The sequence below is a fragment of the Talpa europaea genome (genome assembly GCF_964194135.1).
Source record: "Talpa europaea genome assembly, chromosome: 2".
Lineage (NCBI taxonomy): Eukaryota > Metazoa > Chordata > Mammalia > Eulipotyphla > Talpidae > Talpa > Talpa europaea.
Genome location: NC_140068.1, coordinates 7,401,406 through 7,545,584, shown reverse-complemented (window position 1 = coordinate 7,545,584; position 144,179 = coordinate 7,401,406). Strand labels below are relative to the sequence as shown.

The window sequence follows — 144,179 nt, the reverse complement described above, 5'->3', positions numbered from 1 at the left end:
AGATTTGTACTTTCCATTTTACCCATGATCTGGAGTTTCAGCTTCTTGAGAGGAAGAGGTGGGATGAACCTGCCCTATTTTTATTGCTCTGTTTGCTTTCCTGATGAATTTTTATTTCTTCAAAATAATGTGCTAACTACCTGCTGAACTTTAAGTCATTTTGTTGAGGATTAGTCTCTACAGGGATGTGCCCGACTTGCAAGTGTTGTTGTTCTTTGAATTTTGGCAAATGAGTCTATCTCAAGACATGGATTTTTTTTCCCTATGACAATCAATCCCACCACCTTTCACCAGAGACAAGCTCTGTTCTAAGTCCTTTCTCTGTAGGTTTGTTTTTTCTGCTCCAGAACTTCCTGTCGATGGTATCACATGGCATGTGTGGATTCTTAATGGATCTGGTTTCTTTTGTGAAACACCATGTAGTTGATACTATTTTATACTTTTGAATCTATTAGTAGTTCATTTCACTCTATTGTCTATCTTATATGAATATATCAAAATTTGTTTACTTCTTTTCCTATTGTTGGGAATTTGGGCTTTTTCTAGTTTGAGGCGATTATAAGTAAGGTTACTGTGAATATTCGTGTACAAGTCTTTGTGTCAATATTTGTTTTCCTTTCTTGTGAATGGATACTAAAGAGCAGAACTGGTGGTTGTAGGGTATTATGTTTAGCTTAGAAGAAATATCTGAAGATTAAAAAAAATGGTCATAGCTTTTTACATTCCTATCAGTAATAGATGAGAGTTCTGGTTACTCCATTTCACCAAGATCTTTTAATTTATGCCATTATTTTAATGTCACATTGTGGCTTTATTGCATTTGTCTAATGAGGCACTGTGTTGAGTGCTATTTCATGTGCTTACTGGCCATTTGTAGATCTTTAGTGAGGAGTCTGCTCAAGTCATTTATTCATTTACCCTTGGCCTATTTGTCATTTTATTATTGAGTTAGAAGAATTCTTGTTATATTCTGGGTGGAAGTCTTTTGCGAGATACATGTTTTTTGCATATTTTCTCCCAGTCTGTTGTTTGTTTATTAATGTCTTTTTTGATGATCAGAAATTTTAAATTTTTTCTTTTATATTTAGTGCCACCTCCATATTGTGTAAGAACTCTTTACCTCAATGTGTTGAAAATATTCATTTGTGCTTTGATTGCTAGAGTTTTATTATGGCTCTTTTAATATTTTGTCAATGTGCAGATTATGTTGATTGTTTTTCAAAATTGAAAACAAATTTTTATTCCTAATAGATTTTAATTTTTATATATTGCTGGGCCTATATACATTTATGTAGGCTATTTGTGTTTTAAAATTTCCTTCTCTGCTTTGATAACAGGTTTGTGCTAGCCTCTAAAAAATAATTTAGAAGTGTTTCCTCTAACCTTTATTTACAGGGTTACTTTAAGAATTGATGGAATAAAGGTATTTTAAATCTTGAAAGATATATGTGACACACCGAGCACAAGATATTATTTTAATTAATATTGGTATGTCCCATAACTATTCTGTTAAATGAAATTCTATATTATGAACATTTCTCAGCTAAGTGGCAACATTATTTATTTATTTGTTTGGCATACTTAATTGAAAGATAGTATACTTAGCTTCAGGATAATAAAAAAAATCAGATATAATCTACTTTTTATAGAGCTTCTTCATAATTGTGAGTAGACACATTATGAAATCCTAAGTTCATTCTAAAATATCAAATATATCTCTAATAGTTTCCTGTTAGCATGTAAATGTATTCTAATTCTTCCAGTTGGTATTACATGATTGGGGGAACTTGTGTTAATTATCCACTAACACATTATCATACTCATTCATATTTCTTTGCTTCCATGATCTTGTTGGAAAATAATCTATACCCCTAATCATATACAGTGCATTTCATGTACAGAGTATTGCAGAGTTAATAAACAGGAACATAGGAATGGGTAGGAAACCAGAAATTATTGAACATCTACTAAGTGCCTGGGAACTAGGTAAATTCATGGAAATTATGTCACATTATTCTCAAAAACACACTGGATAAACCAACATTACTTCAATAAAAAATAATACAATTTAAAAAAGCCCCTTCCAAAATAGACAAACTACTTTAGATACAGACAGACTGACTCTGTCTAGAAATGCAAATGAAGATTTTTTCCTTACCAAATGGAAGATACAGGTGAGAACTCCTCAGATTATTCTGCGCTGATCATGTTGCTAGGTCAGCAGAGAGCCACTAGTAGGTAGCCTGGGATTTGGTCAGGTTAGACTCTTATTCTTTGGACTCTCTGCCTCCCATCCAAACCCTCTACCAGGTTGGGAATTCCCTAATATAAACAAACTTCACTCAAGATATCTAAATGGCCACTCATTCTTTAATTCATTTAGTAAATATTTGCTAGCATCTCAGGTGATGGCAAAGAACTGGAAATGCCAATGTGAATAAGATGCCAACCCTCCCCTTAAGAATGGGGCCTAGGAGTCACAGACTGGGACACATACACGTTCATGGAGAGTGAGCGACATGGCATCTGACAGCTGCATTAAAATCTGACGGGAACTGAGAATTTCGCAGTTCTTGGTTGGTGATGAGCAGTGTCTTGCTGGAGGCGACCACTGTCTTGTGACGGTGATCCCGATAAATGAGTAGGGGGCAAACAAGAGCTTCCCCAAAGCCCCACAGCTAGTTGGAGGCAAAAACAGGATTTCAGTGTGTGTCCACAGCCCTTCTACCATACTTTGCGGTTACAGCTAAATGAGACAAATAAAACATAGGTGAAAGGGGAAGTTGGGAAAACTTGGTTTTGCTGCCTCTGTGAAAATAAGTTTATGACTCAGATTTCTGACAGCAGGGCCTGGTGGTCCGTGCAGTCAATGTCTGGAAATGTCCCAGTTACTGACTTCAGAAGAGTTAGGCTCAGCAGCAGAAGCTGCTGTCAGCCAAAAACTGGGGTAAGCATTTCTTGGAGTTGGTACATAAACATATATATGACAACAATAAGGTTTTTCTCGATGATATCCACAGAAAACAAATATAGCTGAATCTCATTAATCTGGAAGTTATATATACTAACAACACACATCTGGCACATAGCAAAGAATCAGCCAAAAAGTAAAGCTGCAAATATCTAGATGTCATAAGCAACAAATATTAAATTGCACACAAAATAATTTATATTCCATTTTAAATGCCCTTATGTCCTCGATCTGCTGTATCTGTCTAAATGTGCATGTCATGTTTCCAAACCTAGTAGTGTATTAAGAAAAACCTTTTCATTAGATTTACTGAAAACAGTGAAAGGTAACATTCTGAAAAAAAAAAAAAGGATAATACAAAAAATATAAAAAGTAGTTATAACAACTCAAAGATCTCAGCATCAATTCAGATTTGGTCAAAGACTCTCAGTGGATCTTCTGATTACCCTTGTAAATACACACAAGAAGGATGATGTTTTCAATGAATCATCAATGTAAGGTTAACCGAATTAATTTCTGGCTAATTTTCTTCTTTTTTTATGATACAGACAATTTTCTAGTTTTTATTTTTTTGTATTGAGGTAACATTGGTTTACAACACTCTATATGATTCAGAGGTACAGGATCACATGTCTTCAGAGGTGTGTTACCACACTGTGCCCTACACCAAAGCATCCATAATCTTCCACCATAGTCCACTGGGGCCCCTGTATACTTTGCTCTTCTTTCTTCCTCTCCCTCTGGTAGAGGCTAATTTTCTTCTTCTTTTTTAAAGATTTATTTTATTTCTTTATGCATACAAGAACTGGGGTGTAGGCTAGAACCGGCGGGGTGAGAGGATTCACCAGAGACAGAGAGCAGAGCAGATGGATCTACTGAAATACACTGCTGAGGGGAGCAATGGAGAGGCAGGAGAGGTCTGCTGTGCCATGTGGGTCAGCTCCCTGGCCAGGGATGGAACTCATGCTGAATGGCTGCTGACAGCTTCATAGTGCTGAGACTTAACTCCTTGCTCCACCAGGGAGGCCCAAAGGCTAATTTTCTAAGTAGGTAGGAGCTATATGGTTTATTTATGATATTCATTAATGTCATTAATGTTATCATTAATGTCATCAGTTATCATTTAGTGACATTACTTACACTAAGAACTAAGTCATCTGAAAAACTTATTAATTACATGAGGTGATGTAAACTCAGAGGATTGTAGACAATCAAGTGCATTATCATTTAAATGTGAATTCCAGTTTCCACCCACAACTTTCATTAGAATAGGAGCAGGTGACCAGGGACACGATCCTCCTATTGGTCCAAAAAAGAGAGAGGAGCAGCCTCCCCATGCCAGTGAACCCTAGCGCCACCGGCATGGAGTGGTATTTGGTCAAGTCTCCCCAGTGGGTGCCCTTTTGATCTCAGATCAGTGAATCTTGGAAAGTGAGGACAAAGGCCCTTACCCATGGCCTTCTTGGGGTGGTCTCACCAAGGTGTACTGTTCCCCAACACACCCACACACTCCCTTGTACGAGGTCCTAATTGCAAATGCCACAACAATAACTAAAAATAATTTCTGAGTGTGTGTTAACCATCCTGCCAGCTTTTGTTTTACTTCCTTATTCTTGCTCTATTCCAATTGTGCTAAAAGTGTCAAAGTGTCTGATAAAAATGCAAAAGAAGCCTGACACACCAGGGAGAGAAAAATAAGGACTTGGATAATTTGCAAACCAGATAATGAGTCTTTGTGTAATTGATTCAAATGTACAGCTTCTTAATAGATGTTTTAAATGTTAAGTCAATTGTTTCTTCTCTCTCAGTAATGGAAATGCTGACCCAAAGTTGCCCAAGTTTGTTAAGCAGCTTTGCAGAAGTAGTGAGGCAGGCTTCAGAAATGGATTTATAGAATGGGTGACCTTATATTGTCAGAAGGACTAAGAGACTCGTGCAACTTTTAATATTCTTTCATTTGAAAGTGGATGTTTTTGTTCTGCAATCAAGAGAAACCACCTTTCCTGACTAGGAACATAGATCTCAGCATCTTTGCAGATGCTCCATAAAATGCTACCTAAGTACAATTTGTTTTGGTCAGAGTTTTAACTTCTTTTATATCCTCACCACCCTTGGGAGCCTTTGAACCCTTTTCAGAATAATGTTTTTAAATGTATAAATGAAAAAACAAAGCATTACAGGGAAACCATCTCTCTGTAAATGTAATTATAAAAATGTGTGATGTACTGGTATGTGCTTCTTTATTAAATGTACTAAATAACATAATCTAGTTATGGTGGTGATGAACATAGATGATATTTTAAGATAGCTGAAGCAACTGTAGCAGGAGTTGGGAATACTTGTGATTTCTACAGGAAACACATTCAGATACTGTGAATACTTCCAAGGTTTATGGGCAATATTTGTATTCAAAGGAAACGTTAAATTTCAGTTAAAAATTTAGTGCAAATGAAGTTACTGCTTTTGTATCTAAGTGTGAAGACTCCCTGGCTGTGTCCACAGGCCATTTGAAGGTGCCAACAGGTGCTGGCAAAGGGCCCCGGAATAGGTAACTAGGAATAGGAGCATGGTTGACGTAAATTAAGTTTCTTCCTATAAATGTCTGTCCATAATTCCAAATGAGGTTATGGACATTTATATTTTTAACTCTCAAAAGGAAACGCCATTCATTCATTCATTTATATTCCTGCTTATAGCCTACCTTCCTTTTGAAAGAATTTGAGGCCATTTGTATAAACGTATACAAGAAACTATAATAAAATGACAAGTAATTAGTTGTGAAGAAGGGAACTGAAGATTAGTATTAAAAGTAAGAGTTGTTTTGAAGTGAAGTGAATATACATGTGTGGAAGGTTCTAGATATTTACTAGAGTTTGATTATAATTACGATTCTAAGTTTTATGACAACGCGAAGGGCAAAAAGCAGTGGTGGATTCACAATCTCATCTCCTGTAAAATAAGGAAATTCTCAACTGTTTTTCTCCTGAAACTAGGAGCAATTCCTTCCCCAGGTCTTGCATCATCACAACCATCTTAGCTTCAGCTGCTGTAGCGAAATACCACAGACTGGGTGATCTGAACAGACACTTCCTTAGCTCTGCAGGCTGCAAAGCCTGAGCTGGGGCGCCAACATTTTCAGGTTCTGGTGAGAACCTTGTCCTGGCTGGCAGACGGCCACCTTCTGGCTGTGTCTCCACACTGGGTGGAGAGAGATCTTTCTCTTGTTTCTTCACTAATCTCGTTATGAGGTCTCCATTCTCATGCCCTGATTACTCTCCTTAAGGCGCCATCTTCAAATGCCGTTAAACTGGAGATTAGGGTTTCAACTTTATAAATTGGTTTTGTGGGGGAGGGGCGCAATGGTACACTGTGTAAGGAAATCAACAGTTATTTTCAAAAACTCTTTGCTTCCTTGGGCTATCAATGACATAGATAACTGCTTGCCCAGTTCAATATAGGAATGGATTTAATTTGAGGCAACTTGTATAAATGCATACATCAAAATACAATAAAATGACAAGTAGTTAGGCGAGAAGAAAGGAACAGAAGATTAGTATTAAAAGTAAGAGTTGTTTTGAAGTGAAGTGTATAATGTGAAGGGCTATATTCAATCTTATGTTCATTGCAGCACTAGATACAACATACAATATATACAATAACCAAGTTATGCCAACCACCTAAGTGCCCAAGGACGGATGGATAGATCGGGAAAATGTGCTCTATATACACAATGGAATCCTACTTAGCTATAAATAAAGATGAAATCTTGCTACTTGTGACAACATAAATGGAACTAGAGGGGTTTATGCTACTCAAAATAAGTCAGAAAGAGAAAGTCAAATACAGGATGATTTCACTCATGTGGCATAGAAACAGAAAACAAAACAAAGAACCAATCTAAACAAAACCAAACAAACCCTAGAAATTTGACTATAGAATTAAGTCTACTAGAGGGGTGGGGGTTGGGGTTGGGAAGCAAAGGAGGGAAGGTCCCAGGGGACTGTGGTAGAGGATTATGGGTACTTTGGTGGTCAGTGTGGTGTGGTAGGTAACACACATGTGAGCATGTGAGGAGGTAGGACCCTCTACCTCTAAATCATATACCATGCTGTGAACCAAAGCTACCTCAAAAAAAAAAAAAAAAGAGAAATACAATAAAAATGAGTCATCTACAAAATTAATAAAAGAACTAGTGTAATTTTTTTAACCTTTTGGAAATATAAGTATTATTACTTATTTACTTTTCAGTACCACACCTCTGAAGGTACTTATTGTTAAACTATTGATAGAGTAATGATTATCAATTTTTAGATTTAATGGATCATTTTAAGTTTGCTGAAAGGTATAAGTGCAGACATACATTAGTTTCTGCATGAAATTTGAGGGACTCACTTATCTAAGGCCTGAGCAGTCTAAGTAGTAAATAACTTTGGGATAAGAAGTAATTGATATGCCTTTACACATACTTTACAAATATTATTTATTGTAACTGAGCATTTGCCATGAACTGGGGAGCCAGCCAGGTGGACTTAATGCACCTGGCAAGCTTGGGGATGCTGGAGATTAAACACTTGTTCCCACAGCCTGGAGAACAGGACCGGCGGGCACATTGAACTCAATGTAATGCTAATATTTCAAGGTTGGAGAGGTGCCTGGATCAGACAGCCTCAACTCTTGTGCCCAAGGTTCTCATGCTCTTTGGGGAGCATTTAACATTTCTTTTTTTTAAGATTTATTTATTTATGCATACAAGAACAGGGGTACAGGCCAGATGTGTGGGATGGTGAGAGAATTCACCAGAGACAGAGCGGGGAGCAGAACAGGCAGATTGACTGAAATACACTGCTGAGGGGAGCAGTGGGTGTGACAGGAGAGGTCTGCCGCGCCATGTGGGTCAGCTCCCTGGCTGGGAATCGAACCCACACTGAGGAGGCTGTGGACAGCTTCACAGTGCTGCACTCAACCACCTGCGCCACCAGGGAGGTCTGAGCATTGAACATTTCTACCTACAACCATTATAGTCCCAGGAGGTGATGAGCCAGGTGTGCCCCCCTCCCGCCTCCACCAACCCAGCATTCCTCATCGTCCGGCTGAGACCAAGTTGTAATGTGATAACCAGAGTGGATAACCAGAGTGGATCAGATTTGTGGGGCCTGAAGCTGTACAATTTAGCATCATCTTTGTTAGAGAAGACAGAAAGTCAATTGAATTTGTTCTTTAGCATGAATGGAATGGAATTGTTTTTATTTTTATTGCTTGTTTAAAAAAACTTCTTTTGGGTTTATAATTTATTAATAGTAGTGAAAATTTCTCAAATCTCACATTTTCTTTAACTCTGAGCATTGAAATTAAAATGCATTTGCTTATATGTATTATACATATGATACATATGTAATATGTAACACATTATGCAATGGGTAACGTGTGACATGACCCCTGGGACCCGAGCCATCATTTAACCATGCCAGGTGAGTTGACCAGGGGAAGTGTTTCTGGAAGTTATCACTATAGTTGGCCACCTCACAGGCACTTAACTGTATAAAAAAGCAACAAAACTATATACCATTCATTAATTCAGTGCATTCATCAACAGTTACTCCTTCTCTCGGAACTTAGAGACCACAGCTCACCCTCACACCATCCTTTGGATTTCCTTTCTCCCACTTGCTCCCTGGGTTGCCTCCATTGGTGGCAGCCATCTTTACAGCAACTCCATACAACCCTCTAGTAGATTCCTTAGCTCACATTCTGAAGAGAGCTACCCCAAGATAGAAGGAGGAGGAAACATTTTTTTTTTTACCATATCCAACTTTGCTAACATTGGGAATGTGTAAGTCTTTAGGAAAGGACCCTTCTCATTGCAAGGGTGTGACATCCCCATAGGGCCACATACAACAAATATTTCAGAACCCACCAGCCTAAGATCAGTCCGAGATAGGATCACTTTGAAAAGTATGGGATGTGTTTCCATTCATGACGAGAGGGTGTTGAAGGGCATAGACACAGAGGCCACAGAATATGACTGCAGTGACTCCAATCTGGAAAATTAAAACCAGATAGAACAAGATGCTATTTTAACTATCAAGCTCTTAAAACCTCACACATAGACTCTTTTAATTAATTAATATAACTTCAGGGTGAGTGTCCCAAAATAATTGGGTGCAAAATAATATGGTTTGGTTAGTGATTGAGTTAACTTGTTTATACAGTAATTGATTCTAAATCAGTTAAATGGAGAGCGAAATCTAATGAAGATGTTTGGGTCTAGAATAGTTGACTGGTCGTTCTTCTCTGGGGTCAGGGAGCAAGATGACTTTTCCTTTAAAGAGGCCCTCAGCTTACAACAATAAAAGCTATTGTTTTCGAATACAAGAATGCTTATTTTATTTCCTATGGAAGGGGAATATCTGTGGATCCCATCCAAGAGTGAGTTGCTAAGTCACTCTTCAAAGCCCATGAGAAGTAAGGTGTTATGCATTTGGTTACATAGTAGGGTTATCTACTTTGCTTGCTTGTTAAAGGGGAAAAAGTGCCATTTCTTTCAATAGATGCATTTAAATAAATTGAAAATACTGTTTTCAGAGACATGATTGAGGAATCAGAATAAGTTGGAATAAACTGTGTTTAGCCAGAACTTTTCCTGTTTTGGACTTGATCTGCCAAGAGACCAAATCTGCATTTTTTTTTTTTTAATGGAGGTAGAGAGGCGCTGTCCTTTTCCCCTGGGAGGGAGCACAAGATGCCATGCTGGGGGGTTGGAGGAATGCCCGCCCTCCTGCAGGGGGGCTTAGAAAATGAGCAGAGAAGGAGTCCAGAAGTTGTAACAGGTCCACATTAGCTTCAATGGTTAAATCAAAGTGGTGTGTGTATGAAGTATCCTTGTAATATGTCTTCTAACATGTCAAATTTATTTCTAAGAAAGTTGAAAAATTAATCTCTAAACTTGAGACAAATGATCCCGATTGCAATTTTTCCAGTGAATTTTGAGTTAAATAATCTTTGCATTTGGCTGTTGATGTAGCAGGATAAAAGAAACACAGAAATAGTAAGAAATGAAATATTTGAGATTGTCCCAGTCGTGAGCCTTGTGTTACCGGTCTTGCTCTGTGCTTTATGTGCTGGTTACAAAGACTGAAAATGTGCATGCGAACTTCCATATTATTTTGCACACCAGGGCCTCTTGCTCAACAACAGAGATAAGAAAAGAATGCTCTTCAGAACATTACAGCTCTTCGGGGTGCTGTCCAGATTTCATGCATGCCTGATAAAGTGCCAGAGCCTCTGCTGCGTTGAAAGGATCTAAATGTGACTTGTCAAACAGCTCAGATATTCGCTGTATTCGCCATCCATGCAGAGTGCTGAATTAGTGCTTGTAGTCACAAAGCCGTCTATGTAGACTGCCTCTGGAAATACCGCACATTTTCAAAACACAGAAGAAAATGTAGCAGGAAATATGCGAGTTAAAGAGTGGCTTTAGATGTTGGGATAATGGGTGATTTTTATTTTCCTTTATTCATCATTTATCTTTTGTATTGTTAAGTTGACAACAATGCAAATATGTATCTTTTACTATCAATGACTACTTTCTAAAAAAATGGAGTAAATGCTGTGGCTGTTGGCAAAGCCAACCTTGGAGCTGTAGTTTAGACATTGCAGACTTGACCGATGAATTCAAAAGGAGCTGGACTGCAGGCAGAACCCATGGGGCCACTGGGCTAAGAAGTCTGGCAGCATAGGAGGGGGCATGTCTGCTGGCATAGGGGTCCCTGACCCACACCCTACCCCCATCCTCTTTTCTAGAATGTCTGTCGATTCCTAAATGGAGAGTGTTATAGTCAAAGGAAAGCGGGTATGGAAAGTTCTTATCAAAGTAATGATCAGAGAGCCTCCCTAGTGGCATAGGGGTTAAGCCTCAGTGCTATTACGGTATCACCCCGAGGCCTGAGTTGATGGGGTGGGGGGCTGCCACTTGTGATGCTGCAGACCTCGCCTGTCTCTCCTGCTGATCCCCTCAGCAGTGTATTTCAGTGAATCTGCCTGTTTTGCTCCCCACTCTGTCTCCCCATTCTGGTGAATCCTCTTACCCCGCACCTCTGGCCTACACTCCAGTTCTTCTATGCACAAATAAATAAATCTTAAAAAAATAACAACAAAGTAATGATCGGAAATGTGTGAGCAAGTGGGGTAACTTGCAGAGGTGGGGGTTGCGTCGGTGGCCACCCAGGAGCAGCTGAGTGGCGATTGTCCTCTAAGAAGGGAATACCAGCCAGAGCAACAGACTAAAGGAACATGACACAAGATCTTTCCAGGTCCTTTATGAATTAGATCATATGTATGAGCTTGAATACCACCCAGATAGGCATCTGCAGCTGCCCTTACCTGGACTTGGGTGGCACTGTGTGCTAAGTTTGGTTTTCATCTTGAAATGGCAGTAAAGACAGGACCAACTTTATAGGGTTGCTGGGAAAACTAAGTGATGACTGCACGCAGGCATTAGCACATGCCCCACAAATGAAGTGATAATCTGAGTGGAATTCCTGTTGCTATTGTTTTTCTCATCATTATTGTTTGGGTGAGGTCCCCTCTCTTTAGCTCTCTTCTATTTGATCTTATGTCTAACAATCAAATGGATTTTGGCTAAGATTTTGTTTCTGCTTTTAGCTAGAGAAATTGCTTCACAGAGTGTATTAGAAAAGGTTCAGATTAAACCATAAGTGCATAAATCTTGAGCAAAGTTTTAATAGGAATTGTGCCCTGTTGAAGTTGAATTTTTCTGAAAAAAATTGTCACTAATGTCATTTTTTTGATTTAGGAAGTTTGTAAGAATAACTAATAACACTTGGTGAAGGTTAATATATTATTGAAAGTGGTAATTTTAACGATTTTGAACTTATTTTCAAGACATAATTGGAATAATTTTCCATAGACATCAACCTTTATTCCTTTGGAAATTACAGTGATTAAATTAACTCCAGGCAGCCTCTCATTGTTATTTGAAGATAATAGGAGTCTATTGAGGATTGGTTGGGAAAAATGAATGATACCTGTTTTATTAGACTTCACTTCTGAAACATTTTTCATTACTCTTTCTGTCTGGCTATAGTTTATAGATTTAAGGTATAATCATCAAATGTAGCTTTCTTTACTGTACTTGGCCTAGAAAACTAATTCAAATGAAAAATGAGAATAATGCTATTCCTAGGAATAAGGTATAGTTTTTTTCTTTTAATGAGGTGCATCACGTACCAATTCAAAAGAAAATAATGTTATAGAAAGCTGTAGGGAGTTTTGTTCCTTCTTTGGTATTTTCTGGATTCTGTCTCTGCTTCATTACAAAATGGAACACTGGACAAGGACAATGATATCACACTCATTACTCAGGCATTTGAAATTACTCTTTTACTTTGAAATGAGATATTGAAATCACTGAGTGTTGGGGAAATTGTGGATAGGTAGAAGAGGAAATGGGTCATGATCTGTCCTCTGGGCTGGAGCCTTCTGGAGGTGGCAAAGTGGTTTCTGTCGGTCAGAGGAAAATGGCACCTTCTTTTTTTTTTTTTTTAAACAATGTTGGCGGTAGATTGGGAGTTAGGGGACCTTGAGGAGACCTGGCTTCTCATCTATGTAAATTTAGCTGTCTATACCTCTAATTTGGTTCTCAAGTTTTTTTTTTTTTTTTTAAGATTTATTTTATACATAGAAGAACTGGGATGAAGGGCAGAGGTGCTGGGGTGAGAGGATTCACTAGAGACTGAGTGGGGAGCAGAATAGGTGGACTCATCAAAATACACTGCTGAGGGGAGCAGCAGGGAGACAGGAGAGGTCTGCTGCTCCATCTGGGTCAGCAACTTGGCTGGGGATTGAACTAGTGCTGCAGAGGCTGCAGACAGCTTCACAGTGCTGAGACTTAATGCTTTGCGCCACCAGGGAGGCCTGCACCCTACTTCTTGACGATTTTTCCAAATTCTCAATGATTTAAATTGTATATATGAGTTTGAATACCACCTAGGTAAGCTGCCCTTACCTGGAAGTGGGAGGGATTGTGTTTTAAATTGCAGTATTATGATAAAAGTTGTCGAGCTTTTGCCTCCATTGGTGCCTTTGATTTCTGGGATGAGAAAACCTGTTTATGCTCTTTCTGATGGGAATGTCTTCTTAGAGATTTATGCTTTTGGTTGTGAATCAAGTACATACACACTGCTATCCCAACTTTTCTTTACTTGATCCTAAACTAAACAGTTTAGATTGTGAAGTCCTTGGGTTGAGAGTTACAATGTCAAAAAGAAAAATTTAAAGAACTAATTTAATATACCAAGAAGTTCTTGTCAAAATGCTGACCACTACATGTTGAAATAATGCTGTTTTTACTGCTTTGGCAGTAGAAGGAAGTGATGTGAAATCTTGTGCTAGGGAGAAAGAGCTTGTGTATTATTAGGTGCAGCAAATACAAAAACAAAACTATGAAGAAAAATCAATTACTTGACATTCAAGATGACTAACGCTCATATACTTTAACATTGTTTCTGGTTTAACTGCTGTAATTTCAGATCATTATAGTTGGAAAATGTTTAGATACAGTATAATATCACATTGTCTTATAATTTAACATAAAACAAGAATTTTAAGGCACACCGTTTGGACAATGGGGAGTATAGGTTGTAGAAGAGAAAAGAATAATCTCTAAATATATTTGACATAAAAAAATAAAGGGCTTCTTTATCATGATATTTATAGTGTCTCTGTACTTAAATTTTGGACCAGAAATAGAGTTATTTGCTATTAAACTTGGAAAGGGCCTCCCCTGGTGGCGCAGGCAGTTGAGTGCCACATTGTGAAGCTGTCCACAGCCTCTGCAGCGCTGGTTCGATCCCGGCCGGCCTGCGAGGGTCCCACATGGCGTGGCAGACCTCTCCTGTCTCGCCTGCTGCTCCCCTCAGCAGTGTATTTCGTCTGTTCCCTGCTCTGTCTCTGGTGAATCCTCTCACCCTCCCGCGCATCTGGCCTGTACCCTGGTTCTTGTATAAATCAATCAATCAATCAATCAATCAATCAATCAATCTTTAAAAAGATTAAAAAAAAGCTTGGAAAAATTTCCATTCAAAAAGAAGAGATGCTAAAGCCAAACTCATGGATGGTTGTACAAATTGAATAAATTAATTCTTGGCAAAGCACTTTGTAAATTGCAAACTGTGAGCAAAATCTACTTTATGGAGGCGGTCACTAAATATTATAAATGAGTGAAAGAAAATAGTGGTCCATACTATATTGTTATTTTTCTAATGTATAAAAAGAAGCAATGCGATCCAGCTTCACTTGTGTACCACCACAGAAATGTCTAACCTGTAAGGGAAACTCTGACAAATCCAGGTTGAGGGACGTTATGGATAACAGCTGGCTTGAACTCTCAAAAGTATCAGTCATCAAAGACAAAAGCAACCATGACACAATACGATATGTGCAGTGGTGACCATTAATTGGCTCTTGAATTTAAAATAAAAATATATTAAATTTCCCAGACTGAAAAGGCCATTATTGAGATAATTGGGGAAATTTAAATGGTATATTAGGTAATGATATAGTAGCATTTAAAATTTCCAAATTGTGATCATTATTATGTAGTTATGATCAGGGTATTTGTTCTAAGGAGGGACATAATAATGAAGCATTTCGGGTGAAAAATCTTCATATCTATAAATAATTCTCAAATGGTTCAATGGAATATTTATATATCTAGAGAGATAAAGCAAATGTGCCAAAAATTAGTAATTCAAGAGTCTAAATTAAGGCCATCCAGGTGTTCATTATTAAGTATTTCTGCAGCTTTTCTAAAACAATTTTGAATGTTTTCAGAATAAAAGGTGGGCGAAATATGTCAGATGTTTTTAAAAACCCCAATACCTGAAGCAGTTGTTATTAAAAACAGGCTTTTGTGAAATATGCCTTTTACAGATCATGTTTTTCTGCCATTTCATTTTACTGTAAGAGTTAATATATAGTTTAAAATAGAAGGATCTTACAATACAGGCAGTAGTCGAGGGAAATTTATAGCATTAAATGTATACATTAGAAAAGAACAAAGATCTAAATCATTCATCTAAGTTTCATCCTGGAAAACTAGAAAAGAAGAAAACATTAAATCCAAAATAAGTAGACAAAAAAGAAATAAGAATTAGAGTGGAAATCAATGAATTTGAAAACAGGAAATCAAGGAGAAAATCAAGAAAACCAAAGGTTGGTTCTTAAAAGTAAGGTGAAATCAATAAGCATTTAGGCAGGCTAACCAAGAAAAAAGAGAAAGGATATAAGTTTTTAATATCAGAAATTAAAGAGGGGGCATCACTTTAGATTCTAAGGAAATTAAAAAGGTAATAAAGGAATGCTATGAACTATGCTACAGATTTTCCTTGTTATCTGAAAGTAGGTTACTTTTTAGGACTGGGAACACTCAGAAATTATTCCATATAAATGAATAGTAACAACACTGTTAGAACACAAAAATAATCTACCAAATCACACCAAATAGGAACACTGACATTTGCATAGCAGGGGAGAACTGTATGCTGACTAATTTGATAACCTAGGTGAAATGGACCAATTCCCCTGAAAGATAAAATCTGCCAAAACTCACACATGAAGAAATAAATGATCTTAATAATTCTGTATCTATTAAAAATTGAATCAATGATTAATACTTTACCACAGTTGACATTTTGTTCATGAATTTTAAGTGACACTTGTCATATTCATAATTTAGAAAACTGATTGTCTTAAGTTGTTGACAAAAATGGGTGGATTTTACAATGTTCAAGAGTTTTCAAATCTATTTTCTAGTAAGATATTTACGACCCTCAGATTAAGGGCTTCTCAACATGATAAGGTATCTAGAAAGAGCCTGACTTGTTATTAAAAAACAAAAAGATGTTCTAAGGGAATCTTGCATTGGTTTGGAAGACTGGATTCGATGAGCTCTATGGTCTCTTTTAATATAAAACTTAGTATTTCTTATGTAAGATGATACTCAGCTAAACCCCCAATGACCAAATTAGATAACTGGAGCATTGTTAAACATTATGGAAATTATTGCCTTGAACAGCGTTGGGGGCAGAGCTTAGTGGTGAAAAGGGCAGGCTCTGAACTCAGATACCTTGGGATAGAATCTTGGCTGTGACACTTTGTGGCTCTGTCACCTTGGCCGTGTGACAGGCCTCACTTTTCTCACTCGCTGAGTGGAGATAAAGCTGGTGCAAGGATTTGTGAGTTGATATGATTATAGTTCTTAGAGGTTAGGCACTCTCGATAAATGTTAGTTCTGATGGTGATGAATGAGCGACATCATCAGCTGGGGTACCTGTGCATCTTGGATATGTTTATATATTGGGATCTGGTAATGATTTCTATCAATGTCTAAATTTCTTCAAGTATTCTGATTTATCATTTATTTCGTTAAGTACTGTCTTGGTTCCACCTGAAACCAACGTGAAGGCAAAGCACAGTTTCCTTGCTGTTTTCTACTTTCACCAATATCGGAGGTGTTACTTTTTCCATTACATTTTCCTCTGTTTTTCAGATTCCATCTACTGTCATCTTCACTGTCTCATGCTGTTCTTTTTGCATTCACCCTAGCTCTTCTGAATTTTACAATAAAGGGAATTATGCCACTTTAAAAAAAGCCAAATTTAATGTTTAACTAAGAGAAAGTCTTGAACCAGCTACTAAGATAATGTAATGTTCTCCAACTTGATGCAAAAGTATTCATTATTTTCATATTTACTACTGCCATTAAGTAATAGTGAAGGACCCTTGCTTCCATGTAGTCCCTCTGATATATTACAGGCACATTCTCAATGCACATGTGTGTAGTGGGAGCTAATATTTCACATTTAATTCTCATTCACATATGACTATACTTCTGGTGCCACGATTATTTTGAGTTCCTTGCAGAATTCTGTGTTACTTTTTTTATTGTGATAAATACACATACCATGAAATCTATGATCAAAATAATTTTTTAGTGTACATTTAAGTGGTATTAGATTCATTCACATTGCTTTGTGACCATCATCACCATTCATTCCCATAACTCTTCCCTTGTAGGACTGACACTGTATCCATTTAACAATTCATCTCCATTCCCCCCCTCTCTAATCCCTCAAAACCACCACTATACAATATTATATATTTTTGTGACTGGCTTGCTTCACTTAGGATAATGTCCTTAAGTTCTATCCATGTTGTAGCATATTGTTGACTTTCCTTCTTTTTCAAGGCTGAATAATATTCTATTATGTGTGCTTCACATTTTGTTTACTTGTTCATCCGTCAGTGAACACTTGGGTTGCCTCCTCACTTTGGTTGTTGTGAGTAATGCTGCTGTGAACATGGACCAACAGGTATCTCTTTGAGACCCTTTTTCAGTTCCTTTGGTTATATATCTAGAAGTCAATGTGATGGATCATATGTAATTCTATTCTTAACTTTTTAGAAACTGCCGTACAGTTTCCACAACAGCTGCATCATTTTCCAATCCTACCAACAGTCTTCACAGAATTCTTAAGTATGGAATGCTTGTCTAATTATTTTGACATATTCCTGCTGGGCAGTGAATATTGTGAAATTTTATGTGAATACATTTTGGCCACAAGGTCATATTTTTCCTATTCTTTTTTTCTTTCTGTGCCTCTGAGAATTATGTTCTAAGACCTACTTAATGTTAATTTATGTTACCAGGTGATTCAGAGTGTCAGTGGACTTTTTCCAGAACAGAAATGTGCAGGGCCAAGTCTCAAATGCCTAATGGAAAAACAACTTGGGCTCTATGGATTTCTTGGCTTACTTTAAAATAAACTCTAAGTTAAAATTCCATGTGCTAGCAGGAAAGGAATAGATGACCACATATGTTTTCTTCTTGAAGGCTCATAATTTTTTTTGCACAAAATATAGCAGTGTAAACAGAACTGGAGACAACTGGATTATAAAGAGAGAATCAGCTAGCTGAAGAAATACTTACATAGAGGTCATTCTTTGAAACAAAGTCTGCAAGTTTTTCAAATGATCAGGAGAGCAGGTTAATATTTGAGCTGTTATTCTTTCTGGTTAATAGTATTTGTGCTTTTTAAAACTTTGGTTAAAATTCTGGATATAGATTTCTCACGGATAGAATCCATTCCAAAACTGATAGGTGTTAGCTGACAATCTCAAAATCTTCTCAGGTTATTTCTACAAATGAGTAGGGCACTTCCCCAGACATTTTTCTGTTTTTATTGTTTGTAGACATTAAGGAAAAGGGAGAGGAGAGAAATAAGCCCATCTAGGAAGAAAATGCTTCTTATTAGCAGACATTTAATTTTCCCTTCATTTATTATACTCAGTAGAAATATTAGTGTCTTTCCTAACAAAATTACCTTCCAAGTAAGGTGTTCAAAAAATGTACTAACGACCTTGGGTATATGTCAATTTATAATACTTTCCCCAGGAAAACTTTAAAAATAACTTAAGGAAATTAAGAAAAGACTTTTGTTAATGATTAGTGAGGCACAGGGAGCTCTTATCAGGTTAGACTAACTGAGCTGTGGTAGCCAATTAACCCTGGAATCTCAGTCATTTTACACAACAAACTTGTATTTATTCACACTGTATACTTGGTGCTGGTTGGCGCAAGATGAGGAGGGCTCCTCTGTCCCACACCAGCCTTCCATGTTCAAACTCAGAAGCGCCACCCGCTCTTTGCACCTCCCAGGGAAGGGGGGGGGATCCCCAGGGTTGGCCATGAAAGGGAAGAGAGAGGGGAAGCTCTTGCTTTTCTCCAAGCTGACGTGTTGCACCGAACATGCCTCAGGGTCCACTGGACAAAGGTAGTCGATGGCATCTCCTTACCACATGGGGACGGAGGTCTTCCTGGGAGTGCTGTCATTCATCAAGCTTTCCTTTTATAGTTAGTTAGAGCCAATGGTAAAATGACTATGTTCAATAAATAAAACCAACACCATTGGTGATTAAAAATAAAAATTGACCCTTATTTGAAACCATAATAAAAATAAATTTTAAGTGGACTGTAAATGTAATATAAAAGGCAAAAGGTATAAGTTCTAGAAAAAAGGTAAGATAGTGTCCATGTCCTGGTACCATAAGCTAGAAAGTGACAAATAGCAGAGAAAAAGCACTAATTATGGTCTTCTTTATAATCTCCAATCTTCTGCTTAATTAGCATGGTATATGATTTCATTTATTTAGATCTTTAATTACCTTCAATAATATTTTATAGATTTCTTCATAGAAACATTACACATCTTTTGTTAAATTCTTCATATTGTGCTTGTTTTTTTTTATATTTCTTTATTATTATTATTTATTTCTCCCATCACATTGTTGTTCATTTTTGTTCAGTAACTGGTTTCTCCCTTCCGGCATAGTCCCCATAATTCTTCTACCACCATGTCATCTGTGAACCATCACCAAATTCCCTTGTGCTCTTCCCTCCCTGTCTTTGGAATTTTATGGTGTCTCCATATTGTCTTAAAAATGATATTTTCATGCTATTGGTTGCTGGTATATAAAAACATTACTGATTTTCATAAATTGATCTTGTTTCTAGCAACCCTTCTCTGTCTACTTTTTAGTTTTATTAATTCATGTGTAGATTCTCTTCCACATGTAAAATCACATCATCTGAAAATATTGACAGTTATTTTCTTGTTTTCCAGTCATTAGAATTCTTAATATTTTTAACACGCATTTCTTATACAACATTGGTGAATGACAACGTTGGTTTATTCCTAATACCAACATAAAAAGCTTTCAGTATTTCACCACTAAGTGTGTGATGGGAGCAGTAAGGCCCTCTTTCCTTACTAAAAATGGTGACATGAGTTGCTCTGAGTCTTGCCCAGGACAGGACTCTGTGATCGGCTTGGCCCAGCAGCTCATCTCTCATTCATGTGGTTTCAGCTGGACTAGCTGGGGCAGCAGGATCCACTCTTCATTCCCTCTCTGGTGCTTTGGTGTCCTGGTTTCTCCTCTACATTGTACTTTATCTTCTGGGCCCATTGATTCCCAGGCTTGGCTTTTTACACCATGAATGTCTCTGAGTAAATGGACTTTAGTAAGTGTCATCTGGCTTCTCCTAGAACAGGTGATCCTTTCAGATTTAAAGTTCCATGAGTTTGAGCCTACGAGGCCCTATAAATTGCCATTAATCTCTCTAGCAAAAATGTAATTTCTAATCTTAACTGATGGCGTAATCAAGTTTCACAATTACAAAGTAAAGAAAAAACAGGTCATTACTTTTTTTTTTTTTGGTGGTCAAGGTGGTGTGAGGGCAGCAGAGCGTGGGTGAGTTGCATGTGAGGAGGGGTCTGAAGCCGGGTGTAGGTGATGTGAGTGAGGATAGCACTAGCAAGAGAGTGCGTGGGCCACAGGAAGCTGAACGGGCCACAGGAAACTGGCTGGAAGAAACAAAGTCTATGGCTTTAGTTAATTAAAAACAAGAATAAAACAACCCAAAGACTAATGGAAAGTCTCATATGCAGAGTCTATAAAGGAGCAGAACCAAAATATTAATAAGCACACAGTGTTTGGAGGGGAGGGAGCTGAAGTGACTGGCCAATTACAGTCCACTCTAATCTGCATTCCTTCTCAAGACTTGCTGTAGAATAGTCTAATTGAAAATAAAAGTGATAGAATTTCCTGCAGAAAGAAACACAAAATATTCTTTTATAGAGTTCTGGGTTTATAATTAGAGTTCTGGGTTTATAGAGTTCTGGGTTTATAATTCTAATTATTTAAAAAATGCTTTATTGAAATCAAAAGAATGGTAAATTAGGAAGTAAAGTGATGTTTCAACCTCTTGTTTCAACCTAACAAGGTGTTTACATTTTTGTCCACTAGGTGTCTCTTTGCATACATGTTTCCATTTCAGAGAAATCTAATCTAGTCCTGAAGGCAACAAATATCTCAATTTGGAGGTATTTAAGAATGGCTTTAATGGAACAGATCCTCCTTAAGAATAAATACAGTGGGGGCGAGGGGGAGGAGAGAATAAATACTTGTGTCCTGGCTATATCTATCTCTCACTCTTGCTTTAGGAATTTTGAAGACATTAGTCTAGAATTGTCAGCAGATGCAAAATTCAGGTACTAATGCCAGGGTTGTTAGACTGATACAAAAGCCTTAGACCCAATAGTCCCTCCACTTAGGGTTCTGAGCAGGAATCAACCCCACATAATTTCTGAATAAAGCATCAACAAGGGTGCTCAGTCACAGAACAAGCTGCATTTGACTCTCTGATCTCTCTAGCTACTTGGAATCTATTGCTCATCAGACCCCTCAGAATTACCCACCAGCAGCTTATCTATGGTCCCCTGTGTAGCCTTTGGGTTCAAGTTATCAATTATCAATATTTTTTTATTATTTATTATTATTTTTTAAGATTTATTTATTTATTTATACAAGCATTGGGCACAGTCAGAAGCATGGGAGGGTGAGAGAATTCACCAGAGACAGAGCGGGGAACAGAACAGGCAGACTGACGAAACACACTGCTGAGGGGAGCAGCGGGCACGGCAGGAGAGGTCTGCGCGCCATGTGGGACCCTCGCAGGCGGCCGGGGATTGATCTGGCGCTGCAGAGGCTGCGGGCAGCTTCGCAGCCCAGCGCTCAACCCTGCGCCACCAGGGGAGGCCCTCAATTATCTATATTATGTCAGTTGTCCAAATTTGATAGTTTACCCATTCTAACTTGTCCTAATGTACAGCAGGGTAAATCTAAGTCAAAAGGTAAATATATATATCAGGTGCCTAAAGTGTCTAGTGAAATATTGGATTCATTCTTTCTGTGAGAATGTAAAGAAATTTAGTCTTGGCAGAAAAATTACACAGGCTGCTAAGAAGTTGAAAATACGAAGATGATTCTAAGGTGGCATTGCTAATGTCCAAAGGTTCCTGAGCTTGGAATTTGAAGGCCTGGATTCAAATTCTGGCTTTATAACGCACTAGTTGTGTAAACTACCTACTCTGTGTGTCAGTTTCCTCTCTTGTGAAAGTAAGGGTAGTATTGCTTTATGGAGTTTCTGTGAATATGAAGAGCAGTTTGCAATAATTCTGCCAAAGATTATGAGAGTTTGTAAGGGAAGCGGTGCTGTTCTGGACAAAGGCAACGTTTCCCTTTATTAGGCACAGCCGTTGTTTAGCTTGTTATGGTCTCTACCTCTCCTGTCTGCCCGGCCTTGGGTGCTGCTTTGCAAAAATCGTGAGACTCATTATAATGGTATTTCCCCATGAAAGAACTAGCCAGACAAAAAAGGAATTTTGGCTGCCACTCCAGAACAATGCATGGAAATAGCCAGTAGCTTTTATACATAGTTTTCATTTTTCTAGTTTCTTTCCAGCCAGCAATGGTCTCACAGCAGAGGCCTCTGCTACACAGGGTACACACGGGGTACACGTGGGGTACACCAATTCACTTCGGTGGGAAGAGTGTTCAGGCTCCTTTGGCAAAGCTGAGTTAAAGTGATTGCCTCAGTCTGGATTTCACCAAATAGAAAAATGTACAATCTTCCACAGAGAGGAAATATTGCTGTTATTCATGTGAAGAACTTTAGGGATGCAAATTGTGGGGAAATAATGACTGTCATTTGCCATTCTTGCCTGGCCCACCTGGGAGCATTGCTTGCATAATGTGAACATAGGAATCAGTGTTGTCACTCAGGGGCTGCACTGAAGCTGATGTGCTCACACACAGACTGCAGTGGTCCTAATAACTGATACTTTGCTTAGGGGCTGAAGTGGCTCCTACAGCTTCATCATCGGCCAGGTCACCCTTTCCTTACATGATGTAGCTTCTTGGGACCTTGAGGCGGCTCTGTGGGTTTTGATCACAAATTCTTTTTTTTTTTTAAAGATTTATTTATTTATTCATACAAGAACCGGGGTACAGGCCAGAGGTGTGGGTGTGTGTGTGAGAGGATTCACCAGAGACAGAGTGGGGAACAGAACAGGTAGATTGACTGAAATACACTGCCTAGGGGAGCAGCGGGCGAGTCAGGAGAGGTCTGCTGCGCCATGTGGGTCTCTCTTTGGTCTGGGATCCAACTCGTGCTGCAGTGGCTGTGGACAGCTTCACAGGTGTGTCTTAACCCCTTGCACCACCAGGGAGGCCCATTGATCACAAATTCTTTACATCAGGATAAAGCATGGGACTAATTGAATGATGGACTGGCTCCTTCAAGTTCCTGTTATTCTAAGATCTGTCAATGGTCTGGGAGAGGAGACAGGTGTCATAGGTTTTATACTGATTGGTGCATCAGACTGCTGCTAAGGTATGTATTTGAGGGGCCATATAAACATATTTGGTGGAGCACTTGCCTAAATAAAAAAGTTGACTAGATGTAAATCAATGTGCTACTTGATTCTGGAAGCTGGGTGGAAGTAATCAGTCACAAAATTATCATGAATTAATTTTGAAAGAACCACTTTATAAATACAAAGCTTGGTGCAATTAGGGCCATCTGGTCTACCCAACAATTTGGTAAAGGAAATGCACTGCCTCAGGGGAGAGCAATGTGTACAGACTCAAGTCTGTGGCCCCATTAAGACCTAGGAGAGAGCTCAGTACCTCCCATGGTCCCCGTCCTGGCTTGCCTAGGTCTGAAGGCATGCTGTGGTGCAGACTGCCATCTCTGAGGTTTCAGGTTCTGTAGACCCCCTGAAAGGAAGGAGACCCCTAAAGTTTAATTTTGCAAGAGAGCTCTGGGCCTCCCAGAGAGGCGAGGCCTTTGGTGCAGGTTCTTCAAAAAGGCAAAAGAAGCAGATTGTTTTAGATCTCTTGCAGTTTGTCACCTGTTTGTTACTAGGGCAAAATGGTCTTTTGGGAGCAGAGATTGACATTATTGGTGGAAAGGATATTTTTTTCCCCCTTAGATTTGTGGAATTTTATGTCTAAGCCTTGATTGTCAGGGCTGACAGCTTCTGTGGGAATGCACTATGGAAGAGTAAGAGAGGCCTGCCAATCTCCTCAGATGATGTATCACAGCATTTCAGTGGTGTTGGAAATAAATTAATTTTAATCATCATAGTTTCTGTTTAAAAAAAGCTGTGGCTCTTCAAACCATCTGTCAGTTCATTCTCAAAAGTGGAGAGACAGCAGAAAATAAGTACAGTGAAATGAGTTGAAAATTTAATAACAAAAAGAAAGGAAATGAGAAAGAATGAGAACTTTTAAAAAAGCATGCAGGAAATGGTTGGAATTAGAAGAAAATAGAAATTAAAGCAAAAGTTTAAAATAATTTGGATCAAGTCATAATTTTCTTCCTTAAATTTCTTGGACAAAGTAGCCACCCCAGACCTCCCACCCCTTACGTCTCTGCACATGTGGGCAGTTGGTGTCACCTTGTATTTTGCTTCTTTTTGTCCTGCTCTGCCTTGACAACAGAAATTGCCTGCTAATTGGCAAAACAAATGGATTATTTCATGTCCTTTGCTTTCATATGTGAGCAAAGATGAATTTTCTCTCCTGCTTCCTGTGGCATTGCTATGATAGACTGTTGTTTTGGAGGATGCTTACAAACAGTTCTCATGGATACTTAAGTGGGCACATTCATTTTCACATGTATTATAGATTTTCCCCCAAAGATTAATTTATTTATGCATACAAGAACTGGGGTGTAGGCCAGAGGTGTGGGGGGTGAGAGGATTCACCAGAGACAGGGTGGGGGCAGAATAGGCAGAGCTACTGAAATACACTGCTGAGGGGAGCAGTTTTGATTATCAGGAGTCCATTTTACTTCATTTCACAAACTTAAAAAAAAGAATGACCTCATCATGTTGGTTAAGTCTCATGGTGTGGTGTGTTAAGGAATTGTTTTTTGAAGAAGATAACTGTCTCCAGTATAACTGAGAAAAACATTTCCTTAAACTCTGAAACAAGGTACCACAAGTGTTGCTAGGCAGGCAAGACAGGAGAGGTCTTCTGGACCATGTGCGTCACCTCCCTGGCCAGGAATCGAACTCATATTTGCCCTGGCTGGCGATTGCTTGATAGCCCTGTGTCTTTAACCCCTGCACCGCCAGGGAGGCTCCATAGTATATATTTTTTGATGATTGAAATTTCTGCCTCAGGAATGAGTGGTATTTTATATTTCTTCTTTATCTCTAGTTTCTAGATTAATAATGCACACTGTTTGCCTTTGTTTGTGGACTCAGACTATCCTGTCAAGTGCTGACATGTTATGAACTAATCTATGGGTTTAAAATTTTTTCAGTTGTGAGTTTATTGTTTTACTTTAAGCCTCTGTGGAAATAAGAGTTAAATCAAGTCCTCATTTATTTCAATTGGAAAACTTTCTTCTTTTGAAAAACTGTTAAGTTAGACATGGTGGTTATTTTGCTGCATCATGACAAAGACATGATCATCTACTGATCCAAAACAATAACTTTTGGATCAATCAAACCTACAATAATTCACTTTAGCAATTTTTCTTAGTTCAAAAAAATTAACCAACTACACTAGCAACCGCCTTCTTTATCAATAGAGAGTTTTTGCATATTGATATTTTTGGTTTATTTTTGGTTTTAAAATGATCTAGGACCAGCATCTATATTTCTGACCTAATTTATCAAGCAGTTGATAATTTAAATTGCTGGATACAATAAATTGTCCTTTGTTTGTGTGTAAAGCAAAGCAGAATGATGCTCCAGTAGTGTCTTAGTCAGCTTGCGCTTTTGTAACAAAAAACTATGAACTGGGTGGTTTATCCAATATAGAAATGCATTTCTTGTAAATGGGCTCTGGTGAGCATCTCTGCCAGGATGCACCCTCTGGTCTCTTATTGAAAGGGCACCAATACTATTCGTGAGGGCTCCACCCTCATGACCTAATTATCACCTCCAAATGGCATCACACTAGAGAATAGATTTTAACATATGAATTTTGGGGGAAATGCAGACTTTCAGTCATGAATTTAGTAATGAAATGTGTTTTCAACTTTTTGCTTACAGAACCGAAGTTTTGATTATCAGGAGTCCATTTTACTTCATTTCATAAACTTAAAAAAAAGAATGACCTCATCATATTGGTTAAGTCTCATGGTGTGCTGTGTTAAGGAATTGTTCTTTGAAGAAGACAACTGTCTCCGATATAACCGAGAAAAACATTTCCTTAAACTCTGAAACAAGGTACTGCAAATGTTGCTAGGAGAGTAGGTTAGGGAATTTAATCAACCTTGAAGTGTGAAAGCTATTTTATTTGATGAAACCTGTTATCACATTTTCTCAAACCCTTTAGTTGTATGCTAATTCCATTAGGAAGAGTAGTTTCCTATAATAAAGCTATTTCTAGGTAATTGTTCCCATGTACTGAGCACACACTGGGCCCCACATGCCTCCACTTAATTCCCCCCCCCAAAACTTATGAGTTAGTTATTATTTCTGTTTAACAGATGAGACATCTGCTATTCAGAGAAATTAAGTGATTTTCGTAATTTTCCACATTTAATAAGTAGTAGAGTGAAATGTAAGACTCAAATCCTTGTTTGTGCAAGTTTTCAAGCATTTTTGGTTGTCACCCTTTACACTTAAAATTGTCACCTAGAGTTTTTAACCATTTGTTTAAATAGTCAGAAAAGATGTCATTTCCAGCATATTACAGACTTTGACAGTATGATCAATATATGACTTATGCAGTATAAGTACCATAAAGATTTGCTATGTCCCATTATTTTTCAAAAAGTAGTCTTTGGTGTTATAAATTTTAGATTGCTGTCTTTTCTCCTGGAACTCCTGTTTTTGTTCTTCTATCCCATGACTTTTAACCCAATTACATAATATTCTGTGCTCAAAATATTTTATTGACAATTCCATCGCACATTTTAAAAAAAGTACATATTTATGTTGAAATTTATTAAAAAATCTTGGTGATATAATTCCCCATAAAAGTTTTAATAAAAGTGAATTATTCTAATTTTTATTGGTGCATAATTTAACAAACAACGTGAATATGTCACATTTTGAGAAATAATGATTACTGTAAGATGTAAATGTTTTGTTGAAAATGGATTTTAATTTTTAATGAGTTAGATGAGGCTTTTCTAGTTACATAATATGCACATGGATGGATATTATTTATGTTAGAGTGAGAAAGATAGAACCAGTTTTAATCCTATTATTGGTTTGTATGTATGCAAATACTTAAATTATTTTTCACATAAATAACTAAAGGGAAATGGAACATTTTAAGAAACTCCCAACTGCATGCCAAATACCAATGGTGGTCTAGCTCAACAATTACTGTTAGTGATTCAAAGGAAATTAATGGATTTTTCTTTAATGTTTTGAAAACATAGTTGGAAAGCTCTTGATTTATGAAAGTTACTTGCTACCCTGTCATTAGGCAGTATACATTTTTAATTTAGGGGAATTACACAAAAATCCTATATCATGACATATCAGATAATTATCTTTTTCCTTTAACTCTTTCCCTCATAGGCACTTTGCTTAAACTGATATTCTCAGAAAGGATTGGGATATGGAAAATTATCATCTTAAAGACACCTTTGCCAAATCATTAATTTTTCATAAATGGTTTTTACTGTGTGCTTTGTAAATATTTTTATCAAAATCATGGAGCTACATATTTAGCTTTGCAAAATATAGATTCCACGTGCCCTGTAACATGGTTCGTGGAACTGCTTCTCATTGTGCAGACAATAAGCAAATGTAATGACGTGTTTCCAGGACTAGCATTTCACTTCCTGAGTCTTAAAAATTATGGCTATGTGGTTTGCATGGAAGAGGAGAAACAAGAATTGAGTCCAGAATGTTTTGATAATTTTCCTGTCTCAAAGGGGAGAGGGATCAGAGGGAGGGAGGGAGTTGCACAGGGGCCTGAGGTGATGGTGCACAGGTGCATTAGTGAAGGAAACTCTATGGGGACTACACCTGAGGGGGTGGGGGGAAGCAAATGTTGTTTAAAAATGAACAGTGATGTAAAAAATAAAAAAATTAATATTAAAAAACCTAGAATGCTAAAATATGTGCATTGAAATTAATGGTTAATCCATTAATTGATTATTGAATAAATGAATACTTCCTATAATTTTTAGATCCTTTGTTATAATGAATTCATGATATTAGCAATTATTAAAAATTTAGTTATCACAAAAAATAAATCATTTTGGCAAAATTATAGATGTCTTACGTTAACTACTTCAAGAAAAATAGTAGCGGAACTCGAAAATCATTAAGTAAACACTCACATATAATCTCTACAAAGAATCTCAGTCTTCAGCTCCCCTTGTCTGTTGCTAGCTGTCCTACACCACTGATTGCATATTATTTCTACCTGTTTTCTTTTGACTGAGGAAAGTTTGTGTAAATAAGGTTTTATTTCCCTGTTCTGCAGTTTATGAAGGATATTTCTTTTTTCTTTCATGCCAGTAGAAGAAAGGGCATGTAGGCCAGAGGTGCAGGGAGTGAGAGGATTCACCAGAGACAGAGTGGGGAGCCGAATAGGTGGATCTACTGAAATACACTGCTGAGGGGAGCAGCGGGGAGACAGGAGAGGTCTGCTGTGCCATGTGGGTAGCTCCCTGGCTGGGGATCGAACTCAGGCCTTCGTGGTGACAGTGCTGAGACTTAACTCCTGGGCTACCAGGGAGGCCCTTAGAAAGGATATATTTTTTTTAACTTTTATTATTTTTTTAATTTTTGTATTCCCCATACAATTGCAACCCCCTTATTTTGACCCCAATCCCTCCCCGCCCCGCCCCGCCCCCCACCCCCCATAGAGTGTCTCTGGTTCATAGTTGTTTGTTGATTTTGATATTTTCTTTCTTATAGTTATTCTTTTTCCTGGTCCCTTATTTAAGTTTTCTAGATTCCTGCTATGAGTGAGACCATCTGGCATTTTTCTCTCTGGCTTATTTCGCTGAGCATGATCCCTTCCAGCTCCATCCATGTTGCTGCAAATTGCATGTGTTTATCTTTTTTGAGTGCTGGGTAATATCCCATGGTGTATATGGACCACATCTTCTAAAAAGGATATTTCTAATAGGAATAGTTCACTAAATATAAAAATTTGGAATTCACAGATTTTCTTTATGGAAGCTCCTCTGTAGTTCAGTCTTTTGTTGTTTGTATTTCTAATCCACTTGCTCAACAAATACCTATTGAACCATGCTGGGTTACAGTGCTGATCTAGTGAATGAGACAAACTCTAAACAAGTTTGTTATATTCTAGTGGGAATAAGATGTTGGAAGCGAGATATTAAAGAACCAGTGGTTAAATTAATAATTTAGTAGGGTTATGAGAACACCTATAAATGGAAGATAAAGTACAAGGGAAGCATATCAAGGGGATGGGGCTTTCATGAGGATCAGGGAACACTTTCTTGACTAAATGACATGTCATCTGAGGGCTGAAAATTTTGATAGTAAAGCCATTATGGGTAGGGTTTGCACAGAAGTTCTGAAATTGGTAGAAGAGGTTTAAGAAAGTTTCAGAAAGCCGGTGGGTCAGAGAGATGGAAAGAAGCAGACATAGGAGTGACTGAAGATGGGCTAGAGAGGAGACAGACCAAGTAACACAGGGCTCTACTTCCAGCGAATTTTCATGATTTTGGTTTCTATCTCAAGTCCATTGACCATGAGGGTTTTAAGGAAAGAGATGAGTAGTCAGATGGACAATCTAGAAAACATCACTCTGGAAAAGAAAGAAGCCAGGACATCAGCTAGCAGTCCCTGGAGTGGCTTCAGAGACAAGTATTGGTGCCGGGATGAGGGTGGGAGCAGTGGGATCACCAGAGTGGACACTTCAGAGATGGTTAGGAGGTCAATATGTACAAGGGCATAGTCCTCAGGCTCTGAGGAAGGCTCAGTGTTGGTGACTAGAGCAGTGAATGACCAACAAAACCCAGTGCCTGGGGGAAAAATTAGATACGAATTTCTTCCCCTGTGTCTTCATCATCTTCTTTCAATTCTCTGCTTGTTTTACTAGAAAGCTAACTAAGGGAAGTGATTTAGAATTCCACTGAAATAAAGTTGTCTGAGGGTGGGATTCCTTATTTCTTTTTTAAAGGTTTCTTTATTTATGCATACAGGAACTGGGTTGTTACAGGCCAGAGGTGTGGGGGGAGGGTGAGAGGATTCACCAGAGACAGAGTGGAGAGCAGAACAGGCAGAGGTACTGAGGGGAGCAGCGGGGAGACAGGAGAGGTCTGCTGTGCCATGTGGGTCAGCTCCCTGGCAGGGGATCGAACTCGTGCTGCAGTGGCTGCAGACAGCTTCATAGTGCTGCTTCTTAACCCCTTGCGCCACCGGGAAGACCCCGGGATTCATTATTTTAAAAGTTCGTTTTGACAAGTTGTGCCTTCACTGGCTAACTCTGAAGCATGTACAAGACTGGACTTTGGCCTCTGCCCTGGACATTCCTGTCGCCCAACCAGAGAGACCCACCCAGAGCCTCGGGGCAGTGAGCTGTCAGAGACTTTGGGGGAGCCAGGCATGTGTCGTGGTGGTTCAGAGAGTAGCTTCTGGAGTCTGGGTTTGAATTCTTAAATGTCCACTTACTGACATCCTCATCTAAATTACCTAAATTTCCTCATCAATGACACAAGGCTGAGAGTAGTAGCTTATCTTAAGGTGGTTCTGATAATCATATGGTGTGAAACATGAATACAATCGATGTGCTGGGGACATAGTAACTGCTTAATAAATGCAATAAATTCAACTATTATATTATTGAAGGGGAGGAGCCAATGAGCATCTGCGTAGAGTCATGGAAGTTTACACAGTGATGCTTTATATCACCACACCCCCCCCAATATATACCTCACATATATTGTCACCTTTATTACCTGTTTACTAAAGAAATAAATATATTTTATGATAATAAAATAACTTCTTGGGCATTTAATACATGTTAGGTCACCTTGTGACATCATGAAGGTATTTTCCCCACTTAATTCTTATTTGATGCTAAGGAAATTATCATTATCCCAATTTCACAGAGGAGTGAACCCAAAATGTAAGCCAAAGAAATAAGCACTAAGTTGCCAAGCTGGAATTGAAGTCCAGCCCAGAACAATCCAGCTTTCTGCTTAACTTCTACATGCCCTGCAAACTTCTTTTTTTTTTTTTTAAAGATTTATTTATTTATTTATACAAGCACTGGGTACAGTCAGAGGCACAGGATGGTGAGAGAATTCACCAGAGCCAGGCAGAGTGACGAAGTACACTGCTGAAGGGAGCAGTGGGTGGCAGGAGAGGTCTGCGCGCCATGTGGGACCCTCGCCCAGTGGCCGGGGATCGAACTGGCGCTGCAGAGACTGCGGGCAGCTTCACAACCCAGCACTAACTGCTGTGCCACCAGGGAGGCCCCCCTGCAAACTTCTTGACCTAAAATTATTGCCTAAATCAAACTGGCTTTGACATCTGTGCTCAATCAATGGATACTAAAACCACATCACAAGGGTTAATAAATTATTCATGATCTTTAATTTGAATGTTTAAATTTTGTAAATACTTCTTTTTTTTTTTTAAATTTTTTTTATAGTTTTTTTTTTATAGAGGCATGTTTTTATTTATTTATTTATTATATTTGTTTGTTTGTTTTGTTTATACATGCACTGGGTATAGTCAGAAGCGCGGGAGGGTGAGAGAATTCACCAGAGCCAGAGTGGGGAGCAGAGCAGGCAGAAGGACCGAAGTACACTGCTGAGGGGAGCAGCGGGTGGCAGGAGAGGTCTGCGCACCATGTGGGATCCTCCTCCGCTGGCCGGGGAGCAGCCGGGGATCGAACCGGCGCCGCAGAGGCCGCAGGCAGCTTCGCAACCCAGCGCTCAACCGCTGCGCCACCGGGGAGGCCCTGTAAATACTTCTTATAGAAAGTAAATACATAGGGAAATAAGAAATTACTATCTCTTTCAACTGTCATCGATAACTACCATCTATACTTTGCTGTAAATATCTTCAGATGTCCCCCAACAATGCATTGATACACAAGCTCTATGTATGTGATCCTATCTAAATGTGCACTTTTTTAAACCTATTTTTTCACTCATGAATATTGTAAAATTCTGCATGTTTGGTGTGGCAGGACTGAGCATCATTGATGGCCCAATGTAAAGGCTCAGGCATGGTTACTGCCTTTCCAAAGCATGCTACCCCCCAGCCCCCGCTTCATCCTGATAAACCTTCCAGCAAGGTTCTTACAGCTGGACATCCCAACAAGGCATCAATCTTTTCAACACACTTCCACCAAACCTGACTTCTGTTATGGAATCTGTTTTGCTTGTCTTGTAGATTAGAAATGGAATCATGATGTTTTATTTGGCACTTATGGTATTACTAATGAGGCAAAATATTAATCAATTCTATTTCCAAAAAAATGCATTCACTTGCTCTGTTAGTTTGCTTATTATTTTCTTATTGGTGTGTGAGAAGAACTCTCCCTATGTTATGAACTTGATGTATTAAATGTATCTTGCAGACATTTTCACCAGCTTGTCATTTGATTTTTTATGTTGGTTTTTGTTTTTCACATTCATGGTAAAAATTAAGTAAACAAATCTATCAGTCTTTTTTTGTGATTTTCTCTATGATATTTGACAAAAATATGTCTTATTCATAGCTATGTATTATAAATATGGTATTCTAGACTCTCTATGGCACTCTTTAAAATTTGGGACCCATTGGCTTAAGAAATAAGTCCAACGTGCCACAGATGTGTATTTGTGGGATAATGAGAGGTTGAAGGGTTCTGGTTTGGGGAGAGTTTCAGTGGCTTGTGGATATTTAACAAGTTTCCTGCTTGTTAAAGTCTGAATAATATGCAACTTTTTTCTTTTTTCATTGGCTTTTCTTGAAACCACAGATTCTCTTGTTTTTCAGGTAATCCACTACAAAGTACAATACATCAAAAGAGGCTCATCTTTATATTAAAGTTGGGACTTCTGAGGCAGGGATTAGTTACATTTTTGAAATTATTCAGTTAATACTAACAGAATCAAAGCAATGGATCAAATCTCTCCACATCTTACGCTGTGTTGTTCATTATGAAGGGGAAACCATTTTCACTTTCCAAAAACATATATAATGCAATATTAAGCATGTGAATCATATACATGTCTTGCTTGTGGGTTTGAAAGCATAATATGCACATGAAATTCTGGCTTATTTTATGAACTCAGATTTAAACAGTTGGCCCTTGAGTTATGCAATAAAGTGTTATCTCATGAATTGCCTTATTGTGAAATTAATCAATTAAAATAGGAATGTCAGAGAGATAAATGCCCTTATGAACACTTTAACCCTGCATTCAACTGAAATTCTTTTTTCTCTTCTAGTATTTTCTACCTGTTTGATCTCATACATGGATACTGATGGCAATGGTCTCGTAAGTACCCTCTTGAATACCCCCAGAGTTTCGCTATCAATGGTCAACTTGCTGAATGAATTAAAAAACAGATGAGTTTGATTTTAAGTTTGGCTAGCTACTTACTGCCCTCCACTTCATTAGTTACAGTGGAGTTAAATGATCCTTTTGTCAGGTTTCAGTGTTTTTTATGATCACCACGCATTTGTGTAAGACTCCTGGCTATTCACTTTTAACTGTCAAGAGACATAAACATGATTTTAATATAGCAGACTTAAATTATCTCTGTGTTTAACTACAGCACTAGTGCAGCCTCTATGGGAAAATTATGTGACTATTACACAAAGATTGTAAGTTCTTTTAAAAAAATAATTTTGAGACATAAATTTAGCTAAATCTGGAAAGTAAATTGAGCAACTATGTTATCTCTATTAGGCGAGTACACTTATGCAAGGAAAATGAAGAAGTGGATACTGATAAAGTGGCATTTCTCATAGAAGAGGTTGTAGGGTGGCGTGGGATTGTACGGTGTGCCTCTTCGTAAATCCAATGACCTCATGATGGATGCATAGGACTGAAGTTTGGGGACATAGTCAAAAGCAGCATCAGAAGTGGGGTGTAAGAGAATATAACATAGACTTGCCACCCAATAGGTAACATGGAGAGTGGTTCCTGATGCAAATTAGAAAGTGAATGTCAAGGCAGCTTCTCGTAATAGTGATGGAATAGTTGAGTTAGTTGAGCAGATAGTTCCTGAAAGAGACACTATACTGAAAAGCAGAGTAGCTGATAAATTGTCTCCTTGCCTTGTTAATAATTTCATGTGGCAGACATTGATAATGAAATGAGAACACTTTAATTATGATGCTAATTCTAAACAAGGAAGAAAGCTTGTTAATGGTGAAAAATGGTAGAATCTTTGGAAGACAGGACTGAAGAAAACTAAAAATGAAAATACAAATTCAGTTCTATACCTAGGAAATTCACCATCTAAGACATGCAGGAAAGGAGGGTGCAACATCAGTGGGTGACTGTGGCTTGGCAATGGAAATGTGAGTGATCACAATGAAGATAAAAAAGAATAACTGAGAATAAATGTGGCACCAGTAAAAGACTCTTGCTAGGATTAAACATAAAGTCGAGTACAGGAAGTCACAGTGGTGTTTTGTGGTCAAGGGCAAAAGCCATGGATATTAAAGATCTGTAAAACAAAGGCAGGAAGGTTATTGTTTTTGTATCCAAAGCTTATGACAAATTTTGGAAAACAAAAATGCATGTGGTTATAAGCAGTTTATGTGTTATATGGAAGGACAGAATGAAAAGGAAAAATTAGAATCATTACATCCTTGAGAAAGGTAATGCACTGATCGATTGCTTTGCTTATCCGTTGAAAGAATGTAATCATCTAACTGAGGTAGTTTATTCCGTACAGTTAAGAAGACAGGCAGATTAAGATGAAAGAACTCCTAAGCACTTTAAATCAATTGCCTTAAGCCCATTCACTCATTCAGTCATTGAACATTCATTTTCTAGTCATTGATGTCATCACAGCATCAGGCATGGTAGTGGGTAGGAGCTGCAGATGTAGCTGTAACTGCAAATAAGCTAAAATCTCCGTATCTTAAAGTACAGTCTGCCTACAGGAGCAAAGATTACCCAAGTACTAGCATAGCATCTGCGGTTCCAGGGGAGAGCTGCTCCTGCTGCATTATGTGACCTGTTTCTCCTTGACCTGGCACAAGTGGATTCTGTTCCCATGAGTGGGAACTCGTCTATTTATGGGTCCTTCTCACTTCGTGAGCCATCAGCCCTTCTAGACTCAATCAACCCGGCTCTCGTCGTGTGTCTATTTACCTGTTATTTTTACCTCACAGCCATCAGCGTCTGAGCTAGTGCTGCTAATGTCGCTCTTCAGCCTTTCTTCCAGCTGCTTTTCAGTGGTTGCCCTACTTTACCTTTCCATTCAGAAAATTAGTTCAATTTTCTGCTGTCATTTGTTCGCTAAATAAAAATGTAGCACAGGAGACCTATTTTTATGCTACGTAATTTCAGGAGCTTGACACATTCGACCTAATCACCACCTGAATTATACTTCATCTCACTAAACTAACTTTTAGTGACATGCTTGTGCCCAGTGCTCTCCTTGGCCCTGACTGTGAAGGGCCCTCTCTGGGGAAGGGTCCCACTAAAGACCCTCGTGTTGGTCCTGAGCTGTCGTTCTGTGTCACATAGTGAGGCTGGGCTGGTGAGTGGCTCTTGTAGAACCACACAAGAAACTCGATTCTAATTATCCAGAAGTTTATTATGTGTGTCGTAGAATAACTGTCCTTTCTTGTTAAGTGGAATTGCTTGTTAGCTGATAGTATTCTCTCCTCTTGTCTGAAGGAAAATGCAGGTTGCCAAACTCACCAAGGCTTGTTGGTTTTATCTCCTAAACATTTCTCCATCGTTACAGACATAACACCATGTTCTTTTCCTTTTTTTTCTCTCATCTCTGCACTGCCCTCTCTTCAATCTACTTGCCACATAAAAGCCAGTCAATTTTCCTCCAAGGAATGAATGAATGAATGAATGAATGATTAAAGTCCATTGCCTGGGGGAGGGAAGAGATGGGGTAGGGGCAGAGGTGGTTTGGTGGAGTGAATAAAAATCGATACTGACTATTAAAAAATAATTTGATGCAGCAGTGTTGCCTCAATGAAAGAAAGGAAAACCACTTTCTCTGCTTTAAGAAAAAAATTTACTCATTCAGGATATAAGTAAATTGGGTTATCATTACATAATGCACTATGTAATGAACAAACCAGTTATAGGCAACAATGTGGGTGATTTCATTAATATAATGTTAAGCAGAAGACAGGCACAGATGAACCCTTGCTGTAGTTTCTGTTTGTATAAGGCACAGAATTGGGTAAAACTAATATATGTTTTTAGAAGTCAGGATAATTTAGCCTTGAGGCTCAGAGAGGGAGTCAGGGCTGCTTCCCGGGTGTCATTTTTGGTCACATTTTGCTCATTTTGTGAAAATTCATCAAAATATGCATATTAATATGTGTAGGTATTTTATGTGCATAGTTTATATGAACATAGAATATACCTTGATAAAATGATTTTTTTAGAGCTTAAAAATACAGTGCTAATTTTATTTCTATTTTTGGTGGTTATAACTAGAACAAGGCCTACAAACAACAGTGCCAGCATTTTCTAAAAAAAAAAAAGTGCATGGCACTATAACATTATATTAGTTTCAGGTGTACATCATTGCAGCGCTACATGTATACTAATTAAGGGCACTGCTAAGAGTGAGTTTTCTTAAATGCAAATCACATATGCTTCTCACCTGCTTAGATCTGTTCAATGGCTACCCACTGCCTTTTGGATAAACGCACTTTCCCAAACATGACTCACAGAGCCCCGCACGACTAGATTTCGCCTCTGAACAGGTTATCCCCACGCTCTGTGGCCAGTGTCCACCTGCATGCCTTTTAGGTCTTTGCTTTTATTTATTTATTTATTATTTTTAAAGATTTATTTATTTATGCATATAAGAACTGGGATGTGGGCCAGAGGTGTGGGGTACGAGAGGATTCACCAGAGACAGAGTGGGGAGCAGAACAGGCAGACTGACTGAAATACATGCTGAGTGGAGCAGTGGGTGAGACAGGAGAGGTCTGCTGCACCATATGGGTCAGCTCCCTGGCTGGGGATTGAACTCCTGCTGCAGTGGCTGCAAAGACTTCGTAGTGCTGAGACTTAACCCCTTGCACCACCAGGGAGGCCCCTTTGTTTTTAATCAGCTCAGGGTGCCCAACTCAGGGTGCCTTCTCTTACTCCCCAGTGCTGTGCCGACCATGCTATCTTTGTTAAATTCTCTGTCCTCCATGTTTGCTTGGTAATGGTGCGAAAGCTTGCTTGCTGTTGACCCCCTGGCCCTTGTCGCTGAGGAATGGTGTAAGATCTGCCTGTTGAATAAACAGATGCCATAATTTACCAAATCATGGCTTGAAAGAGAGAATGAGCACAGTGCCTTCAGGATCTGGATCTTAGTGTGTTGAGGAATCCTCAGCATAGTTGTATGATTCAGTGCAAGTCCCAACATCTCTCGGATCCATTCATGGGGTCCTTGTTACTTGTAGGACTTTCTGTACATCACACTATGGTGGTAGCAAAGTACTATGCATCAAACTAGTATTGCTTGGCTTCCTTTTATGATTATTTTGTCACTGATATAAATAAATGAATAGATACACAGCTAGGTGATAGATGACGAGCATAGGATTCTTAAGGGGTTGATTAAGAAAGTTCTCTGGTTTTCGTTGTTAGTAACAATGACTTAGCTAAGAAAGGAAAACAGCTTTAATTTAAGGATGTCAAGATTGAAGGGGGATGTGAGGCATCATCTCTTTTACCACTGTGCATAATTCTTTTACTGAAAGCTCCGGGGATCTCTTGCTTCTGAGGTTAGCTCTAGTGCAGATAAAATGTCAACATTATTTTAGATCCAACCTTAGGCAGTGTTTTCTGAAGATTTCTCTTAAATAAAACTCCTTTGTTAAATATTGCCTGAAAATTAAATGTCAAGTGGAAACATTTTCCTGAAACAAGAGTTTCTGCCTATAAGTTATAGTCACTTTGCCTGGTTTTTCTCTGGTGGGGACAAGCTCAGTATATGTGAGTGGACCTTGGCTTCTGGCACTGAGGTTGGGTTATCTGCTGTTTCCTGGATTGGCTCCTAGGGTGATAGGTCTAACAGCAAACTATTACTTGTTGTGTTTGCTTCCTGAGGAAGTTCTGCACTCCTTCACAGAGCATGCGCTGTGTCTCTTCTGCACAGTGAACAGCCCCGTGGGAGTTGCCCTCACCACACTCCATCTCTATGAGCCTGGAAGGCAGTGATACTCAGGGATGAAGCAAAGAGTTCATTTTTCACATTTCTCATCTAAAAAGAGGTGGCATCTTGGCAGTTTGTGGTTTAGGTTGTCATTTAGCTGTTGCTGCTGTGCGTTAACCTGACACGTAGATTAAACTCGGGGCTCCACTGACCATATTTGCTGTCCCAAGGGGCACACATACAGAAGCTCCTGGCACCATTTGGGGAACAGATTACTGGGCAGGGCTGGCAGGTACCCCTTAGCTACTGCTAGAAAACTTCTGTCCCTCCTCCATCCCTCTGCTCCGCCCATGCACTCTTATTTCGTGGCTTTCAGATTCTCAGTATATGAAGGATATGGTTAAACAGAATGCTGGAGAAAGCTATAGTGGTTTTTGAGGAAATGGTATTTTAGATACAAGTAGACATTTGTTCAGCAAAAGACCATTTAGTCTTTAGGGAAACTCCAAGGGCCTGTTCTCAGTTCAAATGTGGTGTCAGTTAATCATAGGGGATTTCTCAATGGATGCAAAGCTTTGGGTGAGAAATCTTCTGGGGAAAATATTTTATTTACCTTCTCTGATGTTATTTACTGATGGAGGCATTTTTTTTAGCTTTGCAGAGTCAGGGAGTAGATGGCTCTTTCCAGATATATGTTAAATCTCCAGTGTGTCAGACATTAGTTAAACATCATCAGAAGTTAAATTTGATATTTATTGGTAAATGTTTCTCTGGTAAATGAAATTTTGGTAAATATTCATGGAGTGCTCACTATGTGCTAGGCTAAGTGCTATATTTTGAAGCCATGAAGACATCAGCTCTGTCTTGAAGTCTTGGCTAATCCTCGAATCGAAACAGACTAGCTGTTGTTCAGCTACAAGTCAGAGGAAAAATGACTTGATAAACGTTAAGAAGCAGCATGAAGAAGGTAGTGAGTGAATAAACATGTGGGGTGGGGGCCATGACTCCCCAGGTTCTGGGTCGGTCCTCCGGAGTATCTATTATTGACTTAATGTACGTCCCAGTGTGCCACTCAGATATCACGCCCATTCACAAGCATCCCCCAGGCATCTAGAGGGCAAAAGGGCAGAGTAATATAGTTAAACAACAGGCTTAGGAGTTGGAGCAGCCAGAGTCGGTCTAGGTGCTGCCCCTGGGTATATGTGATCTGAGGGGAAGTACTTAACCACACCAAGATAAAGTTCCTTGTTTGTGAAAAGGAAGATAAAAATAGTTCCTCCATGAAAATATTTGGGAGAGACTATAAATCATTTTCTACACTGACTACAAAAGTATAACACTGAGTTGATATAAGATTATTATTAGAGCTAACTGCCTTCAAAGTCACAGAGGACTTCATGGTGGAGGTGGCATTTGACCTGCATCTGAAAGGATGAGAAAACATTAATCAGAAAGGGAGCAAAATATTCAAAAAGCATGGAGTTAAAGTGCCTGCCATTTCTGTAGAACAGAAAAATGTTTAAGGTGCTAGGAAAGATGTGTTGGTAGTATATTAAGGTCACTATGGAAAGGGACTCACCTGTCATTTGAACTGAGATTTTAAAATGGAATCCTATCATTGAAATCACTGGATTCTATTGAGTGGCAGTTCTGTGCTCACACTTTGACTCTCTGTTCTGCTGCAAATGTAGAATAATGACAGATAAACAGAAATATGGAAAACCAAACTGAATCAAACCAAACCAAAACACAGTTAGGCTTAAAAACACAACCACCGAGTCAGGAATGAAAAGCAGCAGACATGACTGAAGCTATGGGCTTGATGGGCACATCTTCCGAGGCGAGAGGGACTTGCCTCCTGCCCCAGGTAAAAGGGGTAGAAATATACCCCCCTCAATGTTAGGGGAGATTCTCTACTTCTTATGACCCTGGTAAATGGTCCCTCCTTGCCTGGGGTCACACAAATGGTTTCCTGAGACCCAGAGAGGGACGAGATAGAGACACAGCCTCACAACCAAGAGCAAAGCAGCTGGTCTGTGACTGGACACGCAGGCTTTCCCAAGACTGTGTCAGGGCTTAATGGCAGGACTGCGTCCACACTCCAAATGCTAGAGAGGTAGGCATGGGCATTTAAAGACTTTTAAGGGGCCTCCCTGGTGGCACAAGGGGTTAAGTCTCAGCACCATGAAGCTATCGGCAGCCACTACAGCACAAGTTCCATCCTCAGTCAGGGAGCTGACCCACATGGCGCAGCAGACCTCTCCTGTCTCTCCTGCTGCTCCCCTCAGCAGTGTATTTCAGTAGATCCACCTGTTCTGTTCCACACTCTGGCTCTGGTGAATCCTCTCACCCTCCACACTCTGGCCTACACCCCAGCTCTTGTATGCATAAATAAATAAATCTTAAAAAAATATTGGATCATGATAACGAGAGAAGGCACTGAAAAGCATGCATTAAATGTGTTGAACTGAATGACATATTCATGATGAATTAATGAACATTAAATTGTTTTTGGAATAAATGTTAAAGAAGGGGAGAAAGGGAAAATTTTAAAAATTAAAATGAAATGTAAACTGAAAGCACAAACAAAATTATAAACTATGTGAGTAGATTGAAATGATATTAAATGTGAAAATAGATTAAGCTCACCTCTGGAAAGGTGCAGATTATCATGTTAAAAATTAAAATCTATTTATATGCTGCTTATAAATGAAGCACTAAAGCAAGCAAACAAAAAGCCTCACAGAAAGGAGGAAAATGAAAGATTGGAAATACCAACTTAAGTTATTTTAACAGGGTGGTCCCCAGGAAAGGGGGAGGTTCCCTGCCCCACCCAAGGGAGGGTGGAGCTGAGCAGGAAGAGGAGAAGCTGAAGAAGGAGACTGAGGAAGGCAGCAGGATGGAGCCAGGAGACCTGGAGGAGGCGCATGGAGCCTAGAGACATGTGAAGAAACTGCGCTTGTCTTTTGGTCGTGGACTGGGTGACACAGATGTGGGTGAGACCCATGGGGAGGTGACAGTGGCAGCTTTTATCTTGATGTTGATTTTGCTCTTTTCCTTCCGGGCTTGTCCGGTTGTTTGTGACCCTTTTCTGTGAGTCCCCACTGGAAGATGCTTTAGACTTGTGGCAGGCTTTGGGGCCTTGTTCTGGGCCGATCCCATTTGGATGGAGTTTTACCCACGAGGGGACGGGTAACTTTGGGTGCTTCATTTAGAAACTAGACTCTTTGCCTTACCTGTATTGTTTCCTAGTTTTATTAAAGTTCCTTCTCATTAAAGTCTCCTATGTTTTGTGTTGATGCGGCGGATGGCAGAACCCATTTAGAATAGGCAGGTTTGCGGGGTTTGGGCTGCCCCTCTCCCTGTCCTATAACATTATGACTCCAGCAACAAAAATGGAATAGAGATAACAAAATTTGGACAACAAAATAAACAACTATGAAGTTTACAGAGAATGATTACAAAGTTTGACTATGTAGTTGTGGCTACAACCACATGCTAACAAATTTCAAAAAATTGATGTCATAAAATCATCTTTTCTGAACAAAAAGTAATGGATTTAAAAATCAAAAAGAGAACATTAGTAAAAAGTTCTCATATATTAGGAAACCTACAAGTACACTGTAAAAAATCTCATTAAATAGAAATGATTTGAAATAGAAAAATAGGAAGGTATAATAGTATTTAGAAACAATTTTCATTTCTGAATGTATTTTTGAAAACAAAAAATAACAATAAATGAGGCAAACATTACTTTCAAGAATTAGAAGAATAACAGTAAATTTAAAGAAATAAGCATAATAAGAGCAGAAATTAATAGAATCATTTAAGAAGAGATGGAAAGATTTCAGAAACTCTGAAATAAGAAACCAAAACATATTTCAGTTTGTAAAGAACAAAATATCTTATATACCGTAAGAGGGATTGTCAGGAAGGCACTTGAAAGTGTGACAGGAGCCCCAGGACACCTGCTTTGGGGTGTGGCAGAGTGTGCCTGGCTCAGGGTAGCCCCCTTTGGCAACCTGGAGCAGTGGAGTGTGCCTGGTCTCTTGTGCCCCCTGCACCTCTGCACCCACTGCCACACCTGGCATGAGGTGACAGATCGCCATGCAGGTTGGATCTACGTGCAGGTGGGGTTTGGGTTTTGAAACCCACACTAATTCTGAAAACCCAAGGTAGTTTTGAAAGTTTGCAAATCACTTTGAAACCTGCCCTCTGTTGGGAACAAGAGGAGTGAAGGGACCCTGCAGGCCATAGAAGACCAGGCAGCAGATAGCTTTGGACACTCTTGCGTGGGGAGACCTTCATTTCCAGCTCATCACTTTGACTCATGGAGAGCTGCTCCTCCTTCTGCCATGACCAGCTCTGCCTCTGCCACCTGATTGCTGCTGTCTGATTCTCTGGTATTGCTGCCCGACCACTACTCCTTCCTCCTGCATGACCTGATCGCTTCCTAGTTGGCACTGCTGACCTGTGCCTGTGCCATCTGTAGAGCTGTCTACTGTTCCTGTTGCCCCCCCACTGCCGAGCCTGGTCTCGGGAGCACTGCCGCTGGCTGCTGCCATGCTCTTTCAGCTGCACCACCTGTGATTACCTCCAGCTGCCACCAAGAGTTGGGTCCTGGTCCACTGCTAATCAGTGTACAAGCAGCTTCAGGCTCTTGTTGGAGGGGTAGCTCCAGATTGCACAAGCAGCTTTTGGTTTGGACTGCTGGCCTCTGCAGATGCTGTGACCTTAGAAATTATCTGTTTTTAATCTCTCCCAATTTCCTCCTTGTAAATAAACCCTGTTGTTGCTACGCTCTGTGTTTGAGTCATGTCTTGCAATTGTAAGTGCATGGCTGAGGACCTACGAATGGTGACATTTCCCAGGTTTGCATGATTTCAAAAGAAGTTTGGGAAGATCTGAGAAGTTAAAGATGGACACATTCTATGACCCTTTCCATACACTCTCAGATAAATACCCTAACCCAGAGAATGCCCTGTATGGGAATTTTACAACTGTGGGAATTATACAACTGTATATCATACAACTGTGGGAATTATAATATTATACAATTATAATATTATACAACTGGGAATTATGCAACTTTTTAATTGTAGCATTGTGGCAGTGGGCCATGGTGAAGAAGTCTAATTACATCAACATGAGTGTATGAACAAATTGAGTCATTTTCATTCATTGTAGATCCTTGAAAATGACTAAAACTAGGGACATGTCTGAAAAATCCAATATTAAACATTTGTATTGTTATTGTTTGTTTATTAATATTAAAATGGCATGGACTGATAATCTTCCCATTTTGCTTAGTGTAGCTTGTGGAGTATGAGAGAAATAGGAAGGGGTATGTAGCCTCAACTCTATTTGTGTCTTATTTCCTTTAAAATAATTTCAAAAGGTAAGAATGAATGAATCCAAACATGACTATATTGCTGGTTGTACCTTTTCGTATATTGTTATGTTGCTCTCCATTTTCAGCATCCTGCTGTCAATGAGTCAGTGTTTACTGTATTTCACTGCAGCAGGTATACAAGCACATGAGTGTAGCTTGAAGGAAACTTGAAAATCTCTGTCCATGGCTCTGTGTCCTCCCATTGCTATGATATTTCCTCTTCAGTGAAGATTCTTGAAAGGGCCATCTACAACGCTGTGTTTATTTCTTCAGTTCCCATTCATTTCCAACCCACTGGCATATGTCTTCTAGCCCAACTGTTCTTGCTGAGATCCTTAATGAATTATTTCTTTTACATGGGCAGAACTTGATGGTTCATAGGCCCCGCTCTCTCGTGAATCTCTTCACTTCCCTGACAGCGCCTTCCTGATTTTCTTTATTGTTTCCTTGACTGTTCTGCTCAATCTTCTCTTCTTTGCTTTTGACTGAAATATTGGTCTTCAGATGTGACTTCAACCCTCTTCCTGATATTATCTGAACTCAACATATTGCTTCCTCTACACTGATTATTCCTATTGTTGTAGCTTTATTCCCATTGTTTCCAGATCCCTCCACCCTTTCATACTATATATACCGAACATTTTCATTTGGATGACTCATGGACATCAAACTCAAGAGGTTTGCTGTTGAATGTGTCTAGTGCCAACTGTGCGCTCTGTCATGCCAAGTCATTTCTTCAAGCCTAGAAACTCGAGGGTTTTCCCTGACACTTTGCTTTCTTCACTTTCTAAATTCTCTCTTCCTCCTGCTCCTGACCTTCCTCTGTGTCCCTCTTCCCTTCTCTGGCTCTCTCCCAGACCCTTCACTTCTCTCTCTTCTCTCTCCTCTTCTCCCTGGCCCTTTATTTCTTCTCATTCTTTTACCTGTAGAAAGGGCCACTGCATGCCGCTCCCCCTCAAATTCTAGTCTGTGTCCACATCCGACTTCTTCATATACCATCAACAAAATAAAAATACCTTGCCTGTCTGCTACTTCTTGAGCTTTGTTCTTGAAATAAATATTTGAATTTTATCATTTCATTTATTTGACTTTGGGCAAAACAGCTGACCTCCATTTGCTTTATCTCCTATAAAATGGGGGTAATAATATTGCCTAAGTCAAAAATGTGAGAATTCAATATGGATATTTGTACAACAGCTTAGCAGAAGCTGGTACCTGGTAAACATTATGTGAGTGTAGGCTACATCTATGTGTTTTCAACTTTCTTGGTTTTCTTTGACTGTTTCTACTATTACTGGAAAGCCTATTTGTCCCTATTGCTCACTAGTAGAGATTTTCTTTTCAAGTGAGTTTATTAAAGAATATTTAAGGTGGTCAGCTTTCTGAAAAAACTAAGCAAGTTTTTCATGTATTTTCACAGGTGTGATATTAATAGTGACATACTTTAAAATTCCTTTATAAAGTTAGATTTCATTTGCTAGCAAGGGAAAGGTATTTGTTGAGAAGCCGTAAGACTGGGAAAGCGTGGGGAATGTCACTGTTTGTGGGTCCTCAACTGTGTGTTACAATTGCAAGACACAATTCAAACTCAGCGTGTAACAAAAATAGGGCTTATTTACAAGGGGGAAATTGTGAGCGATATTAAAAAGAGGAAAACATTTCCAAGGCCACCTGTGCTACCCCAGCATCTGCAATGTCCAATAGTCCAAATCTTTAAAAGCTGCTCATGAAATATGGTCTTGTGCCTCTGATGAGCATCTGGAGCTAGTGGCACATCGGGACCCAACTCACGGTGGCAGCTGGAGGCAATCACAGGTGGCGCTGCTGAGGCGGCACTGCAGAAGACAGCAGCGGACCAGAGGCCGTGCTGGGCAGTGCCAGAGGCAGCAGCAACAGGAGACAGCTCTGGAGGTGGCGCGGGCACAGGCCAGTGGCAGACAGCTCTCAGAGGTGTCAGGCACAAGCCAGCAGTGCCTGTCAGGAGGTGGTGCTGGTAGTGCTGGAGGCAGGCACCAGCAGCCAGGAGGCTGCGCTGGTGGTGGCCTGGGCAGGAGTGGTAATTGATGATCCCAGGGATGAGTCAGAGATCAGAAACGAAGCCTTCCAAGGTGAGAGTCCCAGGGGCATGTGTGAGGTCTGGAGTGCAGGTCTTTCCAGGCAAGTGCTGACTCCTTCCGCTGGCCCCCCTTTTATGACTTTCAGGGTCCCTCTGCCCTCCCTTTGCTCCCTACAGCGGAGTGGATATCAAAGCCCAAAGGTGTTTTTCAAAAATGGCTGGGGTTTCAAAACCCAAATGGCACATGTGGTGGGTGGGGGGTGGTGGCAGGGGGCGGTTTGCAGCCGAGCCTGGCACGCTCCACTGCACCACCGAAACGGGAGCCCAGAACTGCTCTTCCAACATCCTAAGGGGTCTGTTATTGGTGTGCGAGAGCTGGCGTGGCTCGACAGTATTCGGGAACTTTTGTGGCTTGAAATTGACCATTGGATGAGGATTTATACCACGGAAATCAGGTAAATCCACAAATTAGAGCCCATTTACTTGCATATCACTGAATAATTTTGCTGAAGACCAGGAACATTTTGAAGGTTGGTGTAGTGACAAACATTCTTACTGTGAATTTTAATACATCATGGGGTAGATTGTGCCTGCAAGATTAACAGCTGTTATATCGCCCAGAAAGCAGTACAATAGCTTCCCTGTGACCTGGGTGTTGGTGCCATCATTTAGCATCAGAGGAGGGGGCTTTGCTGTGTTGTTCTCATGCCTGTGTATGTTTATCTGTGCTTCTGAGTGATTAATGGCCGATTGCTTTTTTTTTAACCCACTGAAAAGTAGAAGAAAAGTAGTCTTATTTGATATAAAGGAAATGTAAACTGACAAAAACATTTCCTCCAAATTTTAGGACCCAGTTAGGGGAAATTCTGATTTGAGAGTAAGTGGTGTTGCAGAGAGCATTCCCAGCCCAGTGGGAAGGAAATATCTTACTAGAGGTCAGGATATTTTATTATGAGAAAATTACCTTATTAGGCTTAGAGCATTTGTTAGCATAACAAGTTCTAATTCCCCTATTGAAAAACTATCTTTTAAAATGCTCAACTGGTTGCTTGGGTTTTTTTTCACTCACCTAGTGAAAAAACCACATGTGAGATCGTTTTGAAACTGACTCGTTCACGGCTCCCACTTCCTGTTGTGACGAGTGAAATGTATTTCAAAGTCACCGAGGTTCTCAAGACTGTTTTCATTCTCTCTGGACCAGTTCAGTTTCAAATTCATCTATAACTAGTGAAACTGAAACTTCTTATAATTTGATATTTCTATAATATGCATTTTTGTTGCTGGTTGGGAGAAACCGTTTGAACAATTACCTAAATTTTATAATAATTTGTCTTAGGAGAGGTGCTGTCAGAGGAGGGTTGACTCAATAGCTAAGCTCCCTTCACCCCTTCAAGTCGGAATAAAGTCCTTTCTTGGTGTTTGGGTACGTGTTCCTTTTGCAGCGAATCCCCACTTCTCATCCAGCCTAGACACAAGCCTCTAGCATAGATTCAGAGCTGGTCTTGAGCAAAACTGAGAAAAAGCTATGGTTTGCTGGGGGCTTTCCCTAGAGCTATCCCTAACATTAGGTGGTGGAGACAGCTCCGGTTTCCATGAGCGCTCATGAGGGAGGAGAGTCACTGCTTCCCACTCAGGAGGCAGCGCTGCCAGTCTTCACAGGTCTCCCAGCTGTTGCCTTCAGCTTTCCCTCCCTCCACCCCCCTCCCTATTATCTATCTGACTAGATCGCTCTATCTCTCTCTCTATAGATCTAGATATCATTTTGCATGAACTAAAGTAATTCCACCATGTTCACTAGGGCCAAAGTGCTCCAGGAATATGTCTCTGTCCACCGCCCCCTTTTCTCTCTGTCCCCCCCATTTCTTTTTTGTCTTAATTGCTTCCTTAGATTTCCAGGACCCCAGATTTCCCCCAAATTGTTTCCACTATCTCAGTTTACTTACCTTCTTTTTTTGCCTTTGGTCCCAACTCTCAAGTAAAACTTATTTATCCAAATAATACATATTTGGGCTAAAATATTCTGTTAATAGGTACTAACTAAGCTTTATTGAACTCAGACAATTGGTATATCAGAAAGGCCCCAGGAGACCACTTACGGGAGGGGAGGGATTTTGGAAAAGGAGGTAGGTCTGTGTGGGACTGAGACTAGGTCTTTGACATGATTATTTGCTTAAATGTCGCACGTGATCACAATGTATCTCTCTTTGCTTAAAATTTGGGACAATTACTGCCTTTGTTATGGGCAGTAACATGAGTGATGAATTTCTTGAGGAATAAAATTTTATTACAACACGCAAAGTAAAAAATCAGCATAGGACTTCTCAGGTGATACATTTTGTAGGGCATATAATTTAAATGCATGATTTGTCACCATCTCTGCTAAAGAACATACAAGACCTAAAAAATTATCTTGAAGTTTTGTTTATTAGATACGAAGTATTTGTTGATATCTGTAATTGTATAATATTTTACATATGATCATTTAAGGTAATGTTTATAGATTTTCAGATCATTTTCATGCACAATCTTGCTAAATATTTATGAGACCTATACGATGGGAATTATGGTAAGTGTCTTGATTTCATAAATAAACAGGCAGGTCCAAAGGTATAAAGTGGTTTTTCCCTGGGTAATAGCTACTAATTATGACAGTAATGAATTGATTACAGGTTTCTGGAATTAAAATTCTCATCCTATTTCCACTATATTATATTCCCTTTCCAGCATATAGAGCCATGTACAACAGCTATTCCATCAGTAGCTATCTTTGCAGAGTCATAACCAGGTACATCTAGAATAACAAAAATGCTATGGTAAGATCGCACACCCAAGTTTTAGAACTGTTTTTCAATTGAGTACACTTTTTTTATTCAAAATTGCTATTTATTAACATAAAGGATTGAGTCATTTAAACCTGAATAAATTCAGCTTAGATATTATTGAGGAAAAATGAAACTTCTTAAATCCAAAATGTCTCTCTCTCTGCATACACGCACGCATGCACATACACACACACACACACACACACACGACCATTTAAAAGCATTTAAAAATATTTTTGCTAATCTGATTAAATATCTAATTAAAATATATGGTATGAAATGTGTAGTTCAGATATATTGTCTTATGTCTGATTTGACTATTTGAAGAGCTAGTACATAATAAATGTTGCTAATTAGCTTATCCTCCATGAGAACTATTCAGATCCTTAAACACGGGAAAAGAAGTTCAGATCCTCCTGTACATAAGAATTCCTGACAAGGAGGGTTGACAGTTACCGAGAGCTTGCCCCTTGAGGTGGCAAGCTTAAATCTCTCTCTGGGATATTTAACTCACGTGGCTGAAGTATTGCCCTGTGTGGTAACAGGACCATGGATTTGATAGTCTCATGGAAACCTGCAATATTTTGAGATTGCCGCTGTCTTCCAGGTTTACTTAAATAATCGCTGTTATTTAGAAACTGCAAGCAAAGAAGCCAGGTAATTTTATTCTTCTCTCACAAAAAAAATAAAAGGTGAACTACTGTATTATTTTTAAGAACTTCACCGAGCGTTATCCTGTCGTAACTAAAGTGGCAGGGAGGGCTGCCTGTGGGTGGAAACAGGAAACATTGGTGATAAATGCTGTGTTACATATTTTTTTTCAGGTTCAGCTCAATGTCTATTGATTCTAATTAGCACATTTTGTGCCTCAGCTAGTAGCTCCCCGATAGCTCTGCTTGGAGAGTTTTTTTTTAGATTCCATCCTGCTCATAAACACTGCCACCTCCTCCCTCCTTCTCTCTTTACAAATGTTACCACACAATCAGAAATTTCCTCTTTTCTTTCCTTCCTGCATTTCCAGCAGGTTCCTTTGCGTCAGAAGCCGAGAAAGAAAACTCAAGGTAATTAGATCCCTTTTGTTTCTTTATTCCCTTTTGTGTGCGTGAGTGTGGTTTTGTCTTGGGTGCCGTGTGCGGGATCAGATTTTTGTCTGTCTTAATGTAATGTCAGGAGGTGCACGGCAGATTTTTTTTTTTTTTGGTTATTTTTGGATTGATTTTAAGAAATGATGGCATGCTGCTCATTTGGATGAATCCCTCGTGGCATGTCAACAGAGCTAAAGAGAAACTGGCACAGAAGTGGCGGTGTTTCTAGGGGGGCATTAACCCTTCCCCACCCGTTGCATAACTCCTGCTATTCTTCTGGAAGGGAGCTGTGCCCGGGGCCACCATGTGCCTGGCAGCCTGGGATTTTAATTTTTTTCAACTTCTTCTTCTTGAATAATATTCTTAGACTAACACTTGCATTGTAGCCTCACTTTCTTTGGGCAAATCTTGTCCCTTCTAAGCAGCAAATGCATGTTGGAAAAGCAAATAAAATAGATAAATAATTCCCTCTTTTTTTTTTTTTGCCTTGACTTTGCATGTATTTTGCTAAAAAAAAAAAAAATCCAACTGCCAGGAGGTAAACAATTAAGTTACCATTCACCCCATCACATAGATCGGGTACTACTTCACCTACCTTTTCACGTAACTTGCAGGTTTTTTCACCATGAGTCGAAGGAGGATATCATGTAAAGACCTGGGACATGCTGACTGCCAAGGGTGGCTATATAAGAAAAAGGAAAAGGGAACCTTCCTGAGCAACAAATGGAAAAAGTTCTGGGTGGTGTTGAAGGGATCGTCGCTGTATTGGTACAGCAATCAGATGGTGAGTCCACTGCCTTGCCCCGGTCGCCTACCCGAGCTCTTTAACAAAAGGTGGGTTCAAGATCATGGTGGAGCAGGTGACCCTTATGGGAAACTTTATTTTTGTTTCTGGGACTTGGAACAGAGCGAATAAGTAAGTTTGCTACCGTTTCTGGTCCAGTGGATAGGTAGGTTATTCGGCTGTGTTTTATGGAGGAGAAAACCATCCTGTTTGACCTATCTTTGGTGGGGGAGGGTGTGCAACTTTATATCCTTGCTGCAGGAGGCTTTGGGTTCCAGCACTGTTGCTGTTCCACAGGAGATTCTAATTGTTTCAGAATGTACCTGGATAGCACTTGATGTGGGAACTTGACCTTGTCATAAGGTCCCTCCTGAGAAGGGACTCCGCCTTAAGACTGATTAAGGGTGAAATGGATTCACTTCTCAAAGCTATATATATCCACTTCTCCTTTACCACCTTCCCTTTCACCTTCTGTGTTAGGCAGATGGGTTTTGGCTAACCAGTGCACTCGACTGGTGAGGGCGTCTGATGTTTCTCGCTGCTTGACGTGTTCAGCGATGGCCTTGAACCACGGCTACTTGGACAGAGCTTGAAAATTGGCCTAATTTTATCGTTGAATATGCAGTGCAACTTTGTGGTTGGCTAGTTTTCTGTTGAGAAGGGTTAGAAATAAAGTTGTTGATTGTTAGAAGTTGTGCAGCTCTTTCGGGACTTGAAACATTTCGAAAATGATGATGTTGTTGAACATGGAGTAGAGAAATTTCATATAAAATTAGCTCTCTCCACTAATCGTAGCCCATGGCCTGTCTCAGGAAAGCTTGAGTTTCTCTTTGGAGTGTAGTGAAGCTCAGCAATGGCTGTCCTTTAATCAATTAAGGGAATATTACTTAGAAATTGCCCACAAGGCAGACAAATTCTTTCTTAATGTGCCACTAGTCTTTAAAAATGACTTATGTACGTCCCGTACTCAAGCAACAGAACTTTGGAGCATGTGACTTTGTGAACGTTAGAGAAGTGCTGCAGAGAGTTCGTGGGTAACATTTTTGCTTGATAAATTTACATTCAACGGCCAATAGAAAATCTGTGACCCCTCACCCCCCAGGCCTTTGTCTCCTGGAGATTTGATTAAACTGGCTCCAAGGCCAATCCCCGAGCCTGGCAAGAGCTCTCTCTGTGTGTGACTTGCTCCCTCCCGCCACTGTTTCCCCCTTCATCGCTTTGGTCTTACCTCAACAAAACATGGTACAAATCTTTTCAGCATGTTCTGTAAAGTTATATTTCTTTAAGCCTTTGGTGAATTTTTTTTTTACAAGTTTATCAAATTTAGGAAGGTCACAAGAAAGAATCACCTTGTGGCCTGTGTAGTCTTCTAGCTCTCCTCTCTCTCTCATCTTCCTTCCTGCACAATCCATCATCTAGACTAGCACAAAATCCGTCATCTAGACTAGCCCAAACTAAGGTACCCAGGGCTTGGATCTCACCTTCTATCCTAAGGGATTTTTTTTTTAAGCAAACACAACTTTCTTCTTAAGAAGTAATAAGGTTAATAGAATTTTCTCTCTCTGGATTCATACTATTTTAGACTTGATCTAAAATAAGTGTGATAAGTGATAGTCATCTGCATCTTCGACAAACAGAAAGGACTTACTGGTTTGCCTTGGGATAGTTCTCCAGGAATTTCCAGGGGGTGCTAGAAGGCCGGGAGCTGACCCAGCATGGCGCACCTGTGGGAGAGCACTGAGCTCAGATAGAAAAATGACATTCATGTTCTCATTCAGTTACATTTTTTGGCACAGATGTTCGGGCTGTGTCCCTTCTTCATCGTAATTAAAGGCAGCCCTTCTGAAGCACTCATGTACAGATTTGGCTTATTTGTCTTCATCAGCTCATTGGGTTCCTGCTTCTTTTGGAGAGTAATGAATGGCCTGTTGTAGGTGGTGGGCGTCTCATATGTCCACAGGAGCAGCAGTGCTGGCTGAAACTAGCCAGAGGAGAAGACACCTCGACACACTGTGACACCCCTGTCCTGACCCCTGCCTTGGTTTGCTCCACAATGGGCATAAAGGAAAATTCACGTAGTCAGGCTTCTATTTGAATAAGTTAGATTAGCAGCATCAAATGGAGACTAAGCTTACTGCTGTCTGCCTGCGGAATTAACCTACTAACCCAATGAGGTGGAACAGAAAGACTTCCAATTGCCTAACTCTAGGACTGTGTTACAGAGGAATTCTTCTCCACACACAGATGCATATGTGTGTGCACCCCCTTGCACACACACAACCACACACACACACACACACACTCTGACATCTTAATTATACGTTATGAGGAAAAAAGGCTGCTCAACTAATACTTAATTAACAGTCATATTCCTGCTATCTGTGTGAATGTCAACTGTGAAATAAGAGCCAGACACACGCCCTCCAGCTAAGAACAGCTATTTACTTTCTGCCACTTAAGAAATTCAGATTCAACAAAGTAGCTTCCCAGGCACCTAAGCCTTATGAACAAACTTCTTATTCTACCTTTCCTGTTCCTTATTCCCTCTCAGATGGCTTGATGCTGAGAGGTAACAGCTCATGGCTTCCTAATGAGAACTGCCTCTCATCAAATGACTACTATAAGACAAGGAATATTCCAGATACCGTTATCCCTATTCTTTTTCACTCCTCAAATGCATCCTCAGAAGTAGTAGTTGTTTTGAAATTTGGGAAGACTGAGGCTCAGAGAGAGCATACAAATGGCCCCAGGTGACACCAGGCATAGCTGGGGGGAATAGATCAAGGAGTCAGCACTCTGGGACTCCCCCAACCCCCAGTGTTGTGACCCCAGGCAGTGCCAGGACTGGATCACCCTGCTTTCTATCATTGAGGGGGTTCAGGGGGAACTACCCTAGAAATTAAATCTGGGGCAGTTCCCCTGTGAAGTGAGTTGATCTCATTGGCTTCCTTGGCTGGTTTCTGTTATTCCCTGATACCCCAGGAGTCCACATCACATTCCTCTGAGGTTGGTTCTTGTTGTCCAGTCACTGAATCGTGTCTGCTTTCATCAGACTTTGCAGCTTTAAATGGCATCACCCAGATTTCCTTGAGAAAGGTCAAACCAGAGACTCACCCACCATTTTCACACCCATATCATGTGCTGAGAGTGCGATTCAGCACACGGAGCCCATGCCAAGCCTTTCGAGCCGTGTTCAGGTTTAACTGCTATAAAAATCCAGGCTGTTTAAAATCCTGGGTGTGAGAAATCCACACAGTCGTTTTCTTTGGGCTCGGGGGTGAAGTACATCTTTATTTTCCTATTCTGGTCTTCCTGATCGATAGCTTCACTTCCCCCACCAGAGCTTCAGCTACAAAATTTACTTTAATTCCTGCTCAAAGTCATCTACTGGTTCTCCCTTTAAGCCTTTCCAGATGCTGTTTCTCAGCTCTGCAAACTCTTGTCTCCATGCCCTAAAGTCTTTCTCCCATCCCATGAGGCTAATACCTCCAACTCCTCAGTCAAATTTAGTTGAAACAGCACTTTTCTACGTGACCTTTCCTTATTCTCTGACCTCCATCACGCCATAGCAGCTTCCACTTTTCCGATGATATTCATCCTCCTTCTTGGAGCTTTGTCAGACTTGCTGTTTTCCACACTGGACGGCAATCTCTGTAGGGCAGGGCCACAGAATATTTTTAGCACTGTGCACTGTGTTTGACACTTAGGCACTCAGTGAATATTTTTTGGCATCATAAATAAATGAGATTCGTGAAGCATTTACATGACCCAAGGGCATTTTGAGAAGAGGGGGTGCAGAGTGAGGATGCTTTGATGGAGAATAACTTTCTAGCAAAAGGATTCCACTTCTATTCTTAAAACAGATACAGGGTAAAGTGCAGTTTGGGGTTTGCTAGAAGCCTCTGAGATTCCAAAGAGGTCCTGCAGCTTCTCTCACTTTGTCAGGACATTAGTAAGGGCTATAGGATTAGATTCTTTGGAATCATGACCTCTGCCTGAAAATCAGGGTCAGTAGATTAAGACAACCAGCCTGGGGCAGAAATGCTGAAAGAGAAATCAGAGATTTCTCAGGTAAATTCCATCTCCTCCAGCACTGCCCCTGGACCCTGCTTTTCACCAGGCACCTGCAGACTGAAGTTTGGCATCAAAATTTCCTCTCTGGTGAAGGAGAAGCAAAGTCCTGTGTAACTGTTTTCCTTCAGGCATGTCTCTATGAAATAGTGACAAGTTCTTAGGATATTACTACTTTTTTTTTTAAACTATCTTATACTTTTAGGTTTGTAGATTACTCCTTTTTTTGGCGAGAATTTTTTTTTTTAAATCTTCTCAGAATTCTTAATTAAAATCTTGCTTAGTTTCTTGGGAAATATGTTGTGGATTTTATTTATACCCAAGACAGATCCCAAAGTAAATGTATGTTATATAACCAACATAATGTTAGTGAGATTATTGAATGTTTCTATACAGAGAGCACACCTTCATTTACTTACTGGTGTGTGTGTGTGTGTGTGTGTGTTTTGCTTTATCCAGGAGCATATGTGGGCTATTAAAATATTATCGGCCAATGTTATTTCAATAAAACAAGAAGAAGAAGAAAGGGAATCTTTATCCATTTCCTTGTGGAAGACAAGATGCAATGCCACTTTTAAAAACTGGATATTCTTTGTCTGTAAACCTTTTAAAGATGTTTATTAAAAAAATTTCTCAACCTCACTGAGCCATCTGTGTTGATAGCTCTGCTCAGCATAGATAGAATCAAATTAACCACTCCATTGTTCTTAAAAGCAAAAAAAAAAAAAAAAAAAAAAAAGCAAAGCAAAACAAAAAAACAACCTTCCAAACAAAAAAACCAAACACCAAAAACAAGAGAAGTCCCCCAAAAACAAAACACAAAACTGCGTTGAGGGGCATAGACGTTATGTTGGTATGTTTTCAGAGGCATTCCCCAAGCCATTTACTCTTTTAATTACAAAGCACAGTTTAATATTAGTTACAGATCATAGAGCTTTAAAATCCCTAAATGAACCCAGCATGAAAAGTTTACCATCCATCCATTTATCCATTCCCCCTTCTCATTCACCTACATATCCTTTCACCACTATATATTGAGAACTTAATAATTTGGCTCACTTGTAAATGCTAACGTAGGTTTTAAAGAAAAAGAGACTGCAATTCTTGTATTAAGACCCTGTAAACTGATGGAGGAGAAAAGACAAGAAAAATGGTTGGGAAAAAATGGTTCTGGCTTGGAAAAGTACTGATACTCCTCTAAATTCCAGTAGTAAGGGAGACATTTTGAGTCAAATGTGAGGGAATTCTGCCACAGTGACTTTTACCCCTGGGCGATTTGCTTTCCTTTTTGTTAGGAAGGTGTGTTTTTCCCTTTTTGTTATTTTCCAAGGCTGCATCATTTCCTTGCTCAAAGAGACCAGTCTGCCTTACTAGACAAAACACAGTTTTCAACAACAACAACAACAAAACAGCCCTTCTGTGGGTTGTAGGGCACATAGGCTTTAGGGAGAAGAATCTCTTTCCACACCTTGGGAGGTAGCTTCATCTGGTGATGGAGGGTAGGGGCTGGCATTCCAGTCTGGGAACTCTATGGACAAGGAGATGAGGATATTAACGACTAAGGCAGGCGACTGAGTTAGGTATTACACTGAATTCTCATAATAACCCAGCAGATAGATTTTATTATCCCCATTTTTCAAGGGAGTTTACTGAAGCTCAGGGAATTAAGCTCACTCAAAGTCATATAAAGAGTAAATGGCAGAGCTGGGAATAAAAAAAACCACCAAGATATATCAATACTGAAGCCATGCTCTTTTGCTGAAGTTGCATGACTTCCTTGTCTAGAGGTGAGACACCCCTCAAACTCACAGTGCAGGGATGTGGGTTAGGTCCAGTAGGCAGTGGGGAGACACAGCATATTCTTTTTTTTTTTCAGATTTATTTATTTATGAATACAAGAGCTGGGGTACAGGCCAGAGATGTGGGGGGTGAGAGGATTCACCAGAGACAGAGTGGGGAACAGAACAGGCAGACTGACTGAAGTACACTGCTGAGGGGAGCAGCGGGCGAGACAGGAGAGGTCTGCTGTGCCATGTGGTCCCCTGCTTGGCCGGGGATCGAACTCATGCTGCAGAGGCTTCGGATTGCTTCATAATGCTGTGCTTAACTCCTTGTGCCACCAGGGAGGCCCGATACATATTCTTGAGTTGGAAGATGCTCTACAGAAATTTACATTTGAAAACTGTTAGCTTAGCAGTCCTAAATAGGATGTGGTAGAGAAGATGTGGTATAGAATAAGTGAAAGAACTTCCAGAAAGTCCACTAAGAGATGGTGACAAAATGTAGGCACGGTGGCAGGAATCCCTGGACCACGGTAGAAGGACTGAAACACTACATGGTAAAAAAGGGCAAAGCATGGTGAGCCCTTGGCAAAAAGACACAAAACACTCAAGGCGAAAAATAATGATTTCATAAGCCAGAAAGAAAAAGAAAAATACCGGGTGGTCCCACTCATAGCAGGAATCTAGAAAACTTAAATAAGGGACCAGGAAAAAGAATAACTATAAGAAAGAAAATATCAAAATCAACAAACAACTATGAACCAGAGACACTCTATGGGGGGTGGGGGTGGGGAAAGGAGGGATTGGGGTCAAAATAAGGGGGTTGTAATTGTATGGGGAACATAAAAATAAAATTTAAATAAAATGTGAAAAAAATAAAATGTATAATTAAAAAAATGATTTCAAGCTTTGGAGCCTGAGGAAACTGGGAAAATACAGAAATTAAGGGGAAAGAGTTTGTAGCTAAAAATGCAACTCATTTAGACTTAATGTTATTTACTTTTTGTTTTATTTTAGTTTTGCGTTTTTCTTCTTTGTGTAAAATTACTAGTAACTTGTGTTGCTTAGTAGTCAAGTAACCATTTATTGATGTTATTTGTGCTGTGGCATCAACAGTTGGAGGGAGCTCTGGGGCCCCTGGGCTGTGCATAGAAGAGGTGACTCACCCAACTCATTTCATAGAGACTTGGGAAATTGATGAGGCATGTAAGTCAATTTCTGGCTTAATGCATATAATGCAGACTTTTCAGTTCTTTGAGAATCTCATCTGCCTGCCCAAATGTGACTGGTGTCTCTCATTGTTTGAATGGTTCCACTGGTGTGTGAGTTCGAGTAACTTTGACTGTAGCATATGTTTTCAATTTTTAGCTACAAATGCATTTCATGTGAATACAAGAGGAGCTTAGATTTGGAAGGGATTTTTCTTGGAATTAGCTTTATGAGAATCTCTTATAGCAAAGATTTAACCGTTTTTAGGCTTGGCAGAATTATCTTTGCAGAAAATTATCCTCAAAATCAGAATTTCTCTTTTCATAAGAGTACATTTTGGAAGTTTCAATAAATATGCATCATCTTTTTTTCAGCACAAGAAAATTAAAGAATTAGTTATTCCTCCCTTGGGAGAAGACAAAACAGTCTTCTGTACCTTGTATTAGAAATCAGTTATTAGCAGAGATTTCAGACAAATATGTGTGAGTTTACCATAGATTGGGGAAAAAACCAGGAATTTATAAGTGATATAATCCGAGATTTTTCTATTCATTTTAAAAAATTAAAAAAAAAATTTAACATGTATAATCTAAACACCGAGACATATTCTTTACCTCTAGTTTAAACTGCCCCCAGAAGTTAGAATTAGATGGGCTCAAGCAACACCAGGTTGTTTCGGAACAAATTACTTATCCATGAATTACATAAATCAGTGAAAGCATTATTGAATATCCGACATATTCCCAGAGTTCCACCAAAATGAGATGCTTTTTGAATTTAGAATTTCTAAATTACTTTAACACCACACTGGTTGTTTTAGCCAACAACCTACTTCTGGATGTATCCCAAGCAAAATTCCAATTTTCTAAAATGTATTTTCAGAAAATATAAATCAAACTAACTAGGTGTGTTTGTATTGGGAAGGAAAATGAGAAAGAGTAGAATTGACAGCTCCACCCAGGGAAGAATATAATGGTGAGCAGTTGACCTCAAGATGACAACTGATGGCTGAAATTGATAAAATGACTATGTAGTCCCACTTGAGTGTAAGAACCACTGAGGCTTTTTGAACTTTGTCACATCTCTCCTTATGCTTTCTTGTGTGTGGAAAAGATCTTTAAAATGATGTTTGATTTAATTCATGTATTGCCCAAGATGCTATCACTGTGCCCATTTACTTATTTTCCTTAGGTTCCAGAAGGTATTTCTAAAATAAAGGTTTCCCACCCCAACTTTGTGATCAGCCTGTCAGTATTTGGGGCAGGCTGTTTTCAGTAACTTCTCATAGCTAAATTTATAGAACGTGGGAGCAATTACTAATGCTGACAGTATTTTTCAATTTTTTTCAAAACTTCAAAATTGATTGTGAAACACCAAGATGATGAAGTCCTTCAATTCTTCATCTAGTTCTCAGGAGGCAATGAGATTTTGGGGCCTGACGATTGGAAGAAGATGAGAGTTAATGATGCTGGTTGGGACATGCCGGGCACAGTCCCAGGTCACAGCCTGACAGATACTGTTGCGGGGGGAAGCAGGATCCTCCCTCCCTGGAGGCCACTGGTGCTTTCTCTGGTGTTTCTACAACTTCTCCCTGTTTTACTTCATCTTTTTTGGGTAGAATCTACATTCTTGTTTCTTGCACACCTACAGTAGTTTTAAAAGATTTAAAATATTGCATAATATATGTTCATTCAAGAAAAAGGATAAAATACAAGTGAGCAAAATTTAAAAAAGAAGATAGGGAAACACACAAAAAGAAATGAATTAAGATCATTTATTTATTTAAATGATGTGCAACCCCACCTTGATGTGATCACCAGGAACATTTGGTGTTTATTTTGGCCAATATTTTTTGCTGTGTTTTCCAAAATAAAGTACTATTGCAAGTGCTGTTGCAACTTGACTTTCTGACTAAACAATAAATTCTCAGCATATTTTCATGTCAATACAAAGAGATCCACAGCATCATTTCTAATAACTGTATCACATACAGATATATCATCTTTTATTTATCAATCCATACAATTTAAAATCAGAATTGCTTTGATTGTTAAATCCTTTAAAATAGCTAACAGGAGACAGAATGCACAAGCACATAGACATTAACTTAAATATGAAGCAATGCATATTTGTATTTATGTGTCTGCATAAAGAAAATGTGTGTATCTGTATACTATCAATATTAGTGTGCAAGCATATGATGTGTGGGTTTTAATTTAGTCATTTTTTTGAAGCAAGGAGGTAGGAAGGAGGGTTTCCCTGGGATGGGATGATGGGAAGACATCACCTTGGGTCTCGTCCTGCACATCTTAGGAAGCTGTGTATCCTTTGTCAGTGATGCAACTCTCTCCGCATCCATTTGTAAGTACACTTTGACCAAGAATACTGTGTCTGCATAATCAGAGAGACATTGAGAAGATCAAATGTATCTTAAAGCAATATAAAAAACCAAAGGCACATATACAAAGACAATTTTAAATACATTTTAGATGAAATGTTCTCGCATAATATTATGATTTTAGGATGCAGAAGATTGTGCTAAAGATTTTCAGACACTAAAAGTGGCTTATTCGGATGACAATAGCCTGTCCTGGTCAGGACATCCTAGAAATATGCCTACTGACCCTGTATCAAGGGTAATTTTAAGCCATAAAACAGGGGAGTTAACAAGAGGGTCTTGGGGGATTCAGCACAGTGTTTCCTAGCTTGGAGGGAGACTTCTGGCAATCATGATTTAGTGATACCCGTTTCCCAAGCAATCGAATGAGTAGTGGCCCAAGGGATGAACTGAACTTTGGGTTAGATTTGAGGGTTTTCTGGAGAAGTCATTACTTGAAGATTTATCATCCTCTGGAGCAAGTTCTAAGGGCCAAGGACCCAGCTGCTTCTACAGACATGTTAACTGGGAAACTCATCTGCTGCCACACTGCTGTGGCTCATTGCCCAGAGAGCAAGTCTCAAGAACATTTCAGAAGGAAGTTATGCAGTAGAAATAAAAAAAAAAAGAGAATATTTTTTAAAAAATTAGGAACTTAGGAGACCGTGATTGAAACTATCTTAAAAGAAGACACAGGTGATGACATCCTGTACAAGGTGATGTTCCCCAGTTCAGGACCAGGAGGACAGGTCCTGCCTTGCAGAGACTTAACGACGAAGGCAAACTAGCCACCAACTCCAGGCCTCGGCTTCCTTCCCTGTGAAACAGACACGGACAGGTGGCTGTTACCTGTGCAAGGGCTGGTGCCCATCAGCAGTCTGTGCACCACTGGTCTTTTCAAACTTTGAATCTTATGAAACTTGCTGTGGCAGATGCGTTTTCATCCCTTTCTGTCAAATGATGATTTTCAGAGTAGTATATTTAAAAACTTTTAAAAGGCAAAATGCAGTTTTAAACTACACATAATATGAACTTTAACTGCTTTTAAAAGTGCAGCTCAGATGACCTTCAGTGTATTTGTGAATAACTTCAGAACTCTTACAAAACCCACACCCTGCGCATTCAACAGTAGCACCTCATTCTCCATTTCTCCATCCCTGGCGACTGTCATTCTCCTGTCTGTCTTTGTGAACTTGACTACTCATTGATAGTCAAGTCCTTCACATTCCATCATATTTTGTCCTTTGTGATGGGCTTATTTCATGTAGCACAGTGTCCTCAAGATTCATCCATCTTGTAGCAGCATCAGAATTTCCTTTCTTTTTAGGGCTGAGTAATGTTCCATTTTATGTGTCCACCATGCTCTGTTTATCCATTCATAGCTGTCGATGAACACTTGGGTTTGACATGCCTTTTGGCTATTGTGGATAACGTTACTATGAAGGCGAGGATAAAATAATCTTGTTGAGACCCTGCTTCCATTCCTTTTGGTTACATTCTCAGAAGTGTAATGGGTAGATATTATGATAATTCTATTTTGAATTCTCTGAGGAACTGCCTTGCTGCTTTCTATAGTGGCTGTACCATTTTACATTCTGCCAAGAGAGCACAGATGTGCCACTTTCCCCGCATCCTCACCAACACTTGGTATTTCCTGTTTTATTTTATTTTATTGTTTTACAGTAGCCCTCCCCATGGGAGTGAGGGGGTCTCTCATTGCAGCTCTGATTGGAATTTCCCTCCTGTTTATTGCCCTTGAGCTTCTGGCCACTTGTGTAACTTCTTTGGAGAAATTACTTTTCCCATGTTTGAACTGAGTTAGCAGTTATGTTGTTGAGTAGCATCTTAATGACCCTCATGAAACTCAAGAAAGAAGTTTAGAGAGGTTTGAAAGTTCCTGAAGTATTGAAAGATTTAATATACATTGTGCAAAGGCAAGATTGTGCATTTAGCTGTGATTTTAAATGAACTAACCTTATTTTTTATTTCTTCTAAATATTTAATACTAAAAGAGAATATACCAAAATTTTAAATTTTCTTAAATGGTATTGCATTTAAGAGTAAATGGCATTTACTCTTCCCCCAGTTCTTTTTTAACCATGGTTGATAGATAAGATTTCTTAAATAGCCAGAGAGATTATATATTCTGTAATAATGTAAAAAAAAAATACCAAATGTGTTCTATGTAGAACATCCATTTCCAGGCATTTGTAAGAAGAAAATCTCTTTGGATAAAAGTTACATTGTATCCATAGGGTAACATTAGATAAATCCAAATGCAAAGATATTTTAATAAAAACATACCCCAGATAATGTATGAAGGATGTAGGGAGTTTGTTAGTATTATCACCCTCCAAAGAATTAAAAGGCCTTTTTCAACCATTAATCTGAAGCTAAGAAGATAAGTGAAATAGCTAATCAGAGAGCCCAGCTGACAGTGGACAGAATAAAAACTTTATTTCAATAAAAACTTTCTTTCTGGGCCATTTTGTTACTTTTCATTCCTTTTCTCCATTCTTACTATTTCTTAGGAATTAATGATAATGACATGTTGAATTTTTTATAGCTTTAATAATTTCACAGCACGACTCTTGTCTGTGTCTGAGCTGTTAGCCTGGAGACACTGTTCTGTCTGCCTCTTCATTGTGTGAGCACTGACCTGGGCGATTAAGTGCTCTGCTGACAGTCACACAGTAGGTGGCTTCTTCCTTCACAATATTCTGACTGAAAATTCAGGGTCTTTCCTCTGCACCTTTTCTGGACCTCAGAGTCTCTTCTCCTACTTGCTGGCTGAGTCTGAAGAAGTTCTCATGTTTATGATAATTTAAGGGATTGCTGGTACTGATCTGAGTTCTGCCATTGAATAATAACACACAAATTTTCCATTTTTCAGTGCCAATCTAATTTGATGTTTAGGTTAAAAACTGATCAGTTTCATAAATCCTGGCACTCAGCTAGGGCTAATTTTCCGCCAAGGGTTATGAGCCTTGATACCATAATTGTTAGTTATTATTATCTGTTTCTTCAGGCATTTCCCCTGCCAAACCTGTTTCTGATATCTAGAAGAGAAAACACAAACAAAACAAAAAATCATCTTTTCTTGCTTTCCTGGTGGTGCTTGGCACGGTGCAATGCTAATAAGCTCAGCTCGCTGCCTGCAGCTCATGCAACACTTGCAGAATAGGTTCTGTGTGTCCATTCCATCTTTCCTGCTCTGAAAGGAAGGGGCAGGTGAGTTGCTTATCAGGACCAAGCAGCACTATGGAGAGGAGGGAAACTTTAGAGTCCATCGCTGAGTAAATTGTACATATAAGATTCACTCTATGAAATTTACAATTTAATACCCTTTGGAAAATTTACCAAGCTATGCACTTATTACAATAAATCAGTTTTCAATCATCTTTATATATCAATATAATCCTTTATCACATTTACAGTTACTTTCCGTTCCTACACCAGCTCCAGGTAACCTCCATTTGCTTTCTTTTTTAAAGATTTATTTATGCATACAAGAACTGGGATGTAAACCAGAGGGGTGTGTTGTGTGTGTGTGTGTGTCTGTGTGTGTGGGGGTGGGGGCAGAGAGAGGATTCACCAGAGAGAGTGGGTTGCAGAACAGGCAGATCTACTGAAATACACTGCTGAGGGGAGCAGCAGGGAAACAGGAGAGGTCTGCTGCGCCATGTGGGTCAGCTCCCTGGCTGGGGATCAAACTGCAGTGGCAGGCGATAGCTTGGTAGCACTGTCTTTAACCCCTGTGCCACCAGAGAGGCCTCACCATTTCACTTTCTGTCTCTATAGATTTTCCTTTTCTGGACGTTTCATACCAAGAAGTAGGAGAGTAATCTGTGGTTTCTTGTCTCTGGCTGTCACTTGGTGGAATGTTTACAAAGTGGGTCCATGTGGTAGCACCTGGCAGAAGTTAGCTAAACAGTGTCCATTGTTTTAGTACACCAGGTTACTATTTACTGGTTTTTGATTATTTAGATTGCATCTATTTTAGCTATTATGATTAATGCCTTTATAAAAATTTTCACACAAATCTTTGTGTGGGCATTTGCTTTTATGTCTATTGGGTAAATACCTCGTAATGGAATGACTGGGTTGTATAGTAATGACATATTTATGTGTATTTTTAGAAACTGCTAAACTGACTTAGTTAAAAATTCATTGTCAGAGGAAAATGATAATGTTCTTATCATTGTTCATAAAACCCATTTATTTCATGTCTGTTGAATATCTCCTTTGTGCCAAGTGTTAATGACAGGACTGCAGAAAAAAGTGTTTCCTTCAAGGTGTTCATAGTCAAATGGAGAAACGGACATAGAACCAGATAACTGTAGACAGTAAGAGAACTTTGCAAGTGAAGCCCACTCGTGGTGCTGGTGGGCAAAGAGGGCATTTACTCTTGGTTGGAGAAGGAGGGGAAACTTTTTGGAGAAGTTGGCTCCTGGAGCCGTATCTAGGACATTAGAAAACGAGGAGCAGAAAACAACCTGCCCTCTGTTGGTGGGAGTGCAAACTGGTCCAGCCACTATGGAGAGCTGTGTGGAGATTTCTGGACCTACTAAACATAGAGCTTCCATAGGATCCAGCAATTCCACTCCTAGGTATTTACCCAAAGGACACAGAAACATCCATTCCAAAGAACACCTGCACCCCTATGTTTATAGCAGCACTGTTTACAATAGCTAAGCTTTGGAAACAACCCAAATGCCCAAAAATAGATGACTGGATCAAGAAGATGTGGTCCATATATACCATGGAATATTACTCAGCATTCAAAAAAGATAAACACATGCAATTTGCAGCAACATGGATGGCGCTGGAAGGGATCATGCTCAGCGAAATAAGCCAAAAAGAAAAAGAAAAATACCGGATGGTCTCACTCATAGCAGGAATCTAGAAAACTTAAATAAGGGACCAGGAAAATGAATAACTATAAGAAAGTGAAAATCTAAATCAACAAAATACTATGAACCAGAGACACTTTTTGGGGAGTGAGGGGCGGGAGGGGAGGGACTGGGGTCAGAATGGGGGGGTTGCAATTGTATGGGGAATATAAAAATAAAATTTATTATTTAAAAAAAAAAAAGAAAACAACCTGCCCTGTTTGCAGTCCCCAGGCCTCTTTCCCCTGATCTAATTTGCTTTTCCATAGTCATTACTGCCTACAAAGCACGATGCAATTTAGGTGCTTAGATATTGAGCGGTTGTCTCTTTTCCCCTTGGGAGTAGAGATCTCTGTTTTGTCCACTGACATATCCCAAATATGTGGTAAAGTGCCTGACACAGAGAAGGCACGCAATACACATTTGTTGAGTAAATGAAAGCGTAACAACAATGGTTTGATACAATTTTGTGCTTAATGCTGTGGAACACAGCAACAGCAGGGGAGATGCCACGGAGACAGACACAATCAGAGATGCTGGGAAGAATGAATGGGTTGGCGTTTAAGGAGCAACACCTTTGGGAGTGTGAGACTTCATGCCACAATGTGAAAAGCATTATCTTGCCTCAGAATTTAAGATTATACGTGGTAAGATGAGTTTGCACCACAGCCAAGGGATGGGTGGGCACTGTTAGTAAGAGAACACATTTTCTTTAGGATACAGAGGGGAGTTTGTAGACACCAGTGCAGAACTTCAAAGAATCTTTTCAGAAATTAGGAAGCACTGAAGAGGAGGGAAATCATCGGGAAAAGTTATTTTAGTTAATGTAACAAAAACCAAATCTGAGTGGATAGCAGGAAGAAAAGGAGGCGGAAGAGGAGAAACTGCTTTTCCTTTAGGATTTGCCCATGATAATTGAGATTGCACTGGTGAACCCACCATTCAGTAATTAAACAGACCATCAGGTGACAGGTTAAATTGAAATTATATGTACATATATCAGGTATCACATATATATTTACACAAATTCATTTATATATACTTATATAATATATATCATATTATATGCATATATACATACTATTTTAAAGAAAGAAATGACCATCACTATTGAGTTTTGAGCCTTATAAGAAAAAGACATTTCAAGTAAAGAGTTAGATAAATTGATTCATGTAAGAGATTGAAGATGGGACAGGCAGAGTTGGAGATCTCACAGTTGCGTTTTTCTTAAGAAAAGAGCACAAATTGCAGTCTAGTTGGTGTTAAGGGAAAAGACACGAGCTGATGAAATGAACTAAAGGCACCCACAGAGCTAGTTTAATAGCTAGCTGACTTTTAAAATTAAGTTTGTATTTTCAAAATCAATATTTACTCATCTCCTAATAACCACTTACTCATTTGTGTTTAATCTTGTGGAATTTATTTCTCTACTCAGAGACAGTAGTGTAGACAAAAGAAGATTTGTGTTCTGTGATAAACAATCTAGCTCCCTGTGGCTGAGTTAAATTTTGTTCATAGAGATTAACAAATTTTTAGAGGTGGACCATTATTACAATTCGTATATATATTTTTTTAATGTTCTAAAGCAACATTCAAGCTCTGTCTTCAAAAACGTTGTTTCTTCCATACTCTTTCCTTAGTAGAAAGAACATCTAGGAATCAATTATGGAATGGAGGTCTTTTAAGACATGGCTCTGTGGTTAAATTCCCAAGGAACTGCCTAGGTCTTAGGAGAAGACATGTTTGTTCAGTGTGCTAACTGTTTGGTTTATCTGAGCTCATTTAAAGCCAGTAAATTGTAGATCCATGACAAGAACAAAGATTCGCTAACTCCAAAGTCAGGTCTCTGCCACCATATGTCAGAATGCTAACTAGGTGGCATCTTCTGTGATTGTGTCTGCCTCCATATGTTGGCCGTCCCTAAATGGTCTCCTGTTACTTCCCCTGGAAATATTCTGGATGATGAATCAGGAGAATACTAACCTTTCTCATAAACCGTGTATCTGGGATAAATCCAGTGAGGATTTAGGGAGGTATCTTTTATTCTCCTTCATTTCATTTCAGCTCTCTCTGAACAAACATTCTCTCAATACTCTGCTAGGGTTTATTTATTCACATTTTATGATGTGTATTTGTTTCAGGCAGAGAAAGCTGATGGATTTGTCAACCTGCCCGACTTCACTGTGGAAAGGGCAGTGGAATGCAAGAAAAAGCAGTAAGTTGTCTATCTTTCCCTAAAAACTCTGAGCCAGGAAAGTACCCCTTCCTCATGTGAAGACTTGGCACTTTGGAAGATAGTGAAGTTAGCACTTAAATGTCTGGAGTTTTTTAAACATTATGAATCAGCACCCTAAACAAAAAAAGGGACTTATCCTGTTTTCTGGAATTTCACTTTGTGGAGCAGATGGATTTTAAAACCCCGTGGAGCCTTGGCATGGTGTGTTGACAATAACTGTCTATGAAAAACAAGCTCCCATCCAGGATTGGCAGGAAGGTCAGATGTCAAGGTTTTGTCCTTGTAAAGAAAATGACTGATTAAATAGGACTCCCCAGAGCTGCAGATAGGATCACAAGACCAGATTCTTTTTCTTAGTTCATGCAATTGTCAGCACCCTTGAAATAAAAATTTCTGAGATGTCTTAAGCTTGAGGATGACATCTTGATTCCACTTAGGTCCAAAAGATTGAAGGACCAACAGAGACCAAAGAAGTCACCAGTCCACTGTCCTGGTTTTATTGACAAGGGAAAAGCCAGAGACTCTGGTCCTTCCTGAGCCCTGAAGAGAGCCTACTATAGCCTCAGCTGTCCAGACTCCCTGTCAAGTGCTCCCCTCTGATACCATCTGACTGCATTTTGCATGTGTCCTCTTCACCTTTTCTTATTCTCCTGACTTTGACCTCTTTTCCTGTCTATCAGAAAGGCCCATTCCCTGTTGACCCTTGCTACCATAGCAGTGATTAATTCATTTTATTCCCCTAAGAAGACAAACTCTTCTGAAATTTAAGTGCGTCACTCTGGTGTCGCTGTACATGTCCAGTGATGTGTGGGATTGTGTTGATTCTTGTGGTTTTGACCAAACTGGTTATTTACAAAAAATCTGACCTGTGCTGCAGAACTTCCGGTCAAAATTGTAGCGAGTATACTCTTTATTGTCTGTCCTCTTAAATGACATGCTATATATTTAAAAAAAAAAACCTCTCAAAAATCTATCTTTTTATGTTATGTATTTCTCTTACTAATTCAAGGTGGCGAGAAGGCGTCTTTTGATGTCTTGTCACAGTGTGACATTCTAGACCCGATTATCTTCCTATAAATAAAATTTCCTCTATATTTCATTGTATTTAAACAAGCACATGGCATTATGGAGTTGATTTGAGTAATTCGAACTGAAACCTTTATCACTCTAAGTTTCAATTTATTTATATCATATGTTTTAAATAGAAAGTGCTGACCAACCCAAAGTTAGTCTTGTTCTGGAAATCCTGACTTGAGGAATTATGCCTCTGCTCATACAGTAGCGATTAGACAATAGTTATTTAATATCACTAAAATTATTTTTTTGTAAATTTACAAAGAAAGAAGATGAGCTTACCATACTTGTATTTGGCTGGTTTACTTTCAAACCTTTTTATGACTATAAAAACTAATTTCTCCTGTGTCTGCTTTTTCTCCTTCAAGTGCGTTTAAGATCAGTCATCCACAGATCAAGACCTTTTATTTTGCAGCTGAGAATGTGCAGGAGATGAATGTGTAAGTAGAGAAATGGCCAATTCAATCTTTATGGGAATAGACTTACTTTGACCAGGTCTTTGAGTTTTAAGCGTATGTTCATTATCAATTTTTGATTTATTTACTTCTGCTGCTTTTCTAAGGATTAATCTCTTTAGCAATAGAAAATCTTTTTACTGTCTTCCCTCGTACTTGGAAGCATTTTAAAGCACTACACATCTCAAAATGGTTATTTTGGAAGAAGATAAGTTTCTTCTGAGAGAATCGCTAAGTTGAGAAGGGACTAGACAAAAGTCATTATAAGAAAATGTCAGAATGAGATTTTGCAGGGAGAAAGGGTGGAAAGTATTATGGAACCAATCTCACGGCTTTCAGATCTGCAAATGAAAAACAACTCTACAGCATTTAATGTGCTGTGCAGGATTATCATCATGATTCACATGCTTGTCACCTCTCCATGCTCTCTCCTGACATGTTACAAAGAAATCCTTTCTCAGCGCACATGTAAAGTAAAATTTTATACCCCCAATTCTATTTCCTGCTTGTTCGGTTTAAATAAGTGGGATATACACATATAGGTTTACCGATCCTCGTCCCTTTCTTACTGGCTTCGATTATGGCCAGTCACATGACTATTGTTTTCTTTTCCATTTAAAAATTTTTTTAATTAAAGTGACCTTGTATCATGATGTAATATGAGTTGCAACTACATACACATTAGGTTCACCTCTAAAATTCCAACTTTATTCCTCAACATACCCATGTCCCTTCTGGACTCACCCACCCACCTGCTCCCTTACCTCTGGTAACTGTCAGTTGTTATAGTTCAATAATTTATTTTTGTTCATTTGTTTTCATTATACACCACATATGAGTGACATTGTGTGGTGTTTGTCTTTGGATTTCACTAAAGCAGAATAACTTCTAGCTCCATCCCTGTTGTTGCAAGTGGCACCATTTCATCTATTTTACCAGCCGAATAGTACCTACTGTGTTTCTTATATACTGTTTTTTTTTTATTCATTCATTGGTTGGTGGGTACTTAGTTTGTTTCCAGTTCTTAATTTCTATAATAGTATCTTACTTCTTACTATTTCTAAATAGTAAGAAACACGGGGGAGCGTAAATTTCTTCTAGTGTTTTTGTATATGTACTTTTTTTTGGCAAGGACCAGAAGCCGCATAATTGGATGGCATGGAATTTCTACTTTTAATTTTCTGAGGCCTCTCCATACTGCTTTCAGTACTGGTCAGACCAGTCTGCAGTCCCAGCAGCAGTGTAGGAGGCCTTGTCTCTTCACATTCTCTCTGATAACTTTCGGTTCTTGTCACAGTATATATTTGGAGGAGGTTATATATATTTGAGGTGATTGACATCAGGAAACATGCTATTTAATTGAAGCCCCATTCTCAGAGTTGTCAGAGTCTCCTATTGCCGTCATACAACTACATAAAAAGATATTTTTGTCTTTGGAACTCCTGCTATGTAACCCATAGCAGGTCCTGGGCAACAGGAGTAAATAACAGAGACATAAATCCTCCGTTCACAGAGTCTGTTTCACTACTTTGCACATATTTCCTCTCTAACTCCCCTATGTAATTTTTCTTTGCCCTCTTATTCTGGAAACATAAAGAAGAAAGGAGTTGCTTTTCCAACATTTACAATAGCCAGGCGATAGAAACAACCTAAGTGCCCAAAGACAGATGTGTGGATCAGGAAGATGTGGCCTGTATGCAAAGCAGAATCCTAGTGAGCTGTAGGAAAGATGAACTAACTGCCGTGGCAACATAGATGGCTTGGAGGGGATGGTGCTGAGCAAAGTAAGTCAGGAAGAGAAAGACAGATTGCGACTGGGGTCACTTACATGTAGTACAAAGAAATAAAACCAAGGGCCAGATAAACCAGACCAATAACACACCCTCAAAATCTGACTGTTGAATTGAGGTTCCAGGAGGGGAAGGAGTGGGGAGAGCAAAAGGGGGAGTGGGCCCCATGGACTGTGGCGGAGGACTTTTAGTGCCTTGGTGGTGGGTGTGGTGTGATCCTCCCACAGGTGTCATCCTGTGCCTCTAAATCTCATGCAGTGTTGTCAACCAGTGTTACCTCCACTAAAAAAAAAGTTATGGAGATAACCAGGATCTCCAAAACAAAAGAAAAAGACACATCTGTGCAATTGTGGATGACTGTTTGCGCACACACACACGTGCACACACACACCCCCACACACCCCTTCTTAGCTGGAAACATCCACGTCTGTCCCCCACACTGACCTCCCAGGGCAGAGTGGATCTTCCCACAGAACGCTGGGAAACCCTCTGTTAGAAATACCAGGCCAGGGGCTGCCAGTCAAGTCCTCCATATGAGTATTTTTAAAAAAATATTTTTTAAAGATTTATGTATGCACACAAGAGCTGGGGTGCAGGCCAGAGGTGTTGGGTGTGAGAGGATTCACCAGAGACAGAGTGGGGAACAGAACAGGTGGATCTACTGAAATACACTGCTGAGGGAGGGGAGCAGTGGGTGAGACAGGAGAGGTCTGCTGTGCCTTGTGGGTCAGCTCCCTGGCCAGGGATCAAAGCCATCAGCTGCAGTGGCTGCTGATAGCTTCATCTTGCCGAGATTTAACCCTCTCTGCCACAGGGGAGGCCCCAAATGAGTCTTTATTTAACTGACAAGGAAGATGTTTCTACCCATTTCTGATTTTACCTCTTCTCCCTCCTCCCTTCCCAGCTTGCTCAAGCATCTGAGTAAAAGAAGAGCAGCTATACAACAGGGGCTTTTAAAAATGTTACTTTCATCACCCTTTCTCTTTTCGCTTGCACACTTTTGGTGAGCAAGCCCTGAGTGTGTCAGTGGCGTGTGGAAAGTGGAGAGCCAGGCCTGGCGACTCGGGCCCGTGGCAGAGTCTGGCTGGGACTGAGCCATCCTGGATCTCACCACCAAGAGCCGCCCACCATGGGCTCCTGCTGGCCCTGGCTTGTTCCAACAGCCTTTTGTAGCTCCACTTCCTTCCTCCTCCGTAACCATCCTGTGGCTCTTTCAAAGTTGCTCTGTTCTCTCTGACAAGGGATGGGGGTGACCTGGTTTATCTCCATCTCATTCCTCTTCAGTGTTTGCTTTTCTCCTCCTACATGTGAAATACCTTCTTCACCAAATAAAAGGGAGGCAGCCTTACATGGTCGTCTGAATCTGTTCTATTTCAGGCAGATTTGGTCTCCAATCTCACTTCGGGTTATTTCACTTCCTGCCCACCCACCTCCCTGGTTTTTGTTTATATTTTGAATCCATTTATCTTCCGTTTTCAAGTTCTCCCTTGCAGATAGATATCTGTCTAACGGCAGGGCGAGTGGCCTGAGGCTGCCTGTGTCTATATATACTCTGTCCGCCCGGCTGTGACTCTGAGCCTGTCAGAGCGATCAAAACCAAGATCTCATTGCCCACCTTGAAAACTGCCCATCCGGCAACTCATTTTGTCTGTGCCTGGATACGTCCTCGTTTCTTATATAGTAGTATCAAGTTTTGTTATTTTGAAGATGATTTTTCTAATAGTCACTAATGCAGAATCATGGACCTCCAAGCCCACATCTTCCTTCTCTGGCAAGATTATGCCAATGATTTTCAGAGATTTGCTGGGCAGGGCCTCCTGAGAGCTTCCTTTCTTGCTGGCCTGGCCTTTTTTCAGGCAGTGCAAATTGTATCTGGAGACTTCTTAGCAAGATGCAGAGATGTTGGGGAAGGAAGGGGTGACATTGGAGGATTGCGTCCCATTTTTAGAAGTTCGTTTCCTTGGGTAACTGCGTTTTTGGGTGGTGACATTTCTCTCTGGGACCATGAAGGGAAAGGTAATTAAGCTTAATAGAAATGCTGTGTGAGCTGCGAGGACCCGCCATTTTCAAAGCACAGGACTCAGTAATTAAGGATAATGAAAGACCCGGTTTCTAAACAAGACCGACATTAGCTGCCTTTCTCAGACGGTGTTTGTGGGAAGAGCGTTCTTGTTTTGTGCATCGGTTCTTAACACTTGTGCTCCTCCAGCACACACATCCACATCAAGTTACCACACAACACACTCCCGGGAAGCATCTGTCATCTTCTTTTATGTAAATAGACGTCTTTGTGTGTATCTATCTGTTTCTCCACAAATAGAATTTTTCCTACAGCCGTGATGTTTTTTGAAAAGTCCTAGCAATGGAGGTACTTGAAGCCACTGGATTCTCGAAAGAAAATAAGGAAGATTATAACCAATCCGTTTTTCACAATGAGTAACTAACCGTGGCAATTGGAAAGACATGGGTTTTGGGTCAGGACTCAGAAGAATCCTTATTATCAGTCCTTTAGCTCTAGTTCTGCATTTCCATGCTCTCAGAGCAACTTAGAAACGCCTTTTGTTTCAGGCATTCTCAGTTTAAAACTTTTTTTTGTCTTGATTTTTAAAAAAAGTGTATGTTTCTCTTTTAGATGCTTTTTGGGGGAGGGTCAGCTGGTTTAATTATGAAGTTATAAACTAAATTTTTTCTTTAAAGATTTATTTATTTATGCATACCAGAGCTGGGGCACAGGCCAGAGATGCGGGGGTGAGAGGATTCACCAGAGACAGAGCGGGGAGCAGAACAGGCAGATCCACTGAAATACACTGCTGAGGGGAGCAGCGGGCGAGAGAGGAGAGGTCTGCTGTACCATGTGGGTTTCTCTCTGGCCAGGGATTGAACTCATGCTGTAGAGGCTGCGGACTGCTCCATAGTGCGGTGCTTAACCCCTTGTGCCACCAGGGAGGCCCAAAATATTGTTTTTATAGTAATTTTTACGTGAGCCATTCAATTCATGTACTTTTATCAATTTTTAAAATGTACTTTCAAGTGTTTTAATTAAGTAATATATAATGCATATTATTGTAAAAAATATAACACAGACGTCTACAAAGTGAAAACTACCCACACCTCAATTTCACCTTCCAATTCAGGATCTCTTCTAGGGTCACCACTTCTGACAGTGCTATGCAAATCCTATTTGCATGTCGTTTCATGCACAAACATACAATTTTAATGACATTGTAGAGTACATGTACTATCTTAGTATTTTTTCCCGGTCATTACTAGGGCCCATGTTAGTCCCATCTTTATTAACATCTTAACCTTATGCTGATGAAATCAGTATCATTGCTTAATCCATTTTTCCATTTATGGAGAATTATACTGTATTAATGTTTCTTTTGTCCCACAAGCTTCTTGACTTAACGTTTTCTATTTTGTCTGTGTGTACACGAAGTAGAGTTTTTTTAAGGTAGGTATTCATGGTGAGAATTATTGGGTGAAGGGACGGATATTTAAATTTAAATATCTACTCTCTCCAACTTGGTAGCATCATCAAAAATTGCCTGTTTAAATTAGTCTGTATCAACTTTCTTTCTTTCTGTTTTCTTTTAAAGATTTATTTATTTATGCATACAAGAGCTGGGGTACAGGCCAGAGGTGTGGGGGGTGAGAGAATTCACCAGAGACAGAGCGGGGAACAGAACAGGCAGACTGACTGAAACACACTGCTGAGGGGAGCAGCGGGCGAGATAGGAGAGGTCTGCCTCGCCATGTGGGTAGCTCCCTGGCTGGCCAGGGATCGAACTTGTGCTTCACAGGCTGCAGATTGCTTCATAGTATGGTGCTTAACCGTTTATGCCACTGGGGAGGCCCCAGCCTATATCAACTTTCATGTTCGTCTCAACATAGGAAGAGAATGTTTCTTCCTAAATTTTGGAAATCAGTATTATTTTTATTTTTTGCAATTTACTAGTAAAAATACTTTTTTGTGTTTAAATAGGTATTTCCCCAAATACTATTGAGACAAAATTTTTTACTACATGTGTATCAGTTATTACATTTTCCCACTGTGATTTCCTTTTTTTTTTTTTTTTTGCTTTATTGCTTATTCTATTGGGTCTTGATCAACATTTTCCAGTTCTCATGGTATGATTTGAACCCTAGTGTTGGTCCAGTTTTCAGTGGCCAACAGGGAGCTCATGTTTATCGTGGTGCTGAAGGGGACTTCTTGTAGGAGGCTGAAAATCATCTTCCTTCTTACAGATATTCCTATTTGTTTATTTATAAAATTAAAAAAATATTATCTTTATTGAAGTAATGTTGGTTTTAGGAGAATTGGCTCACACTTCTTCATACATATGTTTACCACACCCACCACCAGAACACCCATATCCCTTCGCCCTAGAACACTGAGCCCTCTCCTCATTTGCCCTCATCTCCCCCTCTGGGACCCTCAATTCTGTACTCAGATTTCTAGAGTTTGTTTCCTTCTTTTCCATTTATGAGTGAAATCATTCAATATTTTTCTTTCTCCTTCCGACGATTTCATTTAGTATAACCCCCTCCAAAAATAATATCTATGTTGTTACAATTGGCAAGATTCCATCTTTTTTAGAGATGAATAGTATTCCATTGTACACTATTTTGTTTAGTTTTTAATATCAAATTTATTAAACATTTCTTTTTTTAAAAATAAGAGATAAAGACCATGGCAGGTTGAGAGATGGGTAAGGATTTCTATTTAGATGACAATTATAGATATGGAAATGTATAATTTCATACCATGTTGGGAACAGAGCATGCCTATTAGTTCATGGGGCATTATAGGATTGGAAGAAGAGAAAATTGTAAATGAATCATTAAGTGCATAGCATAGTTATGGTTATGTCATTGGTATTGGTTCACTTATGCCACTATTGAAATCTCTCCTTTCTCAAAAAAAAAAATAACTCAATATGCAATATGGATATTTAAAAAAATACAGGAAAACTGGAAAAAAGTGTGAAATGAATCTTTCAGATTATTACTGCTCCAAAATAATATTTTCCTTTAAATATAAGGTTATAGAGCTAGGAACATAAGATATAGATAAATTTGTGTCTTATCTATTAAAAATTTGTTCTATAAACTATGTTCCTAACTCAATATGGAGAAGGTATGGCGGTGGCCTGAAGTTGCTAGTCAAGTTTGTCACCCTTAAAGTTTGTCTAGTTCTTTTTTTGTTGTTGATATTTAATTGGAATTCACTGCCAATAAAATGGTAAATCAGTAGACAGTTTTTACCACATTTAAAATTCTTCAAGGAATTAAAGTTTTCCCATTTTAAGACTACCTATCACACTCTAGCCAGGTTCTTTACTCATTGATTTAAAAATCTTCCTAGTTTAAATATTAGCTTTTCTTTTTTTCTGGTATAACTTAACATTACTAAGAAATATAATTTTTGGTAATCACATAGCATTTCAGTGGTCAGTTTTCTAAATTAAATAATAAAGATTTTAATGGTTGCTAAAATTTTCAATTGTTACTGTATAGAATATCTAATGTAGCTGCCCACGTTCACCAACTGGTTAATGGGTCACCCCATTTCTTATCTTACAAAGGATGCCCAAGTAAGGGATGTATTATGAAAGCAGAGGTCTTAGGTTTCAGTGCCACAATCTATGCTGTTTTTTGGAAATATTCAGAGGGAATGTAGAATTGTGGCTTAACTTCATTACAAAACCTGGCACAAGAGCTTCCTGGGATCTAGGAGGAACGTGAACAGGTAGAAAATCTTCAATCTCTTTGGTCAAACATTTACTTTCTCTTTAAATTGTAGGTGGTTAAATAAGCTTGGATTAGCTGTAATCCATCAGGAATCCACTACAAAGGAAGAAGGTAGGTTCTACTTTAAATTTCTGAAACGTTGGCAAGAATGAGAATAGGATGAAATAGAGGGAAAAACAATGCCACATTTCATGTATAGTTTTGTCCTAGAGAAACATACTTCGGCATTTAAAATTATCAGCAAATATGTAGAGAAAGACGTTTAGACAGTCTCACCAACATGGAATAGAACTTCCCACTTTGGCTATGATCGCTTTTCACACTTCACCCACATGGTAGCAGCTGTAGGCTGCACTGACATCTCAAACAATTGTCAATGCAAATGTTATATTGCCCCACTTACTGAATTCTTACTCATACATGTGATCTTTTCATGATCTAGACACATAAGCTCCAGCCCACTCTTTCCTCTTCAGAGTTTAAGATTTCCAGCAGGTGTGTGCTGAGACTAATTACCTACATTTTTACTGGGAACCTGAAGGTCAGATTGGGTCACAGCTATAAATTTAGCTCCGTCTGTAACTCTCAGGGTTCAAAGCTACATGAGTCTAATTCTTAAGGATGTAATTACTCCTTCACATTAAGGGGACTTGAGGTGCTAGGGTCACAGAACAGACATTATATCTGAAATGCTCAGACTGCATAAAACTTGGGAATTACAAGTAAGAAAATCTCTGCATAACCAAATTATAAATCTTAAATTTAGAAATGGAAAATTGGCAACTTGATCTAACACAATAAAGAAGTACATTATCATACTGTGATATTAGTGCCGTAACCATCTCCTTGATCCTCTGTCCCTAAAAACACCCATTATATGTTTGAAGCACATTTCTAGATTGTGAGAAGAAAATGCTACACAAAAATCATCTCCTTAAACTGGTACGTAAGGTCTTCTATGATACAGCCTCAAGCAACCCCTTAGCTTTGTTTTTGCATTAAATCCCATAGGGTGGCCATATACTTGGCTCAGATTTTACTCTTGGCCTGGAATTCTCATCTATCTGTGGTACCACTGATGGTTTACTTATCCTGCCAGTTTTAGCTCGTTATGGTCAAAATTAACCACTACTGATTTTATGCTCCCTTGGTGTCAGACACACCTCTCTAAGGAATTACTTTATTTTCCCTGACCCATGGTAGCCCTCTTCCTGCATGTTGGTATTTCCTTAAGGACAGAGAATTGCTACGGCTGTTAGTTTTCCTCTCTTGTGTCATTCCTAATTTAAATATTAATTACCCTTTCTTTTTATTTCTGGAATAAATTGACATTACTAAGAAATATAATTTTTGGTAATCACATAGAATTGTGGTCAGTTTTCTAAATTAAGTGATAAAGATTTTGATGATTGCTAAAATTTGCAATTGCAGAAGATATGTTTGTTACTATTTAGAATATCTAATGTAGCTGTCCACGTTCACCAACTGGTTAATGGGTCACCTCTTTTCATATCTTACGAAGGATGCCCAAGTAAGCAATGCTTTATGAAACCAGAGATCTTGGATTTCAGTGCCACAAATCTGTGCTGTTTTTGGGAACGTGTGTGTGTGTGTGTGTGTGTGTGTGTATGTTATGCTGGTTTGCTCACTAAATAAGTCCTTTCGGAATTGGATGGGATGCCATAGCCAGATGGAGAAAAACCTCTGCTGGCGTATTATGGAATATGTGACGATGACACTGGAACATGAAGCCTTTCACTTTTGTTTAGAATGCTACAGCGAGAGTGAGCAGGAAGATCCTGAAATAGCTGCGGAGACACCACCTCCTCCTTACTCTGCGGAGACCGTGTCCTCTTCGGTAAGTACCGGCGTATGGTCTGATGGGCTTGGCACGAATAGGTGATGACATTCCTTCCAACTGGTCAGAAGCTATCTTGACCAACAAACTTTTATTATTATTTTTATAATGGATTATTTTTTATTGTATTAAAGTTATTTTCTTATATCATTGTTCATTCTTGCACAGTGTTTGATTTCTCCCCTCAGGTGCAGTCCCTACAGCCCTCCCACCACCACAGCACCCATGAACTGTCACCACAGTCCCTTGTGCTTCTCCTCTTCCCACCCCCGTTTTGACCCCTGACCTCCCCCTCCACTGGTGTGTGCCTCTAATCTTTGTTGACCAATAAATTTTTCAAACAAGCTAAATGAAGATACTGCCAGAGAGCTAGTAAGATACTGCCTGAGAGCAAGTGCAGCTCTCAGGCTGCTGAGTCTTCTCCATGGCAACGAACTGGTATGACAAACTGAGAGTACTTGTGTGTGACCCACAGATGTTTCATTCTCTGTACTCGTGGCTAAGAGCTTCAGGGAGAAGCCAGGGCTTACAAAGCTTGTGTATGTTTATTTATACTTTATTTGTTCTCAGAAAGAACCGAAAGTTCTTTGCCTAGATGCATGCACTGTAGCAAAGGAAACTGAGTATAAAGGGATGAAAACAATAGCATGAGGAGAAAATTACAGGCAAAATGATAGCAGGAAACCAGATATAACCCGCCTTTAACTCTGCAGAGGCAGAGTTCTGTTTGTCCCTAGAGAGATGTCCAATCTGGGTCTAGGCTTTGGAAGTGCCCAGTCTAAGTTCAGGTTATTAATGGATGTTACAACTAGAGAGAGTTACTTTATAGTTGGACATGCACTGACCTTACAGTGATAGACCGAAGAAGAGGTCAAATGTGGACATTTGGAAAAGTTAACTTCCAGTTTCAAGAGCTACCACGGAGCAGAATTGATGGAGGTGTTTTCAATATATAACCATTTAGTTTTATTAAAGATTTTTTTATTTATGCATACAAGAACTGGGGGATAGGCCAGAGGTGGGGGGGCGGGTGAGAGGATTCACTAGAGACAGAGTGGGGAACAGAACAGGCCGATCTACTGGAATACACTGCTGAGGGGAGCAGCGGGCGAGACAGGAGAGGTCTGCTGCGCCATGTGGGTAGCTCCCTGGCCAGCCAGCGATCAAACTCATGCTGCAGCAGCTGCAGATAGCTTCGTAGTGTTGTGCTTAACCCCTTGTGCTACCAGGGAGGCCCTGTAACCATTTAGTTTTCAAAAAAACTGTAGAAGTAGTATTATTTAATCTGAAATTGCTGATTACTAATCAAGCCAAGCATTTTTTAATGTTTATTAGCCATTCCTGTTTTTTCAAGTGTCTGTTGTTAAATCTTTCATACATTTTTAGCTGGCTGATTATTATTATTTCGAGTTTAGAGGATTTCTTTATTATTCTATACATGGATCCTTAGTTATAAGTGAGGTAAATCTCTTCCCACTTTGTGACTTTTTGATATTTTAAAATCTTTCTAGGTTTCTGTTTGTAAACACATGTAATTGATTTCAGTGTGTCAGTTTTATCCATGACAGCCATTGTGGTTAAAGTCCTTTTCCCCCACTGGATTTAAAGATTATTTCCTTTTGCCAGGTCATGAGGAAGTAGGTATTACAATTTTCATTTCATGGATGAGGAAACTGAGTTCAGAGAGAGGCAGGGGCCTGCCTGCACCCCAGCCCACGAGTGCCTGAGCTGGGGACCTTGGTCTCTCTCATTGGAAAGGACATGATCTTTCCACTCGCCTATCTGAGGTCTTAAATACCTGTCAGTTCTGTTAGGTCAGCAGGTCCTTCACTTAGCAGACCTTTCTGCCTGAACTTTCCATTTTGTGTGATGAAGTTTTGCCATTTCCTGTATTGGAAGGTGTTACACATTATGTAAATAATGACCTTCACTGTTTTACACGGTGTCAGCAGCCACTTAAGGCTACTTTTCGAGCTGATTTGACTAGCAGCCAAGACCAGAAATAAATAGTTGCTGGGGGAATATGTTTATTAAAATCTCTATGTGATAGAATTAGCTTAAATTTAGCAAAGTATTAGAAAGTAAACTTAGAATATGGTAAAATTTAGACTCATTTTTGAATACAGTATATCCTTTCAGAATATATGCATATGTTTTCCTGATTGAACTTTTTCTTCTTTTAAAGTCAGTTTCTGAATTGACAAAGAGTATTTGTTTCCTCTGTCTCACTCAAACTTAGTGATATCTCCAAACCTTAAAATGTTGCCCAGTCAGCGTTTAACAGCTTTGTTGTTGGATTACTTACCCTTTATTTCTCGTAAGAGGACATCAACTTTGCACCGAGTAGGTCTGCATTATATGTTCCTTGTTGATTTAATAGAGAAGTATGTATTTTGTTCAATTTCTCTCTTATCTCCCTGTCTCTGTCTTCTCTCTGTCTCTGTTTCTTCCTCTCCTATTTTTGCCAGCAATACGTAAAGATATAGTTGGTTCTTCCTCCTTCCCTTCCTGAAATTCCCATTTCTATCCATGTCTTCCAATATGACTTACTGTGATTTTCAGTTTTATAATGGCAAACTGGTGTAGCAGATTACTAAGACATTAGTAACGGATGTTATAGTCAGGCATTTAGAGCTCTCCTTTATGACAGTAAAAGCAACCCAACTGTGTTCTTAGGGAAGGATCATGGCTTTCATTCATTGTACAGTGAAGGTCTTTACCTGATGTTACAGCAGGAGCTCAGACTGTGCTTGTTTCAAAACACTCATGAGATCAGAAATTTAGGTCAGTGAAGTGGGAGGATTTTTTAGACTTTCCTGAATCATCAATTAAATGTTATTCTTGAAAGTTCTAAGTTGACCATTTTTTTGAAAACCACCAGAGCTGACATTTCTTCTGAATAAATACATTGGAAATAGATAAATGTTGAACAATTCCATTTTATTTTTCATAGAAATAAAATATGTTCCTCTTGCTTGCGTATTTCCCAGCCAGATTTTGTTTTTATTTCTTCTGGTTTCTGAAAAACAGACTTGCAAGACATTTGATTAAAATAGCATTTAAGCCATTTACTTAAGTAGATGAAAATTTAAAAATCATGATAACTTTTATCCAGAGTGTGAATCAGATTATTTTGTCTAAATCTGGCCTATGCTAGCCATAATTGAGCTATACAAGTCTAGGGGAAAAAAAAATCTTTCCAAGTTCTTGCTCTTTAAAAAAATATTTTGGGTCATGAAATTTCATTTAGGAATGATGACCCCCAAAATATAAAATAATGCTATTATGGAAATTATCTCAGAAAATTTTAAATTTGGAATTAAAAAATTAATGGAATCACTCATCATTCTAGTGGTCATGGTGTAAGGGTAAGCACTGGAACTTCTGTAACCACCTGGTAGGAAATTTCCAAGCAAAGGGGACAGTTCGGGGCAAGATCTCCTGGGTGCATAGGTAGTAATCCAAGAAGCGGGTGTGGCTGGAGAGGCTGGAGTAAGATGAGAGTTGAGTGTGTGAGGCAGTCGGGGATGGTGGCAGTGCTACGTAGGGTCTGTGGGCCAGGTAAGGACTTGGCTGTTTTGAGTTAGTTCAGGGGCCTTTGGAAAATCTGAGCAAGGGAGATGTGCTCAGTTTCCGATTTGAAAGCCCCACTCAGGATACTGTAAGGGAAAGACACAGGGAGGTGGGGTGTGTATAGAAGCTAAGTAACCCCTGGCAATGTGTGCAGTGCTCTGGTGTGGGAGGGGGGGAGTTCACATGAGGGCAGAGCGAAGTGGAATGGTCAGATTTTGAAGACAGTCAGGAGAGAGACCACCCAGTAGGTGGAAGAGATCTGAGAGAAACTGAGAAGATAAATATTTATAATCCGAGCTTCAAGCAGCTCTTGCAGATTATTTTAACAAGACAGTCCTCACAGTTTGATGCTTTTCAGAAGTACAGTTCATTTATATCCAAAGGGAAAAAAAAATCAGCTCAAGCAAACCAAAGAAACGATAAGTAAAAACAAACTCTGTACTCTGTGGCCCGTAGGCCGGGGCAGAGGAAGAAGGCCAAGGTCAAACACAGAAAGGGGTAAAATCAGCTTAAGAAGTTCAGGTTTCATTTTAGAGGACAAGCCTCACATAGCTGTTCACTCAGGGTTACTTGATCTTTCAATATTTGTACTATAGAAAATAATGCAAATACTTACAAGTGAGAGAGTTGGATAAAAATTACTCAGTGGCTGTAAGTACAAGGAAAAGGTAAAAGAATCCTCCAGATGCAAAATGCAATCTGAAGCTCTGTGGTTGAACATTGAACTGATTTCAAGACTTTCAAAAATTAGTTTTTATACCTTTGCTTCCTGCTTAACCATCCTTCTCTGAGCCCTGTGGACTCGATCACATGGCACGAAGCCTGTTCTCCCTCCTCCTTCGAGCCTCTGGCACTGCATCGTTGGGGACCAGCATTAGCTCCTGCCCAGGTTGCTGAAATAGCAGGCTACCTTCCACTGTCTCTAATCTCTCTCCTTTGAAACCACCTCCTAGTCTTGCTAAGTGGAGTTCTGATGATACTGATTCAACTGCGCCAAGACCTTGCAGTGAATTTTGATTGCTTATTGAATTCATTCTCAACCCGGCTTGTTTTTTAAGACCCTTGGGTTTCCTTCAGAGTGTTACTGAGGTCTAGTTGCTAATTCCTCTTTTACCACCAGCCCAGTATGATTTCCCCTATGATTTCCCCAAAGCTTCCCAGACCTGCTCGCTCGTGCACCTCTGAAGTTTCTCCACTTGCAGGAGAAACCACCCAACCCCACCCCCCACCCGAATGGCATTGTCTAAATGTCTTTCAAGGCCAGTTCAAATGTTCAAATGTCACTTCCTTCACAGTGGCTCCCCTAGTCCTCTAAACAGGGGTAGTCCTGTCCTTTTCCCAATTCTCTGTATTCCTAGAGTGCAGTGTTCTTTGCTGCCTTTTCCATGTGGTTATCATTTCCTTGATTACAGATTTTGTACATCTGGTTTATTTCTCTAATTATTAAATTCTTAAAGTGAAAAGAAGTGTTGAATATCTTTTTCTCTTTCCACAACAGTTATGACTGTCCCTAACTCATAGTTGGAATAGCTTCCTTATAAATTTATAACAATATATAATTTATATATAACAGAATGTATCAATAATATATATGTCATGGGTGGACAGGGTGGTAACAGGTGACTCATGTGACTTCATCTTTGCCCTCCATAGCATTTTCCCAAGTGAGTTAAAAAGTTCTTGGCCTGCACTGGCCTGGTGCTTTCACTCACTTGTAATGAGGTGGATGGAGATGTTGTGGGAGGGTAGGTGGGCCCATATGCACCTTCTTAGCTATGGCGGTAGACTGTGGCTACTTATCAACTTGTGATGGGAAGACACAGAGGACTTTCAGCAAGGAGCATTGCGATCTGCCTTGTGTTTTAGAAGCACTTTAGCTGTTATGGGAGGGTGGACTGTGGTGGGGGAAGAGGTGAGCAGTGGGGGGATGGGGCCAGGAAGACTTGGAGGTAAAACCACTTTCCCCAAGGTCACTTAGATCCTGAAGATGGGGGTGTGGAGAGGGACTTCTGCCGGCTCATTGTCCAGGGTCATGTTGAAAGTCAGTGGCAGAGGGGGGATTGTACTGCCTAGGCTCTTGGAGCCTTCAGAGTAATTCTTCCACTACCAATGGTAAAAATACAAACGTAACACTTCCCGGGACTTAAAAACCATTATTTTTTAGGAATATGAGCAATAAAAGGAGAGAAAAGTTGTGTATGTCTTTTTTTCCTCATTTGGCTTCATGATGTTTAGTCTTAAGTTATTTCTGTGTTTTCTTATTTTTCATATACTTTGACTAATGTTACTTAGGGTTTATGTGATGACTCACTTCTTCCTAATTATAAACTTTGGGTGGCCATTTTAAACTAATTTTTTCTCATGTCAAAGTTGTGTTTTTAAAACAATTCAAAGAAAAGGATTTTAGAGGTAATTAGCATTTGAATTAAGCTTCTCAGATGAATAAAAAATACACAGAAAATGGGAAAAACAATATTGATTTTAAGCTTGAGTCATATAGTCTCTTCATTAAAACCGAAATCCTGGGCCTCCCCTGGTGGCGCAGCGGTTGAGCGCTGGGCTGCGAAGCTGCCTGCGGCCTCTGCAGCGCCAGTTCGATCCCTGGCCCCCAGCGAGGGTCCCACATGGCGTGACAGACCTTTCCTGCCACGCCCACTGCTCCCCTCAGCAGTGTGTTTCGTCAGTCTGCCTGCTCTGTCTCTGGTGAATCCTCTCACCCTCCCGCGAATCTGGCCTTACCCAGGTTGTTGTATAATAAATAATAAAATACATCTTTTAAAAAACCCACGAAATCCTTTTAAATGTTTTATTTTATTTCTTATTAAAAAATAAAAGATGTAAACCCCACATGGCCTGAAATGAAGGAAACCACATACAATCAGAACCAGTCACCCCTAGATCCTCAGACTGAGATAAATCATTCATAGCTACTATACAAGAAATTTCAGGTTGCTCATCAAAGGTGACTAAACTACACTGGGCTGTTTTCCTTCACATAGCTGGATCTTCTGGCCACTTATTTTTTAAAGATTTATTTTTTTTATACAAGAGCGGGGGTACAGTCCAGAGGTGCGGGGGGGTGGGAGGATTCTCCAGAGACAGAGTGGGGAGCAGAACAGGCAGATGACCCAGAACACTGCTGAGGGGAGCAGAGGGCATGACAGGAGAGGTCTGCCACGCCATGTGGGAATCTCCCTGGTCGGCTGGGAATAGAATCCGCGCTGCAGAGGCTGCGGACAGCTTCACAGTGCTGTGCTCAACCCGCTGAGCCTCTGGGGAGGCCCCTTCTGGCCACTTTTTATTGAAATTATCTCTTTAAACAATTGTGTATCAGACACAGATGCAACAAATGGAGATGCAAACATGATTTAGAACAATCTTATTTCCACGTGACTCACTAAAAAAGATGAACAAGTCCATCAGCAATTATAGTATCACATGACAAAGCAAATGCTGTTCCACACAGTGTGAATAAAGTTAGCCTCAGCTCCAGGCAAAGGCACTGCCCTTACCCTGAGCTCCCTGGGGAGGGCTTCCTGCAGGAACTGGACCTTGGGCCACACTTGAAGATGGGTTTGCATTAGCCACTCGGCGCGTGACTGTCCCTCCTTTCTACCTTTATATACTTTGCCATGAAGAGTTTTATGAGTTTCTTACATGAATGGGAGAAGGCCATGAGCTAAGAGTTCCCCGTTTTAGCTACAGAATGTTGAAGCGATAGAAGCATATTTGCACATTGCACCCCCTGCAATAGAATGCCAGGCTCATTTTGATTTATAATTTGTTATTTCTCTCTTCTAATGAAAATGCCCCTTGATCAGATACACATATCTCTTTCTTATTTTTCTTTTTCCTTCTCCCCAGTTTTCCTTCTCATGCCTTTTCTTTTCTCCATTTGAAACTCAAATTTAAAAGTATTTCATGGTGCTGGAGAAAATGGCTGCAAAGCCTTTGCTTGTGTTAACACCACACCTGAGGGTACATGTCACAGGGTACTCTGATACTCATTTCTCGTATTTCAGGTCTTTCCTTTATCCTTTAAGCATTTTTGAGGTTCAGAAAGGCTTAATGGAAATTGATGCAGGAAGTGTGCTGTCTTTTGCTCAGATATCCCATTTTTGTGTAATCAAATGACAGCAGTATCAGCAGCAGTAGCAGGAAAAGCTTGAGTTTTAGCTCTTTTCAGAAAAGGAAGCTGATCACTGAAGGCAAGTTTTAGTGAAATAGCTCACAATAGAGGAACTGGCCTGGGCCTGAATAGATATTTTTGTTAATATTTGTTCTGTAGCTCCTGCCAATGAGTAAACAATTCTTGGCATTGATTTGGATGACTTGGGGAGTGTGTGTATATATTACCTCCTCAAATAACTGTTGGTGGTTTTTTTTTGTTTTTTTTTTTTAAAGAGTGCAGATTTTGATCTTATAGGGGTAGATGGTCTGGGAGATTTCATGTCACTGTTCCCAGGCTCCTTGACACATTCCTGAATGAGAAGTTTTCTTGTCTATGGAAAAATATTGTTATTGAGAAGACATGTGTGGTGAGTTGGTGTCCTAACAGATATTTTAATGTCATTCCTCCTAAGAAATGCAATTAGTGGTTATTTGACATCTGTGTGTAGTAAGCAGTCCACTAGGTACATATCAGGGAAATAGTGGCTTTTCCTATCAAAATTCAGAGCTCAGAACCTGCAAAATTGGTGGGGCTGTGGAGTTTGGAACAAATGAACCATTGTGAGTCAGTTGTAGTGATTGAGTCTTTCATAGAGTCCTGGGTTTCTCTTTGACTTCTTCCCTCAGAAAAATCTCCCCCCACCCCCCCACCCCCTTTCTTGGAGTTATCGAATGACTAAAATTGACTGGAGCACACCATAATATGACAATGAAACTGAACATAAAATGCCATTTCTGTCTTATTGGTTGTTTCAAATAGAGGATGCCCTGTAGAACATTGATGTCTAGGTTTTTTTGGACTTTATTGACCAATAAGATTAAAAATGGAATAACAGAGAGTTGCCAAATCTTTATTTTGCTATGTAGGACATTTTGAAAAACTCCAGAAAGACAGGGCTTTATGTTATTATCACCATTCTTTTTTAAATTATTTTTTCATTAAAAAACTGGGGTGTAGGCCAGAGGTGCGGGGTGGGGTGGTGAGAGGATGCACCAGAGACAGAGTAAGGAGAAGAACACTGGATCTACTGAAATACACTGCTGAGGGGAGCAGCGGGGAAACAGGAGAGGTCTGCTGCACCATGTGGGTCAGCTCCCTGGCTGGGGATTGAACTCATGCCATAGCTGTCAAAACTCTGAGACTTAACCCTTAGGCCACCAGGGAGGCCTGACTATAACCATTTTTTAAGAAAGCATAAGAATGTAACAAGGATGACATTTTAGAATAAGTGAAGTCTTTCACAACACGGGACAATTGGTGATGTAACATTGAGATTTTCTCTGGGGATTGGTGAATATTTGGCCAAGAATTATCACTCTCTCTGGATCATGTGTTAGGCATTGCCTTTAGAAGATCCTGCATTATCATGCCAGCCTTATAGTGTTTGGATTTTCTTTAATGAAGTAGAAACCTGTACATGTCTACTTGTCTTCTATGGTGACACTTATTAGAGTTTTAAATCGTTAAAGAACAAATTAGTTAATATTATTTCACCCAACTATGTAGTTATGAGCTGATTCTGGTCACATGTGAAGGAATATGTGAAAGATATTTGAGGGTTTAAATACATGTGCTTTACCCACATCGCTGGTCTCCACTCAGTTACATTATTTTGTTTCCTGTCTGGGTCGAACTTTTGCTTTTTTTTTCTCCCATCATCATCTTTTTCAAGAACTTTTACTTAATGAGTAAGAATTCAACCATAGACTGAAATCTAATTCTGCTGAAGGTGTTTTTCAGTATTTCCGAGAATTCCCCAGAGGGGCCTTTTCAGTTTATGGAGATGATTGAAAAAATAGGGTAAATTGTGATATGGAGAGTTTTCAGATCCAAAGTTCGTGAATTCAAAGTTATACTAATCACTTGTTAGAGAAATGCCCTCATCGTCCCTGTCCTACAGATATAAATATCATCCACATTGCTTTGGGCTTTGCTATTGTTGGACTCTTTTTGAAACGTTGAGAACCTTCCTTGAAAATGAAAGGTAGAGAATGCTGATTTCCTTTTTGGTTTTATTTTTGAAAAATAGGCTGCACAGCAGGCATCTTCAGCCTCACCCAACCTGAGTGAAGCTTCATGTTCTTTCTCTTCCCTGGAAAACGCCACAAAGACACCTGGCAGTTCTTCTTCGTCCTACCGGAAGGAAAGACAGTCCTGGATTGACATAGTTAACAGCGCGTCGGCCGCCGAGGATGGGGGCCAGTCTATAACTTTTGCTCTGCAGATTCATTCACCTGCACCTGCAGAGGCAAACAGTCGCAAGGACCTGGAAAACAGCTTTGCCACATCAGAAAGTGGATTTTTGAATTCTTTATCTAGTGATGACACTTCTTCTTTGAGTAGCAACCTAGACCATCTTACTGTCCCAGACAAGCCTACTGGATCAAGGATGATGGACAGAGGTAAAGCAAGAAATTATTTACCCTTTGTTCCACAGTGGCTATTTATGTGTATATGTGGAGCTCTTAAGTTAATTTGTAAAATGAGTGTTTAAAGTCATGAATGAAGATGCAGTAATTAAATAGTCAAGTGGACTGAGCCCCAGGGCTGCTCTGTAGAGGAGTTTGCATGTGAAAAACGTCAGCTTGCAGGTCATTCATTCCCTGCCGTGTCATTACCAAATGCCTTTAGAGCTATGAGACTTGTGATTATAAAATAATGGTACTCTTCCATTAGCCTGAAAAAAGCTGTCCCTTTTTTGTTCCCTGCCCTATACTGAACTTGTGATTAGATCAGGGTTTTGCAGTCTGACAGCCATAACTTCTTTTCCATGGCACCATGCGAACTCAGAGCAACCAACTCCCCTGGGCCAGAACCACTGACAGGTCTGGCCACTTCTTCGCCTGAAGGCACCTGTGTGGTTAGTAGGAAGACAGCCAATTTGCCTGTGGCTTGGAGGGCAGTAATAGAAGTTTTGAACTCAAAGGAGAATTTAGGTTTTTGAAAAATATTTCAGGTCTTAGTCAAGGAAAGAAATAGTGGAGTATAGACATTCATACTGTAAACTTTCTAAATACTGTTACTGAATGCCAGTCTCAGTTTCCCGTGGGCAATGAAAGGAAACAGAGTTTGAGGACAAGGAGAGTAGTTTAATTTGTTGACAGATTGAAGAGGGCAGCAGAGTCATTTCTGGAAGATCAACGTCCTGCTCTTTTGGCAGAGGGCAGGGGTATTTATCCAGAGTTACAAGGGAGTAGAAGGGGGAGTGGACAAGGGTCAGCATGTTTGTCCTTGTGACAGGTTGATGTCACTTTGCTTTTGCTGCCACCTGGTGGTCAGCACTTCAGATTGTTATCTTCCTGATGATGCTCTTTTCCCTCAGAATGTAAGAAAACAATATTTGTTAAGACTAGAGGGTAAATGAGGAAATGGGAGAGCATATTAGGTGGGACAGAAAGACGAGTCTTTCATTCCTGTTTCAATACTAGGTGCTCATTGGCCCTTATTATTATTATTATTATTATTATTATTACAGACTAATTCTTTTTATTTTGAATTAGTTTTTAGTTATGATGAATCTTTTCTGATGGTCTATGCCTTATTTATTCTGGTGTAAAACTGAACAACCAGAGAAAGAAGGGGTTGGCTGGTATTTCCTGTGTAATCTTGGTGGAAAATTGTCAAACTGAATTCCTATGATACCCAGCTAGAGCGGCCCGATGTCATAAGGAAGGCTCTCCCTTCCCCCAGTCTAATCAGGCAAAGTTTCTTTAAGCAATTTTTCAGATCTGTTATATTAACAATATTTCCTATTAGAGTAATTTGGACCAAGGGTTTGAGCTGCAGACCCAGATATGTGGTGCAAGCACAATACTTTATTTTTAATTGAAATAATAATGTTGTATAACATATGTTTCAGGTGTGCATCATTGAGAATCAACATGTGTATAGACTAGATTAAGATCATTGCTAGATTTTATCCTTCACCATGTGGTTGTCCCCTTGTCCCAATTTACACACCCCGTTCCCCCTTCCCTTTGGGTAACCACTAATTTGGTTCTGTAGTCTTAAAGTTTATTTTTGTTTAATTTAGTTCATCTGTTTGTTTTCTCTATAGACTGCATAGGAGTGAAATCATATTAGGGTGCTTGTCTTTCTCCATCTGGCTTATATGAACTTTCTCCATCTGGGTCATATAAACTTTCTATTTTTAATTTTTTGAAGCATCTCCATACTGTTTTCCATGATGGCCACACCAATTTACATTCCAAACAGCACTGTACAAGGGTTCCTTTGTCTACATCTTCTCCAAAACTTGTTTCTCGTTCTTTGGATAATTCTCACAGATGTGTGGTGATATTTCTTTGTGGTTTTTATTTACATTTTCCTAATAATACGAGATGATGAACATATTTTCACCTGCCTATTGGTCACCTGTACGTCTTCTTTGGAGAAGGGACTATTCAGATTCACTGTCCATTTTTCAATCTAGTGTTTTGAAATGCATGAATTTGAGCTCAGACTGGAAACTCATTGTCCATGTCACTACAGTTGTCACCACATCCTGGGCCTTACCTGAAGATGCTTCACACAGATGAGTTCCCAGCCTGGCCTCTGTGATGGCATTTTAATTTGATGCTCCTAACTAATGCCAATGATGTGCTTTACATCAGAAAAAGTAGAGTGAATGAAGTCATTGGCAAAATGACCAGCTCTTGAGGTGAATGAAATGGATAGAAAAGGGAGTGAAAAGCCACTGAGGGATTTGGAGGGGCAAGTTTGGACTGTGAGGAATGGGAAAGAGGAGACTCAAGCTGACCCAGTTCATGACGTGCTGCCATGTGGAAGAATTACTGGGACTAGTTTGTATCTTCTTGGACTACAAAACTGATACAAATTGGTACAAGTAAAAAGGAAGTAGTTTTGAGGCAAGGATGTGGAGAAAAACAGAATCCTCTTATATTTGTTGTTGGGAATATAGCCTGGCTCAGCCCCTTTGGAAAACAATATAGCGGTTCCTCAAAAGATTAAAAATGGATCTTCCATATGACCCAGCAATTCCACACCTAGGTATCTAGCTGAAGAACACAAAAACACTAATTAGAAGGGAAACTTGTGCTCCCATGTTCATATCAACACTGTTTACAATAGCCAAGATATGGAAGCAACCTAAGTGCCCCCAAACAGACAAATAGATCAAGATGTGGTATATATACACAATGGAATATTACTAAGTGATCAAAGAAGACAAACTTGTGGCATTTGCAGCAATATGGATGGAGCTGGAAGGGATTATGCTAAATGAAATAAATCAAAAGGAGAAATTAAAATACTGTATGGTGTCACTTATAGGTGAAATATAGAGCAACTAAACATATGGTCAGGTAAAGCCAAACTTAAAAACTAATACTTGAAAGATGACTATAGAACTGAAGCATCCTGAGAGGCGGGAGGGGTGAGAACAGAGTAGAACTGAGCACATGGAGTAGGGTGGGAACTGTGGTGCTTTGGCGGTGGGGCACTATGGTAACAACACCTGAAGGGGAGGGTCCTATATTCCCCAAATACAAACAACAACGTTAAAACGGTATTATCTCAATTTTTAAAAAGGAAGCTGCTTTTTTTATGCTGATAACTATTCAAAATAGATTTGGATTCTTGGAAAGTCATGCACTCCTGATCAATGGAGATATTTACTCATTCTCAGACAACCATTTCCATGGGAGATTAATAGCCTATTACATATCGATGAAAGTCCTTGCTCTTACAAAAATATACTGGAGAGAGAATTTAAGTGTCTTGAACCAGAAAGACTCTAACGTAATACTTCAAGATCCTTGCAGCTAGAACTAGTGAAACTAAAACAATATTCTTTCCCTGCTGAAAACTCTTACTTTAATGATTGAGCCATATAAATAGACTGTGTCATGCACACACACTAGTGCACAAAGCACCCCTCGAGAGGATGGCTTCAAAAGCATAATAGAGTAAAAATGCCATTTGCATTCTTTCCCAAGAGATAACCCCGCAGACTGAGATTCCCCTTCAGGACCAATAACCTGAGTGCCTTGGGAAGATGCAGTTCTTGCCCACCTCTCAGTGTCATTCTGGGGATGCACATGCCTCAGGCCTTGGCAGGGTACCAACAACTCTTTAAATATGAGACGGAAGAAACCTGGTATTTTAACATTTTGTGCTCAGTGCAGAGTGAGCAACAAAACCTTTATGCTTTGTCAAGCAGCTTGACATGAAGGTGTTCCTGTTGGTAGGAAGGAAGAGAACCTACAAGTATTTTTCCTAACTGATTCGTTGGCATTTGCCATATGTTACACAATTTTTGCTGATGATTTTGCCCTGCTGCTGGGGATTTGGTTAAATTCCCAGAAGTGAAACCACATAAAGTTATTGCTATGGAAACCCCAAGCTGGTCTCCACTGTCTGTGTCTGCAGTAACTTGCAATTGAGTAGTAAGATTGCATATTGTGTGCTGCTGTTTTTCTTTTTTTTTTCTAACTGTGTGTTTGTGTGTTGGAGAATAAAGTGATATTTTATATCTGTGAATTCTAAAAGTTATTATTTTTAAGCCACCAATTAAGAAAATAAAGCCCTGACTTTCCTATGTCCGAAATACTGTTCAGAGTGTCTTCAGTGACAGGGAATTGAAGTCTTAACATGGTCCAAGAAAGGAGTTTGGGTTTTAGATTAAATATCAGTCTCGAGATGTGTTAGCTGGAGAAGGAAGTTTTTATCCTAGAAAATATTCTTAAAGGTTAATAACTGAGTCCTGAAACAAGTAGACAGCATATATTATAGCCTTCCTCTCATTTAGACAGGAAAGAAATATTTTTTAGGTGGTATGCAATTAAAATTGTGGTTGCTAGAATTCTATGCTGAATTTAAACACCCTTTTAGGCATTGCTCCCCTGCAGTGTAAGCTATTTAAAAAAAAATGCAGGGTGTTAATTGCTTCCTATTGCCTTTCTCCATTGGGGCTTCTAGAATTCCAGAGCTCTCTAGGTTCTTCACTGAGTCTTTCCAGAAAGCATAGTGGCAAAAGAGGCAGTTGGAATGTTCAGCTTAGCTCAGGTTGACTTGATGCCATCCCTTTCTTTCTGTGGAAAGTTATCTGGCCCTTGCTTATGCCTGCATCATGATAACTCACATTGTGTGTCTCTCCTTACATTATGCTGCTGTTAGGGAAGTGATTTTGTTATAGGGCAACCCCAATGTAAAATGGATTGGCCTGACTGTGGGTCCTCACCCATGCAGCTAAAGGGACTTACAATGAGACTCAACTGCAGGCACACACAAAAAGATTAATAAAGGGTTTATTTACAAAAAGGGGAAATGAAGAAAGGAATAACCCAGGGAGAAAGAGAGAGAGAGATAAATTGGTGAATGCATGCGACCAGTTCTGCTGAGATGGGAACCCCAATAGCATGCTGAAAGCCAGCCCAAAACCAAGCACCCCAAGGCCCACATGTCTAGTTATATAACCAGCCTGGCTGCTTAACTCCACCCTCAGTTCCCAGCAACCCTCCCTTCGGGAGTGAGGGCATTATGGGATTTGTAGTCCTTGGTGCCTTGCATCTCTTTGGCCTGGGGTGAAGAGGTGGAGTGCATAAAACCTGTGTTTGTGGAGCTCATTCAAGTCATCCTTTTCCCCCAACAATTTCACTGACACTTACTCCATCAATGGGTTGACCATACCCTAGATGCCAAAAAGCTGAATAACCACTAAGACTAATACCCAATTTCAGCAATTAAATCGTCAAGTTTAGTGCAGCCAGAATTCATCTGGGAATCATGTCAAATAACAAGGATTTTTAATGAAGAGACAGACTTACTAGAGCATGTCTGGCCTCTCATGAAAGTGACACAAAATTCAGAGCCAGATTTTAGCAAATATTACCAAATTTAGCAAATATTATAAAAAATTATATAATCCAAGTGTGAATGGCACAGATGCTACTTCAGATGTTGCTGTAGGAATTTTGTGGTGTATTTCTTCATGAAGCAAGAAGATAAGGAAAGAAATGATACCACACTCCACCCGGTTTAGCTTTGCTTTTATTGCTTTTTAACACCTAACATGTACTCATGCACTGTGTGCTACTGGTAATACAAAGATGAGCAAGATGAAATTTCTGGTCTAAAAAATTTAGTAACTGGAGCCTCCCTGGTGGCACAGGCAGTTGAGCGCCGCACTGTGAAGCTGTCTGCAGCCTCTGCAGCGTGGGCTTGATCCTGGCCGGCTGGCAAGAATCCCACATGGCGAAGCAGACCTCTCCTATCTCGCCTGGTGCTCCTCTCAGCAGTGTATTTCTTCAGTCTGCCTGTTCTGTTCCCCACAGTGAATCCTCTCACCCTCCCATGCATCTGGCTTGTACCCCAGTTCTTGTATAAAAATAAATAAATCTTTTAAAAAAATTTAGTATCTACTAGGGAGAATGAGAGGAATAAACACATTAACAAAAGAAAGCAGAGTGAAATAACTTCCCCAAGAAAGAATCAAACTATTCAAGGCATTTATAAGAGAAGGGAATCAAAATAAGGGGCTAGTATAAGTGAAAGATGTGATCTGTTAGTAGAGAGAGAAGCCATTGGGAAGAGGAGGAAATTTGGATGATATTGAATATGGGATGAGTAGCTAGTTTACTGCAATAAGTAATAGAAGACTGTCTCTTATAGAGTGATCATGCTATTGTAGCTCTGCTTAAGAAAAATGATGTTGGCTTTAGAACATGAGATAGTAGGAAAGAAGAGTAGATGGGAAATAAGAGGTCGGAAACTTTCTTAAGTGTCTGGGTGGCCGTGGAAATTGGTGTTATAAATTTCTAGCAGGGTGAAGACTGATATTGGTCTTTGTGTCCCAGGTACTTAAATTATCTTTTGAAAATCTCCTAGTGATCTTATTTTTTTAACTATAATTTCAGAAGTGACCTGAAAATTAGAACAAAATTTTTTTCAAAGATTTATTTATTTATGCATATAAGAGCTGGGGTACAGGCCAGAGATGCGGGGGGTGAGAGGATCCACCAGAGACAGAATGGGAAACAAAATAGGCAGACTGACTGAAATATACTGCTGAGGGGAGCAGCGGGCAAGACAGGAAAGGTCTGCTGCGCCATGTGGGTAGCTCCCTGGCCGGGGATCGAACTCATACTGCATTGGCTGCAGATAGCTTCATAGGTCGCGTCTTAACCCACTGCACCAACAGGGAGGCCTAAAATTGGTGATCTTGATTGATAATCTTGATATTCAAGTAGCATATTTTCATATGCTGATTTTATTTCTTTTATTCATACTTCTTGAATTGTTTTTGTTGTCCTGATGTTTTTGTTGCCTTTTATCTATTCTGGATAGTCTTTTATTGTCAGTTGTATGTATTGCCAATGTATTCATTTTACCACTTTGCATTTTTAATGGTGTTTTTTAATTTTAATGTTACTAAATTTGTCAGTCTATAGTTGATGCTCTTTTTTAGTCTTCATAAAGTAATTCCTTAAATACATTGATATCATGGAGATAATTTGCCTTTTTCTATAAACTTTAATATCCTGGGCATTATTTTTATTTCTATGTGTATTTTGCTGTGAATAGAATGTAATGTCTTTTTTTCCGGTGCATATGTAATTTTCCTAGTGTTCTTTATGTAGAATCCCTCCTTCTCTCAAACTTACATTTGAGTCTTCAATGTCATCTTTGTTCCACATCCAGTGCTGTTGGTTAGTCCTTTAACATCAGTCTAGTTTTTTCTACACTGGTTCATATGTTTGTGTCTTTCTTTTAACAAAATGAGTCTTCATACTTAGTAGGATATGTCCGGTTCTTTTAAATGAGGGAGACGTTCTTGATGATTTAAACTTCTCTTAACCTTTTAGAATCACCTAGTGAAGTTACACACAAAGTTACACAAAATACACACACAGATACACACACTTGTGGGATTTTGGCAGGATTGAATTACATTCTTAGATTTAACTGAGGAAAACAGAAGTTACCATAAAAGCTTCGAGTTAGTGAAAAGATCTCTTTATCCTTCTCCGTTTGTCTTCTTAACATCTCATCGTACAACTTTGTCAACTTCTCCACTGAAGACTTGAAATATTTTGTGAGATGTATTTCCACATATTTTATATTTTAAAATGTTACTTAAAACTAGTTTTTTCTCTTTTTCATTTTACTTTATAACTATTGTTAGAGTAAATAAATGCAAATGATTTTTAAGTGCATGTTTTAATCTGGCAAACTTGCAAAATTCTCATTTTAGTTCTAATAATAATAATAATTTTTTTCTTAAAGGTCTTTTTTATATGCACAGTCATCTTTTTCTGGATAAAGACAGCTTTGCTTTTTCCTTTCTAATGACTCTGTCTCATTTATTCTGTTTGCTTTGCTTTTGGAGACCCTGCAGTACAACGCTCAGAGAAATTGGGTGATGGGCATTTTCATGTTGTCCCTGATTTCAAAGGGAGCGTTTTCAGTGTTTCTCTACTACACCACCCTTAGAAGTAGGCAGCTGCTCGCCACCTCTATCTGATGGATGGGGAAACTGGGCTGGAAGTGGTTAGGTAAATTGCTTAAAGTGGCAGTGCAACTTGGAAGTATGGAAGTCGCATTTGGGAAGCAGTTTTGTTTGATTCCAGAGTTGGAGATTTTAACCACTTGATTATGAACACTTCTAAATAATCAGCAAGACAGAGAGTTGGGTTAGCGGTGATGTCTGCCAAGCTGCATGTAACCAGACCAATTTGTTTCCTTAGGCAATAATCATATTACAAATCTTCAACAAATACTAATGGTACAAATCATCTAATGATAGAAACATAAACACCCAAGAACCATTATACCATCTCAACACATGGGAAACTTATGCATTCAACAATATTTATCAATATTTATCAAACGCCTCTATGTGCCAAGCACTATACTATGCACTGGGAAAAAAGCAAACAAAAGCAAATATAAACAGTCTCCTAGAACTTACCCTTACGGGAGAGAGATTGGTAGAATACTAGCAGGAGGTAGTTAGCACATAAATACATAATATATTCAGTGTTTATAAGTGTCATGATTTTTCACCAGAGGCAGGGGAAAGGGTTAGAGACCCAGGACTGAAGTGAAATCTAAGATTGGGATGTTAGTCTCTATTGGTGCACATGGCATGTTTTTAATGTAATTCAGCAGCGAACTATGGGGTGGGGGGAGAGGATGAGCCAAGTGCTATCTGGGAAAAGGTCTTCCATGCACAGGGCACAGCAAGTGCAAGTCCCTGCAGCAGGGTGGTGCTTGGGGCTTGATGTCACCAGCCAGAGCTAGAAGAGTGGAGGGTGTGCAGTCAGGAGCGGAGGGGCAGGAGGTGAGCAGGAATGCAGTCACATCAATGAAGACAGGGTGGGCAGAGAGGAAGCAGGTGTCACAAATGGCTTTTTTGTGTGTATCACTTTGTCAGCAGGGAAGTTAGAGCCCCCTTGATAGCACGTGCCAACATTCAGTATGATCACCATCTTCTGGGTGGTCTTTGATTGAATTGTGGAATTTGAATGGTGTATCTGTCTATTGAGGTCATTTTATGATTCAAAGAACAACCTGCTTTTTACAGGTCGAGCTCATATCTTACTAAGTTTGTACTGAGGCTTTTTATAACTCTTGCTTTTGTGAATAGCATCCCTTTAATGTATTATATTTTATAATCATGATTGCAATGTGGAAGGTGATAGTTTTCTTCCATCATTGTCTTATACTAGCAACCCTGCTTTTAGTTAGAAATTGCTTTAATGGTTTGTCTAAAGTTTTGCAGAGAAATGCTCCTATCTTCAAGTAATGGCACTTTAGTTTGTCTTCTCTAATGGGTATGCCTCATATCTTTTCTTACTTGTGTGATCAGAATGTGCCTTAGATTTGTTTTATAACTCTCTTTAAAAAAGCACTTACTGGTTGCATAATATTTTTCACATCCAGTTAACAAAGTTCTGCTTTATCTATATAATTATTGAGACTTACTTGCTTGTCTCTCCTTGAGTGCCTAGTCAATTCACCTTTAATGTTTTTTTCCTAGTAAATATACACAGTTTGGGGTACCTTTTGCAGTTTGTATATTGCTGTGTTTTTATTGAATCCATTTATAAAGAGCAGAATGTAAACAGGGAAATTAAGAATTAATTTCTTCTTTAACTAAACACATTTTTAGAAAAATATTTTTAAATTTTACAGTGAATAGATCTTTATTGGTGATCTGCATGGAGATCACAAGTCATTGGTATCATTTAAGGAATCATCATTACTGCAAAAAAAGAATGTAGGTTTCTGAATGACTGTGGCTATCATGGTCTCTCTTAGGAAGTTGGTTACACAAAGTTGTAAAGTCCTGCATTCCCCAGCCTGTGACTTCTATGATGTCTTCTACAGTTTAACCACTTGTTCTGGGAAGAATGTGGTGTAGTCCTTTGAAATGCTTCAGATTCATTTGCTTTTTTAATTATGATCTGACCTTTTCTGATTATTCTGGCTATTATTAAATGTCTTCCTACTTAGCAAGAGAATGGCCCTGGGGTTATGCCAATATAGGCCTGAATTTGCAGCTAAAGGAGAAAACCTAAGGTCATTTTTCCAGAAGGCACTTCTCATTAGAGTAAAACCTTAAACATTGGAAGTCTGTTCATCCCTTATCCTTTTGTTGCTATTTCAAATTTCTCTCCCAGCAATTTTATACTTTCCTTATTAAAGCCAAAGCAGTAAGATACTCTTTGCCTCAAACTACACAAACTATAAATAGCATAAATTGACAAATATTTTAATACTTTATTTTAAGAGCAATTTTAGGATCATAGCAAAATTGAGCAATAGGCACAGAGATTTCCCATCTCCACCTATCTCACATATGCGTAGACTCTTTTATCATCAATATTCCTTCCACCAAAGTAGAATAAGTGCTAAAACTGCTACCTAGGTTGACACAGCAGTATAATTTAATGATTATTATGAGTATAATGAATGCATATAGGGTTCACTCTTGGTATTATATATTCGATGGGTTTGGACAAAGTTATAGTCTCAAGTATTCACCATATAGTATCATACAAAATATTTTCATTGCCCTAAAAATCCTGTGATCCACTTACTCATTCTTCCCTTCTGTCAATCCCAAGCAGTCACTGATTTTTTTTTTACTATCTCCATAGTCTTGTCTTTTCCAAAATGTTATTATCATGTCATTTGCAAACAGAGGCAGTTTTATTTCTCTCTTCCCAATCTGTGTGTCTTTTTTTTTTTTGACCATATGCAAATTCTTTATTATTTTTGCAGTTTTTTCATACAGCTGAAGTTATATTTTAACATCTTTTTTTAAAATTAATTAATTAATTTATTTTTTGTTTGTTTCACTTTCATAATTTGGGATTTTTTTTTTTTTATAAATTTTATTGTTATATTCCCCATACGGTTGCAGCCCCCCCATTCTGACCCCAATCCCTCCCCTCCCGCCCCCGCCCCCCTAAAAGTGTCTCTGGTTCATAGTTTTTTGTTGATTTTGATTTTCACTTTCTTATAGTTATTCATTTTCCTGGTCCCTTATTTAAGTTTTCTAGATTCCTGCTATGAGTGAGACCATCCGGTATTTTTCTTTTTCTTTTTGGCTTATTTCGCTGAGCATGATCCCTTCCAGCGCCATCCATGTTGCTGCAAATTGCATGTGTTTATCTTTTTTGAATGCTGAGTAATATTCCATGGTATATATGTACCACATCTTCTTGATCCAGTCATCTATTTTTGGGCATTTGGGTTGTTTCCAAAGCTTAGCTATTGTAAACAGTGCTGCTATAAACATAGGGGTGCAGGTGTTCTTTGGAATTGATGTTTCTGTGTCCTTTGGGTAAATACCTAGGAGTGGAATTGCTGGATCATATGGAAGGAAGGGACAATACCAAACACGTTTTATGAAGCCAACATTACACTAATACCAAAACCGAACAAGGACAACACAAAAAAGGAAAACTACAGGCCAATCTCCTTAATGAACACTGATGCAAAAATCCTCAATAAAATTTTAGCTATCAGAATCCAACAATGTATCCATAAGATAATTCACCACGACCAAGTAGGATTCATTCCAGGGACACAAGGATGGTTTAACATCCGAAAATCAATCAACGTTATCCAACACATCAACAAAGAGAAATATAAAAACCATATGATAATATCAATAGATGCTGAGAAAACTTTTGACAAAGTGCAACACCCATTCATGATAAAAGCCCTTGAAACTCTTGGGATACAAGGAACATACCTCAACATCATCAAGGCCATCTATGACAAGCCAACAGCCAGTATCATTCTCAATGGTGAAAAGCTGAAAGCAATTCCATTAAGATCTGGAACAAGACGAGGATGTCCACTCTCACCACTGCTCTTCAATATAATACTGGAAGTCCTAGCCAGGGCAATAAGACAAGAGAAAGACATCCAAGGAATCCAAATAGGAAAAGAAGAAGTCAAACTATCACTATTTGCAGACGATATGATATTATACATAGAGAACCCCAAAAACTCCACAGAAAAGCTAATTCAACTCATCAATCAGTTCAGTAAAGTGGCAGGATACAAAATCAACACGCAAAAGTCAGTAGCCTTCCTATACACAAACAATAAATCTGAAGAAGAAGAAATCAAAAAGACCATCCCTTTTGTTATTGAAACAAAAAAAATCAAATATTTGGGAATAAATCTAACAAAAGAGGTAAAGGACCTATACAAAGAAAACTATAAAACACTGTTAAAAGAAATAGAAGAAGACACAAAGAAATGGAGAGACATCCCCTGCTCATGGATTGGAAGAATAAACATTATTAAAATGGCCATCCTTCCAAAAGCAATATACAGATCCAATCTGTGTGTCTTTTATTGTCTTACTGCAATAGCTAGGAATTTTGATACAATGGTGAAAAAGGACATCCTTGTTACTTTTCTTAGTGACACAGCTTCAAATTTGTTTCCGTTAAGTCTGAAGTCACCTACAGAGTTTTTTGAGAACCTTTTGTATATCGCTGAGGAAGTTTTATTATCTTTCCAGTAAAACTGGAAGTTCTGTCATAAATGGGCAGTGGATTTTGTCAAATACTTTTCTGCATCTATTTATATGACATGTCATCTTTTCTTCTTTCACCTACTCATTTGATAGATCACACTGGTTGATTTTCAAATCACCCTTATATATCTTGGATAAATCCCATTTGGTTGTGGTATATAATCATACTTCAGTTTGCTAATATTTTATTGAGGGTTTGTGAGAGATACTGGTCTATAGTTCATGAGAGATACTGGTTCATGAGAGATGAACTGGTCTATAGTTTTATTTTCATATTATACTTCTCTTTGATTTTGTTATTTGGGGTAATAATGATTGCAAAGAATTAGTTTGAAAGTTTTCCCTTTGCTTTTGTCTTTGTAAGGAGATTATAGAGAATGGGTATAATTTATTTCTTAAATGTTTAGTGGAATTCACCAGTGAATTCATCTGGGCATGATGCTTTCTGTTTTGGAAAATTTCTTTCAATTCAATTTCCCTAATATATAGGTCTATTCAGATTGTGCATTTCGTATGTGAGTTTTGTGAGATTGTACCTTTAAGGGGATGGTCCAATTCGTGGGCACAGAGTTCTTCACAGAATTCCTCTATAATCCTTTTAATATTTCATGGCTTCTGTCATGATGACCTACTTTCTTTTCTGATATTAGAAATATGTGTTCTCTCTTTTCATTTTTTCAGGTAGACAAAAAAGTATTTTAAAACTTTTGATCTAGCTAGACACTCAGATTTTAATAAGTATAGCTTACTTGGGGGGGTTTGAAGAACCTATTAATAATTCCAAAATTAGTTCTGTGTGTTTATTTGATATATGCATAAATAAAGGGGTGAGAAGGATATCAAGATAATAACAGTTTAACAGATATTTATAGAGGAACCACCATATTGCTGGCATAATATGAATATTTGGAGATTCTGTTGTAAATAATAACAAAGGCAATAGCATTCTTGCTTAGAACTTACAGTCTGGTGTGTATGCCTATTTTGGCAAGATAGGGAGACAGGTAGCAGGTAAACAAGAACAGTGTAACTTCTGGTAGTGAGTATAAGAGAAATTGTGTAAGTGCATATAATAGTGGGGGTTGGAGAAAGGCCCTTGATTTAGATGACTGGCTGGGGAGGGCTTTCTCTTTTTAAAAAAAAAAAAAACTTATACTCCCCATACAATTGTGACCCCCTTATTTTGACCCCAATACCTCCTTTCCCCGCCCCCCCCACCATAGTGTGTCTCTGGTTCATAGTTGTTTGTTGATTTTGATTTTTTCTTTCTTATAGTTATTCTTTTTCCTGGTCCCTTATTTAGGTTTTCTAGATTCCTGCTATGAATGAGACCATCTGGTATTTTCCTTTTTCTTTCTGGCTTATTTTGCTGAGCATGATCTCTTCCAGTGCCATCCATGTTGCTGCAAACTGCATGTGTTTATCTTTTTTGAATGCTGAGTAATATTCCATGGTGTATATGTACCACATCTTCTTGATCCAGTCATCTATTTTTGGGCATTTGGGTTGTTTCCAAAGCTTAGCTATTGTAAACAGTGCTGCTATAAACATAGGGGTGCAGGTGCTCTTTGGAATTGATGTTTCTGTGTCCTTTGGGTAAATACCTAGGAGTGGAATTGCTGGATCATATGGAAGCTCTATCTTTAGTAGGTTGAGGAATCTTCACACAGTTTTCCATAGTGGTTGGACCAGTTTGCATTCCCACCAGCAGTGCAGGAGAGTTCCTTTTTCTCCACATCCTCACCAACATTTGTTGTTGGCATTTTTTTAATATGTGCCATTCTCACTGGTGTAAGATGGTATCTCATGGTAGTTTTGATTTGCATTTCCCTGATAGCAAGTGATGTTGAACATTTTTTCATATGCCTGTTGGCCATTTGTATTTCCTCTTTGGAGAAGTTTCTTTTTAGCTCTTCTGCCCATTTTTTGACTGGATTATTTTCTTTGTTGTTGTTGAGTCTCATCAGCTCTTTGTAGATTTTCTGTGATCAGTCCTTTATCATTAGTGTTGTTTGCAAAACTTTTCATCCAGTTGGTGGGGTTTCTCTTTGTTTTGATTACTGTCTCTTTTGCTGTGCAGAAGCTCTTTAATTTGATGTAGTCCCTGCTGTTGATCTTTGCCTTTATCATCACTGCTTTGGGTAATGTATCTGTAAAGATGTCTTTGAGGTGCATGTCATGTAGTGTTTTGCCTATATTTCCTTATATATATTTTATGGTTTTAGGTCTTATGTCTAGTTTTTTAATCCATTTTGTGTTGGTTTTTGTGCATGGTATGAGGTAGTAGTTAAGTTTCATTCTTTGGCCTGTAGCGACCCAGTTTTCCCAGCACCATTTATTGAACAAACTTTATTTGCTCCAGTGCATATTCTTTGCTCCTTTGTCAAAGATTAGTTGACCATAAATCTGTGGGTTTATTTCTGGGTTTTCTCTTTGGTTCCATTGGTCTATGTGTCTGTTCTGGTTCCAATACCATGCAGTTTTGATTATTATGGCTTTGTAGTATAGTTTGAAATCTGGGAGAGTGATGCCTGGGGAGGACTTTCTTGAAGAGATGACATTGGGAACTGAATGAGACAAAAGGACCTATAAATGTGAACAACAGCTGGCAAAGTGCCCCAGGTGGAGAAAAACAATGTGCTCCAGAATTGGTACTATTTTTGCAGTTCAAGGAACAGAAAGAAATACACTATGGCTAGAGAAGAGAAGAAAAGCATGGACATTGGAAGCAGAGAAAGGGAATGGAGCATCTGGTTTATGTGGCAACTAGCAGGTCATATAAGGTGTTTGGATTTTGTCTTAAGTACAATGGGGTATTTTAGGAGAAATTAAAGCTGGAGAGGGTTATGATGTAGCTTGCATTTTGAAAAGATCAACATATGGAAAGTGACTATTAGACCAGTTATGTAGCTATTGAAATAGGCCAACAGTGAAATGATGGTGGCTTGGACTAAGTTGAAAGCAAGATGGGATTGTAGAAAAAATACACATATTTCGCATGTATTGTAAATGTACAATGTATGAACATAAGATTAAGGTTTCCTGCCTGTTTTAGACTATCCTTAATCTCTACCAAATATGGCCTTAGTGCATGGTAAACTTTTAAAGAATACTTGTTGGATGAACTGAATGAATGAATGGATCAAATGTCCAAAGGAAAGAGAGGAATCAAGGATCAATCATAGATTTTCCAGAACATTCAGTTCCCTGAGCATTAAATATAGTTACAACTCTACAGGTTTGTTGTCATTTGTTGGGGAAAGGTTTTCTAGTAGGGATTTGATGGCTATATTTTAATATATAGCTCTAATATGTAAGCTGAAGATTTTCTATAAGGTAAATTAAGTAATTATAGATCACAGTAGACTGTGATCATTGAGATAAGGAAAAAGGGAATTCTATCTTATAAGGGGAAGAAAAGAAACTTTCATTTTCTGCCTACTTAAATGGACATAGGTAAACTTCTGCCTTCTTCTTTCCTCATGGTTCTTGTTCCAAAGTGTGTCTCAAGTGTGATCCAGCCCTCCTCTGTATCTTCCATTTCTATCTGTTGGGTTCACTTGCTCACATCATGGAAACCCATGGCTGAGGGATCCAGGATGTTATGGGGCCACGGTTGGTATATTTCCCTACAGAGGATTGGATTTGTAACCTTAATTTTAGGCATTTTCCCAGCTTTTTCTGCATTTTTTCCATTTAACTTGCATCTCACAAACATATTAATAAGAAAAACCTGACTAAATGTCTTTTTTAATGCTTTCCCATGATTTTTGTTTTTTTAGGATGTGAGCGAATATACAAATTTTATGTTTACATTAAGTTTTACACATACCCCTGGGTGCACATATGATTTTAAAAATAAATGGAATATTTGTTTTAAGAATTTTGAAGTTTCTGTCAGTTGCTTGGGCACAAGATACAATCATATTAAACAAAAGAACAGCATTAAATATCACCCAATAGAGTAGGTTTGTTCTTGTTGGCAAAAGCATTAATACAGTGAGTTGCCTTATTTAATAGAAACATCGGAAACCTAACAGAAAATAGGTAGATGACTCTGGCAGGCAAAGTAAACAAAATGTAGATAAACAAGAGAAGTCAAAGCAAAACTACTCTTCTGCAGATTATAAGACACAAGTGAAACACTAGCTTTATATTTCAGTGTTCTCGCTCTCTGATTTTCTTCTTTCTTAATTTATTTGATTTATCTCATAGAGGATTTCTTTTCCTTGCTATCTTTTTTTTTAAAAAATCCCTTTTTCCCAACTAGAGGTCACTGTTGCATCCTCCAGATGCCGTGTTCTGTCTAAGCACTTCCACCACTGCTGTATACAGGGCTGCGTCCAGGCCTGACCTGGACTCCCTCCTTCTACTCCTGGTTCTACCGGTTCACACTCCCTACGCCCCTGCAGAGAATCTGATCAGCAGTTTATGAAACTCTTGCCCTCGACTCTGGTGCCCTGTGACTCTGAGGCAGGGTTTGAGGCACAAATCCTGGGCACCCCAGAAATGGAGGCTCTGGATGGAATTATCCCCAGGAAGACAGAGGAGGGGCATGGCTCTGAGCCTTGGCCTCAGCCTCAGCTACATTTTCATCAACAATATCTTACCTGATTTGAAATCTTCTTCATTGTGTTTTATTCAAAAAGAAAGTATATCAAGCCTATTGATAGTCTGGCATAGTTTCTGAGGCAATGAATTCTGGGTCAGAACCTAGATTTATCGCTTTGTGACTTGATCCAAGTTTTCAGTTTTCTACATCTTCACATTCTCTCTTTTACACTGGGGTTCATGACGCTTTCCTCATAGGGTTGTTACGAAGAGAATGAGAGGGTGGTGTCTCAACAGTTAACAGTGCCAGCCCCCTACTAATAACTCAATATATCATTGCTGTCTCTATCAGCGGCCACAGAAGCAGATCTCCCGCTCAACATTATACTGTGCTGGACTCTGTCGTCCAGATTTATCTTAGTTATATAATCAAAATTTGTCTGTCACTGTGATTCTCAGACTTTTGCTATGTAGTTGAAGTGTTAGATGCTTCATTAGGGAACGCCTGTAACACACTTCTGATCTGTTGGCATCAGGTGCTACATTAATACAATTTGCAAAGTCTCCAAGGCTGCACAGAACGCCTAGATACTGCTTCTATTTCTTCTTTTTGTAGCAAGCACGGCCTTTCCTTCCTCACACTTAGAATCTGGCCCATGAAACGGGAGATACTGTTTTCTCCCGAAGCCTTTCCAAGTGCTTTATGTTTGGCAACTGACACTATCTTCTTGGGGGTGTCATTTAGATTTTTCCCATCTCAAAAAGCTTTCTGTTCAAATCCTGATACAAAATATGGCATATGATTCCCCTCCTGTCTCCTGATGCCAGCTGCATGTTCTAAATCAAAAAGAGAAACCACATTCTAGAAAGCACAAGGAAACACCAAAAATAAGATACTGGGGGAGGCAGAGTCGAAAATGTAGCATTTAAAGAGATCATCTGTGTAGAGTGTTCTTGACAGCCAAATTCTGGCCTGTGGGAGCTCGCCTGTCCTGTCAGACGCAGACAATAGGCACAGCCCGTGGGAGGACCACAGGGTGTTGTTGCACATCATTGGGCATCACTGGGGAAGGAGCGAACTTCTAGCCCAGTGTTAACATCAGACAAATTGCTTTGTCTTGTGTGCTAACGTCAAAAGCACTGTTCCTGCTTTGAGTCTAAATCACTGGAATACTGGCCCCACGTGGGGGATGCTTCTTAGTCCTGCCCCTTCAGATGCTCTGACCTAGTCTAACAGATGTGAGAGGGTTCCCTCAAATTCCTACCTCCACACCCCAGGAGATGCCAATGAGAGCGGGGATCTGAATAGTCTCCTTGCAGCAAAGCCAGATTTTTTTTCCTTTAAAATTAGGACATGTCACAGAGAAAATAGCAGCTGCTTCCTGGAGGAGTCCCAACTTTGTGGCTGTAAGTCCAGCCTCGTCCCCTCCCACTCAGGGAGCCAGCGGCTGACGGCCGGGCTCGCCTTCTACTCAAAACACGGTCCCTAGACTAGGTGGTGGCGTCACCTAGGAGCTCGTTAAAAATTTACAGTCTCAGCAGCCTCCCGGAAAGACTGAACCAGAATCTGCATTTTAACAAGGTCCCGAGGTGGCTGTTTGCTTGTTAAAGTTTCTGGAGACTTCTCTAGACCCGCCACCCCCCGCAGTGTGGAACTGAATTTTCATTCTCCAGTCCATCGCTGACTTGCATTTGGGACAGATCACTTACTGCTTTTCAAGCATCTTCTTTTTTTTCATTTCTCATCCATCCATAAAATAAAAATAGGTCTTCATCTTCCTTAGCAAAGCATTTGTGAGGCTCGACGAGATGGATCATAAAGTGCCTTATTCAGTGAAAAATTGAAGTTCCACCATTTTACGTAGAAGTCTAAAATATACACTTGAGAGGAAGGACAATTTCTTGGGAATCCTTGAGGGTCAGACACCTTCATTTATTTTGCTTCAGAAGACAAGGGAGATGGAAATTCTGAACTTGGCTTCTCTACTGATGGGAGAGAGGCCACTGGTCTTTTCCACATTTCTTTTTTCTTGTTCTATTTTTACAATTTCATAAGGCAAGGGAAATAGCTAGTCATTTCTACTATGAAATTACAATTTAGAAAAATATTTACATATAAAGTTTGAAGGGAGATTTCACATATCTACTTAATGGAGGACCCTCTTAAGGTTGAGGGCTAGTTCTGTGGGGTTCACATCCCAGTGTTGGTCTTTGCGTTGACATTGGGAAGGTTCCTCCCCGCTTTTTTGGGGTCAAGTTCTAGTGTGTTTCATTGTGTGCTGTTATCTTTTGGGTTCTGGTGATCTGATTTATCATCTCTTCTGTTATTATTGGGGCTCATCTCATGGGCCTGTGAAGAGCTGACTGAGCACCAGTTCCCTGCAGGAGTGAAGACTATGCAGCCCCTGGCGAGGTTGTGGGTGGGTCGGCTCCTACGTATGTCCACTGTGTGTCTAGCGATATGTTGTGCATCTCTTAGACAACGAGAAAAAAAGCCAATAAGGGCATTTTCTTGATATCAACTCCTGACAGCAGCATTTATTATTTTGTTGTCCTTAGCACAGTTCTGGAATCAGGTTATTAAATATCATCTTCCAGTTTGTCCTTGAGTCACTGATGGTTGAGAGGCAAGACCATGTGATGTTTTGTCCTTCATTTTTCCCATTTCTTCAACACCTTTAACTTTCTCTGAACATACTCATTGCTTGCTATCATCTCCAGTTTCTAAGGGAATCCAAATAGGGAATATTTGTTCCCTGAACATTATTAGGTCAAATTTTATGGGAATTTGGTATTAACTTTCAGTTAACCCAATAGGTCCATGTTACCTGGGTGTAAAATTTAAAGTTCTGCTATTACTTAAAGGATCGAGTTCACACACAGAAAGCACCTTCCTGAATGTGTTGAAGTTTGAATGAGGGGAAAGAAAGTATGTGTGGGAGGGAGAGAACTCTGACATGTTTAACATGTGACTGGGTTTCTTATTAGAGGGAAATTTGGAAGCAGAGATGGTCACACAGGGAAAACACTCTGTGAAGGGCAGAGTTGTGCTGTCACAAGCCAAGGAACAGCCAGAAACTGAGAGACATACCGGAAACACAGCCTCCCCTAGTGCCTTTGAGGAAACATGGCCCTGTTATTACAAAGTACCACTAGCTGGGTAGCTGGGACAACAAACATGTATTGTCTCACATTTCTGGAGGCTAGAAATCTGAGGCCAAGGTGTCAGGAGGGTCTTGTTTTAGGACTGCAGTGTCTACTGTTCTTGTCTTGATTTTTAAAAAAGATTTATTTATTTTTATTTATTTATGCATACAAGAGCTGGGATGTAGGCCAGAGGTGCAGCGGGTGAGAAGATTCACCAGAGACAGAGTCTGGAGAAGAACAGGCAGATTTATTGAAATACACTGCTGAGGGGAGCAGCTGGTGTGACAGGAGAGGTCTGCTGCACCATGTGGGTTGCTCCCTGGCTGGGGATCGAACTCAAGCTACAGTGGATGACAATAGTTTGAGTACTGAGACTTTTAAATCCCTGTACCACCAGTGTTCTCTCCTTGATTTTAACTCAGTTTACTGTTATTGCCTTTTTTTTTTTTTCATAGAAGAAGCGAAAGTATCTGACGATGATGAAATGGAAAAGCTCTACAAATCATTAGAACAAGCTAGTCTATCTCCTCTTGGGGACCGACGACCTTCAACCAAAAAGGAGTTGAGAAAATCCTTTGTTAAGCGGTGCAAAAATCCATCCATAAATGAGAAACTCCACAAAATCCGAACTTTGAATAGCACATTGAAGGTAAAACATTTCAGATTGGGGATGAAGTCTGTGGAAGTGAGGAGAGAATGACTGATTCTTGCAAAAAGATTCATGCTGACCACAGTGTGTGTGTGTGGGTGGAGGGGGGAGCAGAAAATGCAGATATAATCTCTGCAGGTTGAGGTGACTCTGGACAGCATAGAGCATGGGACATTCCCAGGGTAACACCCAACAGAGTTTTCTACAAAAGACCTTTATTTTTACTTTCATTTGGTAGAAAATGTCAAATGTTAAGCTCCTGGGAGGGAAGGACCACTTGCAGTTTGTCCTTTTATCCAATATTGATGAGCATAAACAGTTTTATTTGTGAGATCTTGCATTTTACCTGATTCATTAGAGGGTTATTCTTCTGTACTACTTTCAGAAGAAAATTTCTAGCTTCACCTATAGCAACGACTAAGTGACTCTCAGCGGTAGGTTCTAGAGCCAAGAAACACCAGGGAAGCTGGGAAATACACACTTGAAGATAATAGAGCAGCAGATGTTTCCACAATAGGAATGAGAGACAGTGTACAGGATGTACTGAAGTTATTTTCAGGGCTTCCTATAACAAAAAAAAAATGGTGCTTTATGTCAAAAGCATTTTGCTTTCACATTGAGATTATGGCACAAACAGGAGGAGGCTGGGATATTTTATAAAATAGTCATGAATTAGCAAAGGATTCTGAAAAATCTTCATAGATCCTGCAATGTCATTCTTTTTTTGTGACTGTCCTTTTCTATTAAGAGTTTATGTCTTTTGGCAAGAAGAAATATCAGCAATTAAAAAGACAAGGCCACAAAGAGATGACTGTGAGACCTTTAGTCAAATGTCCCAGTTAGTCAATAGAAGTGGAAGCCTCCATAAAGGCTGCAAAAATTAGGCTGAAAAATAAAAGGCAGAGGTGAAGTTAAATTATACAAAGGAAAAATCCCAAAGCAGAGAAACTCTCCAATATTCAGTGATGAAAGAAATCATTGGCACTTTTAGAGGCAAATATGTTAAATCCACAGATTGTATAGCGTTGATGTTGGTCTTGCACCGCAATATGTCATAGCATGTGGGGATTTTACTGTTTTGTTTATGATTACTGAGGGTGAACACATTTTTCATTGAAAAAATAGTTTCTGAATCTTACTATGCACCAGAAATATTCTAGGCCTCAGGGGTCATTGAATGGACCCCACTGGACAATGGAAACAAGAGAAAAGAGTTAGAATGGAATGTGATGAGCACTGTAGTTGCTACAACTTGGGGTGCTTCAGTCGTCCAGAGACCCTAGTCAGGTACACTGTCTTGGAGATGCTGACAGCTGGCCCATGAGCAGGAGATGAAGGATACCCAGAGAAGGAAGGGAATTCACGACGGAGGAAATGGCCTTGGTAAACTCCTATCAGCGGGTGACATGTTGCATCACATTGGAAGAAGAGGCTGAGAAGAGTGTGGGAAGTTGAGACTATTTCTAGATGGAGAAAGACCAGGGTCTCAGCTTCCCATAGGGAAGCAATCTCAGAATTAGAGATTTTCACAGGACCATGCCTGTCCTGGCCACAGGGACCCTGGGTTTTGCAAAGTGTCAAGGGATTTTTGGCCTGTAATGTGACCCCTGACTCTCCAAGCCCATGGGATGAATGGACTCTGTAGCTTTTTCTTTGCTCCCTGTGTACTAGTTACCTATGGAGAGGTAGCAAAGCACCTGCAAAGGCAGCAACTGCACACATTTCTTTTTCTCAGTTTCTGTGGGCTGGGGATCTGGATGCGGTTAGGTGGTTCCCCAGCAGCTCCATCACAGGGTTGCAGGCCTGGCTCAGCTGGGCTGCACCCCCTACCCCCTACACCAGGCAGGGTGTGCGTCCAGCTCTCTCTTGGGCTCTGATGGGATTTGGTTCCTTGCAGGAAGTTAGATGGAGGGTCTTAATGGTCCATTGTCTCCTGCCTGGAGGCTGTTCCCAGTTTCTCTTCATAGGGCAGCGCCCCAAATGGAAGGAAACTTCTCAGAGTGAGTAAGACAGGGAGAGTGAGAAGAAAGGTCCCAGCTCATCCCAGTGGTGACATCACATTGAATCTGGTTGAATCACATTGAGTATCCTGCAGAAGCAGGTCTCTGGTTCAGCCTCCATTCCAAGAGGGGGATGACACTCAGGTACAGGGCAGGATGGAGACTACTCTCTCTCCTGGGCATTCCTTTCGGCAGATCTCTAAGTTTTCCCAAATGGGAAGGAGGATTTTGAGGTCCATGGAATGTAACCCGTGCTCTGTGGGCCTACCTTATTGGGAGGTAGGAGACCAGGATGATGAGGAGCTTGGCCTGGCTGGCATCAGTAAGTGTATCAATAAGTGTATCAGCCCATTCATTAGAGAAAGATAACTTGGTCCGGGTATGTTTGCTCACGTCAGGGCTATGAGAATTATTTTATCTATTGAATGTATTTAACTCTCTTTGAGACTCAAAGCAGTCAGGACAGTGGTTGCCTTTGGTGGGAAGGATGTGGCTGGAAAGGAACACAGCTTTTGGGGTGCTGGGCGAGGGTCGTTTTTGACCTTGGTGGGGGCGGCGCAGATGCGTTCATTTTGTGAAACTTCATCAAACACAAACTTTATTATTTGTGCACTTTTCCCTATGTATGTGACATTGTATTATACATATTCAATTTACTAAAAAAAAAAAAAACTTCAAAGCTAGAGTGTGGATAAACATAAACAATAGTTTCTTGCAGAAACAAGGAGCTGCTGTAGCAGTAGTGTTGATATTGGTGATAGGCACATTCTATAAGTAAAGAAAAATCTCTCTACTGGTATTGTCTTAGAGAAAATGCTCTATGGAAATTCTAGGAAGCTGAGCAATTTATGAAGGCATGCACTAAACGTGGATTGTTGGGAATTTCAGGTTGCTCAATATCCACTGGCTTTTGGCTAAGCTTGTCCTGATTTTAAAAAGAATGAGTAACGGGTCTCACTGAGACTTTCTCTTGGGGTGATGCTGGCTTATGACAGAGGATCCTCCTTGTCCACTAGCTGCTCTGCAGGATTCATTTCCAAGGCTAGGTCTTGAGTCATACCATGTTCTGAACATCTGGAGTGAAAAATGAAAATACAGCTTCTCTTTTTGATAGTATAATTTGGAACCCCCACCAACCTTGCTGGCTGCCAGAAAGCTAGCAGGGTGGGTTAAAGGCCATTGTCAAAGCCTTAGGAGCCTCCTGCACCACAGGGGAGCCCAGTGGCCTGAGGCTGCTGACCCCGTGGGGGCCTGTCCTTTAGGAAGGAGCTCAGCGGGTTTTGTTGTTTAATTAGTTTCCTTCCCCTCTGTTCTTATCTAGGCTTTTTTTTTTTTTTTTAAATCCATGAAAGATCTAACATACTTGAGCTTAAATAGAAGAAATCTGAAATGTTTAGAGCTTAAAACCACAGCTCAAAGTTAAAGAAACTCTCCTTTAAAACATTTTTATCAGGTTTAGAGGTGATTAATTTATTTTTGCCTTTAAAAAATCACTTTTCCAAAGTATAATGATCTGAAAAGATCTTACTAGTTTTTTCAATAAATTATTAACTCTCCCTCTGAAGCAGATGTGAAAATCTCCCAAAGACAAGTAAAAGTGCTTAAATGACCTCACGTGAATATCAGTACAGTGATGTCAGTGGAGGAGACTTGCTATTTTGTAGAAAAGGATGTTTGTGAGAGCCTCCCTGGTGGTGCAGGCGGTTGAATGCAGTGCTGTGAAGCTGTCCGCAGCCTCTGCAGGGCAGGTTCGATTTCCGGCCGGCCAGGGAGAAACACACAGGGCGCAGCAGACCTCTCCTGTCTCGCCCGCTGCTCCTCTCAGCAGTGTATTTCAGGAGATCTGCCTGTTCTGCTCCCCTCTCTGTCTCTGGTGAATCCTCTCACCTCCTGCACCTCTGGCCTGTACCCCAGTTCTTGTATGCATGAATAAATAAATCTTTTTAAAAAAAATCAGTTAAACTATGATTTTTTTTTTTTAAAAAAAAGATGTTTGTGAATCCTCGATGTTGCAGTCAGAGAGAGAGAGAGCAGGCGCTCCTGGCCCTGCCAGCCACCCGACTCACCCGCTCTTACCTCCTGCCTGTTTCTTGCTCCTGGTCATCCTGCTGTTTCCCCCTCTTTGGTTATACCAGAGCATGACCAAGGCACACCCAGGGATCCCCAAACTTGCGCACTTTAAAGGGGTCCAGCCACCCGTGCACACTCAGTGTGAGCGCTCTTTAATGCAATCAGTGTGTGCAGAGAGGGGACAGAGGAGGCTGTTCCTGATACAAGTTTCTCAAAGCACCCGAGGAGCAGCTGGCATTTTAGATGCTATTCAAAAAGAAGCTGCATGATTGATTATTGGATTGAACAGCACCGATGGCCTTAACAAGAGCAGCTGAGGGGGGATGGCAGGGGAACCTGAGGGCCGAGGCCTGAACAGCGTGGGCACGGGGTCATGGGAGGTAAGGTGAGGAGGGAAGGATGAGCTGGAACAGCAGTGTGGGGTCAAGAGAGGACTTCAGCGGTGGGAGAAGGAAGACCGTGCATGGAGCCAGTAAGGATGAGCAGGTGGAGATGGAAGCTGGGAGAGAGAATAGCTCGAGTAAATTCTCTAGTAGGGGAGAGAAGGTGGCAGTCACCAGTGGAGAGAATGTAGATATTTCACCCCATTGAACAGGGGTGATGATGCCACATGCTCATGCTGGTGCAGGCAGCGGGCAGTAGGGACGTGGAAAAGTGTTCTAATTGCTTCCATTTCTGCAGAAAAATAGAGCATAAGCTGACCAGCTGTGAGTGAGGCTGGGGAGGAAGTATGAGAAAAGATGAGGCGTTTTGAGGTTGTCATTTGAGGAAAAATGGGTGAAAAATATGATGACAGAGAGAAGCAGGAATCCTCTGCTGCAGTGGTCAGAAGTTTGAACTGCAAACAGCGGACACGGAGGTCAACTTCGCTACACACATGCCTGCTGGGGGCGGCCAGAGAGCGCTGGCTCAGCAAGCAACATGTGCCAGGTGAGGGGACGTGGGTGAATGAAACAGGCATCCTGTCACCTGCCTTAAGCAGCTTTAGCACAGGTGTGGTGGCAGATCCAGGGTCATCTCAGCATGATGCTAAGTTCTCAGTGTGCCCCGAACATGGGAAAACACAAGAACATTCACAGACCTCCTCAGCGTAATCTGGGGGTTCAGGGGATATTTTTTGAGTACATGATGCCTAAAATGAGAATAGATTTAAGGTTTATAGTAAAGATTGGAATGTGTTCCTGGTGAAAGCAACCCTGGGATCAGAGTTGATCCAGTGAGTGAGGGTAAGGAGGGCCCCCCCAATGTGGTGTGTGGGGAGATATGGTCTGGTGTGTGTGTGTGTGTGTGTGTGTATAGTCAAACTCACACTCTTAGAGGAGAAAGTAAGAAGGAAGTGGAGGATCCCACAAAAGGACCTCAAGTCCATGGAAGCTTGACATTAAGGGGGCCCTTAAGATGATCCAGCATTCGAGGAGGCTCCCTGGCCAGCACGCAGAGGGCAGGGATGAAGTGCACACTGGAGGCAGGGAGCCCACTTAGGAGGCTGTAGCAGCAGAGCAAGGATAATATAGTGGATTTTATATCTCAATTGGATTCATAGCTCTAAGGATAGAAGAAACAGCGATAGATTTGGGATAAATCTGTAAGGACTGTGTGATCTTTTTTGGATGTAGTGGTTGATGCATCTTCTTTTTACTTCATTACTTGACTATAGAAAACTCCCCCAGTCCAACTCAGATATTTCAGAAACGTGCATCATTGAGTTCATGGGAGGCAGGTGACATAATACGGAGAGATGGTTTATACTATTAGTAACATTGGAAGATTTTTCTCATGGAATGTTGGTGGTCTTGAATGACAGCCTATATGTTTATTCTGTATAAATATGTGTGATTATTTAAACATTAAGATAATTTAATAAAATATGAAAAAGAATTTTTTATCTTATGTCTTAGGTAAAGTACTATGTTCCAGTTTACTCATTGAAGAGTGAATGTTCAGTGAAATGGTCACAAAATTAGGAGTTTTAGGAGGGCCAGTGGTCACACTGAGGCAGGTGTGATGCTGTGCAATAGGGGTCCATCAAGAAAGAGCAACCGGGAAGATCTTGGCTCTATGTCTGCTTCTTCCACTGCCACTTGGGTGGGAACCTGGCTTGGTTTTTTTTTTTTTTTGCATACAAGAACTGGGGTATGGGCCAAAGATGTGGAGGATGATGAGAGGATTCACCAGGGACAGAGTGGGGAGCAGAATAGGCAGACTGAAACACACTGCTGACGGGAGCAGCGGGGAGATAGGAGAGGTCTGCTATGCCATGTGGGTAGCTCCCTGGCTGGGGATAGAACTCAGGCTGCAGTAGTGATAGGCTGGGACTTAACCCTTAGGCCACCAGGGAGTCCCCTGGAACTGGGCTTGTGTTTGACATGCATAGGTAAAGATGTCTCTCCACACCTCCTAGGACTGGTATAGGGATTAGAATATTAATGTTTAAAAACACTTTTATAATTTTCTGCTCCCTATATATGCATTCATTTGTAAAAGGGCAGAAGCTGGTTAATTAAAGGTAAGCAATGACATTGACCCTTCCTTCTGTTTTTCCTACTTGAACAGTGTAAAGAACATGACCTGGCCATGATTAACCAGTTGCTGGATGACCCGAAGCTGACAGCTAGAAAATACAGGGAGTGGAAAGTCATGAACAGCATGCTGATCCAGGACATCTACCAGCAGCACCGGGCACCCACATCTGCCCCGGAAAGCACCCCCCAGTGACTCAGAACCACCTCCTCCTTCTCTCTGGAAAATTCTATTTGAGGACAAGCCAGGATTCTGTCCCCTTATAACTTACCCCAAGCAATTACTCAAAATGTTGCCAGATCTTACATTTTTCCCTTAAAAATGAAAGCTGCAACACAGCCCTCCTCAGGCATCAGCTCCCCCTGTAAAGATGCAGTTTAGGGGAGCCGAGTGCCACCCGAGAGCAGCAGCACCTGGCTGTACCTGTGCAGCTTCCATGGGGACCGGACCGGAATCCAGATGAACAGCTTTTGTGTCCCTACTGGGAACTCACGGTTGTGGGCCTCGGGTGGGGTGTGAGAAATGAGTCTTCTGTTTCCTGCTCTCAAGAGAATCGCAGCGTCTGGACAAAAGATCCCGTCTTACCCGCGATAGTTATTCATAGAATGATTCTGTCTCCCCAAAGAAGGATGTATATATTCCACCTGGTTGGGTAAATGACTCCTCTGAATCATGCTGAGTTGGGGGGATGGTTTCCTGCAGCCGCCGGAGCAGGACCAGCGTGGGGGTGCAACCCACATCCCCAGCCTGTGGTCCAGAACGAGGTGTCTTCTCCAGGCTTCGAGAAACCTTGATGAACAGCGTGTCAGGGGAGGCACGTCTGTGCTCCGCTCCCCCAAAGGACGGCTTGATAGCTTACCCAGATGATGGCGGGGTATCTGGGTCCTGTTTCCTTTTCACATTTACCCTGGGGGAATCTCTACTTACCTGGAGCAGTTCTAACTCCCACGGGGGACAAAAAGGAGCCCACCAGGAGAATTGTGGTCATGTCCCTGTTTGGTGTTAAGACATGTCTACATTTACACCCAGCATCCCTGGGAGCAACCCGGACGAGGTGATTCCAATGCCCAAATTCTTTTAATATCTTTATTGAAACAAACAAAAAACCCAGCAATCCAACAAAAACAACAGCAGAGATATATGTGATTGCTTTATTTTTGTATGTTTGTGTATTACTTTGTGTGTTGTGTGAATAGCTACATATAATATGTTTGTTATTTAAGTATATTTATAGAAGTTCAAATGATGGTGTTTAAAAGATGACATACTGGAATATGTTTTGCTCAGTATATATTCTCCAAGTGTATACTTTTTGCTTGAGAAAAATAGCAGTACTTTTGATCCCTTGGAGTTATTTTGTTGCACTATGATGTATGAGGAATGCTCAGGAAATCTTGTAGGGTAAATGTGGGAGCATGCATTCATAATCTTTCCTTTTCCTTGTCCCTTTGCTTCCCTTCCGCCCTGTCTCCCCAGAAGGTTTAGATTTCTCTATAGATTGTAAGTCACTCTCTAAACTGGAGACTTTTATTTTAGTTTATCCATTCTAGTAAATAAGCTTTAAGCTTTATGCCGTTTATGCCCACAAACCCTACACCAAATGAGAGACAACTAATATAGTCTTTTGTCTAAAGACTAAAAGAAGACATAGAAATTTGGAGGTCTGTTGTGAAGGAGAACTCATTTTACTAGAAAAACATGATGAAAAGTCTTCACTGATATCACCATGAATATTTCTTGCTGTAAGAATAACCACAACCCACCCAACCCCGCCTCTGGCCTGACCCTTAGCACATTATCAACATGACTTGGGTTACTTTATAGAGTCAAAGTGTGGCTTGACATTCAAATGGAAATAACCCCCTGAGTTTTATATGCAAACTGAATGGAAACAGTTGTTGAATATTTCCTTAAGTTGTACTAAGAAATCTCGATACTTTGTCAACAACAACCTTTGCGTTAAGAAACAACAGCAGGAACCAAGGTGTTGTCCTAGGAGCTCCTGTAAGAGAAGAGGCCGGTCAGTTAGGCCCAGCAGGCATTCAGGAGTGGGATTGGGTCAATGGAGGAAGCGGGCTGACTCACAGGTGCCTGCTGGCCCTTGGAGAGAGTCACCGTTCAGGCTGGTTTGAGGGGCCTGTCTTCTAATTTCTTTACTCAGGAAATTATTGATTCTGTGTGTAGTCAGCTATTCAAATGTTGAGTAGGATTCAAAAAGCAAACAAAGTTTTGAAGGAAGAGGAAGTAACAATTGTACAATGATCATCCTCCTTCATTCCTTTGGTTGCTTTGGTTTGTAACACCAACCAATAAATTCCAAAAAAGTCTTTTTTTTTTTAAAGATTTATTTATTTATTTATACAAGCACTGTGGTACAGTCAGAAGCGTGGGAGGGTGAGAGAATTCACCAGAGCCAGAGCGGAGAGCAGAACAGGAAGAGTGAAGAAATATACTGCTGAGGGGAGCAGCGGGTGGCAGGAGAGGTCTGCGCGCCATGTGGGACCCTTGCCCAGCGGCCGGGGATTGAACTGGTGCTGCAGAGGCTGCGGGCAGCTTCTCAACCCAGTGCTCAACCGCTGTGCCACCAGGGAGGCCCCCAAAAAACCTTTCTTGAATGGAAGTGCTCCAGAAGCTTTTAACAGGTCTTACAAATACCTTCAAGACTTGCTTTGGCCTGTCATTAACCCATATTAACTGACCCTTTAGTGTGAAATCCTCATACTGCTCCATCACACAGGCCAGTGGGGTCCCTATGATGACTTGACCAGGCCTTTCAGTTATTTTAAAAGTCAAGTTACTCTGGACGTGCTTTTGCATTGTTGGTTATAGCAGTTACTTTGCAGAACTGCCCAATTGTAAGTTAAAATGAGTGGCACACTTTTATACCCTGCTCTCCTAGCCCCACCCCCCCTTTAGCTTTTTTCCCTCTGTAAACACCTTCACTCAGTATTGTGTTGTGTTAGGAAGTGGGGGCTACTGCAAAAGCAGCCACCTAGAGGAGAAGGGACAATAGTGGTATTTATAAAAGAGTGGGTGTACATTTCATGACAAGGGGTAGCACTGGCCCCTCTTTGAAGCCATTTTTCTGGTCCAAAGGATATTGGATTATTTCTACTTTATTCATGGAGAGTGCCCATCCATGAAGTAGATTTTGGGTAGTTTCACCTGGTCCCAGGTGAGGCTCCTCTACCCCATCCTGTAGCTGAAGGGTCTGAGGACTTTGGAATAACACAGACAATGGTAGCTCAGGAAGGAAGTGGATGATCTGAGCACAAGGAGCCCCAAACCTGGGGCACTGCCTCTGGATTAGGATCCCGGCGGGACTCCTCTTTGGGGCTGAGAGGAGGACGACAGCCTGTAGCCCCAAACTGGTGCCTGATATGAGACCCTCGCTGGTGAGAACCTCACAGCACAGACTGAGCAGATGGTCTTGTTCTGCAAGGACATCTGTGGCTTTTAATAATTCTAGTTTTGCCACAAATTCAGCACATCAGAGGAAAGAATCATCCAACACACTATCAAATACTCCAAGAAGCCTAAGGAAGAGACTGTGTTTGGAGTCAGATTTCTGCAAGAAACCAAATGCCTTATGTTCACGGAGCACTTTTTAGTTTGTAGAGTGATGTGTCTTGGGTTCCTCTCCAGCACCCCAGTGGTCTTTGTGGCATGATTGTGGATTATCGGTGCCCCTTCAGACCAAGGGAGGATACAAGCTCTGAGAAGTGAGGCATCTGGGGGGAGCTGCAAGTGCTGGGGTGGGACTCGGACTTGAGTTTGGCTCCTCTGCTCCTCAGGACGCCCAGGTGCTCCCTCCCCTTGACCTTGCTCAAGTGCAGTCACTGCTGGGACTCGGCCCTTGACAGGCAGGATGCCCTCCACTGGGGAAGTGGCTTTGCCAAATCATCATCGATTCCTGAGGGGCCTCCTTTTCCTTGAACGTAGAGTCTTCAGGTCCCCAACGGTCAGCGTCCCTCCTGCTCCTGGGCTGTCTGCTCATGTGTGAATGATACTGCTTTGAGGTCCGTGAGCTCCTTGAGTGTGAGAGATAGAAAGAGATGGAATGCCTTGGGTTTTTTTTTTTTTTTTTCCTTTTCAAGCATGGCAGGAGATGTTTGAGTCCAGCTTAGTGATAGGGGTTTGGCCCTTGAACTTTTTCTTCTCATGTAATTATAATTGTCCTCAGATAGCCTTTAAATTACAAATAATATCATAGAGATGTAGCATAAAAGAGAAAATACACTTTAAAGTCTTCTGAAGGGAGGCGACAATGACAGGTAATATTTTGCTGTAATAACACAGATTGAGTGAGTCATTTAGGCACCCAGGGTGTCTGTTCAGAAGTCATTACGGACTGAAAAGGTGCCCTGGCCTCCTGAAGTCAGAGTTGCCTCTCTTCTTCAATCTAATTGAAAACAACAATGTTTGGTTTCAATTTTCCAATTTATTTCCCTTCCAATTTTTTTGTATACTTACCTCATAAGAGAAGGTGAGTCCATGAAATCGGAGGTGACTTCCCTGCCCAAGATGTCGCTAACAATAAAAGCTTCTGAACGCCACTATGAAATGGACTGGGGAGGAGTCCCCCACCCTTCACAGAAAGTCTGTCTCATGAACACGATATTGAACAGCTACATGTGTCTCTCTGTTGTGAGACAGGAAGCAATTTCCTGGCCTCTGTACATCTTTACTCTTCCCCTCTACAACCACAGACCACAGAGAAAACATTAAAAATGGATTATACTTTAAAACTTAGATCATTTCTCTTGTTGTGAGGAGACTCAATTGCACTTACTGGTATTTCTCTACCCTTAGTCCAAAGGGGAAGCATGCCCCATGGAGACATTTAGCATTCCATAATAAAACCCAGGATTTTAAATCACCATGTATTTTAATGCCCTTGCATGATGGGGATGTGACTTTTAGCATTGCATGGTGTTTGGGGGCGAGATGTCAGTGTGGAAACGATCCCTTCAATTTCATTGTGTGTTCATTGTCACTTGCCCTTGGACTAAATTGAAAAACACAGGCATGGCTCATCTCTCCTGCTTCATGTTTTTGAGGTTGACTTGTAAGAAAACAATAAAGACGAGAAAACATCTAGTAAAATGATATGCAAACAAATTTGAAATACACGTCTGTGTTCATTTTCTTCCTGCAAGGGCTTGCTCACAGAACAAACTCCCTGGCAGGGCCGAATGGCGGCGCTTTTACCGTCTACAAAGGTTAGAGCACCCTCTGGTGGTCTTCACAAAAATAATTGCTTCTAGGAGATGTGTTACTCTTACAGATCTTACTATGTTGGCAACTCTATTTGCACAATTAACTCCAATGGTCCGCAGTTCTCAGGTTAATTAGTATGAAGACATTTAGGTTTTTCACAAATTACTGTTGATCCACAACCTTTGACTTGCATATTTTATGACCTCTTACCAGGCATCTACATTTTTGTTTAGAGAATTAACAAAAATATCCAGATTGCAACGAATACTTTGACAATGAGTGTGTATATAAAATCATCATAATGTGCACTTCAAAATATATTACAATTTTATTTGGTAATCATACCTCAATAACGTTGAAAAAATTTCAGATTATAAAAATGACACCCTGTAGCACATACGTTCCTGAAAATATAGAATATTTCTGTGTAAACTGAGCAAAGAAAATAGTGAAATAGCAAAATGCAGTGTCTTTATTTTGGACTCACTCCTTGGAGGACGGTGGCTTGCATCTGAATTTGAATCACACCCCCTTTGCTGTCCACACTAACAAAGCTCTTCATTTCTTCACTGACCTCAACATTCTCAACTTAGCTCCGAGCTACACTCTCTTTTTCTTCATGCTGCCATCACCAAACACATCTAGGTTCTTCTATAAAAAAAGTAAAGTTTATTCTAGACCAAAGGACTTATTAGCAAAAGGCCCAAGTACAGCATCTTGATTCTAAACAATCTTATATTTATGACCTGTTGCTGCTGTAACAAATTCCCAAAATTTATCCCCTAAAAGTGTGTTTTCTTACAGTTTTGGGGTTCAAAAGTCTGACTTGACTCTGTGGACTAAAATGAAGGACACATATACATTTTGTTTAGAGAATTAAAATTAAAATCTTTTGGAGGCCCTGGATCACCCACTTTCTTTGCCTCTGCCCCTCATCCATTTCCAAAGCCATCACCGATGTGTCTCTGTGTCTTCGCTGGTCACCTCTTCCTCCTCCAGACTCTCAGGACCGTGGTGATTACATTGGGAAGTCCAGGCAATTGTTTGATGGTAACTCACCAGCAACCTGAAATCAGGTCACAGCCTAAATTCAACTTTGTCCTGATTCCCTTTTTAACATGCACACAAGTTCCAGAGATTAGAATGTGGACACTTTACCAACAACCTCCCTTCCAGTATCCTGCTTCACCTCTGAGAACCAGGCATTTCTCTGGAAATGAAAAGATTTTCAAATTTTAATAACAAGCCTGAAAGTGCCTTGTCATTCCATGTTGCCTAAATTTCACCAAGATATGCTCACCATAGGAAAAGTAATTTCCTCTTCATGAGCAGAAAAGCAAAAGCATCCCTAGCATTTTAAAATCACACGTCTACAGGTAGAACAGGCACAGTATCGTAACCATCAGGTTAGGGTTTACAAATGCACTCATTTAAAAGCAAAGCATTAAAAAGTCCCTTTTGGAAATTGATAGCTTGGAGCAAAGACTTAGTCTTCAAAACCTGGCCTCTGTGAGCTGCTCTGTGCCACCGCTAACCCATCGAGGGGCTTGGCTGAGGCTCCAGCCTTCTGTGAGTAGACAGTCCAAGTGTACTGAACAGCACAGAATACCCCTGGGCTTGGCCTTTGTAAATCACAACTGACCAGTATATTTGTCTTTCCTCTTTAACAAATAACACTCACTGTAATTACTGGCGATTCCTTGATGCTGCTTGCGGTTGTTCTGTCACGTTTCAGGTCATAAACTATTGACACTGAAGTCTCTATTTGTGCTCACGTCTGGCTTGTTCATTCAGAGCAAGAGGTATAGGGAGGAACAAAGTTCCCAGGCAAATGGCAGCCTGGATGTTTCACCAGTTCCTCCCCTGGCACCAGAAGTTGCTATGGATGCTGTGATGCTGGTCACCTGGTCAGAGCTGCCAGCTTCTGGTTGCTATGGGGTTTTGCAGCTACAGCATCCCCCTTTTCTAGAAATTGTCCTCAGCTAAACAAGAACATTTTGCATGAGGAAATCAGGCTCTCCATCCCCAATCAGGGTAGCTGCGGCCAATGCCTGACTTGGTATTGATGCCCCATGAGGTGAAAGGGGCTGGTCGCCTAGTTTCAGGTGGAACCCATTTTGTGCTGCTATCAGGCACCACAGCTTACCTGACCCATCAGGATGAAATCATGGACAGCTGGAATCTCAGCCTTGATTACTGTTCTCTGTCTCCGACCTGCTGTCCCTCACGCCTTTCTGAAAACAGTCCCCCAGTAAATCCCTTTACAGGACTTCCTGCCTTGGCTTCTCGTCTGACCAAAGGTAATTTCCCTGGGAATTGGTCCTGGGAGGCAGGCTTGAGCATGGGTGGAGTCAGAGAGGTGCATCCTCCTTGAGGGCAGGCCTGCTGGCGGCCTTGAGTCAGTGCAGCACCAACAGACCTGGCTGGCTGCAGAAAGGGATTCCCAGGTCTTCAAGCCACAGATGAGACACAGGAAGGGAGGGGTGTCGCTGTAGTTGTAGCAGGTGGTGCAAAGTCTCTGGTGTTTGAGCCGTTTGGAGGAAGGTAGTGGGTAAGGCCTTTGATGCACTGGAGAGAGGGCCGGCCCAGTACATTAACAATGAAAGCAAAGTATGTCAGAGAGGCTCTTAGGCAGCATTTAAAGAGACACTAATCATGTGTAGTCAGGGCTGGACCGAGTTGAATACAGGCTTGAGCGTAAATTGTGAGAAGGCAGAACTTTCGGAAAGACATTTTCGGCCTCAGCAATTCTCCAAAGTCGGTCAGAATCCTCACAGGGAAGGAAAAGACCTTGGGATGGGGTTACGTGGGTCCCAAGTTCACTTGAATATTCTGAGCCCACAAAAAGATTGAATCAGCCGTATGTCCCTGGAATAAACTCCATCTGCTTGTGGTGCTATTTCTTTTTTTGTATAGAGTTGAACTTCACTAACCAATAGTTTGTTAAGCATCATTCATATTTATATTTACAAGGAATATTGATTTTTTTCTTCCATATCTGGGTTTAGTAAAAATATAATGGTAGCTTCAGAAAGCAAAATTCGCTCTTATTTTCGGGAGGAGATTGCACAGATTGGGTGTTAATGCTGCCTTAAACATTTAGTAGAATTCTTCAGTAAAGCCATCTGAACTCGAAGCTATCTTTTAAAGAAAGTCTTCAAAAGCAAATTCTGTCTCCTTAATACTTACTTATAGGGATTCAAATAATTTATTTCCTATTCAGTGAATTGTGGTTCTTTGTGATTTTTGAGGAACTTGTGCATTTCACATAAGTTGCCAGATTGACTTTTGTTGAGTTTGTTTATAATATTGCCTTACTTGATGTCTGTAAGATTTTATTGATAACCTATTTTTAATTCTCGGTATTCATAATTTATGTCTTCTCTCTTTTATTCTTTGCCAGCTGTGCTAGAGTTTCATTAAATTTATCGATTGTTTGTCAGAGAACATTTTTATTTTATTATTTCTCTATTGATTTTTCAATTTTCAATTTTCACTTGTATTTTGTGGGAGAAATAGGAAAAATAAATCCATTCCATCTTCCTGGAAGTAGAAATGGCTGACGAGGGCCAGTTCTCAGCCCTCCCAAACCCAAGTGCAATTTATTTCTTCAAAAGAAGTTCCAAGTATTCTGCTTTTTTTTTTTTTTTGCACACTTGTATTTCCCATGGTGTATACAAGCGGAAGAAATTCATACTTAAGTATCACTTTGTGTTCTTATAAACTTCAGTGTTGGAGAAGAACAAATTCCTTGTCAAATGTGTATCAGATAATAATTGTAATAAATACAGACAGAGAAGAGAGGGCTGTGTGTGTTGGGGTGGTCGGGGGCGGCTTCAAGGAGGAGAGACTAGGTGTGCAATTTGAGATACAAAAGGACAGTCTAAAGAGCAAATATTAATGAAGCAAATAGTTTGCCTTCCTGTAGAAAACTAATCAAAATGGTGTTAACTCACTTATTGAGCACGTGGCATTTATGTACACGTGTGTGTATGTGTGTGTGTGTATTAGTGACTAGATTTTTGCTATGCTGGAGATGAGACTCTGGATGTCTCACTGCACACCCTCTACACTAGGTGCACAGAGCTCGGGGAACTCAAAACCAGGCTCAATTGGTATAGACCCAGGAGTCTGGTGAAGAAGGACTGGTCCATAATTGGGCTGGAGATAAGCCACATCTATTGGCTGTATCAGGGGATGTCAGATGAGGCTGAACTGGAGAGCAAGAGAACAGGATCAGTGGATTTAAACCTAAGAAGCCTGGCGGAGAGGGTCATGGTTGGAGGGACAGATTCTGGGTTCCGAATGAACAGGCTAATTTGCATCTTCTCTGCCATCTGGTGTCTTGGGTTGAGAAGAGAAATCCCCAGTGTAATAGGTGTTACAGTTTCACATCTGAAACTCTCATAGAAAACTTGATCGTGAGGGGCCTACCAGTCGTGCAAGGGAAAACTTGTGTCAGCTACAATTTTGTAAAGATTTCCTGGCAAGTGGTTCCAAGCTCTTTCTACTCTAGTGGAAATTTGCTTTCCAGCTGCTTTGCATTCTCTCACACCCAGGGATGGTCATCAGCCTGGACAACCACAGACATAGGTGTAGATGAACATAAAAACACCTGCTTCTTTTTATAATCACAGCACAGCCTCAAAAACACAATCAAGGAATTCCCTGGTGGTGCAGGGGTTAAGTCTCAGTGCTATCAAGCTATCGCCAGCCACTGCAGCACGAGTTCGATCCCCAGCCAGGGAGCTGACCCACATGGCGCAGCAGACCTCTCCTGTCTCCCTGCTGCTCCCCTCAGCAGTGTATTTCGATTGGTCTGCCTATTCTGCTCCCCATTCCATCTCTGGTGAATCCTCTCACCCCCTGCACCTCTGGGCTACCCCCCATTTCTTATATGCAAAAATAAATAAATCTTTAAAAAAAACTTTTTTCAAAAAAAAGAAAACATGGTCATGAGAGACAAAAAGCAACGACACCACAGAGCATCACGGCCACTTGCAGTGTGAAAGGACGGTGCTAATGAAATATGTCAGAGGAAGAAAGATAAACCCAGATGGTGTCACTAATATGTGGAATTTAAAGGAACTAAATCAATAGTCAGAGAAAGACAAGCTGAAAACTAACCCTTGATTGCTGACTACAGAACAATAGAACGGAGACCCTGGGGGTGGGGGGGTAGGAAGGGGCAAAATAGGGAGGGAGGGAAGCACTGTGGTGTGTGGTGCTAGAGTATGGGGGAGTTGGTGGTGGGTGCACGATGGTGGTGATACCTGATGGGGATAACTCAATGTCACCTCAGTTAAAATTAATTAATTAAAAACATACACACACACATCTATGTATATAAACAGAAAGTTTTATGGAGCTGTATCCCTGATACATGGGTTGCAGACAAGTCGCCAGAGTTCCACCATCTCAACTCCATCAAGCCTCTGAGAAGGAATGAAGAGGGAATTATCAAGAGAATGGGAAGGACTGGACTTTCAGACACACTGGACCTGGGGGCATGTCACTGAGACTTAGTACCTTAGAATGTGCTCCTCAGCTGGGGAAGGCTGGGGCAAACCACTCTGACCTGTGATTTTTTTTTTTAAGATTTATTTATTTATGCATACAAGAACTAGGGTACAGACCAGAGGTGTGGTGTGGGAGTGGGGTTGCAGTGAGAAGGTTCATCAGAGACAGAGTTGGGAGTAGAACAGATGGAGCCACTGAAATACGCTGCTGAGGGGTGCAGCGGGAAGACAGGAGAGGTCTGCTGCACCATGTGGGGATAGAACTCATGCTGGGGATAGAACTCATGCTGCAGTGGATAGAACTCATGCTGCAGTGGCTGCCCATAGCTTCATAGTGCTGACTTAACCCCTTGTGCCACCAGGGAGGCCTTGACCTGTGATATTAGTACATACTGCACATGCATTGTGTGTACAGCAGCATGTTTTATAGATGTTCTCTTTATGATGCGAAGAGAGTTGTATTCTCAGCTGAGAGTGGTAAATGCTTTGCTCAAACCATGTATCCAGGGTGAACTAGATGGATTTCAGTTGGCTTTGGCACCAACACTTAAACTCTGACTGGATTGTGAATCTAGATATCAAGAACTAGGACAATATATGGGTTATTTGTTCATTTTTCCCTTTGACAGTGTCCAGTGTTGGCCTATAACTAGAATGTTGCAGATAATGCCCACGGGACACTGAGTAGTTAGGGTATGTCAAAAGGCAAGTGTGTGGAAGTTTGCAGAAGGTGCCTCTTCTACCAGGCCCACAGCAGGGTAGTGAGTGTGGAGGTGGCGCCCCCTGGGGGTTGAACATCTTCGTTCAACAGCCTCAAGCTTTCTAGGGCAGCTGATGGTGCCTCCTGGGTGTCCTGCCAGTAAGCAGTTCTCCTAAGTCAGTTGATGAACTTTATGTTATTTTTAAGGTTGATGATGAAATAAATCATAGGTCTGGGAAGAATGTGAATTTGAAAGTTGGAGTTCCAAAATTTTTACTTCCTTTGGGAGGATAAAAGCTGTGTTTCTTTTGTTGTGCTAATGACGGACTGTCAGTGTGTGTCTGCGTGCATCCTGCTCACGGGAATAAATGCTGGTAATTGCTAATTGCTTGGAGAAGAAAAACTGACTCACAGCCAGGGATGACTTGCATGCCAATGTTTCAGGCCCTCTGTGCTAGTTTTCTGCTGCGGGGGGGTATGTGTCTCTGGGGTCCTCACCCCGGCTCGCTCTTCCTGCAGGTGAGATTGATTCAAGTGTGACTGTACCAAGAGATCTCATGTGGAAATTTAAAACATGCTTCGTCATGCTCCTTGTTTCTGGCCATTTCGGCCGGAAGCTCTTGTCTTTCGTTTCACACACAGTGGAGAAGATGAAAAAAAATTGATTCCACTTCTAGCAAGGTAGAATTTTGGGAGTGATGTAAGTGGATACCCACACTTGCCAGAGACCTTAAGTGTCTTTCACTTCAATTGCTTCTCTGAAAATACGCTGGCCCACTCTTGGTTACGGCTGTGTTAGCCCCGACGGCACTGCTGCGACTCCCTCTCCTTTTTTCTTTTCTTTTTTTTTTTTTTAAAGATTTATTTATTTATGCATACAAGAACTGGGGTGTAGGCCAGAGGTGCAGGGGGTAAGAGGATTCACCAGAGCTGGAGTGGGGAGCAGAAAAGGAGGCGCTACTGAAATACACTGCTGAGGGGAGCAGCGGGGAGACAGGAGAGGTCTGCTGCGCCATGTGGGTAGCTCCCTGGCCGGGGATCGAACTCATGCTGCAGTGGCTGCAGACAGCTTCATCGTACTGAGACTTACCCCATGGCAGCACCAGGGAGGCTCTCCTTTCCTTTCCCCAAGGATCATTCTAAACTAAAACGTGTATCCCAGTCCCTCTCGTCAAGGACCCTTTCTGACATGCTGATGATGAGGTCAGGTTGGGATTTGAAAGCAGACCTGGAACCTCTCAAAAGCCTTGTTGGGGAGCAAGAGAAAGTAATCTGGAAGCCCTCTGGTTCCTTCTCCACCACCACAAGTAACCAAAACAGCACCAGGTGGGTAAACAAAGGAAAAGCAATCCATTTAATAACACACACATGGGGAATTTACATGGTTGTACATTTTAAAGAATTATGAAGTGAATTAGGAACTTTTATCCTGCATTTTGGGACCTGGACTTCAAGGACAGAGATGGGGAGATGCCCACTGACAAGGAGGGGGTGACCTTATCCTCACTCAAAGAGTAAAGTCGAATTCTTAGAGGGGACATGTTTACTGATAAACTTAGAAGTGAGTGGGACCCCAGATTGCTTTTTTCTAGGTCACAAAAGGGGAATAGTGATTGCTTTTTCAATTTGAAACAGGACCCAAAAGTTAAGACTTGAGAGTTTCTTCTTCAACCAGGGAAGGAGAAGGACTTAAGTAAGAACTGAAGCTTCGCCTACCTTCAGCGGTCCTCACTGCTCTCCACCCAAAACAATCTGTATTCTCTAAGTAATGATTACAGAACTTACTGGACTCACAGGGCCTCCATTAACCTTTTGTTCACATACCTAGTTGACAAGAGGGCTTCTCTGTTGGAAAATGTCCATCTGACCCTTTTGGAGAGACACCACAACACACTGCTGTGGATTGCTCTGTCCTTTTCTGTTGCAACTTTTCACCTCTCTGTGTATTTTCTGGTTTGAAGTTTGCTCCAGGTTGAAAGAAAATTTAAAGGCAAGAGATGGTAAGGGGAGAACTCCATGAGTTTGAGATGCATCCCAAAGAGCAACCATTGTAAGTCCCCAAAGGAAGAATTATAAGCCATCTCCTGACCACCCCAGTGCCTAGTAACAGCCACTCTCTTCCTGTCTGTCTTTTCTGTTGGATTCTGACACCTGCTACCTAACAGGAGCCATCCAGGGACCATCCAGTTCCAAGAGGTCCACCTCATCTGTCCTCCTCCCTTCCAAACCCACCTGGTCCTTATTCTTTCTGTGCATCCACCGACAAGGCACACACATGAGAATCACCTGGGGACCTTTAAAAAAGTTCTGATGAACAGGTGCCACATCCAGGCACTGAATTGATATGTTTTGTCTGAGCAGGGCTCAGGTAGTGGGAATCTTTGTTCTAAAAATCATCTAATTTTAACTAGTAACTGGGACGAGACTCAATTCTCAATGAAGTCATTCTAACTCACTGACATCATCAACCCCCATGGAACTGCCACTTTCTTACTGAAAGCTTTCTGGGTATTGTCCAGAGTCTAATCCTCATGTCAGCTATTAGCGACCTGGAGCAGAGGTGAAGAACACGCTGGTGAATGAAGAGGTGGGGGTTGAAGCTGCTCAGCCCGGTGACCCCAGAGCTCAGAATTTTGGTGACTCTGCTCTTCTTACAGATGATACTTTACCTTTTCTTACTTTTCCCTGGGCTCTGAGGTCCTTAAGGGAAAATATGAGTCTTTCTCTCTCTCTTTTCAGTGCCGAGCACTGTGCCTGGTGCTGACTGGAAGAACACAGTCACTGTTCACGAAGAAACGCCAGTGTCCGGGAGCAGAGAGGCGGGTCTTGGTACTGAGCCCTTGGTCCCTGATACCAGAAAACAAAACTCAGCTGAGTCTGTCTTACAGATCTTATTTTTTTTTTTTTAGGATTCATTTATTTATGCATACAAGAGCTGGGGTGTAGCCAGAGGTACAGGGTCGGGGGTGAGAGGATTCACCAGAGACAGAGTGGGGAACAGAACAGGCAGACTGACTGAAACACACTGCTGAGGGGAGCAGCGGGTGAGACAGGAGAGGTCTGCTGCACCATGTGGGTTCTCCCTGGCTGTTGGGGAATTGAACTCGTGCTGCAGTGGCTGACAATAGCTAGATAGCGCTGTCCTTAATTAACTTCTGTGCCACCGGGGAGGCCCTGTCTTACAGATTTTTTTTTTTTTTTTAGGTCTTATTGCCTTTATTCAGTGATTCGTAGATTGGGCAGCATCAAGCCTAGCAGGTAGAAAGGTGTTCTGATGAACTATGCAAGGCAAGGATTTTTAACCACAGACTGGAGTGGGGACAAGGAGGTTGGACTAGGCAAAGAAGCAGATTGGTTAAAGAAACAAAGTTACTGTCCTTAGAGGGCGTGTCAGGGGTCTCTCAGGTGGAATGTTGTCTAATCAACCTTAATCAGGAGATTTATAATTGGTTTAAGGTTCCATTTCTGGGAGAGCAGAAACTGTAAGGAAGGCTCAGGTGACCTGGGGCTTGGCAGAAGAGGCCTATTGTCTTCTTTTCCAAGAGTCATTCCTTCTCTGGCGCCTTCTCTGGAGAGTTCCTCTGCCCTCAGGGTCTTTCATTTTTCTCCTCCCACCTCCTTTCTACGTTGCTTTCCTTTCTTGTCCCACTTAGTCTCACTTTTCTAGGCTAATTCAGTTTTTCTTTCCTGAAGTCTCACAGCATATAAAATATGCATTATGCTATTTGATTTATCACTGAAGCTGTACCATTCTTTGGTTTTATTTATAAAGACTACCCTTCCTTCCATTTGGATCTGGAAAATAATTAAAGTAAGATTTAAATAGATCAGGAACTTCTATTTTGAATTTCTAATAACTCCCAATACTGCAGGTGGACATCATTAATTACATTTCTGTTTAACTTATTCTGTCCACATTATTAAACAAAATATTTCTAACAGAAAATAAAAATATTGACACAAAGAACTGAGTATATAAAGGTTTATCTCTTTATTTTACCATAAAATAATTTGCTAATCCTGTACAAAGTGCGCCGTAGAAAACCAGCCATTCAGTGATAGCAGGAATGTGTGTAAATAGCAAGTATTCTCTCGGATCCTTTATTTTTCACTGTGATCTTCTTGTCACCATCATCTTCCCCTTTGCATAAACTTGACTTTTCCAATCATGGGATTTTATGTATTTCATTGGCATGTCACTTACATGGTTGAGGAATCATTTTTGAAAGGACTAGTTTAATATGGAAATTAAGTGCATAGTTTTGACCAACTTATTTATGACATGGGTCCCTGTGGAGAGGGTCATGTCTCAGACTTGATTTCCTCATCTATAAAATAAGATTCTAGAAGTACTGCATGAATCCTCCTTGTGAAGATTGAATGATATAATAATTGTACAGGACTTCTTGGTACAACTTTAAGTAGCTTGCACTTGATGAATGGTCAAGGGTCATTATACAACATCCTTATCATCTGTGAAAGGTGAGTGTCCTTCAGAAAAACACTGTATTTCCAACCAGCTGTGGGTCCTTTCTCTGGGCAGGTACGTGTGGGCAGCTCTCCATTGCACAGTTTTCCTCTTTTTACCTTCCCAATGAAAGGAGACAGGTTGGAATCCCTTCCAGGCCCAGTTTCATCCACATTATTGACCATAGAAAGCAGTTGCTGGTTTCCATTGTAAGTCTCATGTCTCTGCATTTAAGGGGCTGTAACTATCTGTTGTTGCTGCATTTCATGTGGCTTAGCCACTGCTTATGAGGGTGCTAGAACAGTGTGGAAGAGGGATAAGGAAGGGGACTGAGGAGTAAAGGTTTAGGTGGGACAGAAACTGATCCAACATCAGTTTCTGCATTATGGAGCTGAAACGTGTTACCATTGTTTTACTATAACAACCCAGGGGAAACTGAGTATCATTCATTTCCTTAGAGTTTCATTTGTTTCTACTTCTCTGGGGCAGAGTACTCTTCATATTAAATATTTAGGCTCAGGGTAGAGGAATTGGGGGCCGGGACAACAGAGAGAACACAGCCCTAGTGACCGGTGTGACACCAGCAATACTGGGCGCATGACCCCTTGGTTATGGCTTCTCTTTCATGCTAGCCAAGACCTAACACATTTGCTCAACCATCTCTATGGGCCAGCTGACCCACTCCTGGACATGACGGCTCAGGCTTCCGGACAGGCAGCCTCAAATTATGTCTGTATTGACCCTAAACTCTCCAAAGATAATGGCTCCCCCGTCCTCCTTGTGTGAATGAAAATAGTGGAAATACTGAACACTAAAGACATCCACGGAGGTTTTGAGTTTTCAGTTATGATTACTTCAGTGCTTCTTTAGGAAACATCAAATATCTAACTCACTTCTCTCTCTCAGTGTTTTCAGTGAGCCTGACTTGCTCTCACTGTAGGGAAGTGGTCTAGCTCCAGCGGGAAAGTCTGAGATTTGCTGCCAATGTCAGCTGTGCTAGGATGAAAGGAGACGCACGGCACCTTCACCCACCGGGAGCCTCTGTGTTCTCCCTGCCCAAGCAGGGAGCTTCTAGAGGCCTGGACAGGAGGCCCAGGGAGGTTAGCGCTGCAGCTGGCCCAAGCCTTGGATGGCTGGCCATGGAGTCTGTCACCAGGGAGAAGACAGAAATACAAAAGAACCAAGATTCCCCTGGCATCTGGACAGAGATGACGCCTCTCATTGTGCCTCAGGTTGGGCTCACAGACTTAATAAGGGAAGAAATCTGTTCTCACAGAGTTCTAGCTATGCAGGTCTGCTTTGCCTTGGGAAAAAAAAATGTCTCCAGGTATACACAGAGTGAACAAGTTTTGTCAGGAAGTTGTTTACACCCTTGACTTACTGAAATGCCCAAGGCTACGTGACTCCCAGACAGTCTGGAAGTCCCAGGACCCTGCAGGACATGGGTGGAAGTGCAGCTGAGCTCCTGGATGGTCCAATCTTAAGACAAGGTCAAATTTATATAGAGGGTTCCTGTCATCTATTTTTGATAAGTGAGATAACTGCTATTCTTATTTCCTCCTCTCAGAGCACTTTTCCTTTGACTCTGGTCCTTAAAAATGCATGTGAATTTTTAAACCAGCTGCTCCTCCAGTCAGCTTCTAGGAGAGCTGCCTGTCCTTTTGGGGCATCCTGATGGCCCTGCTATTTGGGTCAGAGATGAGGGGAAGGACCCTGAGTCATGGCTGAGTATCTCTTAACAAATTGCTGTTTGGGGTGTGATTCCTTTCACGAGGGTGGCTTTTGGGTGTACTATGGCTCCAGCACTTCCAGTGAGTATGTTCCTGGCCTCAGCCTGGGATTGAGAGGAAGATGGAGGGATGACGTGGGTAGAGGGTGAGTACTTCAGGCACAGCTCCAGCACCAGAGCTGTTGTTCTGCTCTCATCCTCTTGGCCTTTCAGAGAATTCAGTGTTTTCCCTGCAGACACATGCTGGTGTAAGAAGGCAGCTCTCCCCACTCTCACACTTGGACTGATGTTGGTACATCAGAAAAAGCATGTTGCTGGATGTGTTTGCTCCTCTCCCCCTACACCCCATGGCATGGAATAACTTTTCCTAATTCCTCATTTCCCAGCAGTGGGGCGTGAACATAACCCTACTTTTAAATTCTACTGGGAATTTTGTTGAATGGAGTTAGGCATCGATACTACTTCCAAAAAACATAATTTGAGTCACAAATTTCCTGCTTAAAGATCTCTGATGCCACTCTGCCCACTCCCATACACTGAATTAAATGCTTATTTCTTACACTAATATTTAAGTTTCTTTACAACTTGGCTTTGCTCAAACTTTGTTTGATCATTCAGCTCTCAACTTCTATGTCCCAGCCATAAGACACTCCCAGCAGGTAACACTTAACATTAATCAAAATCCTTTCTGATTTTTCTGTAGAAATCAACAAGCTGATTCTAACATATTTATGGAAAGGGCCAAAGAGAGTAAGTTCAATCTTGAAGATGAAGAAGAAAATTGGTGGTTTTATGCTTTTAGAAAATTAAGACTCGTTGTAGATTAATAGTACCTAAAATAGTGTCATAGACCAATGGAACAGATCAAACAGAAACAGATGCACACATATAAAGTCCTCTGAATGACAGTAAAGGCACAAGCAATGCAGAAGGGAGACTCTTTCCATTAAATGGTGCTGGACCCATGGACTGTGCACATGGAAGCAACAATGAGTGTGGTACCTACCTCATACCCATATCATATAGACTGTGAAAATTATAAGCTCCTAGGATTGGTGATAATTGGTGATTATCATCTTCATTTTGTAATAGGCAAAGATGTCTACATAGGATAGAAGAACCACTATCCTTGATAGACTATTTTTTAAGACCTAGAACTTTCATTCATACAATTATGCCTATAAAATAATAAAAAATCACACCATACAATGGGAAAAAGATACGTTCAATACAAGGACTTGCAATCTCAGTCTGTGAAGAACTACAGTCAACAGAAAAGGGCACAGTCTGATAAACAACAGGCAAAATGTTTACTACACAGTCATTACCCAAAAGAGAAATTACAAATTCCAATAAGGATATGACAAGATGCTCAACATAATTAATACCAAAGAAAAGCAAATTATTATTATTTTTTAAAGATTTATTTATTTATGCATACAAGAAATGGGGTGTAAGCCAGAGGTGTGGGGGGTGAGAGGATTCACCAGAGAGAGTGGGGAGCAAAACAGGCAAATCTACTGAAATAGACTCCTCAGGGGAGGGGCAGGGAGACAGGAGAGGTCTGCTGTGCCATGTGGGTAGCTCCCTGTTCGGGCTGGGGATTGAACTGGTGCTGTAGTGTCTGGCGATAGCTTGATAGCACTGTCTTTAACCCCTGCACCACCAGGGAGGCCCAGAAATGCAAATTAACCTCACAATAACATGACACTATATACCACCAAGATAGCTGTAATTGTTAAAAGGAGTGCATCAAATGTTGGTAAGGATGCAAAGCCTTGGCGCTCACTCAACACTGCCGGGGGAGGGTCATTTGGTGAAGCCACATTAGGAAATCTTTCCCTATTCCCTTCCCAAGCAATTCCATACCCTAGGTATGGATCCAAGAGTCATGCATACTTGCCCAGGAAGATAGATACACACTTGCATTGTTTATGATAGCCTAAGACTGGAAACAACCTAAGTGTCCATAAGTAACAGAATGGCTTAATACACTTTGGTGTGTTCACACAAGGTGTGACAGGACTGCTGGTTGGGGCACACCACTCAGAGGTTGTGGGCAGCTGAAGACCCTGCTCTGTTTCAGGAAATGCATCTGGAAATGTTGTTCTTTGGGTAAATGCATTGGGTTCTGGACACAGTTTTTCCTTTTCAAAAAGTTCACTTTCATAGCTTTTTACTACTTAATCTGGAGTTATTCAATGTTATTTTTAAATAGTTGTTTTCTGGCCATAGATGCTGAGACTGCTTCTACATTCACTCACCCCTAACAACTTAAAAGCATGCTTTAAATTTCACCTATTGAACTTCTTGTTTCTTGCAAAGAATTTCACAGCATAACATTTCAAATTCACTTTGAAGAAGTGGATGAGAAGTGAAAAGCTATGTTTGTTTTCAACTGTGGACTTTAGAGCTGAGGAGCTTTTTCTCTATTCAGTTTGATTGGCAGTTCTAGCTGAAGGAAATACAGTTGGGAGGTTTAGGGACCCTGGTTCTAAAAAGGAATATTTTACCATAAATAAAATCCCACTCCATTTATTCATTTCAAAGTGTTTATTCCTTATCAAAGTCATTGTTAGTCTGATTTCCAGGCTACTTACTTACCCTGCAACATTTACCTGGAGGGAATTCCTCTAAAAACAGGTCAGTTATCATGTGTAAATGAGAAAGACAAGAGAAAATATAAGTTTGAATCACTATCAGGTTTTCTTTATTAATCATAGATATCATCATACATTACATGCAAGAAAATCACAATACAGCCCACAAGGTTTAATTACTGGCATGACAAGAATAATACAATGCGAAAGCTTACATTTTTATGTACAGCTATCTTAAACAGTTAAGTAGGATTAATGTAAAAATAATTTAGTGATATATTCACTGTTTAACGTATGAGTCAACATTTCTGTCTGTCCATGAGACTACTGTGATTTGGCAGGTCATCCTTTTGGAAGCTACAGCTGATCTCCTGGTCCTCCTGTCTGGAAATGTGCTTAATTGTGAGATGATAACATGCTGCTTACTGCACGTATTTTTCAGCGATGAAAAGACATTATGATGGGACTAACATACTAATTAAAACAAAAAAAAAATTAAGAAAGTAAAGAAAAGCTACCAGATCATCAAAATGAAAAGATTGTTGTGTATATCCAGAGTTCCTCTTTGCTTATTACCACAACCAAAAATATATCCTTTGTCTCTATTTTTTCCCTAGCAGGGGCACATAAGTGCAATATAGGTATCCTGGCATGTATTTTTGTGGTAAAGGCAGATGTTAAAAATAAATACAAGAAATATGCTGCACTCATTGTTAAATCTGGATTTCATACTATGTTTCAAAAGAAGTGATTGTTTTCATTTACTTGGATACAAACCTATAAAACATAACTATTCTAGGTTTGTTTTTTTTTTAATGTTACCAGTTGGCATTTTTACATGCTCTTTTGCTCTCTGACTACAGTTTAGGAGCCTAATTTACATGCAGAGTTGCAGATCTGTGTCTTTACTTTCACTCCCACATCAAAAAACCAATTCCACTCTTCTCTCAGACCTCTGGACAGGAGCCACTAGAGTGAGATCAGCAGGCAGAGAGTTGACTACTTATGTTAACTTTCACTTCCTGCTACAGAAAAGGGAAGCAATAATTCTGCTACCTTTTCTATTGCTGAGACAGAAAGTAGCTTGTGGACAAGAATCTACTAAAAAATATTAAAATAAGATTAACCACAGAGAATCAGATGTAACATTAAAATATTCTTGATAACACTTGATTTTCACAGAAACATTAATGGGTACCTTTTTAAACTAAGTGTTTTTAGTTACCTAGATTTCATATTTTTAAATATCATTTGAAAATACTATTAAATGACATTTAAAAATACACAGTGCATTTCTTCTCTCTTTTTTTTTTGTGAGATGACATTAATTTTATTGTTCATCATATCTCAGAATGCATTTCTTTTCTAATGGCAATTGTCATTGGAAAGCAACACTACATCAGCAACATTATAAAAAAAAATAATGACAAGTGACAGGACAGATAACCTAATGTTTATATTCATGCTTAAAAAAAAAAAAACCTTGTCTATTTGCTATATTTGAAAGAGCAGAATTTTGAATTTCTTTTTTTAAAGTTCCATTTGCAAAATGGTTTCTTTGTTTTCATTTAACATAACAAAATAAAAGCAACAAGATAATTGTCACTTTAAGTTTCCAGAGTTATATTTTAGTGATAGAAAGTTCAGAAATATATTGCTAAGGAAAGGATGAATTAGTAGGAACTGGAATTTCTTCTTTAGTCCTTATTAAATTAATAGGAATTTCTTTGCCATTATAAACACATAAGTAAGTTTATATTGCCACCTATATTTCATTGCATATTCCACTTATGTAGTATATACCAATATTTCTAATTTAATCTCCATCAGATTTATGGGAATTTATATTTTGATATTCATAGAGCAAAAATTTTTATGGTGGGAAAATAAAATTATTAAGTTAAAGCATTGAATTTTATGTATTCAAGATTTATGATCATTCAAACTTTTTAGTAAAACCAATGATTTGGGTGGAGATAGTAGCATAATTTAAAGTTCAAATGAAGATTTATATAGACAATGTACGGTTGAAAGCATTTTTCAATTTTTATTAAGTTTCTTTCCAGAGTATAAATTTAAATAAGTTCGCTTGTAATTTATTGATTCTAGATTTTTAAATAAAGAGTTAAACCCTTGATAAATTTTATTTTATTGATTGCTTTCTCCTTTGATCATAATTACCTATGAATTCCCAGACTCTCTTATATAATAGAGAGTATTTTATATTTATTGCATAAGTGGTAGTTCTTCAGTGGTTATGGTGAGGGCCTGTGGGTGCCTTGGTGGTGGGTGTGCTGTGGTTACAGCCATCCGAGGAAGTGTGATCCGAAGCCTCTGAATCACATACAGTGTTGTAAGCCCATGTCACTTCAAAAAACGAATGCTGTACAATGCAAACCACTTAACCGATAAAGAAACTTCAACCAAATCTGCATTAAGGAAAATTGCAGGAGCTAGATGCCCCTCAATAGCTGCAGGGCTACTTCCAAAAGTGTGAGATGTCAGATGTTTATCAGGTCATGATCTAAATAAATACACTTGAGACTATTTTTTCAAATGATTGTAGATGTTCTTATGAGAAAGAAAATACTCTGGAAACAAACTTAAAATGAAAATTAGAGAATGCTTTCAACTATACATCTAAAATTATGATATTTGATATTGATATTTTACTTTTTCCATTATGGATTTTCTCAAACAGTAGGCACTCAAACTTGTTATATTTATTGTATTAATCTGTCTCTAATATCATATATTATTCATATGAATGCCATAGACTTAAAATATTATCAAATACAGATATAGGTCAAAAGGATTCTTTTTTAGTATAAAAGGCCCAATTGACTCATGCTTATAGATCCAATGGGACATTAATTTCTGCAAAGATACCTGTGTGTGCTATCTACAAGCTGAGCTAGAGGAAACACTTGTAGCCTTTAAATTTATGTCCGAGATAGCCTGGCTATTACTGGACAGTGACCCTTCACTAATTCCCCTCTCCTCTCCCTCATCCCTGCACAGTATAGAATAGTCTTTTTCTCATGTGCCTTTAATTGCTCAGCTTCCAGATGTCTAAGCAACACCAGCCAGATCGTCAACCAGCATGATTGTCTCAAATTCTTCAGGATCAATAAAAAAACTTACTAAATCGATCTCTCAATTTTCTACTTCTGGCAGCATCAGCCTTATTATTAGAAGATGATCTTTCAAAAGCGATACTCATGTTTTCATGTACATATCCATGTGGATGGGCCAAGCTCCATATGGGGGCAACTCACTTTAGAGGACTTACCCCATACTTAGATTTCATTGTGGTTTTACTGCAGTGAATATTAAAGCAATGGATCATTAACCATTATTAGGAATTATACAATTTGGTTTATGAATTTGGTTATGATAAGATTCATTTCATTCTTAGGGAAGGAAGGATTGTACAGGAAAAGTGAGAAGTCACTTCATCAGGATTAACTACATCCCCTCCCTCTGGAATGAGTGGCGTTCACTTAAACTAACCCAAATCAACAGACAGTTGTTTGTGTAAACCTGTTTTTCTTGTTATTTTTCCTCATCCATGTAGAAGTTATGTGATTGATTCATAGTCAGCAGAGGACCTTAAGAACACTTGCCAGATTCTATCATTTTCAATACCGAGTTTGTAAAACCTACAAATAACCTGATGTTATTTGAACCTAGTTTATTTAGATCTGAAAGCTTGCATGGAAAGTGCCCAGCTGGGTAGAAGGTCTATTGGTTTTCTCCATTCCCTTGAGAAATAGGGGCTATGAATTTTCATAAAGCAAATGACTTTTGAGTTAATACAGCAGTGATCAGTAGCAGCTTCCTACTGAGTCAGAGCATTGGGTGAGCCTGGGGGCAGATGAGAACAAATTGTCTCACAGTCAAATAGAATAACAGGAAGGTCTTATTATTTTTCTGTTTTCTGAAAGACCCCTGCAGAGGCAGGAGCAGGCAGTGGGAATCAGGTTTACCCCCTGCAGAGATGCAGGAGAATAAGAGTCAGCTGTTGAGTTTCTTGTGCTAGACAGGATATTGGAGATTGAATTCTGATTGGTTCTAAAGTCAAAAGGATGCAGAGACTGGGACTATTATTTGGCAAAATGGGGAGTGTAAGTGACCCACCATGATTTCAAGTCATAACTAATATGTCTCAGTTTTCCACTTTATTCTGGTGGTGATGCTGACAGCCTCCTAAATAGGTTATTGGAAAGGGAAATTCATTTAGTGGAGAAATTAGAGGCTCATGTATCTATGTGAGGACATATATCCCAGGGAGAAGTAAAAAATCTTGAACAACAATACCCCTGACCGATCAACCAACAAAAACTGAAAAATAGAAAGAGTAGATAAGAACAGACATTCTTCTAAGACATTAGTATCACTCCACCAGGAAAATGACAGATTTTAGTACCATATCTCAATGCTATGCTGTATAGCGGAAACTTCATGCAAATTCCCATTTCTTATTTTGGAAAAGGAGGAACTCTAATAAATGAACAAAAAAACAGTGGCTTCCACAGGTCGACCTCTGATTGGAGATCCTCCCAGGGCTTAAATGACAACTGTGGGCCTGTAACTGGTTCTTCTTAACTAAGAACTAGATATATATGTAGAAGTCAAATCTACCAGATGTCTGCAGATTAGAAGAACTGGTCTATTTTATTTTTTTGCTTGTTTTGGTGTCACGATATTGGGGTGGTGACATGATAGACTTAACTGGATAAGGAATATGAAAAGCATCTCTACAATCCCAATACCCATCTCCTGAAAGGAGAGCTTATGAGACAGATAATTTGTGTACATATCATATAGTGTGGGGGCACTTCTGCCCTATTCAACATGCCGAGCAAGCAATCGTCATTCTTCCCAGAGAGTCACCTGCTTAGACGTCCCCTGTGGACTGTGAAATCACAATCATCAAGACACCCCAGTGCAATCTCCTTTCTCTTTACTCTGGCATTTGTTAGTTAAAATAGTTTTACTGTGCCTTAGTAAGGAGGCTCACTCATGTTCAGTGTAAGTGACTATGTTCAGCTTTACCCAGACTCTCAGGAGAACAGTTATTTCTTTTATTTCTTGCCTTTCTCTTATACCTCCTCAGTTTGTACCACTCCTTTCACTTCCATGTGATATTTTATAATCTTGTTCATTCACTGAAATTTTTTTAATATTATTAGGTAATGCTAATAATTTGTAATTGAAGCAAAACAACAGAAATTTCTTCTAAGAAATTTGAAAGTGAATGATAGCCTGTTCTCAAGATTCCAGTTGTTTCAAAAATTGAATTGCAAGGTAAGAAGAAGGAAATTGTAGATAATATTGAGTATCATCTTTTCTGGGAAGATTGTTGTTAAACATTCCAACGATCGTGCTTGTGTCAATACAAAGATATGTTTTCCTCATAGTCTGGTCATTTCCATATGTTTTAAATGAAATATTTTGTCCACTTATTACTGAAAAGATACTGTTTTAGTTTTTGAACATATAAATATAGTTGCTTTAAGTAAAGGCTTTGAATGTCTTGGAGATTTTGTGGTGTGATCAAAGAGACTCATTTCTTTCTACTTTCAGATCTGTGTTGTTCAATTTCAACTTCTACACGAATCTTGAGTTAATGCTGGAAACAATTTAGTTCACATAAATAAGCTAAGTGTGCCTTTTCTGTAAAAAATTTGCAAGTGAATGACTGACAGTGTGATTTTGGCATTTCACTTTGTCATTGTCATATAATCTAAGGAAATGAACACCCCTTTACCAATGCCAAGCTGTTTTACAGGAGAGTTTATTTTAAAACTGCTAAGTGTCTATTTGAAGTTGAGATGTGTTTCAAATGGCCAAACCAAGAATCCCACCTCTTTAATGGTGCCATTGCAGACCGTTCGATCACTTGAGGCATCTCCTGCCTTCAAAATTGATGCCTGCAGGGGTTCTGTGCCAAGGGTGAGCATAGGTGAACTTACCAAGTTTCTCTGCTTTTGTGACATTGGTAATTTTCCTTTGTAATATTCACTACCAATAGGGAGGCTTTTCTACATGGTAGCCCAGCTTCTTACATCCATCATCTCCCTTGGTCCTGAAAATCACCTGGGAAGGTTGCCATTTTTCTTTTTCTTAAAGATTTATTTATTTATACATACAACAACCAGGGTACAGGCCAAATGTGCAGGAGGGTGAGAGGATTCACCAGAGACAGAGCAGAGAACAGAACAGGCAGACTGACTGAAAGACACCGCTGAGGGGAGCAGTGGGCGAGACAGGAGAGGTCTGTGCCATGTGGGTATCTCCCTGGCTGGTGAGGATTGAACCTGCACTGCAGAGGCTGCGGACAGCTTCACAGCACTGCGCTCAACCACCTGCGCCATCGGGGAGGCCCTTTTCTTTTACTTCTAAGAGAAGACCGACGCAAAGAGCTGACTTTTGCTGCCCAAAGTCACAAAACGCCACAATATGCATTCAGACATGGATCCAGATGACCAAGAAGTTCAGCCTTTCAACCTTTTCACAAGACTCCCTTTCTTGACATGATCAAAATGTTAAGGTGAATTATGTAGCAAAAGGTTTAAAGCAAAAGTGGATTAAAATCACCTCATAGGAACACCCTGGGGCACAGACAGTAGATTCCCCGGCCTCTTATCCCAACTATGGCATCTCCATTCTTCTTTCTTTCTTAGTCATTGGCAGGGAAAGAAAGATGCAGGAACAAAATTACAGGGACTGCAGAGACTAAAGGAGAAAAGGCCACTACCACCTTGGGATCGAATAAATCAGTTTCCACAGTAAGTGATGAGATGAAAAAACAAAACTGCCAATTGTCATCCACAGCCTATACTCCCTCCCAGAGGTGAAGGCAGAAAGGACTTCCATCCATAAGGATGAGTGTGAAATAAGAATGATTTCATAAGAAACCTTTGCCCATCTGAGTTGGGGCTGTTCTTCCCCTGTTTGTCATGGAATTGCAGGTACATCTAGCAATGTTATGATAAAGATGGTTTTGAATGACATATATGGAGGAGATTTGATTTATTTATCCTTTACTTTTGAATGTCTTGACTAAGAAATGGTCAGTCAACAAAATAATGGCTGATGAACAGAAAGCAGCGCAGTGTCATCCCTTGAGATACCTCTTGTTATTATAGTCCATTAAAAATAAGAGTTTTCCTCCCCAGTGACTTATATAAAATATTTCTCTCTCCCTTATTGTGTTACATCTGAATGATCCATTTCATGTGTGGAAGCTCTAATAGTATATATATATATATATATATATATATGTATATATATAAATATATATATATACAAAATATGTTTAGTTAACATTCTACATCATTTTAAGGCCCTGGTTTTAATTACTTTGATCAGAAAATATAACAATTAAAATAATGCGTGTCCATTCTGGGACCTATTCTTTGAGAAGTGGAGATTATTGGAGGCAATCCTAAGATCCATCAGAAGGTAACATCAAAACCCTAATCTTGGCTTTTGTTGTCTTCTCATTCAATGGGTGCATGGGTTGGAGCATGTAACTATAGACCGGGTCTGAGACTGTAACTATAGACTGGGTCTCATCCACAGCAGCTGTCTTTTTGTAATATTGGCTTAGGATGTCTGGGGACATGGGGGTTAGAAACCAGGGGTGGAGAGGGTCCTGGGGACAGGGGCAGAGGGGCAGCAGTACTTTGGTGGTGTGGTAGATACATTTGAGGAAGTGTCAAGCTCTATTCCTAAAATATATACAGTGTTTTAATCTAAAGTTACCTAAATTAAATAAAAAAGAAAACACTTAAAGTGGAGAGCTTTTTGGATGGACCATTTGACTTGACTGTCTACACAGATCAGATAAAATGGGTGCTTGCTAAACTCTATTGTATTTTATACCAAAGAAAACCAGTCTAAGATGAGAATTCTCTTAGAAAAACTATTTGGATGACTGACATTTTACAAAGGAAATCTTGACATTTAGCAAAGATCAAAAAGAGTAGCCTATTGATGATGACATTAGATAAACACAATCTTCAGGGAAATACCTTTTGGGTCATTGTTAATATTTCTTGTTTAAATAACTATACAAGATTGAAAAGTAAGTAGATTATCCAATTTTCTCTATGGTTACTTCTTTCTGTTTTGAGATGAAGCTTATTGGATCCATATTTTCCCAAAAGATTATACTGTTCTGACAACCAACAAAACATCTGTCATTTTATCATGCTGATTCAAAAGGCAAAAGTGTTCTGAGCAGAGTTTAAAAAAAGATAATAATATATAAAGGGAGCATGCAGTATGGAAAAACTACTGAGAAATGAAGAGCATATTTTAATGCTTGACTTCCTGCATGGATGAGTGATAAACTCATTGACCCACGATCACCTTTTGTGAACACTTTCATGGGAACAAGAGAATTGCACAGTTAAAACTGGGGCGCAA

At 40.0% G+C, this 144,179-nt stretch overlaps 1 protein-coding gene across 1 annotated transcript; it reads left to right on the top strand.

Annotated features, from left to right (window-relative positions):
• Window positions 1-49,459: 49,459 nt before the first annotated feature.
• Window positions 49,460-115,699, top strand: IPCEF1 (interaction protein for cytohesin exchange factors 1; the record flags this gene model as incomplete). The annotated part of the gene is made up of 9 exons (XM_084257741.1): window positions 49,460-49,493; window positions 50,132-50,301; window positions 66,773-66,846; window positions 68,310-68,381; window positions 75,993-76,051; window positions 77,710-77,798; window positions 87,572-87,944; window positions 108,721-108,914; window positions 115,538-115,699. Exons 2-9 carry the CDS (start codon window positions 50,143-50,145, stop codon window positions 115,697-115,699), a joined length of 1,182 nt encoding a protein of 393 aa, XP_084113867.1. The 5' UTR covers window positions 49,460-49,493; window positions 50,132-50,142.
• Window positions 115,700-144,179: the final 28,480 nt, after the last annotated feature.